Source organism: Microcaecilia unicolor, chromosome 7, assembly GCF_901765095.1.
Source record: "Microcaecilia unicolor chromosome 7, aMicUni1.1, whole genome shotgun sequence".
NCBI classification, from domain to species: domain Eukaryota; kingdom Metazoa; phylum Chordata; class Amphibia; order Gymnophiona; family Siphonopidae; genus Microcaecilia; species Microcaecilia unicolor.
In genome coordinates, this window is record NC_044037.1 from 251,252,012 (window position 1) to 251,382,883 (window position 130,872).

General features: G+C 42.0%; 1 protein-coding gene across 1 annotated transcript; it reads left to right on the plus strand.

The window, feature by feature from the left end:
- The first annotated feature begins 368 nt into the window (after positions 1–368).
- On the plus strand, positions 369–102,701 carry STAM2 (signal transducing adaptor molecule 2). The gene is made up of 14 exons (XM_030209276.1): positions 369–789; positions 36,502–36,586; positions 37,154–37,229; positions 37,571–37,666; positions 41,494–41,640; positions 44,021–44,090; positions 44,540–44,729; positions 45,636–45,730; positions 47,958–48,031; positions 51,028–51,115; positions 60,634–60,688; positions 74,680–74,833; positions 96,165–96,346; positions 102,461–102,701. The coding sequence occupies exons 1-14, from the start codon at positions 750–752 to the stop codon at positions 102,687–102,689; spliced, it is 1,581 nt and encodes a 526-aa protein (XP_030065136.1). The 5' UTR covers positions 369–749; the 3' UTR covers positions 102,690–102,701.
- Positions 102,702–130,872: the final 28,171 nt, after the last annotated feature.

A 130,872-nucleotide genomic window follows, 5' to 3' on the forward strand; every position in this document is an offset into this window, starting at 1 on the left:
TTTAGAAAGTCTGTGTTGTCTTGTATGACGCTGTTTGTCATGTGCACTAAAGGTTTAAGAATCCCCTCACAACTATTTCCATTTTAACAATGATATCTATCTGCAAATATAAGTGAGATCAAATAAAAATGCTACCAACAATAAAGAACGACAATGTGGATGCAGCACCTCATACTTTTGTTTACTTTGTTCTGGGTATATGGGGATGATGGCTGCCCGGGGGAGCAGGACAAGGAGATTAACCTCATTGGCCTCAGGGTTTTGACGTAATGCCGTCTCCGGTCTCAATCTAATCTCCTTGGTCTCGCAATCGCACCTCCTTCACGTCTTCCTTCTGAGGACCCTTCGTATTCTGCTCAAGCAGCTTCAAGGAATCTCCTTGGGCAGCTTCAATCCGGCCTTGAAGCAACGGGTCGCCGAGGTGTCTAGTATATTGCCTGAACCCCGGCGTGCCCGCCACAAAACCAGACACTAGCCCGAACTTCTCGTTGCAACGGCCGAAAACAGCGACCATTAGTAAAAAGCTTGCGGTGACGATTCCTCGCGGGGGGAACATCGGATCAGGCGGACATCGGACAGCCCGTTCAGTGCGGAAGTGGCGGTGGTGAAAGTTGGCAGGACTCGGAGCCGGAGGAGGAAGCTGTAGAGAAGCTCACCTGAGAGACTTGGACCGGGTAGACTACAGTGAACATCTGCCCTGTACTCTTCTGAGATCTGCGGATCGCTGCCAGCAGAAGTAGCGGGGCGTCATGCCGCTCTTTACGCCCAATCCCTTCGAGCAGGATGTGGGTGAGTGTGTGAGGAGACTGAGGATGGGCCTCCAGTGGCGGTGGTTCCCGTCCTCGAGCACCCGGAGGAGAGTTTCCTCGGATCATGTGCGGGAGTCTGGTCTGCTGTCAGCGGGACGCTGTGTCCGTGGCAGAGGGAGGCAGTGACTGCTTATGTTGTAGGGGTGCGGCGGATCTGTCAGTTCATTTCTTTCTATTCTTCGCACCTTGCTACACCTGTCACCTCTCTGTCTCATCCTTCAAAGAAGGAAGTAGAGAGGATCATTTTTATAATGTATAATACAATATACATTGTAAAAATGTTTGGTAAAAATATTAATTTCATATCTTTGATATTCTTTGCTACTTTCAATTTGAAATTTATTTATTTTTATTTTATTAGGATTTATTTACAGCCTTTTTGAAGGAATTCACTCAAGGTGGTGTACAGTAAGAATAGATGAAACATGAGCACTAGGCAATTAGAGCAGTACAAATATTTGAACAACAATACAAAGTATGGCATGGTATATACTACTACTACTACAAATCAATGACAACACAATGAGGCATATTTTCAAAGCACTTGGCCTGTTTCTATGGAACTTTGGAAGGCTAAGTGCTTTCAAAATATGCCTCAATATGTACTAACTAGAACATTATAATTGGTAGTGAAGGGTAAGGCAAAGTTGTAACATACAGATGAGTAAGAAAGTAGGAAGAATTAGAAAGTAAGGTGATTGATTTGAAGAAAGTTGCACGTGACCAGAAATGTCATTGGGGCATCTATCTATCTATCTGAACAACACTGAAAACTGCCGTTATATTATCCAGGTTTCAATAAAGTCAGTAATGTTTAGTCTGTTATTACAGTATGAATGTACTTGCACTTTGGTGTCATTTAATATGGGAAGTAAGTAAGGGAAACAAAGCAGCAGCCCAGTGAGCACATTATTGTGTGCTTATGTAAAAGATTTGGGATTTTAAAAAAGCTACAAATTTTGAAGTTTAATGAATAAATTGAACATAAGAATTAGCCATACTGGGTCAGACGAATGGTCCATCTAGCCCTGTATCCTGCTTCCAACAGTGACCAATTCAGGTCACAAGTACCAGACAGAATCCTAAATACTGTAGTAGCAAGATTCATGCTACTGAATCCAGGAACAAGCAGTGGCTTTTCCCATATATGTCTCAATAGCAGACTATGGAGTTTTCCTCCAGGAACCTGTCCAAACCTATTTTAAACCCAGATACACTAACCGCTGAGATCACATCCTCTGGCAACGAGTTCCAGAGCTTAACTATTCGTTGAGTGAAAAAAATATTTCCTCTTGTTCATTTTAAAAGTAGTACCACGTAACTTCCTTGAGTGTCCCCAAGTCTTTGTATTTATTGAAAGAGTAGAAAATCGATTTACGCTTACCCCTTCTACACCACTCTGTATTTTGTAGACCTCTCTCATATCCCGCCACAGCCTTCTCCTTTTCACGCTGAAGAGGCTAGCCTCTTAAGCCTTTCCTTATATGAGAGGGGTTCCATCCCTGTAATCATTTTGGTTGCCCTTCTTTGAACCTTTTATAATTCTGCTATATCTTTTTTTAAAAGTTCTCATTATATGGTATATTCAAGAGAATAGGCACAACAAAAGAGAGATTACACAAGCAACTGTGACATCAAGTACACACGGGTTTCTGATCTGCGAATAATACAACAATGAACAGTCTCGCAGTTACATTTTTAGATGCTCGCGAACATACCATACACTTTGCTAGCTTCAACACCAAATATCTTCCATCCTTGCTATATCTTTTTTAAAGATACGATGACCAGAATTTCACAAAATATTCAAGGTATGGTCACATCATGGAGCAATACAGAGGCATTATAATAGTCATTGCCTTGTTTTCTATCCCTTTCCTAATAATTCCTAGCATTGTGTTTGGTTTTTTTTTTGGCCGCTGCCACACACTGGGCAGAAGATTTCAGCATATTGTCCACCATGACACCTAGATTTTTTTTTTTTCTGAAGTACTGACTCCTAGGGTGGGGACCTAGCATCAAATAACGGTGATTTGGATTATTCTTCTCAGTGTGCATCATTTTGCACTTGTCCACATTAAATCTCATCTGCAGTTTGGATGCTCAGTCTTCCAACTTCCTAAGGTCTTCCAGCAATTATTTCAGAATCCGCATGCATTTTAACAACTTTGAATAGTTTTGTGTTGTCTGCAAATTTAATCACCTCACTCATCATTCCCATTTCCAGATTAATAATAAATATGCTAAGTAGCACCGGTCCCAGTACAGATCCCTGGGAGACTCCAGTATTTACCCTCCTCCACTGTGAGAATTGGCCATTTAACCCTACCCTCTGTTTTCTATCCATCAATTAATTCCTAAGCCACAATTGCAACCTATCATTTTGACAGACATTTAAGTTATTTTTTTTATGATGCTTGGACTCAATAAAGAAATTTGTCATTTCCTATACTGTATTATCCTTAGAAACTTGCCAAGTGAAATTGTGATTAAATCTGAAGCCTAAGCCATGAAAATGAGACTATAAAAAGACTAATTTGATACTCACATTGTAGGATCTCTGGGGACAAAAAGGGCAATAGCAAGCTGACCTGTTTCCTTATGCTGTCATTTTTTAAATGTTTCCTGAAAAACTTACAAAATTCACTCTGCATTTTTGTTAACTGAACTGCTGTCATCTTGGAGAGCAGAACCCTAACCCTTCCTTGTCTTATGGCTGGGTGGCTCCCTGTTCCTTGCTGATGATATCACTGGCTGCTGATTACATCAGTGTCCATAAACAAGTTGTTTTACTTTTGAGGGTGAAAAGCTGTCAATAAAAGGAATTTAAAAATGTTTTCACCCTGTCAGGTAATGCATCATCTTAAAAAATAAGATTAATGTGCTGTAACCAACATAAAAAAATCCTTCTGTAAGGATTTGTGGCAACACATATAAAATGCACTTGTGGCCTTTAAACTTCAAAAAATTGACATTCCAAGGCTTATCCCATTTCTTTTCCCTCTTCAATTATGGTTTGAATTTTTATGTAGGCTGTCAACAAAAAGAGCAGACTCTGTAGAACATGCAGTGTTTATTCACTACTTTAGCTCCCAGGTTTATACAAATACGCCCGACACGGCCATGTTTTGTCAAAATGGCTTCTTCAGGGGTGAATGAGCGCCAGCTAGTATGAAATCCAAACTTCATCAAACTGATGAAAACCATATTTTTGACCTGAGCTTTCATGTAGTGAGTCAGACAAGCTTAGTGGTCTCATACTGAATCTTGCAAACTGTTTGCCTTCTTGCGTTCATGAATTTTTAATTAGACATCTTTAATAGGACCCCCATCTAGCTTTCAGTATATGTTGTATCCCTCTAATTGTCAATGGAGTTCACTCAAATAGTTTCTCCTTTCACCTGCACCCTCCTTGTTTGCAGATTTCACATGAATCCTTTGCCGGACTGGCAAGTGTTTTTAATTCTTGCTTTGGAATGTTAAGCCTTGGTTTCCTGTGGGAAGAAGTTTCTGATTTCTCAACATTTTATAAAACTAATTGATATAATTCATTAGATCTAGGAATCCACAACAACAGTCTTCTTGCCGAAGACAACTGGAGTTTTCACAATTGAGAAAACAACCTGATATAAAATACAAATATTTAAATGGATCACAATGAATGGATAGACTAAAGTACAAACCATAACGGAGGGCACTTTTGATATCCTTAGATATTATAGTCTGTGTTTTAATTATAGAGGATCTTGCTATATCTTGGAGGACCTTTTGCCTAAAAGGGGGCTTTGCATGAAGTTTTTTAAGGCTGCCCATCAGTGTATATTTCTTTAGTTGACCTTGGTGGAGAATGTTTTGGCCTTGATGTGGTAGGGGAAGCATTATTATCAACAAGTTTGTTCTGATTTAGGACACTGTTTACCAGTGCTCACTAACGCTAGAGACACCTATATATTCCTATGGGTGTCTCTAGCTTTAGTATGCTAATTTTTTGCACACACTTAAAATGATAGCTCACCTACAGTGTGGCTTCGTAAACAGGGCCCTTAGATTTCTTCAATAAAACAAGTATATGTTTTTTAATCTTTAGTTATAGGTAATTTCAACCAAGTCAAGATGAGAAACTTAATATATAGTTAGCCTGGTCTGCTTCTCTTGTATTATCTTTGTTTGTTTTTTGTTTTTTTTCAGACTATAATCAAGCTTTCCTTCTTTTTCATTTTCCAAATGATTTCTCAGTTTAGAATATTTTTGGAATAATGCAATCAAAAATTCTCTTTACATGTGTAGAATAACCTACTATTTAAAACACTAAAGTGCTAATTTATTTATTTATTTATTTGTTACATTTATACCCCGCTCTTTCCCGCTCGGTAGCAGGTTCAGTGCGGCTTACAAAGTACAGGTTACATGGAGGGGCATAATTGAACGAAAACGTCTATCTCCATGGGCGTTTATCTCTGAGAACGGGTCCGTGAAGGGGCGGACCGAACCGTATTTTCGAAAAAAATAGACGTCCATGTTTTATTCGACAATTTGTGAGCTGGGCGTTTTTGTTTTTCAGCGATAATGGAAAATGAAAGCGCCCAGCTCAAAAACGAATAAATCCAAGGCATTTGTTCGTGGGAGGGGCCAGGAGTTGTAGTGCACTGGTCCCCCTCACATGCCAGGACACCAACCGGGCACCCTAGGGGGCACTTTTACAAAAACAAAAAAAAGGTAAAAGAGCTCCCAGGTGCATAGCACCCTTCCCTTGTGTATTGAGCCCCCCAAATCCCCCTCAAAACCCACTGCCCACAAGTCTACACCATTACTATAGCCCTAAGGGGTGAAGGGGGGCACCTACATGTGGGTACAGTGGGTTTGGGGGGGTTGGACGACTAAGCATTAAGCAGCACAATTGTAACAGGTAGGGGGGGGGATGGGCCTGGGTCCACCTGCCTGAAGTCCACTGCACCCCCTAATAACTGCTCCAGTGACCTGCATACTGCTGCCAGGGAGGTGGGTATGACATTTGAGGGTTGAAATAAAAAGTTGTGAAACATCATTTTTTGTGGTGGGAGGGGGTTAGTGACCACTGGGGGAGTCAGGGGAGGTCATCCCCGATTCCATCTGTTGGTAATCTGGTCATTTAGGGCACTTTTTGGGGCCTTATTCGTGGAAAAACAGGGTCCAGGAAAAGTGCCCTAAATTCTCGCTAAAAACGCATATTTTTCTTCCATTATCGGCGAAAGGCGCCCATCTCTGATCGCCCGATAACCACGCCCCAGTTCCGCCTTCACCACGCCTTCGACACGCCCCCATCAACTTTGTCCGCATCCGCGACGGAGTGCAGTTGAAAACGTCCAAATTCGGCTTTCGATTATACCGCGTTATTCGTTTTTGGGAGTTAAACGTCTGTCTCCCGATTTGGGTCGCAATATAGGCGTTTTTCTTTTTCAATTGTAAGCTGGATAGTATCACAGAAAGAACACAGCTGTAGAATAGTAGAGTTATGATGTGGTGGTTTGGAATAGGTTAAGATAGGTGAGATGGGCAAGGGAGGAGGGAGGTAGAGGTAGGGGTGGTGGGGAATGGGCTCATAGATTAAGTCGGTTCATTTGGGTAGGCTTGCTTAAAGAGGTAAGTTTTTAGCAGCTTTTGGAAGGGTAGATGGTCGTTGACTATTCAAATGGGTCTTGGTAGGGCATTCCAGAGTTGGCTGCCCATAACCGAGAAGTTAGATGCGTAGTAGGTTTTGTATAATTGACTTCTTTAGTCCAAATGTTTAAATGACTTCCACCAGGTCACTGGTGTGACTTTCTTTAAAACCTCATCAGCAAATATGTATTTCTTCAATGAATTAATGATTGTTTTGAAATTTTTTTTATGGTTGGTATGAAAGGATTATTCCTTGTTGCCCATGTCTTAGCCAACTCTTCTTTAGTAGATAAGGAATGACCTGGTACTGAGTATTTTATTTATTTATTTATTTGCTATATTTGTATCCCACATTTCCCCACCTATTTGTAGGCTCAATGTGGCTTACATAGTACCGGAGAGGCCTTTGCAGGCTCTGGTGTGAACAAATACAGGGTGGTGATGTGGTAATATTGCCAAGAAAATGAGCTGTAAATTGTGCTTATTCCACTCATTTTTTTATTATTGTATTTTAACTCTGTTGTTGCCTATTTCTCTTTTTAAGATCTAGCTTAGTTCCTTTCAAATTTCTTCAGGATACTAAAAGGCTATGGAAATAAACTTTAAGATATTCAGCTTTCTTATCTATGCCAGACCAGTCCAAATTACTACTACTACTTAACATTTCTAGAGCGCTACTAGGGTTACGCAGCGCTGTACAATTTAACAAAGAGAGACAGTCCCTGCTCAAAGAGCTTACAATCTAATAGACAAGTGAACGGTCGGTCCGATAGGGGCAGTCAAATTGGGGCAGTCTGGATTCACTGAACGGTAAGGGTTAGGTGCCGAACGCAGCATTGAAGAGGTGGGCTTTAAGCAAAGACTTGAAGACGGGCAGGGAGGGGGCTTGGCGTAAGGGTTCAGGAAGGTTGTTCCAAGCATAGGGTGAGGCGAGGCAGAATGAGCGGAGCCTGGAGTTGGCGGTGGTGGAGAAGGGTACTGAGAGGAGGGATTTATCCTGTGAACGGAGGTTACGGGCGGGAACGTAAGGGGAGATGAGGGTAGAGAGGTAGTGAGGGGCAGCAGACTGAGTGCATTTGTAGGTAAGAAGGAGAAGCTTGAATTGAATGCGGTATCTGATCGGAAGCCAGTGAAGTGACCTGAGGAGAGGGGTGATATGAGTATATCGGTTCTGGCGGAATATGAGACGTGCAGCAGAGTTCTGAACAGACTGAAGGGGGGATAGATGGCTAAGTGGGAGGCCGGTGAGGAGTAAGTTGCAGTAGTCCAGGCGAGAGGTAATGAGAGCGTGGACGAGAGTTCGGGTGGTGTGTTCAGAGAGGAAAGGGCGAATTTTGCTGATGTTAAAGAGGAAGAAGCGACAGGTCTTGGCTATCTGCTGGATATGCGCAGAGAAGGAGAGAGAGGAGTCAAAGATGACTCCGAGGTTGCGGGCAGATGAGACGGGGAGGATGAGGGTGTTATCAACTGAGATAGAAAGTGGAGGAAGAGGAGAAGCGGGTTTTGGTGGAAAGACGATAAGCTCGGTCTTGGACATGTTCAGTTTCAGGTGGCGGTTGGACATCCAGGCAGCAATGTCGGATAAGCAGGCCGATACCTTTGCCTGGGTCTCCGCGGTGATGTCTGGTGTGGAGAGATACAGTTGGGTGTCATCAGCATAGAGATGATACTGGAAACCATGAGATGAGATCAGGGAGCCCAGGGAAGAGGTGTAGATTGAGAAGAGAAGGGGTCCAAGGACCGATCCCTGGGGAACACCAACAGATAAGGGGATGGGGGTGGAGGAAGATCCATGAGAGTGAACTTTGAAGGTGCGGTGGGAGAGATAGGAGGAGAACCAGGAGAGGACAGAGCCCTGGAACCCAAATGAGGACAGTGTGTCAAGAAGTAAGTCATGATTGACAGTGTCAAAAGCGGCGGATAGATCCAGGAGGATGAGGATGGAGTAGTGGCCTCTGGATTTGGCAAGGAACAGGTCATTACAGACTTTAGAAAGTGCTGTTTCTGTCGAGTGAAGAGGGCGAAAACCGGATTGAAGCGGATCAAGGATGGCATGAGAGGAGAGAAAATCAAGGCAGCGGCTGTGGACTGCGCGCTCAAGTGTCTTGGAGAGGAAGGGTAGGAGTGAGATGGGGCGGTAGTTGGAGGGACAGGTAGGGTCTAGTGATGGTTTTTTGAGGAGTGGCGTGACTACAGCATGCTTGAAGGTGTCGGGGACAGTTGCAGTGGAGAGAGAGAGGTTGAGGATATGACAGATGGAGGGGGTGATAGTAGGAGAGATGGTGTTAAGTAAGTTGGTGGGGATGGGATCAGAGGAACAAGTGGTGCATTTTGAGGAGGAAAGAAGGCGGGCGGTTTCCTCCTCGGAGATATCAGGAAAGGAGGAGAAGGAGGTCTGGGTTGGTTGGTTGAGGGAGAGGGTTGAAGGGTGAAGAGGAGGAGGTGGCTTGGTAGTGAACTCAAGGTTGATCTTTTGCACCTTGTCGCGGAAGTAGTCAGCCAGTGATTGAGGAGAGAGTGACGGGGGGGTGGGAGCGGAGGGCACTTTGAGGAGGGAGTTAAGGGTGGCGAAGAGACGACGAGGGTTAGAGCTGAGAGAATTAGTCAATTGGGTGTAATAGTCCTGTTGGCAAGGAATAGTGAGGACTGGAAGGAGGATAGCATGAATTTGTAGTGAAGGAAATCTGAATGGGTGCGAGATTTCCTCCAGAGGCGTTCAGCAGATCGGGCGCAGGAGCGAAGGTAACGGATGCAAGGGGTCAGCCAGGGCTGGGGATTAGTACGCCTTGTGGGACGGGAGGTGGATGGTGCAAGGGTGTCCAGAGCAGAGGAGAGAGTGGCATTGTAAGCGGAGACAGCCTCGTCAACAGACTCAGAGGACATGATGGAGGGGAGGAGATTAGAAATACTAGATGATAAGGTGGGAGGGTCAATAGTCTGGAGATTCCTGGAAGTAGTGGTTAATGTTGGGCGGGGCTGAGGGGGAGGGTGAAGAAGTGTGAAGGTGATCAGGTGATGATCAGAGACAGGAAGAGCTGAGGTGTGGAAATTGGAGGGTGAGCCGGAAGAGGAGAGGACGAGGTCAAGGCAATGGCCATCACGGTGAGTAGGGTTGGTGGAACATAGCTGGAGGTTGAAGGAGGATGTTAGAGTGAGGAACTGAGAAGCGTGAGAGTTGGACAGGTCATCAACGTGTATGTTGAAGTCTCCGAGAATGAGGGATGGAGATGAGGGTTCAAGAAAAACAGAAAGCCAGGCATCGAAGTCGGTGATGAAGGAAGGGAGGGATTTATCAGGGGGGCGGTAAATGACTGCCACTCTGAGTGGCAACGGGTAGAATAGACGGATGGAGTGGGTTATGGGGCTCATTTTCAAAGCACTTAGCCTCCCAAAGTTCCATAGAAACCTATGGAACTTAGCCTCCCAAAGTGCTTTGAAAATATGCCTCAATATATGTCTCCTTGCCAATAGATGGAAGTAGAGGTGAAAAGATCAGAAGGATTAAAGCAAGGTAGGCAATTCTAAGATGGTGGAGAGCCCAGCAGAAACACTGCAACCGCTTACTGAAACCATGATTGCTGAATTGACGGTATTGGTAGTCTATATGCTAGAAATAAAATTTCAAACTTACAAACTATCTATGAAGCATTTGGAGATCCAGCTTATCACACTAGCAGATTGAAACAACAAGCCACCAATACAGATGATATCATGCAACAGGCGCAAGAAGAGGTGGCCTCACTGAAGAACCTTACGCAATCACAAGCTGAAAAACTAGAAGATCTTGGAAAATCGTTCAAGGTAGAGCAACCTCTGTTTTTTTGGATTCTCAGAGACTCTAGGAGAGCAAAACTTGGTGACAGTGTTGGACACTGCTGCCTCAATATGGCATGGAACTTGTTGAGATTAGAGAGGGACCACCGGCTTGTCTGTAATCGAGATGATGCTGTTTGACTGCTCGTAATCTTTGCAAAGTTCCACAACTGTATACAGAAGGTGATCTACTGCATATAATGCCAAAAAGGAAGATATTCTTTACAGTGGAACCCCAATTCATATTTTTCAAGCTTACTCAATTGCTTTGCTGGTGAAATGCAGAGAATTTAGCCCAATCTGTATTAAGAAGTTTGAGCAATGTATCTGATTCATGCTTCTCTATCCAGCAGTGCCACAAGTGTATTACAGTGGGAGCTGGTGTACCTATACCTATGACTCTGTGGACAAACAAGAGGTTTTCACAATTACAGTGAGAGCTTTCAGTCCTACTAATGTGACAGAATCTGTACATTTAAATTTCCTAAGCAGAGGATTACCTCTTTCTTTTTTGCTCTTGGATTGTGAGAGTAGTGACTTAACTCAGCATTGATTTATTTTCTTTTGAGAACTTTTCAGGTGTGAGAGCCTTTTCTTTAACTTCAGCGTTTTTTTTTTTCCCTTTTTCATATTTTACCACCATCGCTGTTATCTTTCTCAGCATGAGGCGATCGAGTTGTTTAAAAGAGTTAAACTATATGCAAGAGTGGTCATTTAGGATCCTTCATTGATGTTCTTTTAGGCCCTCAGAGCCCACATGCAGCTACAGTGAATTGCCTCAGTTGATTACCATAGAAGTATGGTGGCCATATTGGAACACTGTGAATTTCTGTCTGGTTTGCTGAAGAACGTGCAAAGGGAAACAGGATTCAGGAAAGGATGTAAACGTACTATTGCTTGGTTTAAGGTTTAGGCTTATTCTCACTCTTCCTACATGTAGTGGACACAACAATGTATGTTAACCCCAGAAATCTGATTCCTCTCCCCCCCTCCTTTTTACAAGAATAGGTCCAGTGATCCTCCAGGACAAATTGTCATTGTCTTAGATGAAGAATAACTGTACACACAGAGGCCCGAGGGTTCTTTTTCTGGCCATTATTGCTGTGCTCTTAGACAACAATCATCAACAGAAGGAAGGAAATAAAATTAGTTATATCAGAGTTCACATTGCAGAGGCACAGATGTTTCTCTGTAGAGAGATGTTTTTATAAATAAGAAAGAGTTGTTCTTCCATATCTAGATGTTTGCATGCCATATTTTATCAACATGTCATAATTCATGCAATATCCTTCTATACATCAGGAGCAAAAGATACTGATCAAGGCTTTCTAGTATAAAGTCTAGTCTGCCGACATGTGTGATGCATAAGTACATAAGTAATGCCATACTGGGAAAAGACCAAGGGTCCATCAAGCCCAGCATCCTGTCCACGACAGCGGCCAATCCAGGCCAAGGGCACCTGGCAAGCTTCCCAAACGTACAAACATTCTATAATGTTATTTCTGGAATTGTGGATTTTTCCAAGTCCGTTTAGTAGCGGTTTATGGACTTGTCCTTTAGGAAACTGTCCAACCCCTTTTTAAACTCTGCCAAGCTAACCGCCTTCACCACTTTCTCCGGCAACGAATTCCAGAGTTTAATTACACGTTGGGTGAAGAAAAATTTTCTCCGATTTGTTTTAAATTTACTACACTGTAGTTTCATCGCATGCCCCGTAGTCCTAGTATTTTTAGAAAGCGTGAACAGATGCTTCACATCCACCTGTTCCACTCCACTCATTATTTTATATACCTCTATCATGTCTCCCCTCAGCCGTCTCTTCTCCAAGCTGAATAGCCCTAGCCTCCTTAGTCTTTCTTCATAGGGAAGTCGTCCCATCCCCGCTATCATTTTAGTCGCCCTTCGCTGCACCTTTTCCAATTCTGCTATATCTTTCTTGAGATGAGGCGACCAGAATTGAACACAAAGGTGGTAGATGCTTGCAGAAATGTGCTGTATGAAGACAGAAGCCCCTTTTTATTATGACATGACGGCGGGAGTTGCAAAGTAGGAGATGCAGTAAGAAAGTCTTTGGATATGAAAGTTAATCATTGCCCTGAGCCTTGCCTGCATAGATGGGTGTGTGAAAGAGGGTTAGAAAAATACTTGCTGTACCTCAGTGCATACTGCTTTAGTAATTTTCAGGCAGTATATAAGAAATTAAATAAATGAACGTGCATGACTGTCACAGAAGGTGCAGACATCATTATTTCTATAGCTCTCGACATTACTACTACTACTATTTAGCATTTCTATAGCGCTACAAGGCGTACGCAGCGCTGCACAAACATAGAAGAAAGACAGTCCCTGCTCAAAGAGAGGTCTTCCAAAACTTTGGAAAAATAACACCAAATATTTATTTTATTATTTATTAGGATTTATTTACCGCCTTTTTGAAGGAATTCAGTCAAGCCGGTGAACAGTAAGAATAAATGAAACACGAGCAATAGACAATTACAGCAGTAAAAATATTCAAATAACAATACAAAGTGTGGTATAGTATACTACTTACAATATCAACACAATATGAAAAGAGTGAGAAAATACATCCAATCTTCAAACTTGATAGTGCAGCCAATAGGATTTCATGTTAATGGAACAGTGACATATCAGCACAAAAAATATCAGGTGATAAATTGACTATTTGTCATTTGCCAGCAGAGTGGCAAGCATTACTGCTAGCCAGAGATTCTTCAAAAACTCAAAGGGAATTTCCTTAGCGTCCCTCCGGACCGGACCAGGATTGGACTGATGGGTTGTGCTCGCCTACCAGCAGGTGGAGACTGAGAAAAAACTCTGACTCTAGAGAGCCAATAGGAGCCCTGGCCATGTGACCTTAGCCCCAGTATTTTCTCAGTCTCCCAGCAGGTAAGAAGTGAGCCCATTAGTCTCTCTCCTTTTCTCTTTAGATATTACAGATATTTGTGATAATTCTTCTGTGCCTGGAATCTTATTTAGAGGCTTGACAGGGTTTCCTTTCTTTTCTTTCTTTGACAGCCTCGGGGGTGTTAAACTCAGGTGTCTCGAGTCCACCCCCCTTCCTCCCCATCTCCCTGGCTTAGCAGGGAAGGGCCGTCCCTTTCTCTGGAAAGGTGTACCGTCTTTGGGAGAGGCAGCCACTTTTAACAGGCAGCTGCTTTAAAAGAATTAAATCAAATAAAAGGAAATTCAAAGAAGCAGCCTTTCTTTCCCCAGACTTCTAACGAGCAGGCAGCTCCAGTGTTTTATTATGATTGAGGGGTTATAAAAAAAAAAACAAAAAAACAAACAGAAGAAAATAATTCAGTATCTGTGACTTTATACAGCGATTTTTCTCGTCAGATTTAATTTCCTCCATTTTCTTGCGTTTTGGCGGCGGCAGTTTAAACAAATGAAAAAAAAAAAAAAAGAAAGGTGCGAACCGTGTAAGCGCGGCCACCTGTTTTTTCCGATATGGCTTAAAAGTTCAAACAGCTGCTGTCAGTCAGCGTCGCGCAGTTCACGCAGCCGGAACGTGTAAATTTTGCTCTTCCTTCAAGGTTTCTTCGGGTCCGGTGCTGCCTCCAGTTTTTTCGGGGCCTTTTTCGCCGGCTGTTGTTTCTTCGCCGTTCCACTGGGCTCCGCTTGTTCGGAGGTGTCGGGCGCGCTGTCGACGATCGCCACAGGGCCAGTGAAGCGAACGGCAGCCATTTTGTTTCTCCCTCCATCTTATTAGTCGGGGATCTCTCTGCTGAAGGTAAGGCTGCAGTTCATAGAGCAGTTCGGCTCCAAGATGTGTACACTTTTGTATGTGCTGAACGGCGTATTCTAAAATGCTCTTCACATCAGCAGGCAATATTTGGTTGAAAGGGGGCTCCTTTCATATATGGATATATAACAAGCTTTTCTTCTTTTAAATTTCTATGTATCACGGGGCTGTTAACACTAGTTTTTTCTGGTGCTCAGTCATTTTTCATTGCCTGGTGGAAAATCTACATCTTATCATAATATCATAATTCATTTCAAGCATTTTCCTCAATAGCTGTAATATTATACAGTGTTTTAAGAACTTTAGAAACTTTCTCTATAGGCATAGAGTAAATTTCTGTCTTTCTCATTCCCTGGTGAATAGGACTACATTGTCTAAGAGTCAATTGATTGGTACTTTGCAATTCTGACCATAATATCTTAGTTCCTTTCAAGCATTTTACTCCATGCCTATGATGTTATATAGTGTTTTAAGAACTTAACAGACACTCTCAATGGCTGTAGTGTTATACAGTGTTTTCTTTTTCCGACTTTAAGAAGCCTTCTCTAGAGGCATACAGTATATTGTTCAGATGCCATGGGGATATATCAGCTCTTTCATATTCTCTGAGGGACAGTCCTGTCTACCAAGCTCCCAGTCACTCAGCTGCCTTAGCAGGCATGCTTTATTCATGTCTTCCCTTCTTTTCCAACTGCCTTGAAGCCTCTCATTTTTCATTTTAGCTTTCTTTTGGTTTTTACAGGACATATGGTCACTTAGAGAATAAAGTCATCCTTTGACTTAAAGATAGTGGACGATCCTCAAACCATCTACTCGTGTTTGTCTCTACTCTATCAGTTCAGCATTGGCAGATTATAAACATCCTGGTTTGGTCCAGTATGCCTATACATACCATCTGCTATCTCTTCCTCTTCCTTAGAGACCTGATGTTATATCAAGCTTTCTTGAATTCAGATACAGTCTTGTCTACACTGCCTTCACCAAGTGGCTGTGGCACAACTTCACTTTTTTCGTTACAGGTAATTTCCAAGTTTGTCCTTTTTCATTTTCATTCTATGCGCCTTCACTCCAGAGTGTTCTTTCAATTGGAAGGGGATTCACTCACTTCCTGTGTATTTATACCATAGGTACATAAGTATGGTTATGCTGGGTAAGGCCTAAAGTCCATCAAGTCCAGCATTCATATCTAATGGGCATAGGTACATAAGTTTTGCCATTCTGGGGAAGCTCAAATGTCCACCTTTCTACAGCCAGAACAGCATTAAAGAAAAGGAAAAAAAAAAAAAAAAAAAAACCTCTCACGAGAGTATCGAACAGAAATCTCTGCTCCAAAAGCAAGGCTTTGCAGTAATTCTGCAAACTAACGCATACAATATTTGCCATGGCTGTTCACCACTAGGAAAACCGGGGACCCTGGGCCTAGGTTCGGTGTTTTAACCTGAAACAAGCTCAACATTCATATCTATTGGGTGTGAGTCTGGTACTACTACTACTACTTAACATTTCTAGAGCGCTACTAGGGTTACGCAGTGTTGTACAAATTAACAAAGAAGGACGTTCCCTGCTCAAAGGAGCTTACAATCTACATCTCAGTGAGGGAGGACGCATGACCGTGGTACGTGGATTAGTGGTATGTGGATTAGGGAGATCCAAGAAATTACAGGCCGGTGAATCAGACGTTCATACTGGGACAATTGTTTTCTGTCCGGAGCGTACTACCATAGCTGGTGGACTCCTATATTCAGAACTTTCTATATTCAGAACTTACCCAACTATGGAACGCCATAGAGATAGGGTTGGAGTTTGTAGCCCTATTTAACTGGTGTCCTTGGTCACCCTTCCTCTTCTCCTCAGGATCCAGAGAATGGCTAGTTTTTTGCTTATGCATTAACCGGTCATTTTCAGCAGTACTCTCTCTTCCGTTCTTTTATAGATCTAAGAGGATGTTCATTGCGCTCTTAGGGTCATTTCATTCTTACCTAGACGACTGCCTAATTGGAGAAAGTCTTATCAGCAGAGTTCTCAGGTCACGCACCGGGTGTTGCATTTCTTACAGTCTCTAGGTTGGGTGGTGATTGTAGCCAGGCCTCTCATTTGATCTCTCATCAGATATCTCTGATTTTCTCTTTGTTTAGTCAGGTTGGCGCACAGTCTTTTGTCTCCTCTGCAAACATCCCAGTTTATATTTTTCTTGGTGACCTTGGGCCTTCGGCCATTTCCTCGCTCTATTCTGCAGAATGCAATTTTACTTTCTAATGCCCAAGAAGGAATTTTCCTTCATCCTATTGCGAATCTCAGGGTCATCAATCGCACTATTTAAGTGTCATCTAGTTATCTCAAGAACCTTAGTTCTGTCATTGGGATGCTTCGTGCAGTACACTTTTTGGCAGAAGCTTGTTTGTATATATTTTTTTTCTGGGGGACCTCAGCAATTCGTTTTACCTTCGGGTGAATTTTGTTTTACATAAGTACATAAGTAGTGCCATACTGGGAAAGACCAAAGGTCCATCTAGCCCAGCATCCTGTCACCGACAGTGGCCAATCCAGGTCAAGGGCACCTGGCACGCTCCCCAAACGTAAAAACATTCCAGACAAGTTATACCTAAAAATGAGGAATTTTTCCAGTCCATTTAATAGCGGTCTATGGACTTGTCCTTTAGGAATCTATCTAACCCCTTTTTAAACTCCGTCAAGCTAACCGCCCGTACCACGTTCTCCGGCAATGAATTCCAGAGTCTAATTACACGTTGGGTGAAGAAAAATTTTCTCCGATTCGTTTTAAATTTACCACACTGTAGCTTCAACTCATGCCCTCTAGTCCTAGTATTTTTGGATAGCGTGAACAGTCGCTTCACATCCACCCGATCCATTCCACTCATTATTTTATACACTTCTATCATATCTCCCCTCAGCCGTCTCTTCTCCAAGCTGAAAAGCCCTAGCCTTCTCAGCCTCTCTTCATAGGAAAGTCGTCCCATCCCCACTATCATTTTCGTCGCCCTTCGCTGTACCTTTTCCAATTCTACTATATCTTTTTTGAGATACGGAGACCAGTACTGAACACAATACTCCAGGTGCGGTCGCACCATGGAGCGATACAACGGCATTATAACATCCGCACACCTGGACTCCATACCCTTCTTAATAACACCCAACATTCTATTCGCTTTCCTAGCCGCAGCAGCACACTGAGCAGAAGGTTTCAGCGTATCATCGACGACGACACCCAGATCCCTTTCTTGATCCGTAACTCCTAACGCGGAACCTTGCAAGACGTAGCTATAATTCGGGTTCCTCTTACCCACATGCATCACTTTGCACTTGTCAACATTGAACTTCATCTGCCACTTGCACGCCCATTCTCCCAGTCTCGCAAGGTCCTCCTGTAATCGTTCACATTCCTCCTGCGACTTGACGACCCTGAATAATTTTGTGTCATCGGCGAATTTAATTACCTCACTAGTTATTCCCATCTCTAGGTCATTTATAAATACATTAAAAAGCAACGGACCCAGCACAGACCCCTGCGGGACCCCACTAACTACCCTCCTCCACTGAGAATACTGGCCACGCAATCCTACTCTCTGCTTCCTATCTTTCAACCAGTTCTTAATCCATAATAATACCCTACCTCCGATTCCATGACTCTGCAATTTCTTCAGGAGTCTTTCGTGCGGCACTTTGTCAAACGCCTTCTGAAAATCCAGATATACAATATCAACCGGCTCCCCATTGTCCACATGTTTGCTTACCCCCTCAAAAAATGCATTAGATTGGTGAGGCAAGACTTCCCTTCACTAAATCCGTGCTGACTTTGTCTCATCAGTCCATGTTTTTGTATATGCTCTACTGACAAACAAGGCGGAGAGAGCTATGTTGGTCCTTGCCATGGCAATGGGTTATGTCATCCGCCAAGTAGGAGTTAAGAGTATACTCTTGAGTTTGTACTCATTTTTTCTTAGTTGTGTCACCCTGCATTTAGGTGAATGGACTCTCATTTTTTCAGCCTTACTTCCTCACTGCGACACTTCAGGGCTATCTCTTTTTGCCTTCAGGCTCACGAACATTTCTTGCTTCTTCCGTTCAGCAACAGTCTTGACGGAGACAGGGACAGATGCCAACGTCCAGCAGGGGTTTTTCAGCCTTCTTTATGCGTTTCTTCCATCATCTCACTAGGAGTTTACGCAGAACCAAGGCACCCTTCTACATCCGGACCCCCAGTCACTCAAACTTATGGCGTGGTTACTGGGTCTGCAACATCTTTGATATTTTCGCAGGAAGTACTTCAAGTTTTAATTGCTTCCAGACAGAAATCTACATTAAAGTCCTATGAATCAAAGTGGCGACGGTTCACTCTGTGGTACTCCTCTCGCCACTTCATTCCACAAACAGTATCCATTTTGCATGTTTTGGAATATCTTCTGCATCTTGCGAAATCTTGTCTGTCTTACTCATCCATTAGAGTTCATTTGGCAGCTCTATCAGTGATGCATGATACTGTTGACAACCGCACGCTTATGCAGCATCCACTGTCAAAGCGGTTTCTTAAAGGAGTCCTGTACCTGTACCTCCCGCTTCGTCCACCAGCTAGGTGAACTAGGTGAACAGACTCTTAAAGTTCTGTTTTCTAGTAGCCATAACTTTTTCTATAAAGTTTTCCTCTTCAAGCAGTGTTTCCCAGTAGCCATTGCAGCAAGTAGATCTATGTGTGGAATACTTCTACGGTTGGTAACGTCTTTTCGGTCTGCTGTAGTTTAAAGTTTTCACCTTTCCCAATCGGTTTTTTCTTATTGGTTTTGTCCTTCTAGCCAGTAGGCGTAAAAGTTTTTCATTGTTTCTAACCCGCTATATCGCGAAGGATCAAGGAAATGAGAATGTCTATTTCTCTTCTCGCTGAGAGGGCAGTTCCACAGCGTATTACAACATATTCCACAACTTCAGAAGCGGGCTCTATTCTTACTACGGCGATTTTTGGTGCTCTCGGTGCACATTGGTAAGTTGGCAACTTAGTCCTAGTTTCATTTTATTTTGCTCATTGGGACACACTACATGTTATTTGTCGCCAGGTGGCCTATGCAGCATGAACATTTCTCTGCAGTTTTCATAGGGTCCCTCCCTTCAGATTACTGCTTTGGTACTTCCCATCAGTCCAATCCTGGTCCGGTCCGGAGGGACGCTAAGGAAGGAGAAATTAGATCTTACCTGCTAATTTGCTTTCCTTTAGTCCCTCCGGACCGGACCAGGCCCCTCCCATGTTCTCTCTACTCTTTAGCTTCTTTTATTAAGTAGGAAGTGTATTCAGTAGGAAGTGTATTCATTCCTTTACGATTCGTGGAACAATACTATATATATACAGAACTTTACGTGGTCTATACCACTTCTCTGGTGGTTGCTGGTGAGCTCAATTGCTGGAATCTATCTATAAAACCTTAAATACGCCATACCACTTCTCTGGTGAGAGTTGTGGCTGAGCTCAGTTGCTGGAATATCTATAAAACCTTAAATATGATTTATCACTTTTCTGGTGAGAGTTGCTGGTAAGCTCAGTTGATGGAATATATATAAAATCTTAAGTGGGCCATACCACTTCTCTGGTGAGAGTTGCGGGTGAGCTATATTATACGTGAGCCATACCACTTCTCTGGGGAGAGTTGCGGGTGAGCTATATTACATGTGAGCCATATCACTTCTCTGGTGAGAGTTGCTGGTGAGCTATATTACATGTGAGCCATATCACTTCTCTGGTGAGAGTTGCTGGTGAGCTATAGTACAAGTGAGCCATACCACTTCTCTAGTGAGAGTTGCTGGTGAGCTGTAATACATATCGGGCCATACCACTTCTCTGGTGAGAGTTGCTGGTGAGCTCTGATACTTGGCATTGCCGAGTGCTTTGTGGCTGCTAGGATTCCATACGGCACAGAAGGTCTTTCTTTCTTTCCTGCTTTGTTATTCAAATACTGAGGCTAAGGTCACATGGCCAGGGCTCCTATTGGCTCTCTAGAGTCAGAGTTTTTTCTCAGTCTCCACTTGCTGGTAGGCGAGCACAACCCATCAGTCCAATCCTGGTCCGGTCCGGAGGGACTAAAGGAAAGCAAATTAGCAGGTAAGATCTAATTTCTCCGTTCTGTTCACATTGTGATGTTCATTTTGACTATAAGAAGAAAGGAAGCTGTGATTATTTAGAAAGTACTTTTCGTAAAAGTCCACAATGCCCTTTGTTGCTGGAGACATGGGCAGTTTTTGATTTGAATCTGTGATGGCTTGCTCCTAAGGAAAGATACAAAAACAGGGTGCCTTGTTGAGCAGTATGATAGTCAACCAAAACGGAACTTGAGTCAGCAGTTTGGAAAATATGCACGACTCAAACCAGATAAATCGAGCAGTCTCATTATATTCTTAAATGTGCAGCTTGAATTACATTTTGAATGTGTATATAGTCGGACCAAAAAGACTAGACAAAACCCCTCCTTTTCAGACCTATCGAAATTGTAGTTCCTCCCTGCCCTTTCTCCTTCATTTTTCATTGTTTATCTCTCTGTCCTGTAACTTTTAGATTGTAACACACCTAGACATGCTTTTTGATGGGCGGGATAGTAAATTCTGAATAAACTTGAACTATATATGTGAACTTATCACCAAAGGCTTCAGGGAGAGAACTTAATGCATTTTATTAATCTTGCAAATAACCATAATCAAGTACAATAAAAATGGCAAACGTATCATAAAGTTAAATCATATATAATTGCTCCAAATTCTAGAGATTTAAATGAGCATTTGAGCACATAAATTATCATTAATAATTTATGTGTTCAAATGCTCATTTAAATCTCTAGAATTTGGAGCAATTATATATGATTTAAGTTTCTAATTGGATTTGCTCTAAGCAGTTTTGTAATTGTTTGTTATAAACGTATCATAAAACAAACTACCACCACTTTATTTCAGTGTGGAAAAGCCTGTACATAAAACAAGATTTCAAATGCTTTCTAAGGTCAAGGTAACTGTGTATAGAGCGCCTCTCCAATGGCATATTATTCCATTTCTGCCAATCATATATTTGGTATAGATACAGCAGAAGTCTGGTTCCCATCCATTGAAATGTATAATTCTGTATCAGCCGCATAAACATTCTACCCAGTGCCATGCCTGTTGATCACGTCTATTAAAGGTATTAAAGATTAAGAGACCTGGTGCCAATTGGAAGCCTTGTGGGACTCTTTCATTGTTGTGCAGACTGATGTATAACCATGTTCCCAAAATACACAGTAACTTCTGTTCCAACAAAAAGATCTAAAGCAGAGGATCTTAACCTAATCCCCGGGATGCAGTCAGCTGGCCAGGTTTTCAGGACATTCACAGTGAATATGAATGATTTACATTTGCACACAGTGTAGGCAGTGCATGCAGCTATCTCTTTCATGCACGATCATGGTGGATATCCTGAATACCAGCCTGGCTGAACATGTCCCAAGGACTGCATTGAGAACCGCTGATATAAACCAACACCGTTCTACAAATTCAGTATTTGCTGTTCTCTAAAGTAACAGGCCATGCATATTCCACTGTAACCAAGATAACAGACTAATAATATCAAAGAGGTATTCTTTTCCCTGTCCACCTACCTCTGAATGCCACCCAGAGATGCAGACAAAATTCTATACACCCTCAACCCTCCTACATTTTTCAGACTTCTCATCTACCTAACCACTTACTCTGGAATCATTACATGGCGATTGACTAGCATGCTTGGGTGCGGCTTCCCTACTACAGATGCTGGGTCCCCTGATCCTTAGTTATTTATGTTTCTTCTCTTTAGTCACTGAGGGCTAGATGCACTAAACCTTAACGACCCTCTAACAACCCTTTAAGGAAGGAAATTCCTAACCGTTGCATGCATTAAAGGCCTTTTTCCTACGAAGCAAGCAGCTAACAAAAACGGAATGCAAAGGAGAAACTACCATTGAAATGTGGACAATTCGGAATGCACTAACCATACCAATGATTGCAACGAATCATTTACCGTCAGAAATTTTACGTGTGCTCAGACCTGTCGTTAAGGCCCCCTGCACCATAAAAACCCAAGCCAGCATGTTTAAAAAGAAAAGTGAGATACAAACACTGTGGCTCTCCGCTTTCCCCTGCATCATTACAAAAGAAAACATACTGCTTCTCCCTGCAGCTTAAAAATCCTGTCTCTCCCCTTCTACTACTACTTCTACTTAGCATTTCTATAGCTCCAACAGCTTTGAAAATTAACACCCTAAAGCCAATTTTCCCAGTACTGTAAACAAACTGCAAAGAGGTCTTTTGTTTCAAAAGGGGATTTACGAGGGTCGGTTGTTCTTTTTAGAGTTATCTTCAACTGCACTCTTCTGCTAGATCAGACAGCTAAAAGGCTTGCAGGTCGGGATCCCCCCTCACACGCCCCAGTCTGACGTAAGCAACCTACGTAGGTTTAATAGGTTTGTGGCTGCTCTGCGCATGCTTAAGGAGCAAATTAAGGACGGGGATAACGTACGCTTGATACATTGTACTTTTCAATACCGCATCGAACATTTCTGAGCTGTTTTTTTGTGCATTCTTCGTTGTTTCAAATTCGTTAAGCACTTTTACGATTTAGATTTTTTAACGTTTGGTTGATGCATCTAGCCCTGAGAGAGTTCCTTTGTGTTTGTCTGACTTGCTGATATGCAGTGTTGTGTTCATGTATTTGTATGTGTGCTTCAGTTTAAACTTTCCAGTACTGCGTGATCTTTGCACAAGTTTCTCTCCTTGTGCCATTGTACGTGAACTGTGCCACACTTCAGACTCTTGGGTGTGGTTGGGTTTTATATGCAATGCGTACTCACTTGATATTACTTTGTAAAGTAAGCCTGTTTTCTTGATGTGGCTAAAACCTGTTGTATTATTGTTGCATTGTGTTTTTTTTCCTATCGTATAAATTCTATTTTCCTTTTGTAAATGTTTTTCTTCATACTGTATGCAGTTTGCCCCCTTTCTTTTTCTATTTTCTTTTGCACAATGGTTTGAGAACTGTAGTGATGTGAAAAAGGTTTTCTCCCTCCTGATTTCCCTTACTATCATGGGATCTGACTTTTCACAATGATTGGGGGTGCTGAACCTATCACAAATTACCCATACTTGGACAATGGAAGGCATTTGTTCAATATTGGGGGTGCTATTGCATACATTTTACATCAAATGTAATATTAGACAAAAGGAACCTAACATATAACACAGCTTTTAAATTATTACACCATTTATTTAAAGAACAAAGTTATTCAACACACATATCACCCATGTAAAAAAAAAAAAAACTGTTCCCTTAGTTAATCACTCAACCAATTGATCACATTTAATTGATAATTAGATTCATCTGGTTGAACGCAGTGAGGCTTGATTGCAGCTTGCCCTGTTGAATCTAAACCTTATCACAACTGAAGTAGTCACCATGAAGCTTCCACAAGAATGTTAATGCCACAATCCAAGGACATCCAAGAGATGAGAAAAAAAGTTGTTGAAAATTATCAGTCTGGAAAAGCCATTTCTAAAGCCTTGGGACTCCCATGGAACCACAATGAGAGCTATTATCTCCAAATGGAGAAGATTTGGAATGGTGGTGAATCATCCAGAAGTGGCCAGCCTGCCAAAATTACTTCAAGGGCGCAGTGACAACTTATCCATGCAGTCACAAAACATCCCAGAACAACATCCAGAGACCTGCAAGTCTGCTCTAGTCTCAGCTAAAATCAGTGTTCATGACTCAACAATAAGAGATAAGGCAAAAATGGGATTCATGGGAGAGTAGCAAGGAAGTTCTGCTGCAGTCCAAGAGTATCATCAATGCTCATCTCATATTTGCAAAATACAGCTGGATGATCACCAAGCCTTTTGGGATAATGTTCTGAGAACAGACGAGTAAAAAGTGGAACTCTGGCTAACACTGGCCTATTATGTGTGGTGTAAAGCAAATATAGCATTCCACAGTAAGAGCATCATATCAACAGTCTACCATGGTGGGAGTAGTGTGATGGTATAGGGATGCTTTGCTGCCTCAGGACTTGGAAATCTTGCCATTATTCTGCACTTGTCACGTCTGTGGCCGTGACCACCCTCAGACTTACCTCATTTCTGGGGGCCAGCGGCTGTGCTGGCTTCTCTCTGTGTTTGTGTTAGTCTTGTCTCTGTCCTGGTGTGCTGGCTGCTTCCAGCATGAACTTGATTGCTTCACTAGACTCACCTGTGTGGGCTATGCCTCTCTAGGGAGCCAGCATCTAAGATGGCTGCCACCGGCTCTGTGCCAGCTTCCAAGATGGCTCCTGCTTGTCTTTCCTGTGGGCTCACTTCCTATGTGTGTCAAGCCTCTATTTGGGGTCAAGGTACTTCCTGCTTCTGTCCTGCTGCTGGTGACCTCATCAGTGAGAGTCTTCATAAGGAAGTGCTGTGCTGGCATTCTGGGCCTTTGAAAGTGTTATGCTCTTAGGCCAGGTCAGGTTAGTAAGTGTCTGCTGCACTACTGCTTAGCCTCTCTCTGGGTTCCAGCCCAGTTTCTTTCTGTGTCTGTGTCTCTGTTGTCCTTCCGTGGGGGGTCTTCCCTGCCACTGTCTGTCTGTGGACTGCGGGTTCTTCCTGGCTTACCCTGTGTTTGGGGTGAAGCCTCTGTTCCTGGCTTACCCTGGGTTGGGGTGAAGCCTTTGTCCGGGTTTGTTCTCTGTCTGTATGCGAAGCCTCAGCCTTTGTGGGTTCCCCAGTCAGTGTGTGGAACGGCTGTGGCTTCAGACCCTTGGCCTGTTCTTCCTGGTTACTCTGTTTGCTGTGCTGCCTTCCCAAGACCCTTGGCCTGTTATTCCTGGTTTGCTCTCTTTACCCTGAACCCTGCCTTGCCTAGCCTGTGTGCCTTCCCTGCTTGTATATCCTGAATCCTGTATCTGTCTGGCTAGTGTGTTTTCCTGGGTGATTTCCTGTATCCTGTCTCCACCTAGCTAGAGGGTGTACCCTGTGGGTATTCCCGGATCCCCATTCTGCCTAGTGTGTTGCTGCCCTAGTCCTTGCTCCTGTTAGCTTCTGTACGCCTTGTGTTCCTTGGTCTGTCTTCTGGGTCTTGCTAGTGGCTGTGCAGCAGCACACTGTCCGAGTCTAGTTCCGTGCCCTGTTGCCCTCGTGTATCCCAGACCCAGGGTGGGTCCTCTGGATCTTCAGTTCCTGCCTTATCCTGCAAGTCCTGCCGGCCGCCTGCACTTCGGAGCTCACCTCCGGAGGAACGGTGGCTAGGTGCAGGTGAAGCTGTTCCTGTCTCATCTGTTCTAGTTGCCTGCCTTGTACTACTCCAGTCCAGAGTTCCAGTACTGCTCTTCTGTGTTTCCAGTCCCGAGGTGGTCTTGCCTGCCGCTGCTGCTCCTCGGCAGTGGCCCAAGGGCTCACGAACTCCAGTCCTGCCTCGAGGACCTGACAATGCCAAGGCCCTCGAGAACGCGACAGCACTGAACCAGAAAATTCTTAAAGAGAATGTCCTGACATCTGTCAGTGAGCTGAAGCATAACTGGGTTATGCAGTAAGACAGTGATCCAAAACACCAAAGCAAAACTACGTTTGAATGGCTGAGGAGAAACAAAATTTAAGTCAAAGTCCCGATTTGAACCCTATAGAGATGTTGTGGTAGGAGCTGAAACAAGAAGTTCAGGCCAGAAAACCAATGAATGTGTCTAATTAAAGCAGCTCTATAAAGAAGAGTAGGCTAAGAATCTTCATCGATGTGAAAGACTGATAGAAAGTATTTTGCAGTTATTGGTTGCACCAGCGTTAGCAGCAGTCATTAAGTTTAGGGCTTCGTGCAGTCACTTTTTCACAGGGGTGATAAAGGTGTTGGATAACTTCATTCTTTAAATAAATGATGTAATAATTTAAACACTGTTATGTGTTTAGTCAGGTTCTCTTTGTCTAATATTAATTTTTGTTTAAAGATCAGAAACCATTCAATGACATATGCAATAACAGGGGGAAACAGGAGAAGGACAAAACTTTTTCACATCATGTTGTAAGTGAAGGTCCTTTTAGATACGACACTAAGCTACGGTAAAAGAGGCCCTGCAGTGTTGTTGGCGTGTGGATTTGCCACATGAACGAGAACAGAGCAGCTGTTGTGGAGGTACTACTGACAACAAGCGTCCTGAGAAAGTGAGAGAGGATTAACAAACTGGGGAGCAAGCTGACTTGGGGTGGGGACAGGATGGTAGGGGTCAGAGGAGTTGAGACTGACTGACTGAAATGGAGTTGGGGAGAGTGCATGGGGTGGGGTGGGGGAAGAATATGTAGAAGAGGGGAGGAGAAATTGAGGGAACTTGTTGGGGAAGATGAGATGGGCTGAGAGGGAAAAAGTAAAAGTAAGGAGTGAGTAAGGGAAAACAATTTTAACAAAAGAAAAAAAAAAGAGTGCACCTGAGTAGCCAGACTTACAGTAACATTGGAGGGGAAGCCTCCCAGATAGGTAATTGCATTGGAGGGCCCCTTCTTGTCTGAAGGCTTAGAGCACTTGGCTTCCTTGTTCGGTGATGGTCATGGTTTTCACACTGAATATTTTTGTTTTTGCTAAAGTGGCCCCTATGTGAAGAATTGTTTACAGAAGTAATTTCACTATTAAGTAAATTTGAAAGCTAATAACATTACTAAAGTATATTTACTACTACTAATCATTTCTATAGTGCTACTAGATGTACGCAGTGCTGTACACATTATATACAGGTACTTTCTCTCTCCCTAGGGGGCTCAGTTTTTTTTATACCTGGGGCAATGGAGGGTTAAGTGACTTGCCCAAGGTCACAAGGAGCTGCAGTGGAAATTGAACCCAGGTTGCCAGGATCAAAGCCTGCTGCACTAACCATTAGGCTACTCCTCCACTCCTGTACCCCTGAAAGAGTGCAATCTTGTGCAGAGAAATGCAGACTGATGCAACCAGTTAAGAACCTGTTTAATCTTTCCAGAGTAGCGAGAAAGGACATGCCTAATGCCTGCATTTTGAGTGCATGGTTTCAGTTATATTGTTTACATTGATTTGCTTCTTTAAATGAACTCAAAGAATATCTTTTAGCGACAGGGTCTATTGATAAGGTAGAGGGTAGGGGAAAGGCCTGGCTGGGAATGAGATAAGTGAGAGGGAATCGAAGGCAGAGGCAAATTCATTGAGGATATCCTGAAAACCTCACTGGTTGGATGTGTTCTAAGAAGGAGGTATCTGGGCCTGATGGATAAAGAACACACTCATCACAGGCTTATGTAGGCTGGAAGTTGGAAGGGGACAAGAGAGGAGGAAGGGTGGGCTTAGAAGGGTAAGAAAAAGTTTTAAAATGTGTGTAATAAGACTGTCTGTAGTTCAGACTAAATAGTGAACAATATATTCCTTTGTTCAATAAAGTGTTTTAAACATAAATGAACCTAGAGTATGTACATCTTACCTTGTTTGTGAGGTATCGTTAAGTATTTCACGTGTTAGCAAATGATGTTTCCAATTAACTTTCCCTATATGAGCTTAGAATTTATTAAGATGACTCTTACGTCCTCTTCTTAAAAGCTGCATGTTCAAAACAATCACGGCTATTCTTGGTTGTGCATGTGAAAAATAAGTCACTGTAGTTTGTTTTTGATAACCCGGTGGAGATATGTATTAATGCTGCACAGAGCTCGGAGTGTATTTTGGAAACTTGGAAATAAGGGTAAACAATATGTTGAAGACAACAGAGGACCTAGAAGCCCCAGCATGCTGCTTGACTAGACCTTGGGGTGGGCTTCAGATTGTCTTCACCAGAACAAAACCAGAGTTCATGTCAGACAGGCTTTCAGTGATGGGGGGGAGGGGGATTAAGATTTTATGTTCTTTATGACCTCCACATTTTGGGTTCTAAAGATAATCTGTCACAGATAAAGAATCAGCATATTTAACATGCCACCAAATTGCCTTGTGAGACTAACTTTGTTAAACTTTCTGCATCTGGAAATTCCTACCATGGTTCTTTATTCCTTTTTCAAAGGCCAATGTGTTGAATCCTTTCCAAAAAGGGAAAGAAGTTGATAATTTTACTCTTATTTCCTGGTCACAGATAAAACGGGAAACATTCCAAATCTAGGCCTTGAGCAAATTTTTTTTATTTGAGGAAAGTAAAAGATGGTTTCCCTGGACATTGTGGTTCTTTTTCTTCAGAAAAGAGGCCGGTTATGTTCTCTGGACTTGAAGGATGCATATTACTTCCAGTTACTGGGATGTATTTCTCTGTAGATATCTCAGATTGACTTTTGACTTAGTAAACTTGTCACATGTGTTCACACATGTCTAGCTGTGGTGACTTTATACTGCTCATGCTAGGACTGCGCATGTTTCCCTGTCTGGATATTTGGTTAATCAAGAGCCCATCTAAGGAAGGAGCTCAGAGATCAATGACAACTATCTGGGTGACAGAATCACTAGGGTTTGTCATAAATCGCCTGAAGTCCCATTTGAGCCTGTCTACTCGGAGTTTGCAGGAGCTTTGATAGACATGATTCAGGCAAAAGCTTTTTTTTCTTCTAGAAAGCATTGCCACTTTAGTATCTGTGGTACAGGCGATTTTTTTTCAAGTCTGCAGACATCAGTCTGGGGCATTTTGAAGATGTGGTCCTTATGCTTAGAGTGAACTGAGGCCACCTAGGACTTACAGCAGGCCTCGACAAATTTTTATTAAATCTAGGAGCCAGTCCAAAAACTTAGGAGCCAGCAGCTGAGACTCTCTCGCTTCTTCTTCCCCACCCCTCCAACATTGTCCTTAGTGAATTTTATTTTTTCTTGGGGGGCGGGGGGAAAGAAGAGAGATGGCAATCCCCTGGCAGATCAGCAGTAGCTCTTTCAGAAACTGATTTACTAAAGCTCTTTTCCTATTCTATGTTCTTCTGCAAAGAAACTTTAGTAAATCAGTACCTCAAAGTGCCTTTGCAAGTCACCGGTAGAGCCAGCAGTCTTCCTTTCCAAAGCATGCTGTTAGCTGTGTGACAGCACTGCCTTGATAGATGAAGTGTATCAGGTGGGCCTGTGTTCCCATCAATCTCTCTATCTCTCTCACGCCCCTCTCCAGCCTTCACCCAGTCTCTCTTATGCACCTCTTCCAGCCTTCACCCAATCAGTCTTATACCCCTCCTCCAGCCTTTACCCAATCAGTCTTAAACCCCTCTTCTAGCCTTCACTCAGTCTGTCTTATGCACCTCCTCCAGCCTTAATCCAGTCACTCTCACATGCCCCTCTCTAGCCTTTTCCTGGTCAGGCTTTCTCATACCCCCTTCCAGCCTTCACCCAGTCATTCTCTCTCATGCCTCTCCCTCCAGTTCCCATGTTAACTTTAGTATTTAATGCAGTTATAGACCGGGGTACATTACCCACTTAATACCACACAGGTTATAGTTCTCTTGAAGCCAGGGAAGGATCCAGAATTCCCAGAGTCTTACCGTGCCATCATTATGAGGCTAAATTGCTGGCAATATTTTTGCCAATAGGCTGTCTAGGGTATTGCCTTCCTTAATAGTGGAACCACAAGTGGGCTTTGTTTGTGGCCATGCCATCCCAAAAAATATAAGATGGATTCTGGCTGCTTTGGAAATGGCACACTTTGGAGGGACCCCTTCACTTCTCACCAGCTTTGATTCTGAAAAGGGTTTTGACAGGATGGTGTGGGGGTTCCTATGGCGTTTTGAGGGCCTATGGGGTGGGATGCTTCTTTATTAGAGCAATAGAAGCTTTATATTCTGACCCAAAGATGAAGGTATGGGCTAATGCTATGTTATCAGATATATTTCCAATTAAGAGGGGAACCCATTGGGGTTGTCTTTTGTCTCCCATACTTTTTGTTTTGACTTTAGACAGCTTGTTTAGGGAAATCCAGAGTAACCTGGAGATATAGGGATTAAAAGTTGGTAAAAGTATATTTAAAATATCTGCCTTTGCAGATGATAAATTGATCTATATAACTGCATTTGTCCTTCCCTGTACTACTGGAAAATCTTTGTGTATACGGAGATTTCTTAGGATTCCAACTAAATCTCACAACGTCAGAAACAGGTTCTGACTCTTTACGGAGAGGGGACATCACTTCCTGTACAATGGGCAAATAACTCATTCTGTTATTTGGAGGTACAGGTATCCATGGACAGTCCTTCAATTTATTCACTAAATGTTGATAAACTGCTTCATGACACGAAATGTCAGTTTGACCATTGGTCTCCCTTTCCTACCCTTCTATTTTTGATGGGTAGAATAAATTTGTATCATAGGATAGTTTTACCACAGTGGTTGTAGGTCCTTCAGTCACTCCCCATCTGCCTTCTTAGACGAGATGTTAGAGCCTAAACCTAAAATGAGGTGGCGCTTTCTAATGGGTAATTGGAATTGGGGTGGGTTGGGAGTGCTAGATATGAAGTTGTATAACCAGGCATGTCTTTTACATCACCTAAGAGACTGGATTATGAACACAAGCCTGTTTACAGATGTACCATTTGAATGGGGATATTTTCGTACCTAGTACCTTAATTATCTTATACATGCCCACCTACCTAAGCTGCCCAAGTCATTTTGTATCAGTCTTTCTGTGGAGGGAGTTACTCCGTTTCTGGGACCAATATCCTCATAGTAGTGTTTTCCTTCCATTGGTGGGAAATGCAAAGTTTATGCCAGGAATGGAAAAATGGTGTTTAGTGGGTGGGAAGCTCAGAGTATTCTTTTGGTTGAACATCTGATACGGGAGGATGGTTCCTTTTTTACTTTTCATGAATTACAATAAAGATGGTCCTTTGGCCCAGCTGGTCAATATGCCTATATACAATTGTCACATTATCTGACCTTTCTGTTTCCACATTACTCTTCTTTGGGATTTGGAGGTCAATTGAGGGAGTTTTAGAAGGAGATGTTTTGGGGCAGGTTTCAGTCTTTTTCATAAAGAAATAAATAAATAGGCGTCAACCAACTAAGGTGTATCTACCAGTTTTAGAGGCCTGGAATAGAGATCTGGGTAGCTGTATACGTCTCGCAACTTTTCAAGATATTCTTAAAGCACTACCAGGGATGGTACACAGTGCAGAACTGCAGGAATGTCATAGGGCCTGATTTTCTCAAAAGCAGGCTTTTCTTGCTGGCTGTGCTAACAACCCTTAGTGTCTCAAGTGTCAAGCCGGGTAGAATTCCATTTCTCATGGTCTCTGGCAGTGTAGAAGGATAAAGGCGTTTTAAATAGCATTGTGTAGTTATCTGCAATTAGTATTCGGGCACTCACTTTTTTTTCCCTTAAGGGGATCATTTTTAATAAACCGGCTTTACTGGACTCCCAAGGGGTAAGTGAGCAGCTCTTTGGCAAATCATATATAATGGGGAAAAATGCATACTGAATCTTTGTTTACAACTGTCCCCTCCAGCCTTTGGTATTGGAGGAACAAACTTTATGTTCTAATGTTGTGGGAGGATTATGGGGCCAGATTCTTTCTCCAAAAAAGCAACAAATTTTTTTTTTAAATCTGTAATGGATCCATATTTACAAAAGATAACCTTCAAGGCCCGCAGTCAAGTATTGAATCAGTTTACAGGAGGTAAATAAGGTCGCTGTTGATACTTATTGAGCTGCCGGGGGGGGGGGGGGAGAGGGGGGTGAATTGTTCTGATTTAATGACACTAATGGTTGGGGGTCATAAGAGCAAAGACTACAGATTAACAGTCTAACTTTATAATACATTACGGAGGTATTGTTCAAGGGGAGAGGAAAGGATGTGCTTGCTTCCATTAACTTATGTGTAATTTTGATACTTATGGCTTTATTTTTCTATAATTCAATAAAAGAATTTCTAATAATTAATAGGGATATTACCCCTGCCAATTGTGGGTCAACACATGGTTTTTATATTCTTCCCTACATTCAAAAATATTAGTCTTATCTGGGTTTATTTTCAGTTTACCATCCAGCCGTAAATCTTGTCAAAAACCCGATTCATTTAAAATATAAGCACCAACAAATATTCAGTACAACCCTCAATAAATATGTAAGTTTGTGAAATAAATCTGTAGATTTAAACAAAGTGAAAATTTGGTGGAAAAAACCTCAAAGATCTCCAGGTAGGAGCTAATAACTGTCATCGTTGACAAAAAAAAAACTGTACCACAATTTACATAAGTGTGAAAGTACCCCCTTTCATTTCTTATAATAATTTTTAACAAAGTGAAATGCACTTATCTAGCTTCCTCCAGCAGAATAAAGTAGTCCCCAGACCGACGGCCAGAGTTTCGCACTGCTTTTTCACGGTCGGGACTTCTGGCTTTGCTTTGCCTTCCTGGCAAGATCTTTAGGGTCCACAGCCCCACAATTTATGTTATAGAATAATGGAAGTTCACACCTAATTTAGTCACAGGTATTTACACCTAGGTTTTGTTGGTGTAAATGGTTGTGCCGAATGCCTGTGTTTACAAAAGCAAGCTATAGGAATGTTAGCATTTTTAACGCACGTTAAATGCTAATGCGCCTATAGGAATGTATTGGCGCGTTAGCGTTTAATGTGCCTTAACTTTATGTGTGTGTTAAAAATGCTAATGTGCCTTAGTAAACATACCCCTCTATGTAGTTGTGATTCCTGGGGCTAAGCGCTATTCTATAAATAGCACCTAACGCTAAGCGCTGTTTATAGAATAGCACTAAGCACTGTTTTTGTTTTTTAGGTGCTGTTTATAGCATTTAGTCCCAAGTGTTTATTAGTGTGTGCTAATTGCCATGTTAGTTAACAGTGCTGCATTGTTAGTATTCGTTAAGAGCCATGTTAAAAGCCAAATGTACCTTAGTAAATAGGCTCCTTAGGGTTTGTTGCAAAACCTGATTGTAAGTATGAATATTTAATTTTAATATAAAATTTATAAATGGCAAGTGACCGACTCACCTGCAAATGCGCAGTACAGCCCGAACGTTGAGACGTCAAAAGTCCAAGCCCCGCCTCCAACAGCTCCAGAACCAGAAAGGAGGAGGAGTCAGAGGCGGGGCGAGGGGCGGAGAGTACACTAAACAGCCCCAAAGGTACGTGGAGAGGACGGGGTGTGGGAATCGGAGGGGGCGTGGAAATCAGAGGGGGAAGGAGGAACGAATGAAGGCCCCCCTCCCCGACGTTGCCGATGCCGCTGCTCCTGCCTCCCTGTCACAGTAACACCTATACAACACGGCCGAGACCACAATCAAGTCAAGTGCAACGGGATAACAATTACGCTGCGCGCGACACAAATGCGAGAGGTTCGCCAACCCACGCGACTCTTCCATTCATACTTCCACAGCCGGCCAGCGCCCTGCCTTCCTCTCCTCTGATTGGCGGAGCCCCGAGGGGAGGAGCCATGGCGGCGGTGACGTTTCACCCCAAGAGGCGTGGCCCCGGACGCAGACATCGAGTGCTGCGGTTTCGGGGGGAGGAGCCATGGCGGCGGTGATGACGTTTCACCCCGAGAGGCGTGGCCCCGGACGCGGACATCGAGTGCTGTGGTTTCGCGTGGGGGTAGGGGGGGAGGCCAAGGGAAAGAGGAGGGTTGCTAGACATGGGTGGAGGGCAGGGGAGAGAGGAGGGTTGGGGGACGGGGGGAGGCCTGGGGAGAGAGGGCTGCTGGACATGGGGGGAGGGCAGGGGAGAGAACAGGGTTGCTGGACATGGGGGGAGGCCAGGGGAGAGAGGGCTGCAGGACATGGGGGGAGGGCAGGGGAGAGAACACGGTTGATGGATGGGGGGGAGCCCATAGAAAAAAAAACTCGCCTGTTTTAACAGGCTTAACGGCTAGTAAAATGTATAAACCACACTATCTGTAATCCTAGGCAGTGTACAGCATGATCCTCAATAAAAACAAATTGCCCTGTTTACTAAGCTTAAAACCGCTAGTGCGCCTTAGTAAACTGGGCCCTAACAAAATAAAACAATTTAAAACAACAATAATGCATTAACCAATTCTAAAGGCTTGTTTTAAACAAAAATATTTTAAGGTGTTTCTTAAATGACTGTACTGAACTTACTTTTCTGACATTCAGAGGCAAGGAATTCCACCTTTGTGGCCAAGGGCATAGAAATAGAGGGTCATTATCCTTCCAAATGTTTAGCATAGAAGGTGGCACTTCTAAGAGATGTTTATTGGCTGATCTGAGGCACCTTGGTGGTTGTTTAAAGATGTAAACTAGATTTCCCTAGAACTTTTGCTTTTCTCTTGTTGTAATCTTCAGTCGTACTGGAGGTCGGTTTGGGGCACCACCCAGAAAATATTTACAATCCAAGATGCTCTATCTTTTAAAATACTAATCCTCAAGGCTTCGACTCCTGACTTGTTACTTCCTCCTAAATATGCCAAACTGTTTAACTTAATGATTTATCTTGCTCTTCATCTGATTGCATTGCATTGGAAGAATAATCAGCTTGTTTCATATCACGAATGGTGGAATCTGCTGTGTTCTTATAGGCGATATGAGGAACTGGCTGCCATAAGATTTGGTTGCATCTCCTCTTTCCATAGAGCATGGTCGCTGCTAGACAACTATGTGACTTGTGAAGGGAATTAGCTCTCTAAAGTATGTTGCGCATACTGTCCTGTTTTATTTTTATCAGCTCACTGAACTGTATGGGTTTTTTTTCTTCATTGTTCCATATTATATGCTGTTATGTTTTTATAAATATTATGTTGCTTTAAAATCAATAAATAAAGTAAAAAAAAAAAGATGTAAACTAGATGCTAAAATAACTGGACTTTATTTAGAATTTGAAAAATAACCAGAAGGGTCTCATACTAGATCCTCAATTCAATAGGCAACCTATGTACCTAAAATAAAATGGGTGTTCAAATTTGCTATAACCCATAATTAATGTGGCAGAAGTATTCTGTGTGGCCTGTAAGATTTCAGTACTCACTTGGGAAGACCAAGGAGTAATGCATTGCAATAATAAAAATGTGTATCATGGTATTTTGAACAGCAAGGCTAAAGTTTGCAGGAGATAGGTATTCTCTCTCTTCTTATTTATTTTTAAGCTCTGGCACTCTTTGCTGGAGGATGTGGTAACAACAGTTAGTGTATCTGGGTTTAAAAAAGGTTTGGACAAATTCCTGCAGGAAAAGTCCATAGTCTGCTACTGAGACAGCCATGGGGAAGCAACTGATTGCCCTGGGTTTTGTAGTATGGAATGCTGCCACGATTTGGGTTTCTGCCATGTACTTGTGACCTGTGTTGGCCACTGTTTGAAAAAGAGAATACTGGGCTAGATGGACCATTGGTCTGACCCAGTATGGCTACTCTTATGTTCTTATGTCTCCCTTAGAACAGACTGTTTAGGGGGGCAGTGGTAGAGGGTGTATTACTAGATTCTATCAAGCTCTAATGCTACAAATCCCTGTACCAATTCAATACAAAACGGCTTGGGAAGTTACACTGGGAAGCCAATTTGAGATGGAGGTATGAGTTTTCATAGCATCTAATATGGGGGAGAATGGTTACAAAGTGTTGTACCAATGGTATTATACACCTGCACAACTTAAATCTATGTATGGGCAAGGCAGCGATAGTTGCTGTCGAGACTGTGGGGCACAGGGGACCTTCTTACATATCTGCTGGACGTGTTCTCTTTCATAGTCCTTTTGGGATCAGGTCATGCAGCTACATTGGAAGTTCTGGGCATGCCTCTTTCCAAAACAGCTGCTGGATGTTTGCTGAATATTGGCCCTGCCTCGTGATAAGAGAAAATGAGTTCATACGATTGTCATCACTGGTTGCCTGGTCTTGGCATTTGCTTGGAAAATGCTCACCGTACCTGTTCGGTTTTGATAACCAAGTTGAACCATACACACTTGATGTCTAAACTGACGGCACTTAAAAGGAATATGCTGCTATCTTGCTACCGTATCTGGGACAGTTATGACACATGGTTAGACTCGATTCTACCATCTTCTTCTACAGCTACTTCTGCTGGTTTGTTCCTGAGATAGGAAGCTTTGTCATCCCAATGTTGCCCTCTCAAAGGTAGGGGTGGGGTGATGGTGTTTTTGGGTGGGATGGGAGGAGCATACTACAGCTTTTCTATGGCTGCACAACAAAGATGTATAGTATGTCCTTTGCTTAATGACTCATTTGGTGATCGTGATTCTGTTTGCTGTATTTGTTACTGCTCCAGTGATGTTTGTATTTTGTGTAAAACTTGAAATAAACTTAAAAAAAAAGGACGATTTTTTTGAACCAAAAATATAGATGTTTTTCTGGTTCAAAAATGACTATGTTTGGCACTGGATTATTTTTTTTTAAATGCCCAAAATTGGATTTGGACATCATATTGAAAATGCCCCTCGTAGTTTTCATAACTTTTATTTCTTGTCTTCAGATGTGTTGGATTAGTTTCAGTTATTCTAACACACTTGCTTCTTTTGCTTTTGATACGTTTTTGAGTTGTCTGCTTATTATACTTATATCTATTTTTTTTTAATTCTAGAAAAAGCTACAAATGAAACTAACACCAGTGATGACTGGGGCCTCATTATGGACATATGTGATAAAGTTGGAAATACTCCCAATGGGTAAGACTCCTATTTGAAAGTGTATTTTCTTATCTTTTTAAAACATTCTGTCTTATGTTTTTCCTCTTTTTTGTCAAGGCAGTATGCTTTTTGGAAAACAAGACAAACATCTGACTCTATGTTCTAGACCTTTCAAGCTTTAGTTGGCAAATGTCTCTTGTCCTGGACTGAAAACTTTCTGAACAGGAGGAAGAGTAGTGGGGTAATTTTGGCAGGCTACCAACTTTCACACAATAGAATGTGCAGGACTTAAAAATTGGCAGGGGGCTGTAAGTAAATAAAAGCAGCTGTGTATTTTTTCCTGGAGGAGCATGCATACTTCTGTTCACTAGCTGCTTTCTTTTTTTAATAAAAAAAAAAAAGATGACGACCCTGATACAAGGCCCATCTACATTAGCTGGTAGGGCACTTATTAATCCCTGCTACTTTTGTTTGATTTGGTGATTGCTTTGATTTATGTAAACAAGATTACTGTGCTATCTGTGTAATGAATGTATTCAGTTATTTTAGAATGACTGAAAAATGTAGCTTTCAAAAATTTATTTCTTTGGAAAAATTGTTTTCTAGGCCAAAAGACTGCTTAAAAGCCATCCTGAAAAGAATAAATCACAAAGTCCCTCATGTTGCCTTGCAAGCACTAACTGTAAGTAGATTTCTTTGAAATATTCTTGGAATACATTACACTAGAACAGGCTCTTGCCAGGTCGGGTTTTCAGGATTTCCTCTGAAAATGCATGAGATCTATTTGTATACAATGGAGGCAGTGAATGCACATAGATCTCTTGCATATTCATTGGGGAAATCCTGAAAACCCAACTGGGTTATGGCCCTTGAGGACCGAGGTTGGATAACCCTGCACTAGAATCACACAAGGTTATTAATTGTTCACCTTCTGAGAATGACAGATATGTTTGTAAGCCTATTTTTATGCTTTTTTATATATGATAACTTATTTGCTGTTTTTTTTTTTTCAATGATTTTTAGCTTTTAGGTGCCTGTGTGTCAAATTGTGGGAAACCATTTCACTTAGAAATATGTTCACGAGATTTTTCAACTGAAGCATGTGGAATAATAAACAAGGTAAATTATTGGGGATTGGATGGGGGTCTGCAAAGCAGGCCACACAGTTTGCTGAGATTCATAGTACTAGTAGTAGTAGTAGATTCATTTGTTTTTGGAAGATTGTTAGAACTTATGTTGAGTAATTGCTGTATTGAATTCTCTCTTTTAGTTGAAATTAATATTTGAATGTTTTTATTATGTCAAGTGTTGTATTATGTTTTATTATTATGAATATACTTTTCTTACCTGTTCTGGGCATAGTTGGGAGGATGGGCTAAAAAATTGAGTGAGTGAGTAAATAAATAAATAACTAGTGTAAATGTTAACTGTGAGCAGTTTTTAGTAACTTTACATATGAAAATCCACCTCAAGAATGAAAGAAGAGATGGGGAAACTAGGAAGGTCATCTTTTTTTTGTGTGTGTGTGTAGCCTGTCTCTCTGGAGTTGGGGTTTTCCCCAGAGAGTACACAGAAAGATGGGGGGAAAAGCCCACAAAATAAAGGTGGATGAGGAGAGGCAGATGCCCCAAGACCCCCCTCCAAAAATAAAATCTGATGGGACATCTCAGAGGCTAAGATGACATTGCACTACTTTGATCCTGCTCACTTCCTAGGGTATAGTCAAAAGTTGTATTGGTTCTTTTCTCCAGACTCCCTTAAAACTGTGTCTCTCCTGATTTTCTCTAGTTTAGCCAATAAGGCCTGTGGCAGCTCCTCTCCCTGCCCAAGGCCTAGCTTGATTCCCTTTCACTACTCAAAAACTCCCTACCAGTCCCAAGATACAGAGCTTTATATAAGTACCCTCCAGATCTATAGAAACATGTAGGCAGATAAAGACCTAAAGATCTATAGAAGAATGTAGGCAGATAAAGACCATATGGCCTATCTAGTCTGCCCATCCATGCCATCTATTCTCTCTATCATTCCCTTAGAAATCCTATGTACTTATCTCAAGCTCTCTTGAATTCAGATACTGTTTTCACCTCCACTAGGAGACCGTTCCACAAATTCACCACGTTTATGCCGTATAAGTATTTGATATCTCTATCATATGTCCCCTTTCCCGCCTTTCTTCAAAAGTATACATATTGAGATCTTTAGATCTGTCCCCATATGCTTTATGATGAAGACCAGTGACTATTTTAGTAGCTGCCCTCTGGACCATCTCCATCCTGTTTATATCTTTTTGAAGGTGTGGTTTCCAGAATTGTACACAATATTATAAATGAGGTTTCACCAGAGTCTTCATCATCACCTATTCCTCTCCCTATGCACCCAAACATCCTTCTAGCTTTCGCCATCACCTTTTTTACCTATTTTGCTACCTTAAGATTATCACATACAATCACGCCCAAGTCCTTCTCTTTTGTGCACAGAAGTTCTTCACTCCCTAAACTGTACCGTTCCCTCTGGTTTTTACAGCCCAAATGCATGACCTTGCATTTTTTTAGTATTAAATCTAAGTTGCCAAATTCCAGACCATTCCTCTTGCTTCACTAAGTCCTTCCTCATGTTATTCACACCATCAGGGTTGTCTACCCTACTGCGGGTTTTGGTATCGTCCATAAAGAGACAAACCTTACCACATAGCCCTTACTGTGACAAAACAGGGTATTTATGTCTGTGACTTCTTAAGTGAATGTATGACACATTTGTTCCCTAGTGCATTTTCCTTGTTTGGCCAGCAGATGGTGACTGTCTTTTTTTTTATTTTTTTTTTTGTAAAGCTGTTACAGAAGTGACAGTTTTTTCCCACCTAAGCTGTGAGGTAATCTTTAGTTTCAGTAAGGAAGCACAGATGTAAACATCTCTGTCCTGAGATTCTTGGAGAAGCTTGTGAGCAGTTAATTTCCTGAAGCTTCCTAGTTGCTACCCAGGTAGAGACAAAGTGTTTAGATAGTTTTAATATTGATCCTTATTCAGTTACCTGTTTTTGCCTGTTACTTTTTCATCTGCTTTATATGGTTCTAATTTTGTGACAATAAACCCTATTAGCTTATTGGCTCTGTTGTCTTGGACTGACTAAGAATCCTGGTGGTTTGTGGTTTAGATCTGTGGGTGCTTTCTAGGAACTGTGGGACCCCTGAGAGTGTGGCTCAGTAACTTAGAAATCACTGGGGAATAACTTGAGAGTGGGAAACTCACCCAGAGGCAAGTGAGACCCAGTTGGTGGGGAGGAGGGTGCTAGTATAGCACAAGTGGCAGGTGCAGGCGGACCTGAGCAGTGCTGGGGACAGACCCTCCAGGTGGCCGCAGGGTTAGTCCCAGGCAGGTACTAGGTGTTCCATGACACTTACAAAATATTTAGAAGAACCAACCCAAGAACCGATCCTTGCGGCACACCACTGGTAGCATCCTTTTTCTCAGGATCAGCTCCATTTTCTACTACCCTCTGTTGTCTTCCACTCAACCAGTTCCTAACCGAGTCAATCATTTTAAGGCCCATACTGAGGGCATTCAGTTTATTTATTAGTCATTTATGCAGAACTATGTCAAAGGCTTTGCTAAAATCTAAATACACCACATCCAGAGCTCCTCCTTGATCGAACTCTCTGGTCACCCATCCTCCTCCCCTTATCTAGGTTCCCATTCAGAAAAAAAACAGAAAAAGAACCCCACCATCGCAGTACATTCAGATTATATACATTAAAACAAGATTTTCAGGTTCATGGTGCAATCTTCCCCTCAATGTTCATCATTTTAAGTATCGACAGAGAATTCTTGGGGTCCTGCTACATTTGTTTGTGTCAGTTTAGTTCATCCCCCCAACCCCCTGTGCACTTTCAATTGGTGTAAACATTGGGCAGCCACACGCTTTATCTGACAAAAGGAGAGTGCTGAATCAGTGGTTTGAGAAACGCCAACAACTAATCTTTATCACTTTCAGAAAACTGAATTAGTCACTTGGCCAACATGTTATGCTATTATGGTGATTGTCTTTGACTAAACTAGATGCCCTGTATGTCAGTTTGGAATGCCTTTACATGAATTATAGGTATTTTTGTGGCAAGAGCTTCTTTCCCAAATGCTGAAGTTCCTTTCTACAGCATAGCAGAAAAATATAGGAATATTTACAACAGCACCCTAATTTCATTGCATTTAGAATGTGGAAGTAGTTTAGAAAGGGGAGGAGCTTACAAGCAACATTTTGCACTAATATCTCCTTAGGAAAAAATTAAAATTTGCATGAAAATGGGGATTGACATGTATGGTGTAGTTATTGCTTGGGTGGCTACTTCACTAAAGCATTTTGGTCCAGTTGACCAAAACGTCACCTGAGTTGAAATGCTGTCTGAGAGTCTATAGCACTGAAATGAAATTTGTGTGTGTGTGTGTATATATATATATATATATATATATATATATATATTTTTTTTTTTTTTTTTTAGTTTAGGTTACCCTAAGTTACAGTCAGGTGCAGTAAGTATTACCCTTTAATTTGAGTTTAGGTTATCCCAAGTTACAGTCAGGTATAATAAGTATTACCCTGTCCCCAGAGGGCTTACTATCCAAGATGTAAAAGTGGTATTTGAGAGTGAAGTAATTTGTCCAAGATTATAAGACGCATCTATAGAAGAACTGGGATTTGAACCCTGATTTCCCTTTTAGGCCACACCTCCACTAACTTTGAAGCTAGTGGGTTTTTCTCTGGTTTCCTTCTAATATGTTAGCAAAACCTTGTAAATGATGTTCGTGTACCATTGGGAGAAGGGCAGCCATTTTTATAATTTAAGTGGAGAAAGCTTGATAGTAATGCTAGCAGAATTTGGTTCTCTATTGGACACACACAAGTATTGCTTTTGTTGTAGACATGATGATGTCATATCTTCTAACTTTTTTTGTAGGCTCATTCAAAAGTAGCTGAGAAGCTGAAATCGTTAATGGTAGAATGGGCAGAAGAATTTCAGAAGGACCCCCAGTATAGCCTGATATCTGCTACTATTAAATCCCTGAAAGAAGAAGGAGTGACTTTCCCTACAACTGGAACACAGGTAGCACTGAGCAAGAGATGTGTATGATTTACGGTTTATTTTGTGTTCATTTCTCTGTGTGTTTTATATGTACCCATTTGGTTCATTTCTATGTAGTATATGCTTTTATTGTGCCAATGAAACAGGATCAAGGAAGAATGTGTATGTCCAGTTCTAGCAGAGTCAAATATGTGAATTATCAAATTATGATTTAGCAATCAGTCTGGCTATTTATTGAGTGTCCTAAAGTATGAGCACTACTGGATTACTGCAATGGTTTCTTTTATTATGCTAGAACTATCACATGCATATTCTGGAAATATATGAAATTATATAGATTGTTATGAAATAACTAACATAAGGGTAAATGAATTGCCCTGAAAAGAATATACAGCAGTGAAGCCTTTCCCTGGAACTTGAGGACTTCCCCACATGGCTGTAAGATGTATGAAGTAATGTATGTTTCCAGGACCCACTCCTTTTTTGCTTAGGGTAGTAGTTCCCAAATCAGATCCTGGAGGCACCACAGCTAGTCAAGTGTTCAGGATATCCACAATGAATATTTATGAGAGAAATTTGCATGCAGTGGAGGCAGTGCATGTAAATCTCTCTCATGAATATTCATTGTGGATATCCTGAAGACCTGACTGGCTGGGGTGTCTCCAGGATTAGGTTTGGAAACCACTGTTTTAGGGGACAGATTTTAACTTTACACATACTGCAACTGTGTGTAGATGTGCTCATGCTCCAGGGAGAAAGGAAAGCAGGCGGGCAGCTGCTATTACACAACATAAATCAGAGCTTCCCATCCAATAGACCTCAGTTAAGTCTGTTGTACAATAACACTGTGACTGAACTACAAAACCATCAGTGAGAATAAGATTGACAAAAGATTATGTATCATTGCTATAGTTGCAATGGAAAGCTTCTATTCAGTATATCACAAATAGGTAGAGAGTATTTTGAAAAGCTGGTAAAGAAAGAACAACAGTTGTTAAGGGATTGGTGGTATATTTTGGTAAAGTGCCAAAAATTCTGTAGAAGCTCCTAGGTAGATATTTGTATGGCAACTCCTGCCTGGGGATAAAGGGAAAGGGAAAAGTCCTGCCACCTCTTTCTCTAATGAGATTAGCACATTCAGCCCCCAGATTTTGGAAATTATGATTGTCGTGCTGACACTGTAGAGGAGAGGGGTAATGGCATGCCAGAAGGGAGGGCTTATTGTGGCATGCTTGCAATGGGTTGCCAATCTCTCCTTTAAAGCATTTTTCACTATTGGCTAAAATATTAATTGTATGTGCCTCTTTAAATTCAGTGCACAAACCCCTAAAAGTTGTTTTGAGGAATAACAAATGAACAAGCATGGTATTTAGAGGTATATTTTTAAAGCACTTAGACTTACAAAGTTACATACAGGCTCGTTTTCGAAAGAGATGGACGTCCATCTTTTGACATAAATCGGAATATGGACGTCCATCTCCCAGGGACGTCCAAATCGGTATAATCGAAACCCGATTTTGGACGTCTCCGACTGCAGTCCGTCAGAAGGACATCCAGATCTCAAGGGGGCGTGCCAGGTGTGTGTTCAAGGCGGGACTTGAGCGTTCCTAAGACATGGATGTCTTTCAGCTATAATGGAACAAAACAAAGATGTCCAAGACTACATTTTGAGCTAGACCTGTTTTTATAACGAATAGCTGCAGTGGGAATTGAACCCACTTTCCCAGGATCAAAGTCTGCTGCACTAACCACTAGGCTGCTCCTCTACTCCACACAAGAGGTGCCCCAAATGGCCAGATGACCACTGGAGTGTCTCTGGGATCACCTCCCCTTACTCTCCCAAATCACAAACCATTTTTCCAAACAGCACTTTCAAAAGGAAAAGAGAGACTTTTTTTGTGGAAAATGACCTTTCCTGTTCTGATTTTGGATGTTTTACAAAAAATGTTCAAATTCAGACTTAAATGTCATATCTAGAAATACCCTTTCTGTATTTGACTTGACCAAAGTCTCAAGGAGCAGCAGTGGGAATTGAACCTATGTTGCCAGGATCAAAGCCCGCTGCACTAACCATTAAGCCACCCCTCCTCTGTTTTAGACGTCTTGCATTTGGATGTTTTTTGTTCGAAAATGGACCAAGAACAAGGACGTCCAAATCACAGGACGTCCTTGGTATTTTCGAAACGAAAGATGGACGTCCATCTTTTTTCGAAAATGACCTTTTCCCTGTCTCCGAAGTTGGACATCTTTGTAAAACGTCCAAATTCCGACTTAGACGTTTCTTTCGAAAATGCCCCTCATAGTAACCTATGGAACTTTGTAAGTCTAAGTGCTTTGAAAATGAGCTCTTTATTCTCTTAATTATAGTTCTGTTGTAACTGTCTCACCCTTCATTTTGCAGAGTGGTTCAAATCCTGTCAAGAATGGTACATTACCTGTTAATAACAAAGAAGATGAAGATATAGCTAAAGGTAACAAATCTAATTTTGGAAACTTGAAATTAATTTTTAAACATTTATTGTTAAAGTGTAGGATTTTGACAGTTTATATAAAACTAAAAGGGTAATTAAACTCTACTACTTAATTTTTAACTTTCCATGAATTAACTTTACTTCCGTTATGGTGTCAAGTGGTCCTGGACAGACGTCAGAGGTTTCTGATGAGAATTTTTCCTCAAGATACAGGAGTTATTTTCTGTTTTTACGAGGTTAATGAAGGTGGGCAGTGACAATTAAATTAGCCTGATATATCTAGTCTATATCTTTTAAAGCTTCATAACTGCTTTCATTTTTTAATCTTTTTAAAAGATTTTTCTTCTTACGGCAGAAGCCAGGGGGGTACCAGAGATCATCATCATTTAATTTTTAGTAATGTACCTGCTCAGTTTTATCTCACTTTTTTCTCTTTATTTGGCCCATAGCAATTGAACTGTCCTTGCAAGAACAGAAACTGCAGTCAGCAGAAGTGAAATCTTTATATCCAAGTATAGAATTGCAACATGATAGTCAGAAGATGCCTAGGAAGGTTCGAGCCCTCTACGATTTTGAAGCGGTTGAAGACAATGAGCTCACGTTTAAAAGTGGAGAGATTATTATTGTGCTGGATGATAGGTAAATCTCTGATATATATTTGAGTGCTGATCTTGGCCCATCTTCCATATGGTAGAAGCTAGTGTATAGGGAATTCGCATTTTTAAAAATCTTTCTGATAATGTTTCTTGAACTATTAGTTGATGTTTTTATCCTACTGGGTACCTGATGTGTTTAGTCTGTGTAAGTTCTCTAGATGAGGAATACTTTCTATAAAAGGGATAACTAAATATAGCAGATGAATTATGCCAACCAGTCTAATAACTGGTGAAACCTGTTTTACAAATGATATGGTAGTAGATGTCTTTCTAAATTGTCTACTGAAGTACCAAGAGGATATGAAGGGTAGTTACTGGCATGAGAATGTAGAAATATTCCTGTCTTTAAACCTTCTCTACCACTTGAACCTTGCTTAGGCCACTCTCTCTCTCATTTGATCAGCAATTTCTGCATACTCATTTGGGCTTGCAGTTCAGTCAGAAACGGGCTGGGATCCAGATTAATAAGCCCTTATTCACAACTATCCAGTGACTTTTTTACTTTTTTATTTTTCTTGTATGTCCCTGCCTAACTTACCCAGCCCAGTCATTGCAGCAACAGGGGCCACCCATCAGGGTCTGGGCCTGACAGAAAGAGCAAGGTGAACATGTGCCAGACCCAGGGAGTGCCAACATGCATTACGCTGGAGTTGGGTCCAGTGCAGTGTGCCACAGGTAGCGACAGGGTTCTTATGCAGCTGCGTGCACCAAGGTCATCAAAGGGGAGATACAGGGTACTCCTTTCCTCCCCCACCCCATAGAATGCTCAGACTGCCTGCCAGGGTCTCTTTTGGAATGCTGTGATTAAGGACCCTAAATCAGCTGTGAACAGTAATTAGTATTGAAATATGTAAAGTTTTTTTGATGCAGTTTTGTAATTGCTTCCCAGTGATACCAACTGGTGGAAAGGAGAAAACCATAGAGGAATAGGATTATTCCCATCTAATTTTGTGACATCTACCTTGAATGTAGAACCTGAAGCAGGTATGTAAAATTTTACTGACTGTTAAGTGTAATGTTTTATTTCCATTCAGTTTCACTTCATTTCTTTAAGATAGCATGAAGGTCCCTTGACCCATGGATTTCTCATCATGCCTTTTTCCCCACTGGAACCCAGAACAAACATGAACTGGATTAATTCTCTCTCAGTGTCTATTTCTTAATATAATGGAGACGCTCTTCCATTAGATTAATTGCTGTTTGCAGCAGGTTTTGCCCATTTTGGGTGGGGGAGGGGATGGTGGTGAAATGAAATGGAAATCATTCCATTGGTGCATTTCATTTGTTGATAGGCTCTGTTCCTGTCTTTTACAGTGTTTCCCAAACAGAGGGTTGATTTGATTTTGCCCCTCTGAAGAAGAGATTTCAGAAGATTTTCAGCTTCCTCTCAAAATAGTAATTAGTAAAAACTAGCCTGAAGGAGCTAAATATGTGAAATGGTGAAAACAAAATAATTCTTCATTATCAAGTTTTCTTTTTTGTGACACAGATTGAATAGTGTCATTACAGTTTCAAAGCTGTCTGTAACTATAGCTCCCTTAATGCAAAATGGCAACACTTTTGTTCAGAAGCTGAGTTTGACAATCAGCAATAACTAAGCAAAGTCATATTTGGAAATAAATATGTTATAAGAGAGCAATTTCTTTCCAGTGATTTACAAGTAGTCAACAAACTTTTTCTGAAACAAAAGTTGTGTCATGAAGTACCAGGTAATGTTCATTTAATGGCATCAGTTTATTGTTGGAATTTTCCATGTGCTCATATTCCTTTTAGCTTGTATTTGTATGCACTCAAGGACTGCTTTAAACATGTCATGCAATATTTAAAGGGGGAGGGGTCAAGCTGCTAATTTGTACTTCATAGTTCTCTCTTCTGTACATTTAAATATGCTTTTTTGATGCAAGGGGATCCAAATTAAAGGTTTGTAGCTATGACAAAAAATCATTTTGTAAATTATCCTTAAGAATTTTGGCTTAATCCCCAACCCCTGAATTCTTTAAAGCCACTAAAGCTTGCACGCACACTCAATTTGCACATAGAATGTAATTGAATAATGAGCTCTTTAGCACTGATAATTGGCCTAACAAGCAATTATTGGCACTAATTAGATTTGGAATATACGTATGTAAATTTAGGCACAAGTTCAGAAAGGGGGTGTGAAAATGGGAGGGTTATGGGCAGAATGGGTGTGTTCCATATTATAAAATAAGGGGGAAATGCGCCTAACTTATTTATTTATTAGGATTTTTTTGCCACTTTTTTGAAGGAATTCACTCAAGATGGTGTACAGCAAGAATAAGTCAAACATAAGTAATAGACAGTTAAAGCAGTAAAAATATTCAAATAACAATACGAAGTATGGCATAGTATAATACTTACAATGTCAACACAATACGTACTAAAACATTTCCTTAAGGACCTTGAAAGTCAGACATAGAAATTTAAATTTAACCCTGTATTGTACTGGTAGCCAGTGAAGATTTTGCAAAAATGGTGTGATGTGATTATGTTGTTTGCAACCTTCTATTAGTCTTGCTGCAGCATTCTGAATCAGTTGAAGCTGGTGCAGACCCTTTGTAGTCAGACCAGTGTAGCGTGCATTACAGTAATCCAGTCTTGATGTTATCATGGCATGCACAACTGACACAAGATTTGCCTTCTCAATGTAAGGAGAGAGGCAGCGTAGTTGCCGCAAATGGTAGAAGCAGCTGTTAAAGGTTGCTTGGATTTAGGTGTGAAAATTTGCACCACTCTTCAGTTGGTTCAAATGGCTTCACCTAAAGTTAGGCACGATTTCCGAGCGTAAATGCTGTTCTATAAACTGTGCCTGACTTTAAGCGTGGCTTATAGAATCATGTTTTTTTTGTTGCCATATGTAGAATTCATCCCTAAGTGGGCAGCAAGAGGAGCAGATTTAGGGCAGATGGAAAAAGTCAGGACCTAAGCACTAAACTCATAAACTGGGTTTAAATGTAGGCAAAAGAATCGGTAAACATAACTTTTAAACTTCTAAATTAAGATGTATTATCAGATGAAAGCTTAATTCCTAAATTTGGCTAAAAATAGGGCACAAATTTAGGAGTTCAGGGTTGTTGTTGGTTTTTTTTTTGAATGCTGGGCCCTTTAATTTATTTTTAGTATTATAGAATAGAATTCAGTATTTGGTCTTTGGTCTCAAAAATGGTTTGATTTATTTCAATGTCCTCTGCAGCGGCTGTCGAGAAAAACAGTATTACTGAGGAAGAGACCAGGAAGGCAGAGCCTGAGCCAGTTTACATTGATGAGGTATTTATGCAATACTCATGTACCTGTACTTCTCCCACATAGACCACTTCTAAGATCAGTCTGATATGTACTTAATTCTCCTTAAATACATACTTAAACCCCAATATCACATTTGATAAAGATCAGAATTCTCTTTGTGTGTGTGTGTGTGTGTGTGTGTGTGTATCCTGCCTCCCTTGAATAGATTGTAAGATCCAAGAGGGAGGGACTGTCTTGTGTCTCTATAAAGCACTATGTACATTCTATATATGGTGTACAAATCCACGCTAATATGCATAACGGCATGTTTATTACTGTCATGACAAAACTCAGCCGGGGGAGCAAATCGTGTGTATTATGAGACCAGTATTCAAAAAGACATATGGGTAACTTTGGGAGTTTTTGGATGAAGTCCATCATTTAAAAAAATTTGCTGGCAGCCAATATATATGGTGATGTTGGACCAAACTTTATTGTTATATATATATTTTTTGTTACATTTGTACCCCGCGCTTTCCCACTCATGGCAGGCTCAATGCGGCTTACATGGGGCAATGGAGGGTTAAGTGACTTGCCCAGAGTCACAAGGAGCTGCCTGTGCCTGAAGTGGGAATCGAACTCAGTTCCTCAGTTCCCCAGGACCAAAGTCCACCACCCTAACCACTAGGCCACTCCTCCACTACGTATAAAGGAGGGCCATGGACAGTCCAGGGGCAGGATTTCAGTTTAGTTGGATAGCAGTGGGATTGAGCTATTATCTGGCTAACATTATTTGGATATCTTGGCTGCAGAACTGCAGAAATAGCAGAATATTTAGTGGCTTGGAGATATATGGGTATCTCTTTTGAATATATGCATAAAGGCATCCAAATAAATATTTGGCCTGCTGAATATTGCCTTCTCTTTAATTTTCTACTTACATTTATTTTATAAATGAAAATAGTCTGATTTGCTAAGCAGAAATTGATTCACATTGAAACCTTTCAAAAAAAAAAAAGGCCTTTTTTACTGGTGTGCTAAAAAATGGATCGGCGCGCACCCCAAACCACTCCTACACTACCGCAAGCCATTTTTCATGTGCCTTTGTAAAAGGACCCCATAGTGGACAACGTTACACCATATATACTTGAATATAAACCGAGATTTTTTGGCCAGAAAAAAAGGCATCAAAAATTGAATCTCTGCTTATATTTGGGCCTGTACTCCATACCCTGTGGCATTGGTAACTCAAGGGAACTTTTATTAAGCTGTAGTAAAAAGTGGCCTTACTGCAGCCGTAAGAATGGCCTTTTTGTATTTTTTAGTATTAATGGCTGTGTGCTAATGTTGCCATTATTGCGTGACCATTAAAAAAAATTTACTGTATGAACACTTACCACAACCCATTTTGTAGGCATAAGGGCTCATATACTATCCATGCACTAACCAGTTAGCGTGCAGAAATGTAACTGCACTGACTGATTGGCGCAGGAACGCTCACGCTCTGTCCCTTTCCACAACCCCCCTCCCACTTTTTTTAGAACGTGATTAGTAGACGCATACTTAGTGGTTATTGTAGGATGTCTGAGTGTGTCGCACAGTATGCCATTTTAAACTACGTTATGTGCACGTTAACACAGCTTAGTAAAAGGGCCCTTCAGTCAGTCACGTTCAGGTATGGTAAGCATTTCCTTGCATCCAGGAGGCTTACATTCTAGCTTTATTAACCTTGTTAATACATTACTATATCTTTACTCTTTAATGCACATTGTTTTTAACTTGATTCAATTGGCAATAATATAATGGGGGTCAGTGTTAAATAATGTGCACTATTCCATTAAAGCATCTTAGTAAATTTAGCTTGCTGACATTTCTTTTGCCCAGATTCACAAGGAATGTTAGTGGGATTTGAACCTTTGCTTCCATGTGTCAAAAGTGTTATGTTTATGCATGTTTGGTGAAGTTTGAAATATTAGAGTAATACAGGATTCTATTTACATTACACCTTCATTGTCTTAGCAACAGCCTTGCACTTTAGTTAGGGATATTGCCTTAGTAAACCACACAGCTTTGAGTTTTAGGACTCATAGAACTTCAGTCTTCACTTCAGTCATCCTAATATCTATACATTGCATGTTAAAAAAAACTAAATTTTGTAAGGAGGTTTTAGTTTTCTGGGCTTTAGAAAGTGTTACTATCTGGATAGGGCATTATAGCTGCCCTTAGGCTTTCATCTCATTCAGTAAATTACCTATTTTGGGGAAGCTGTACCATGCTACTTCTTTATTGCGTTATATCATTTTCAAAGACACTGGGGTAGATAAGTTTTAAATAAAATGAAAATGTTGTGATTGGTGGACAAAGCAACACTTTCTTTTAAAATAGAAATTTTCATGCAAAACTTTAGGTACCCTTTGAAAAATAGGGAAGTGATAATTTTTGGATGGTGTTTGGATAATCATAAACAAAAAATATGACTTCTGCTAAATGTCCTTCCCCTTTCAAATGCAAAAAGGGTTTTAAAACTGTAAGCAGCACTTCAGTAGGAATTAATAGGAGCTGGATGACAGGGTTTTCTCTTACTTATTGAAGATTTGACCAGGAGTAAATTTTATTGAGCTTTGAGAGCCATTGTAGCAAAAATAAAGGGCTGGTGTATATATATTTGTAGGAATGAATGTTCTCAATCTGGAAAGTGAGTAGATTCAAGGATGGTAATGGAGTGTCTACAATGGCTTCTTTACCTGCACATTTTGAATAGCCTTTTTAAGGCCATCAGAAAGATCTTCTTTTGCTGACTGAATAACTAACTGGTGAGCTTCCAAAAGCCCTTGACGGCGAGGACAGCTCATCCTTTGTGACATCAGAGGGGAGGGATCACAGTGGTGGGTAGCCTATACCAGTTGCTATTTGGCAAATACCTGAAAATGTATTACTATCTCTGCTCCTGAGACTGACATGATATCGGGAAATCAAATCAAATCCTCTGGTTTACTGTTTTGAATTGAGTTTTTTTATATCAAAGTTTTCATTTTCAGGACAAAATGGACAGAGCATTGCATTTATTGCAGAGTATAGATCCCACAGATCCGAAGCCTGATGCATCAGATCTTCTGGATTTAGAAGGTATGTTAATGGATGTTAGTGCTTTTTCTATCTTAACAGAGCTACTTCTTCCCTTCCTCTTGTTTTCAGATTCTGGTTCTGTTTATTTTATAAACTGCCTATAAAAGAATAACAGTATTTACTAACCTGGTCAATCTCAAGAATCCTTGGTAGCTTACAAAAATAACATACATAATTAAATCATATATAAAATATGTAAGATTAAAACATACTACAAAAGCAACATGTTCAACATAAAAAAAATTATATAAAAGAAAAAACAAACCAGAGCTAAAACCAAAATCTCCCCATCAAGCTTCTTTCGTTCTGTACCATATGCTTGTTGGAACAAAAAAGTCTTAAATTCTTAAAAGTACACATACTGTGAGTTGCTATTAAAGACACAGGTAAACAATTCCACAAAGATGCACCAATCACATTAAAAGTTGCTTTGCGATATTCTTCCAATCTCGTATCTCAAAAAGATCTATTAAGGGGGTGCCCCACTCGTAAAATATCTTGCGGGCTAACAAAAATTTGTGAAGAATATCTCTGTGTTCTAGATGGTTTGTAAATTCTTAACATGGTAGCAATGAGTGGTGAAACAAAATCAGTAACAGCTTTAAACACCAGCATTAACACCTTATACTTAACCTGTTGTTCGAGTGACTAGTGCAGTTGTTGCAATATTGATGAAATACGGTTGTAATGCGAACAGCCTGAAAGCACTCTAGCTACTGAATTCTGTGTAACATGTAGGGCCCTTAAAATGATTTCTTTCGTAGCCCTGCTAATAACATTACAGTAATCGAAATGAGGAGCAATCAGACTTTGAATCACAGTTTGAAAATTGGAAGCAGTAAGTAGCTCTTTGAGTCTAAAAACTCATCTCAATTTACAAAACACTTGAATGACTTTCAAAACCTGAAACTTAATGCTCAAATGAGGAGTCTAATATAGTTCCAAGATTTCAAATTTTATTCACAATAGGAATTGAAACATCATCCATCTTAAAACACTTTATCCTCAGATGGATAGTTTGTCATCAGAAAAATTTGTGTTTTGTTCATGTTCAGCTTCAATCGATTACCTCTCATTCACTGCTGAATTGCATTCAAGCATAAAATGTTGCTTCTACTCCTTGTTCAGTCCAAATCAAAAACTGAATATCATCAGCATATAATTTGTATTTTAAGTCTAAGCAATTCAACAGTCAACAGAAGATATTAAATAAAACAGCAGATAGAGCACTTCCTTGTGGAACCCCTACAGAGCAGTGTATCTCGGTGGATTTAGCTGCAGCCTTCATTACAGAGAATTTTCTATTTTCTAAAAAGATTGAAACCAGTGTAACAGTTGAGCACTCAGTCCAATAGATCTCATTCAGTTTGTTAAATTCTGATGATTAACTGTGTTGAATGCTGCAGATTTGTCCAAAATGATCAGCAAATACTGATTACTTCTATCAAATCCTGTCTTCACTGTATCCAGCAAAGAAATTAGAGTCTCTGTATCATGATTCCTTCTAAAACCAAACAGATGCGGGTCTAGCATATTGTTTTCCAAAACTTCTAGCAATTGATCATAAACCAGTTGATTTCAAAAATATCAATATGTAGTGATGAAGAGTGACTTATAAAGAATCTCTGCAATGTAGTTTGTACAAGCTAATGCTGTGGAGTTGAGAAGAATGAGGTTTCTCAATGTCCTTCTGCAAAATTGATTTTATTATTTAAAACTTGATACATGGACTATATCATTACTTCTCTGATGACAATCCTGATACTGAAATCCTCACAACATGACTGACATCAGTCGATGGGAACTTTACTCCAGTACTGACAGAACTTTTGAAGTGGTTCAACTCTGCATGCACGCTAACTGGTTAGCACATGGATAGCGCGTGATACCTTACCACCTACAAAATGGTTGGTGGTCAGTGCACATATTGTAATTTGACAAAATTGGGTGCATGCTAGTGACACCATTAGCACATGGTCATTAATATAAAAAATAGGGAAAAGCCATTTTTATGGCTGCAGTAAAAACAGCTTTAGTGCGCATAAGGGCACACTAAGGCCACTTTTTACAACAACTTAGTAAAAGGTCCTTAGTGTTTATCTCTGCTCTAGTAACCAGAAATACAAGTAACTTTCTCACCCTTGTGTGTTCTCACTGAAGTCTTTTCCTCTTTATGCTTAATTTTTCTTTAAAAAAACAAAACAAAACACGCTGCTCTTTACTTAAAAAAAAAAAGTTAGTAGCTGAGATTCAGAAAATTCCTAACTTGTGATGAAAAATGGAACCTGCTGATGGACACACAATATATGTCCCCTTCTCTATATTGTTATTTATTTCATGGTCCATTTTAGAGTTTCTTTAATTTCATCTTCTTATTCTCATGTGATTCACAGTTTCTTTGGATGTTTATCTTTTTCTATACATGGTTTTTATGTCTCTGTTTAAAAAAAAAAAAAAAAAACCTTAATGTTTTATCAGTCGTCATCATTTATATGATTGTTCTAAGTTTTATACGTTTTTGTGTACTGCTATTTATATGACTGTTCTAGGTTCTTTATTTGATAATTGTATACCTTTCTTGACTTGTAGACTCCTGAAGCAGACGTTTTTCGCCGAAACACGGCTCTGTGTCGAGTCTTTTAAAAGTTTCATTAATAAAACATTTTATTAGTCGTACCCACGGTGTCTTGGGAGTGTCTTGTTGATCTCGCTACTTTTTGCTGTTTTTCTATTTTTATCCAGTAGCGGATCCAGTTTCTCCACTTTTTGTTGGTCTTTGTTTTCCCTTCTCTGTGTCCAACATTCATTCCTAAAGCCTCCTGTTCCATTACCCCCACCCCACCAAAAAAGTTCCCAGTTCCTCTTTTATCCTTTTTTTCAGCTAAGCCCAGGCATTTCATCATCATCATGATCAAGTGAAAGACAGCTCCTCCTCCCCTTCCGGAGGCCCATGCATCTAAAGACAGCATTGCAGCTCAAGGGCCAAAACAGTGACACTTTCTCATTCAGGGCCCACTAACACTGTAATTCCAAGGCTGCAGTGGTGATATTGAAGGCCCAAAATAGCCACATTTTTGATGTGAGCCTCAGCAAGTCATTAACCCCCGAATTCTATAAAAGTTGCTAAAAATAGCATTCGCAATAATGAGCTAGTTAGCCCTGATAATTGGCTTGTTTACAAGCAATTATTGGCACTGATTAGATTTAATTAAAATAAACGTGTGTAAATTTTAGGCACTGGATCTGCATCTAAATTCAAAAAGGGGGTGCGAAAATGGGAGGGTCATGGGCAGAACGGGGGCATTTCTAAAAGTAGTTATAGGGATATGATCCTAATTTTGGCGCAAAGGTTTGCATCACATTTCAGTTGGTGCAAATGGCTGTGCCTAAATATAGGCACAATTTCTGGGTCTAAGCACTATTCTATAAACCGTGCCTAACTTTAAGCTCAGTTTATAGAATAGTGCTTTTTTTGGTGCTGATTTTTTGGCCATCATATATAGAATTCACCTGCAAATATGGGCAATATGAGCATTCAGTGATCTCTAGGAGAGCCAAAATTGTAGTGTAGTTGGGCTTGTGATAATACACATTTACCCAATATGAGTAGGTTGGAACAAATGACCTCACGAGCCAATTTTGGCCTACATATTGCAGCGTGCCCGCCCCTGTCCTAAGGAAAAAAGTATTTGCCTTGTTTCAATTCGTGTCCTAACCGTCTCCACAGCAATACCCTTGTAAATGTAGGTAAAAGTACCTGTATTATAGAGTAACCATGCATATGTTTACCTGCCCAGTAGGCAACTTTCAAATGGTTCCTTCCTCTAGTAAAACACTGTTTTATATATGGAAAATGGCTTGAAAGATGCCTTTTATATACTTTCTATTCCACTGTTCACTATCAGACTATACAAAAAGTGAGTAAACAAGAAAAATGTTACAGTTATAATAGCAGCCTCGTGTGTGCAATTAAGAAATTATTTTCCTTGTTTACATACCACTATTTTGTTTTGAAATATCAGTGAACCCCACTTTGTTATAAATATCCTATGAGTGAGGTTCACTTATAATCATGCAACATTCCATAAACAAAATATATAGTCCAGCTTCATTTCCTGAACAGTACTTCAAAACAGAGAAGAACACAGTGTATTGAAGGCCCTTTGTTTTGCATGTGCAGTGTAAATGTATAGCTTCTTGAAAGACAAACTTGCTGCAAGAAATCCTTTTAAAGGAAACAAAATAGAGTTCATGATGTTATTAAATTAAGCAAGCTGGACTATTTAAGGCTGATTTTCAAAGCGATAACTTTTTGCTGCCTAATTGGGCATATTCAGCGGCATTTAACCAGACAATGCCACTGAATATCCCCTGAGACCACCCAAACAAAAACAGGCAGGTCGGGATGGCACTAGAATAATACACAGGGTGGGATCTGGGAAGGGCCCCAGGTTATGCAGGTGCTGGCATTATTCAGTGCCGGCATGTGCATATCTAAGCAGTTTCATTTAGGATAGCTCAAGGCTACTTAGCTATGTGGGTGCCGGCTCTGATTATCAGGCTGGCACCCGCAGAACTTAAATTTTTTTTTTTTTTTAACTAAAAGCCCCTGAGCCCCATGACACCCCCTGACAATGTCCCCTCTTTCCCCCACCCCCAACCGTGAAGTTAATCCCCTGGGCTTACATTCCTGGTGGTACAGCGAGGTCGTTGGGGACAGTAGTGCAGCCCCCTCACTCCTGTTCGTTATGGCACCTCTGTAAAATGGCTTCCCTGACCTCTCACAGCAGCTCATGGTACTTGGTCATGACAGCTATTTTACAGAGGTGCCGCATGAGGCAAGAATGAGGGGGCTGCGCTCCTGCCCCTAATGACCCTGCTGGACCACCAGGAATGGTGGGGGGGACGGGGGGATTTGCAGGGGGGGGAGTTAATGCAGGCTGTGGGGAAGGAGAGAAAGAGGGGGTGAGATGAGGGGGCCAGACAAGGCTCGGAGGGGCTTTTTTTTTATGCAGCCCTGGCTGAATATCGGCTAGGCCCACATATTCGCTAGCAAATTGCTCATCGGTACTGAATATCGGGATAATTTAGCCAGCGACGATCAGCATTTAACTGTAAACAATTTTTATTGAACAAATACTACTACTACTACTACTATTTAGTATTTTTATAGCGCTACAAGGCGTACGCAGTGCTGCACAAACATAGAAGAAAGACAGTCCCTGCTCAAAGAACTTACAATCTAATAGACAAAAATAAAGTAAGCAAATCAAATCAATTAATGTGTACAGGAATTTACAAGATTTTACAAGATTCATTCCTTCCCAAACTCCCCACCTCCCACCCAGCCCGTATGCCTATCTGATTCCAAGATTTTATAAGGAATCTGGACAGGATTAAGTCACCAAGCTTATAAACAACTGTTTTAGGCAAAAATGTCAAACTAATACAGAACAATAAACACTCAAAAAAACCTTTTGTGATCCTAATTTACTAGGTTACACCCCATTCTCACCTTACTGTAACCATTACCTATGAACCACAACTAAGGTGACCCATTGTCTGGACTCTTATGACCCCAGGTCACCATGGAACGATAGCGTCTACTTTCTACCCCCTCCAACCCCGCCCTGGCAGAGAATCCCCAAATTACCCTTACTAAACTTAGGAAACACTTGGGAACCTATTTAATACAGCACTTCTTGCTTTATGTGAAATAGTTTGCAGGTAACAGTTTCAAATAGACATGAAGGCTCTTCTGCTTGGGGAAGTCTGAGTAGCCCGTGCTTCCCAGACCATTAATTCATGCAAGCTGTTTCTCCAATTCCAGAAGGAGGGAGGTGCTTCTTGCATCCAATACTTAAGTATGCATTTCTTCCGCAGTGTGTAAGCTTAGCTAAGTAACAAACATGAATTTTTGTCAGAGATCCCATAAGCCTCCCACTAATTCAACAAGACTCCTTTCCAAGAAAAGATTACATGTTGTCCAAACAGAGTCCCTAAATATCTGTGAATGGATCTCCAAAAAGCTTGAACGCTTCCACATCGCCAAAAGGCATGAAAAAAGGTATTATTCCCCCCGTTGACATTTGGGACATTGAGCAACAGCCACCCATCCTGCTCTAGCAGTCTGAGATTGTGAAATATATGCCCTGTGGAGTATACGATATTGACTGTCCTGAAGTTCAGCACTGCTAGCCTGGTTCGGGATAGTCATCATCAATTTTAAGAAATCCACCCCCTTCAGTTCATACCGAAGGTCTTTACTCCAAGCCTCCTTAAGTGGGCCATGCTCCCGGGGGAGGGGGAGAAGAGAAATCAATGCTCTGTGTAGGCCAGAAACTGAAACCGAACCAAAAACATCCCCTTGCAAAAAAGCACAAGTTTCTGACCCAACTTTGTATGCAAAGCATCCTGGTCTAAACTAGAGCAGTAATGATGTAGCTGTATATAAGCAATTTGGTTTTTGTGAGTTAAGGAAAGTCTCTGTTGTAAGTCCTGAAACTATAAAAGCCCCCTTCCTCATTGAGAAAGTACTCAATCAAGGCAACGTGTTGTTCGGACCATCTTCTAAACAAACCTGATTCCATTCCTGGCCTAAAATCAGCATTACCCCAACATAGTAACAGATTACTAACATTCGGGTTTTGATTCCAGTATTTCAAGACAATCTGCCAAATACCCCTCAAAGTCTGTAGCAATATGCTCCTATGACAGTATGAAGGCAGACTGTTAGACTGGACCTGTAGAAGAAAATTTAAATGCCAGGGATTATACAATGCCCTCTCCCAGCATGTTGGAATGAACTGCTCAGTATCAAACAACCAATCTCTGAGGTGTTGCAGAAGACAAGTTTGATTATCACGCCTAATACAAGGCAGTCCTAAACCTCCCATCGCCCAATTATCATAGAAATATTCTAAGCACATTTTTGGTTTCCCCCCCCCCCCCCCCCCAGAGGAATTTCCGACATAACCTGTTTAATAATTGTAAATCTTTCCGTAACAGATGCAGTGGCAAAACCTGCAGAACGTAGAGCCAACGAGGGAAAATTATCATTTTGAAAAGATTAATCCTGCCCGTTAGTGATACAGATAGATGGCTCCATTTCTCAAAGTAATGCTTAGTGTCTTGTAACAACCTATCAACATTTAATTGATACAACTTTGAAGTCTCCGTGGTCTACTGCACCCCCAAATAATGAAAAGATTCACCAGCCCACTTCGACGGAATGTGACCATGCCAACCTACACCCTGATCCTCTTCCCTCTGCATTGCTTCTGATTTGTCAAGATTTAACTTAAAACCAGAAAAGTCCCCAAACTCTGTCATACATTCTAGCAAGGCCCCAGCTGAAACTTAGGGATTAATCATCAGCGAATGCTGCTATTTTAAAGGTGTCAGTGCCCAATTGAATACCCTGTATGTCTGGAGTCCTCTGAATGTCTCGAAGCAGGGGATCCAGGGTAAGAACAAACAAGAGAGGGGATAGCGGACAACCCTGTCTAGTACCGCGATATATGGAGAATGGTGAAGAAAGCAGTCTGTTTACCCACACCTGAGCCTGCGGGAGATAATACAAAGCTCGAATTGCCTCCTGAAAAAAACCCCCGCATGTTCCATAGGCATTCAAAACCCCAAATAGAAAGTCCCAAACCACCCTATCAAATGCCTTTTGGACATCAAAACTGATCAACATGGAGGGAATAACTTGACCAGCCACTGTCTCTAGAGTAGCCAGAATCTTCCGCATATTTTTAGTAATGTTGCGGCCTTGCACAAAGCCCACTTGGGATTCCTCAATCATATAGGGAAGTATGCAAGATAACCGATTCGCCAGGACTTTCGCAAATAATTTAGCTTTGTAATTAAGCAACGAAATCAGTCTATATGACTCCGGTTTCTGTGTGTCATGACCTGGTTTAGGTAGAACGATGATCTGTGCTAGCCGTAAAGATTCAGGCAGTTGTCTCTTTTCCACTGTAGAGTTAAACATAGACATCAACGTTGGGACAACCTCCCCTTTCAGCATCTTATAAAATTATCCTCTATAGCCATCTGGTCCGGGGGTCTTACCTAGGGGTCCCTCTTGTATTGCCCAGGATACCTCCTCCTCTGTGAAAGGAGCATTGAGTATAGCCAAGCTGTCTTGGTCTAGTTGGGTAACATTCAGGCCAGAGAGATACATTGAACTCTCCAACGGGGGGGAAGGTTAGGGTACGAATATAATTGAGCATAATAATCTCTCATGATACAATTAATTTGAGTATCCCTATTTACGAAAACCCCGCTGGCAGAACGTAAAGCATCTATCTTGAAGGAACCCTGACGAGGATAGACTAAGCGGGCTAACAATCTACCACTCTTGTTTGCATGTTTGTATAACTGATATTTGAAATAAACGTGAGATCTTTGGGTGTTGTAATGAATCAACTCATTTAAGGTATGTTGGATCTCCAAAAGCTGAGTTCTGATATGTGCATTATGGTGGATCCCATAAGCACATCTCAGACGTGTTACTTCCCTTTTCAAGCGAAGGAGCCCTCTATCTCTGACCTTTTTTTGATGATTGGCATAAGCCATGATCTCTCCCCTGAGCACCACTTTAGCTGTGTCCCAGAATAAGATCGGGGTGTCCATATGGGCCTGATTGACCTCCTTAAATATCTGGTATTTCTACAACATAAAATCCTGAAGTTTCCCATCCCCATAAAGGCGAGCAGGAATCTTCCATTGGTATCAAAAGGGAGATGCCCCAGGAAATTCTAAGCAAGCAGTCACCATAGCATGATCTGAAATTTTAGTGGGACCAATCTACGCTTCCCCTATAACTGTAAACATAGAGCGAGAGATGAATATGTAATCAGTCCTTGACATGGTGGCTTGTGCCCGAGATAAATGGGTATAATGATGATCAGCATTTTAAAAAACACTGTCCATTGGTGGCTGAGTATTGGGGGGGGGGGGGGGTATATATTTTTACAGGCTTATCATATATCTCCGGATATTTTTTTATACTTAAACATTGCCACTGAAGTTGACTAGAATGAAATCACACTTAATACCAGCACTTTGAATATATGTAATTAACTTGATCAGTAGTTTGAGATTTTTCTTTTTATCCACTTTCTATTGTTTGATGTTGACATGTGGGTTGTGTCTGCTTCTTTTTAAATAATATCTATTGTTAATTATAACCACCTGCTTCTCTTTACAGGGGAGCAAATTTATATAACTGGTAATATCAGAGTTCACATTTCGTTTTCATTTGTTCCAGTCTCTTCTATAGTAGTGGCTGTGGAACACCGATTCATTTAGGGGATACTGAGATTTGATTGTACAGTTTGTAGGATTTTTGAAAAGACATCTTGAACCGTATTTGGTGGGAGGGTGGTACATATGTTAAGAAGAAAATAATGGTACTGTTCTCCAGCTGTGCCATTAGGAAGCAATGGTTTTGCTGAATGTTACTGCATCCTTACATAACAATCATATTTATTTCTTTGTGTGATTGACAGATGCCTGCCAACAAATGGGTCCTATGATAGATGAAAGGCTAGAAGAGATTGATAGGTGAGCCATTACTTACTTGTCAAGTTTATCATTGAGAAATGTGGATCGCTTGTTTATTGTGGTATATTAAATTCAGAACTTTGCTTGTCTGATTATGCTGATGATATCCCAAATCCATGTTGTTGAAAACCATAATGAAAACTTAGTCCTGGAGGCATAACCAACTGCTACGAGTTTCAGGCTGTCCACAATGAATATTCACGAGATGCACTTACATATACTAGATTTCCAGTGTGTACAGGTGTTTCTCCGAGGACAAGCAGGCTGCTTGTTCTCACTGATGGGTGACGTCCACGGCAGCCCCTCCAATCGGAATCTTCACTAGCAAAGTCCTTTGCTAGCCCTCGCGCGCCCGCGCGCACCGCGCATGCGCGGCCGTCTTCCCGCCCGAAACCGGCTCGAGCCGGCCAGTCTTCTTTTGTCCGCACTCGGTACGGTCGTGTTTTCGCCGTGTCGAGCCCCGGAAAGTCGACCTCGCGCGTCCAAATTCTGTTTGAGCGTGTTTTTTTCCTTCGGGAAAGCTTTGTTAGTCGGAAAGTGCTCCGGAAACCCTTTGACCGGGTTTCGTGTCAATCCTCCCCGTACTTCCAGCTTTTTGCCCCGGTAAGTTTTCTTTCATCGTCGGGGTAGGCCTCTTTTCGGCCTCGGTCGAGATTTTTTCTCCCTCTAAATTTTTGGTGCTTCAATTTTCGCCATTTCGGCTTTTGATTTCGCCGGCGTGATTTTTCCGCCCATGACATCGAAGCCTTCCAGCGGCTTCAAGAAGTGCACCCAGTGCGCCCGGGTTATCTCGCTCACTGATCGACACTCGTCGTGTCTTCAGTGTCTGGGGGCCGAGCACCGCCCTCAGAACTGTAGTCTGTGTTCCCTTCTTCAAAGGCGGACTCAGGTAGCGAGACTAGCCCAGTGGAACGTGTTGTTCTCGGGCTCTTAGTCGGCATCGGCACCGGGATCTTCGAGTGCATCGACGTCGTCAGCGTCCAGACCATCTTCCTCGGCCGCCCCTGCATCGAGTGCATCGAGGCATCGGGCCTCTGCATCTGCGCCGAGACATCGGATAGCTGCATCGACGTCGGTGGTACCAGGACCTCGTCTGCTGATGTCGTCGGACGGTGGTGCATCGGGTGGAGTGCAGGTGAGGGCTGTCCATTCCCCTGCTGGTGGCGGTGAGCCCTCGGGTGGGTCTCCTCCTACCCTGAGGGCTCCTGCGGTACAGCCCCCCCGAGATCGACCTTCTTCAGTCTCGGCCCCGAGGAAGCGACGGATGGATTCGACGTCCTCCTCGTCGGTGCCGGGGAGCTCCGGTGACATGCTTCGGAAGAAATCGAAGAAGCATCGACACCGGTCTCCTCCCCATGTCGGCACCGAGAGCTCTGGGTCGCCGAGGGATTCGGCACCCAGCAGGCATCGGCACCGAGAGGACCGCTCACCCTCTGTTCAGGAGGTGTCGATGCGCTCCGCTCTGGACAGCCCGGTACAGCCTCCACGCCCGGAACAGGTACTGACGTCGACGCCTGCATCGACCTCACAGCCTTTCTCTACAGCCGCTCTAAACGAGAGCCTCCGGGCCGTTCTCCCAGAGATTCTGGGAGAGCTGTTGCGCCCTACCCCTCCGGTACCGGCGGTGCTTGCGCCTCCGGTACCGTCGAGCGTGGCGCCGGCTGGCCCATCGCCCAGGTTGAGGTCCCCGACGTCGGTACCGCGTGCGGTACCGACCGCGGCCACCTCCCAGGAAGGCTCCCCGACTACGTCGGCGGAGGGAGCTTCGCCGATGCGGGCGAGGGAGTCTACCTCTCGACGCCCCCATCGTGGACGTGGCTCCACTGAGTCGAGCAGGGCGAGGTTGCAGACACAGGTTCGTGAACTTGTGTCTGACACCGAGGGTGAGGCCTCGTGGGAGGAAGAGGAAGATCCTCGATATTTCTCTGACGAGGAGTCTGAGGGTCTTCCTTCTGATCCCACTCCCTCTCCTGAAAGACAGCTTTCTCCTCCCGAGAGTCTGTCTTTTGCTTCCTTTGTCCGGGAGATGTCTACGGCCATCCCCTTCCCGGTGGTTGTGGAGGACGAGCCCAGGGCTGAAATGTTTGAGCTCCTGGACTATCCTTCTCCACCTAAGGAAGCGTCCACTGTTCCCTTGCACCATGTCCTGAAAAAGACATTGCTTGCGAACTGGACCAAGCCATTAAGTAATCCCCACATTCCCAAGAAGATCGAGTCCCAGTACCGGATCCATGGGGACCCAGAGCTGATGCGCACTCAGTTGCCTCATGACTCTGGAGTTGTGGATTTGGCCCTAAAGAAGGCTAAGAGTTCTAGGGAACATGCTTCGGCGCCCCCGGGCAAGGACGCTAGAACCTTAGACTCCTTTGGGAGGAAGGCCTACCATTCCTCTATGCTCGTGTCCAAGATCCAGTCTTACCAGCTCTACACGAGCATGCACATGCGGAACAATGTGCGGCAGTTGGCGGGCTTGGTTGATGCTCTTCCCCCTGAGCAAGCCAAGCCTTTTCAGGAGGTGGTCAGGCAGCTGAAGGCGTGCAGAAAATTCCTGGCCAGAGGAGTTTATGACACTTTTGATGTTGCGTCCAGGGCCGCTGCTCAAGGTGTGGTGATGCGCAGGCTCTCATGGCTGCGCGCCGCCGACCTGGAGAATAGAATCCAGCAGCAGATTGCGGACTCGCCTTGCCGTGCGGACAACATTTTTGGCGAAAAAGTCGAACAGGTGGTAGAGTCTCTCCACCAGCGGGACACCGCATTCGACAAATTCGCCCGCCGGCAGCCTTCAGCTTCTACCTCTACAGGTAGACGATTTTTCGGGGGAAGGAAGACTGTTCCCTACTCTTCTGGCAGGCGTAGGTACAATCCTCCTTCCCGACAGCCTGCGGCCCAGGCTAAGCCCCAGCGCGCTCGCTCTCGTCAGCAGCGTGCGACTCAGCAAGGCCCCGCGGCTCCCCAGCAAAAGCAAGGGGCGAGCTTTTGACTGGCTCCAGCAGAGCATAGCCGACATCCAAGTGTCCGTGCCGGGCGACCTGCCAGTCGGAGGGAGGTTGAAAGCTTTTCACCAAAGGTGGCCTCTCATAACCTCCGATCAGTGGGTTCTGCAAATAGTCCGGCAAGGATACACCCTCAATTTGGCATCAAACCCTCCAAATTGTCCACCGGGAGCTCAGTCTTACAGCTTCCAGCACAAGAGGGTACTTGCAGAGGAACTCTCCGCCCTTCTCAGCGCCAATGCGGTCGAGCCCGTGCCATCCGGGCAAGAAGGGCTGGGATTCTATTCCAGGTACTTCCTTGTGGAAAAGAAAACAGGGGGGATGCGTCCCATCCTAGACCTAAGGGCCCTGAACAACTATCTCGTAAAAGAAAAGTTCAGGATGCTTTCCCTGGGCACCCTTCTCCCCATGATTCAGCAAAACGATTGGCTATGCTCTCTGGACTTGAAGGATGCCTATACACACATCCCGATACTGCCAGCTCACAGACAGTATCTGCGATTTCAGTTGGGCACCCGCCACTTCCAGTACTGTGTGCTACCCTTTGGGCTCGCCTCTGCGCCCAGGGTGTTCACAAAGTGCCTAGCTGTGGTAGCAGCGGCACTTCGCAGGCTGGGAGTGCACGTGTTCCCATATCTCGACGATTGGCTGGTGAAGAACACATCCGAGGCAGGAGCCCTGCAGTCCATGCAGATGACTATTCGCCTTCTGGAGCTACTGGGGTTTGTGATAAATTACCCAAAGTCCCATCTTCTTCCAGTGCAGAACCTCGAATTCATAGGAGCCCTGCTGGATTCTCGGACGGCTCGCGCCTATCTCCCAGAGACGAGAGCCAACAACTTGTTGTCCCTCGTCTCCCGGGTGCGGGCGTCCCAGCAGATCACAGCTCGGCAGATGTTGAGATTGCTGGGCCACATGGCCTCCACAGTTCATGTGACTCCCATGGCCCGCCTTCACATGAGATCTGCTCAATGGACCCTAGCCTCCCAGTGGTATCAGGCCGCTGGGGGACTAGAGGACGTGATCCACCTGTCCACGAGTTTTCTCGAATCCCTGTATTGGTGGACGATTTGGACCAATTTGACTCTGGGACGTCCCTTCCAAATTCCTCAGCCACAAAAAGTGCTGACCACGGATGCGTCTCTCCTGGGATGGGGAGCTCATGTCGATGGGCTTCACACCCAAGGAAGCTGGTCCCTCCAAGAACGCGATCTACAGATCAATCTTCTGGAGTTACGAGCGATCTGGAACGCTCTGAAGGCTTTCAGAGATCGGCTGTCCCACCAAATTATCCAAATTCAGACAGACAACCAGGTTGCCATGTATTATGTAAACAAGCAGGGGGGCACCGGATCTCGCCCCCTGTGTCAGGAAGCCGTCAGCATGTGGACCTGGGCTCGCCGGAACGGCATGGTGCTCCAGGCCACATATCTGGCAGGCGTAAACAACAGTCTGGCCGACAGACTGAGCAGGATTATGCAACCTCACGAGTGGTCGCTCAATTCCAAAGTGGTGCGCCAGATCTTCCAAGCGTGGGGCACCCCCTTGGTGGATCTCTTCGCATCTCGAGTGAACCACAAAGTCCCTCAGTTCTGTTCCAGGCTTCAGGCCCACGGCAGACTGGCATCGGATGCCTTCCTCCTGGACTGGGGGGAGGGTCTGCTGTATGCTTATCCTCCCATTCCTCTGGTGGGGAAGACTTTGTTGAAACTCAAGCAAGACCGAGGCACCATGATCCTGATTGCTCCTTTTTGGCCGCGTCAGATCTGGTTCCCTCTTCTTCTGGAGTTATCCTCCGAAGAACCGTGGAGATTGGAGTGTTTTCCGACCCTCATCACGCAGGACGAAGGGGCTCTTCTGCATCCCAACCTCCAGTCTCTGGCTCTCACGGCCTGGATGTTGAGGGCGTAGATTTTGCCTCTTTGGGTCTGCCAGAGGGTGTCTCCCGCATCTTGCTTGCTTCCAGGAAAGACTCCACTAAGAGAAGTTACTTCTTTCATTGGCGGAGGTTTGCCGTCTGGTGTGACAGCAAGGCCCTAGATCCTCGCTCTTGTCCTACACAGACCCTGCTTGAATACCTTCTGCACTTGTCTGAGTCTGGTCTCAAGACCAACTCTGTAAGAGTTCATCTTAGTGCAATCAGTGCATACCATTACCATGTGGAAGGTAAGCCGATCTCAGGACAGCCTTTAGTTGTTCGCTTCATGAGAGGTTTGCTTTTGTCAAAGCCCCCTGTCAAGCCTCCTACAGTGTCATGGGATCTCAATGTCGTTCTCACCCAGCTGATGAAACCTCCGTTTGAGCCACTGAATTCCTGCCATCCGAAGTACTTGACCTGGAAGGTCATTTTCTTGGTGGCAGTTACTTCAGCTCGTAGAGTCAGTGAGCTTCAGGCCCTGGTAGCCCAGGCCCCTTACACCAAATTTCATCATAACAGAGTAGTCCTCCGCACTCACCCTAAGTTCTTGCCAAAGGTCGTGTCGGAGTTCCATCTGAACCAGTCAATTGTCTTGCCAACATTCTTTCCCCGTCCTCATTCCTGCCCTGCTGAACGTCAGCTGCACACATTGGACTGCAAGAGAGCATTGGCCTTCTACTTGGAGCGGACACAGCCCCACAGACAGTCCGCCCAATTGTTTGTTTCTTTTGATCCCAATAGGAGGGGAGTGGCTGTAGGGAAACGCACCATATCCAATTGGCTAGCAGATTGCATTTCCTTCACTTACGCCCAGGCGGGGCTGGCTCTTGAGGGTCATGTCACGGCTCATAATGTTAGAGCCATGGCTGCGTCGGTAGCCCACTTGAAGTCAGCCTCCATTGAAGAAATTTGCAAAGCTGCGACGTGGGCTTCTGTCCACACATTCACATCCCATTACTGCCTGCAGCAGGATACCCGACGCGACAGTCGGTTCGGGCAGTCAGTTCTTCATAACCTGTTTGGGCTTTAGGATCCAACTCCACCCCCCGAGGGCCCTGTTTGTTCTGTTCCAGGCTACACTCTCAGTTAGTTGGTAAAATTTTTTAGGTCAATCTCTGTTATGTCCTCGCCGTTGCGAGGCCCAATTGACCATGGTTGTTGTTTTGAGTGAGCCTGGGGGCTAGGGATACCCCATCAGTGAGAACAAGCAGCCTGCTTGTCCTCGGAGAAAGCGAATGCTACATACCTGTAGAAGGTATTCTCCGAGGACAGCAGGCTGATTGTTCTCACAAACCCGCCCGCCTCCCCTTTGGAGTTGTGTCTTCCCTTAAGAGTATTGTCTTGCTACATACTGGACTGGCCGGCTCGAGCCGGTTTCGGGCGGGAAGACGGCCGCGCATGCGCGGTGCGCGCGGGCGCGCGAGGGCTAGCAAAGGACTTTGCTAGTGAAGATTCCGATTGGAGGGGCTGCCGTGGACGTCACCCATCAGTGAGAACAATCAGCCTGCTGTCCTCGGAGAATACCTTCTACAGGTATGTAGCATTCGCTATCTGATGCATGTTTAAAATGTGTATCCTGAACATAAGACTATTCTGAAGGAGTACCTAACCAAAGTTGGGGAATATGATCTTAGAAAATATTTGACCATGGTAATACTTGAAATAAGTTATCTTTTTAGTTTAATTTTGAAAATTATTCTGGAACAATGCCAAACATTCTGTATGAAGGCCTGACCAGGGAGATAAGGAATCTGTGAAGTAAACAGAGAGGACAATATTGAAAAGGCCAGTCACTGCATAAAGATAAGTTATCCCTCTGAATATTGGGCATAAAGTTAAGCTTATCTATTCAGATTTAGGGCTGCTATTTATGCAGTCCCTTACATGGATAAATTTATCCAAATAGAGGCTGAATGTAGCTGTTACACACATAAATTTAGCATCTGCCTCCAGAATACCTGGCTCCTCCTTTAAATAAAACCCACAAGTTTTCTATGAGGAAGTTATCATCTGCCCAAAATGTGTGTGTTTAGTAATCTGTCATTTAAACAATATGGATTTATTCAGTCAGTACCTGATGCTGACTGCATAAGTGCTTTTGATGTGGCACCGATCCAGGATGTGCCCCAGCTCCTTCTGTACCATGACCTGGGACCAGAATTCTGTTTTTTGATTGTCTATTACATTCTGGGTTTCATATCCAAAAGCATCAGCCCTCTTCAAATTGCCTATAAGAGCTTTGAAATTCAGTTCTCAGCAACAGGAAGTGCTCGCAGAAGAACTCCCTTCCCTTTTAAAGACCCAGGCTGTAGAACCCGTTCCACTAGGGATAGAAAGGAAAGGATTCTATTCAAGTCAAACCACAGGGAATCTGAAGGATATCATCTTGGCCATCCCAGAATTACAGCAGTCCCTTCTCTGGTGGACAATTCGGACCAGTTTGACTCAGGGACTTTGATTCCACATTCCTCCCCAGAAACTTCTGATCATAGATGCATCTAGCCTGGGATGAGATACTCATGTAGATGGACTTCCCACTCAGGTTCTCTGGTCTGCTCAGGAGACTCGGTTTCACATAAATCTCCTGGAGTTACGGGCAAATATGAAATGCTCTAAAGGCTTTCAGAGATTGGTTGATGAACCAAATTGTTCTAATCCAAACAGACAATCAAGTTGCCATGCACTATCTCAACAAGCAGGGGGGTACGAGATTCTACCCCTTGTGTCTGGAAGCAGTTGGGATATGGCAGTGGGCTGCCAGCCATGGCATGGAACTCAGCCACATACCTGACGGGAAAAGACAGCAGTCTGGTGAATAGATTGAGCAGGGTGATGCAAGCGCAAGAGTGTTCTCAGTATGGGTGTTTTCTGCAAAATCTTCCAAGAGTGGGGCCACCCCCTCGGGATCTCTTTGCTGCTCATCTCAACACCAAAGTCCCTCAGTACTGCTCCAGACTTCAGATCACCCAGCAGGTTAGCATGAGATGCCTTCCTCCTTGATTAGGGGGAGGGCCTTCTGTATGTGGATCCTCCTATCCCTCTAATAGGGAAAACTCTGCTGAAACTCAAGCAAGACCAGGGAACCATGATCCTCATTGCACCTTATTGGCAGAGGCAGATTTGGTTTTCTCTTCTTCTGGATTTGTCCTCTGAAAACCTTGGAGATTGGAGTGTTTTCTGACCCTCATCATGCGGAATGAGAGGACTCTTCTGCATTCCAGCCTCCAGTCCCTGGCCCTCATGGCTTGGATGTTCAGAGCATAGAATTTGCATCCCTTCAACTGCCTGAGGATGTTTCTGAGATCCTGCTGGCTTCCAGGAAAGATTCCACTAAGAGGTGGCATGCTTTCAAATGGAAGAGGTTTGCCATCTGGTGTGAGCCAAGGCCCTAGATCCTTTCTCTTGTCCTACATAAAAACTGAGTATTTTCTACACCTGAGTCTGGTTTAAAAACCAACTCTATGAGGGTTCATTTTGGTGCAATTATTGCTTACTATTACCATGTAGAGGGTATGCCCATCTCTGACAGCCTTTGGTTGTTCGTTTTATGTGAGGTTTTGCTTCTGACAAAACTTTCCATCAAATTTCCCACTGTGTCATGGGACCTCAATGTTCTCACACAGCTGATGAAAGCTCCTTTTGAGCCACTTGATTCATGTCATCTGAAGTACCTCTCCTGGAAGGTCTTATTTTTGTTGGCGGTCACTTCAGCTCACAGAGTTGGTGAGTGCAGGTCCGAATAACTGATCCACCTTACACAGAGGTTCACTGTAACAGTGTAGTTTTCCACACACATCCTAAGTTCCTTCCTAAGGAAGTGTTGGAGTTCCATTTTAATCGGTCAGTGGTTCTTCCAATGTTTTTCCCGAAACCTCATGCTCATCCTGGTGAAAGCACATTGCACACATTGGACTGCAAGTAAACCTTAGCCTTCTATCTGAAGTGAACTAAAGCCCATAGACAGTCCACCTAGCTTTTTGTTTCATTTGACCCAAATAGAATGGGGGCAGCCATTGGTAAATGTACTTTATCCAACTGGCTAGCAGACTGCTCTCCTTCACTTATGCCCAGGCTGACATGGCCATTTCACAGCTCACAATGTAAGAGCCTGGCAATGTCAGTTGACCACTTGAGCTCAGGAGATTCACATCTCACTACTCTCTCAAGCAGCATACTCAATGGGATAGCCAGTTTGGTCAGACAGTGCTGCAGAATTTGTTTGGAGTCTAGAATCCAATTCCACCCTCCTAGGCCAGTTCTTTTCTGCTCCAGGCTGCACCTTCACAGCAGGAAAGTTTATGTTTTTACTGTTAGTGATTCACATTGGCCTTGCTGTTATAAGTCCTTGTTAACCGTTGTTTTTGAGCTGGTAGCTAGGGATTGCCACATGTGAGAACAGCATGCCCTGCTTGATCTTGGAGACAGCGAAGTTACTCACCTGTAGCATGTGTTCTTCAAGGACAGCAGGACATATGTTCTCATATACCCTCCCACGTCTCCTAGGAGTTGAACTCTTTAAACTTTTTATCCAGCTGAGGGTCCCAGGTGGATCAGGCAGGTGGGAAGGCATGTGCGCATGCATAGTTGAGACCACCAAAAGCTTCTGGAAATTGTAAGAATGGGGCTTCGTGGATGATATCACCACAAATGAGAACATGTGTCCTGCTGTCCTCCGAGAACACCTGCTACAGGTGAGTAACTTTGTTTTATGGGGAGCCTTAGCAACCATATAAATATATTACAGTTCTAAACATTTTTAAAAGTGATTTTGAAAAGACAAGCTAAAGAGATGCTTTTTAAATGTCTAAACTTTACGGCTACAAAACACATTTAGAATAATACACCGGGTAGGATCTGTTTAAGAAATGTAAATTCATGTGTTTGGCGTCTTTTAGCAAAATTCTGGTTGAATATCTAGAGGTTTTGAGCCAATATTTTTTTTCTCATACTTTATGAAGATTGGCTCAATCTGGGCTGTATTCAGCTGTATTTTGCATTGGCTTACAGACTTGCATGATCTCTGCCTCCTTCTGAATTTCATGGAGGTTATAATTTATGTGGCCCAATTTTGAAGTTACTGTGAGGATGCAGTAAAGGTGAATGAGGCAGTCTTATTTAGACATTAATGGGTTTGGCTTGAGTTAAACTTGGATACTGTTTTTAGAATGTTATATTTGGTTTGACTTTAGTTGTGTTTTTCGTATTTAATTTTCCATTATTATACGGTTTTTTGTTTTCATTTTGAAAAAAAAATGTGTTTGCGTTAATGTCAAATGCTTTTATAAAATACATTTTGGACTGACCATACTGGTCAGTAAAGTTAGAGTATATTGAAGGACTTATTTCTGTATTAGTTGCATTGGACTTAGAGGGTTTTGGAAATAAGCCCTTCAATTAAAGACTGTATTTACTGTCTTGGTACACATTATTGTGCATTATTTACTGCAGATTCTATTTTGTGCAATGGGACCTATTTCTTAATAGATGTGTGCTAACATGGAATCACACGTCAATAAATCTAGCCTTTGATGAGAGAGTGCATACATTCTTTGTTGTTTTTGTCCTCAATGACCTGGCAGTTTCCTCCTGCTAATTTGGGCTTTTAATTCCATAAGACCTGTCCCTTAATTGGACTAAAGCACCATGAACCGTCGTCTTCTGTTCCAGGGTGGTTTCACCTCATTTTTAACTTAGCCCAGCCACCACTTTAATATCCTTTGAGTGCTTCCTCTAGATTCTGGTTATGCATGTTTGGGTCTTCTGTAGTCTCGTATGCGTACATTCAGAATCTGGCCAGTAGGAGATGCTGTTAAGTGATAGCTGAGGCACCTTTCTAAAGAGCTGTGATTGTTAGCCTTAGGAGCAGAAGCTGGGCTTGAGCAATGACCCTGTGTTTTCACATATCATCACACATCATTGCCATCAAGCAAGGTTCATTGCATACATACTTAATTCTCAGCACTGTTAAGGGCATCTTTTTGTATACTTTGAAATTTATCTTTATGATTGACTATGTAAATATTTAAGTGGAAATATTTGTGTTTATGCTTTAGATACTATGGTACTTTGTATGTCTAAGTGCTTTGAAAATGAGCCTTTTGATATACTATGCTATTAAGTCATGCTTGAGTTAATCATGGGAAAATCATCTTTTGTCTTTATAGTTTGCCAGCTATTGATGTCATCCCTTATTATATATCCATTTTATTATCATCTGTTTAAATGTATTGTCATATTTCGTATTGTATTAAGGTATATTGATTTTGTTGTGTTTTGTGATAGGCCCAAAAAAGGATAACAATACTATTACATGTTGTACCCTGCCTTGAGTGCCAAAGGCAATAATGGCAAGTTTAAAATATCCAAATAAATTTAGTATAATACATTAATCAAGTGCTTATAAAATTGAGAATTAGTGTAGTCAATAATCTGTGGAATCTGTACAGATGGTGAAAAAAAGATTGGGGGTATTTTAGTAAAGCGATATTGAAATAGTATATGGGAATCTATGTAAGGATGGTGCCTGTGATTTCTTGGTGGGGAAACTAGTTTAATTTTAAAGGATATTTGAGCTGAGAAAGGGCAATTTGTGAGGAACAGAACGCGTGAGAATACAGTATATTGATTATGGTTTGGGTAGTGTTCAAGCTGGATACCTTGCCTCCAAGTTTATCTAAACATGAATAAAACCAGCCTTTTTTAGACTACTTTTTTTGAACTGGACAACAACATGGGAAATGAGTTAATAGGCCAAAGTATAGGTGGTGAAGTCAAGAGAGAACTGAATCTGGAAGTGAGCAGCAGGAAGGAAAGCAAAAGGCAAGTTCTGGAGTTGTATAGAAAAGGTGGAACGTCAGTGACAATTGGCAAGCATCAAATTAAACACAAGGAAAGAATGATTAATTGGATTCCAAATATGATACCCTGATTCCAAGACAAAAGGAGCAAAATGGTTGACTGCTTGTAGTATCAATGCGCTTCATGGAGGGTGGGGCACTATAGCAGCAGGAGCACTTCTGACATCTTGTGTGGCTGCTAACTTGGCTCATTAGCGGGAACTTGGGTGGCTAGTCTGCTTCTCCCTCCCCTCCATCTCCCTACCCTGACTCTCCATCTCCCTACCCTACCCTGCCTGGGATGTGATCATGGTAAGGCCTCACTTGCAGTACTGTATTCAGTTTTCGAGGCTGTATCTTGCTACATACTTAAAGAGGCTGGAATTGGCCGAGAGCAGAGGTTCTCAACCCAGTCCTAAAGACACACCCAGCCAATCAGATATCTATAATGAATATGCATGAGAGAGATGTTCATGCAGTGGAGGACTGGGTTGAGAATCCCTGGTCTAGAGGAAAGTGATCAAAATGGTAAGAGGTCTCCATTAGAAGACAAAATGGGAAGAGACTACTGATCCTAAGTATGTATATTTAGGAAATGAGGGAGAGCAGGCATATGATACAGACTTTTAAATATTTGAAAAGAAGTTCTGAGTAATATGCCTTTTCCAAATGAGGGGAAGCTTTAGAAAAAGAGGACATGATATGAAACTGCAAGGAGCTAGCATCATCAGGAAATATTTTTTCATAAAAGTACTGGATGTCTGAAATTCTGTCCTGAGGTAAGAACAATGCTGGAATTCAAAAAGGAGTAAGGTATGCACAATAGATCCCTAAAAAGCAGGAGGATAGAAACAAAGCATAAAACACTAAGCACCTCATTTCAGAACAGCTGTAAAATTACTATTGAACTTAGAAATAATGGGAAAAGTAACTTGCATTGTGCAGCTGGTATAACCCGAAAAACAAAAGCAACCTGCACTGGGCAGACTTCATGGGCCATGTTGGCCTTTGTCTACCATCGTTCACTATGTTACTATGGGGGTCGTTTACTAAGGATTAGCTTGAGTTATCTGCAGCAGGGCCCATTTTATTCCTATCAGTGCTGTTAATTGGATGTTAAGCAATTATCAGCACTAATTGGCATTAATTAATAATTACGCACACAACTTGCCAAGTGTATTCTGTAACGTGATGCTCGTAAATTCCAAGTCACATAGTTGAAAAGGGGGCATGGTTATGGGCGTGGAATGGGCGGATTGTGGGCATTTCAAAAATCTATGCGCATTATTATAGAATGTACTTGCTCTGCACCTATTTAGATGTCAGGTTTTACACCAAATAAAACATAGTCTAAATGTACATGACCAAATTTGGACCTGTGGAGCGGTGCTCGATGTATGCTATATAATGCTTGGAAATTTAAGCCTATTTTATAAAATTTAGGTGTACTGTAGAGAATACGCCTATATGCCTAGGCGTATTTTTTACCGCGCAGATTTTTCAGGCACCATATATTAGAATCTAGCCTTATATGTGTTCCTGCTACTTTACATGTGAACTGATCCCTGTGTTCAAGATTTTGTGAGGCAATTTTATAAAGAGACATAAGCACATGAATGCCTTTATAAAATAGGCCCAATATAGATGTCCACCGACTGCTACTACTACTTATTTCTATAGCTGTACTAGACAAATGCAGCGCTCCCCTCCTAGGAAAGCTCTTTAAAAATGTACCCTTTAGGAAAGTACCTCCAGGAGAATAACTGGGACAGAAGCTAGATTGAATGCTGTTTTTGATTCTAGCATTCTGACATAGAAGATGAGGTTGTGAGCTGAATGCTTATTAAAAAACAAACTCTCAACAGGGAAAGGAGGAGGGGAGAGAGGTAGTTTTTAGTGAGGGATGAATCCTGGGAGGATTCTGAGCAGTCACTGAGCAGTTAGACAGACTGGCTATGTGCCCGTGGTCCATGTCTCTCTACCACAGGACCATTGCTGCGATGGCTGGGTTAAACAGGAGGGTAGTAGTTTCAGAAGTGGAGGGAAGGAGGAGAAATCACTAGGTGGCCACGAATGATCATGGTGCTTCAGAACGCTCCATCATTGACAGGCTCTAAATGGGATAAAAGCCCAAGGTGTAAGAAGGAAGGCTGCTGCCTTATCACAAGGTTAAATTCAAGTGCATTTATTTGAACGTATGTTAATGGTGAGAACATTTAAACAAACTGCATTTATTTTACTCAGGAAACATTCAGAGTTCTCCGAATTGAATGTCAAAGTTCTAGAAGCCCTAGAACTGTACAACAAACTGGTGAATGAAGCTCCTATGTATTCCGTTTATGCCAAGCCCCCAGGCCAGGCACATTACCCAACTACAACACCTGGTATTCCAGCACAGGTCAGTCTTCCTTTCTGGGTACAACATGCACTCTGAGGGTATTGCTTTATTATTGTGAATTGAAAACAAAGGCTCATTCCCTGTTAATGATGACTTCTCCTTGGCTTGAATTTATGTAAGTGATGGTATCGAGCTGCAGAGAGTTTCCTGCTCAGTTTTGATACAGTCTTCTCGGTGATTTGACCGTGTGTGCCTCATTTCTTACAATGATGACAGGAAAATTTATTCTTTAAAAGCAAAACTAAACAGAATAAGAACCCCTTGAGGTGAACAGGTAGGAGAGGCGTAAGTGAAGTTGGAAGATAGAGGAAATTGGTAAAACTATGATTCTAGCATCAACCATTTTGTTTTAAAAAGGCTAACAAAACCACTAGAGTCCAAATCATCTCTTTAGATTAAAAAAAAACCCCCAACAAAGTTAAAATGATAGTAGTAACAAAAGTAACACATTTATTTCAAGACTTCAGTTTTAGCAACCATGAAGGAATTTTCAGTTTGACAATGTGAAAAAAAAAAACAACAACCAAAAAAGCAGTTAAGGATTGCTGCAGTTCTGTTGAGTCTGCTGTGTATACTGTGGAGCTGAAGAATTTGTACTTGGCCTGGTAGTCTTCATTCAGGATATAGAAGCTGGCATTACAACTGTGGCAAGGACTTTTTAAATCACTGTCCTTCTTTATAGTATGTGAAGCTCATATTGATAGGGAAGAGAAAATTCTCTTCCAAACTCATAGTACTACTCAATGACAAGCATATGAAATGGATACATTAATTTCTGTGTAAGGCTGGAATATCTCAAAGGTAATCAAATACAGAAGACTCTTCAAGGGTTGATACTGTGGCCTGCTTAACAAATGAATGCTTCTTTTCTTTTTTATGTCTTAGGCCCTATACTTGTTGAGCGATCAAATTAAAGGTTTTCAGAGAATGACAAATAAGTCAGGTTTCTCTTCAGTGCCCGTTAAGCCCTGGATTTAGGCTTAGATTTAGGCACTGAAATTGGTGCGGATTCTATAACACCGTGCATAACTTAATTGGCTTAACAAGCAAATCATCGCTGATAACATCACTGAAGCAATAATGAGCACTAATTGGCACTGATTAGAATTTAAGCACACAACTCGTTAGGTGTATTCTGTAACAATGTGTGCCAACTTATAATGCGCAGAGGCAAAAAGGGGCATGGTTATGGGTGGGGAAATGGGCATTTCATGGGCATTCCAAAATTTAGGCACCTAGTTATAGAATATGGCCTAGTGCGCCTAAATATACACTCTGAGATTTACACCAATTTTTCATTGGTGTAAATGGAAGCGCACAGATATCAGTGCTGAAATATCAACTAAGCATATTCTATAATCAGCGCCTAAATGTAGTTGCTGATGATAGAATACGCTTAGTTGTCACTGATTTGAGTGCCAGTTTTGTTTAGGTGCTATGTATAGAATCTCCTCCTAAATAACAGAGCAGAAACAATTCATCTTGAGTAGGCAAATGCTCTCGGTATTTCCTGTCTAGAGGCTTGAGCGTGTTTGGACATGACTGTAGAAAATCCATATTCTAGCCTATAGACAACTCTTAACATTAATTTTCTGACTAAACAAACGGCTGAGATTGCGAATCTTCAATTTCTAAATGACAAAATTGATTCTTCAGCAAATCCGGGACTAGGCATTAAACAGAAAGAGGGAATGCATTCGTCAACATACTTTTCATAGAAAAGATGGTAAAAAGAACATGGGCTACATTCCTACCACAGGATATTATCCAACACAATAGCTCTTTAAAAAGGCAAAGTAATCTGAGTCTCTTAATGTAAATTCAGCTGTTATCAAAAGAGTTGTTATCTTTGAAGAGGAAAATTCTGGGTTAATGATTTGAAAGTTACTTCTTTGCAGACATTGTTTGAGTCACTGCTTCTGTGAAGTAAGGTGATTTGGAAGGGTTGGATAAATTGACTGAAGCCTTAGTTACAGCTGTTACATCAGTGGTTCTGTGAACATAAACTGATGATGAATATCACCCAAACTGTAGCTTTGAGGCATATTTTCAAAGCACTTAGCCTTCCAAAGTTCCATAGAAACCTATGGAACTTTGGAGGGCTAAGTGCTTTGAAAAATACGCCTCCTTATGGATTAGTAAGTAAAACGTAGGTTCTGATTTTGGTTTTAAGATTAATGGCTTGCAAAATTATTCACCATAGCTTGTAATTTAGGAATTTTGGGTCAGATCAATTTGCACTTTCAGGACCACATGTCTTGGGTGCTGTAGTCAACTTTCAGTGTTTTGTGGGGTGGTTCATCACCTCGGCTCAAACTGGATAGAACTGCTGTAAGTTCTATGACTCATGCCCCTTATTCTTTCAAAACTGGACTACTGCAACACATTAGCATGTTTAAGAGTATAGCAACATGAATTGTTGGTTTATCAACTAGAGATTATCTGGCCAAATTAGCGAGGTAGATGGTCCTAGTGCTGTTTAGGGCTGAATCTGCAGGAGAAACTGCTTATGTCCTGGGATGAGAGTTGTGACTGCAGAAAGCTAATGTGCTGTATGTCCCCACTCTGAGTCGTGAGTTAATACACCCCCTGTTTTACAAAGCCTCGCTAGCGGCTGCTGGTTTGGTAATCCCAACACAGTCCATTTAAGTTACAGAACAGTGCTTGCTTTCTTATTTATTTATTTGGATTTATTTACTTTATTTTTGAAGGAATTCACTCAAGGTGGTGTACGACATGAATAAGTCAAACATAGGCAATAGGTAATTACAGCAGTAAAAATATCCAAATGATACGAGGTATGACATAGTATGCTACATTGCAATGTCAACACAGTGCACAATAAAACATTCTAATAGACAGCATACGGTGTAAACAAAGGTGGAACATATAGATAGATAAGATAGAGTAAGAGGATTAAGAAAATGAGACAAATTTAAGGAAAGTTGCACCTGAAGTCAGAAAGAAGCAGGGATATAGTGTCAGCTAGGGTAAAAGTGGATGAGCAAGTCCTTGCACAGTATGTACAGTCAGTATTAGTCCTTGTGTGTGTGTGCAACTAGCAAGTTAGTTATTTCTTCTAATAAAGGCATGGGGGAAGAGCCAAACTTTCACCTGCTTCCTGAAGTAGAGATCGTCTTGTATTAAGCGAAGCCTTTCAGGCATAGCATAGGCACTCTACTGGCAATTTTGTGGGTAAGAGTACACTTATGCAGATAAAGTGCTAATATTCTGTAATTTAAAACATGCAAGGGGTGCTTAAATCTGGGTGCCCAGGTATAGAATTGTCCTTCAAGTGTTTTTGGACTTGCAGCAAATAAATCTCTATATATAAAAGGCACCACCAACGTTCTAAATGAAGCCTCCAGCCCAAAGTGTGAAGGGGGAGAGATATCCGGTTTTCCCATGAGTGTCTGTCCCGCCCTCACTCTCTCTGTAACACAAACAGTGAAGGAAAACACAGCAAAGCACGAAATCAACTCGCTCTCTCTGTAACAGTGAAGGACTCAGAGGGGGGAGGGGAGAGAGGGCAGAAGCCCTCACTATCTCTGTAACAGAAACATAGCAGGAAACTTAACAGTGAAGGACTCGACTCCGAGGAGGGAAGGGAGAGAGGGCAGAGGGCAGGGACACACACTCACACATGCACACAGAAGAAAACCTTGCTAGCCCCCATTTCATTTGCATCAGAAACGGGGCTTTTTTACTAGTTTAAATATAAAGGCAGTACATAACTTAAATAGGACTGATTTACTGGGTTCAGAAATGATTTAGAAAGCTTCTCTGTTGACCATTCTATTTAGTCTTCACTGTAAATATTTCAGCTAGAAATGTACCAGAAAACTGTATGAAATGTTGATCATCTGATTATTCTTCAAAGCTCTATCTGCTGAGTATTTTCATATAGGGACAATCAATTATTTGGTCCTTAGATAAGATTGCCAAAAACAACCTTTTTAACTTTGCAGTAAACCCAAGCAATGTGCTCAGTCTTTCAGGCTTCAACGTAAATTTCAGAAAAGAAGCAATATTTTGGACATTAGAGGATCAGCAAATATTTTCCTCATATATCAAATTTATGTAGCAGTTTTCTCAGCAAACAAAACCCAACTCCAGCAATAAGCGCTGACTAATGCTACAGTGCAGCTGCCCCATTTAGGAGACAGACTGTGAAAATTCTTCAACACATGGGGAAATCTATTACACACAGATGGGGAATAGACATTGCACAGTCAGGCTACCTTATAGAGAGTCAGAATATTCCACCCCAGTTTTTAAATTCTTTTTGTACAACATTTTCAATACAAGCCATATTTCAATGCCAAACATGGAACACAATTTTTTAAAAATCTTTTAGCATGCACTATCCACAAATCTAGGTGGGAAACAAATGAACGTACAAGATATGTTACATAAAAGATAAAAACATTAAAAATAACAATAACATGGGAATACAACACTACAAAAATAACCACACAACTCGCTAAATCATAAAATCTTACATTTGTCCCACAAAAGGCCAAAGCAAGCCCAGTTATTTTCTCTTCTTTCTTTGTCTCCCCCCCCCCCCCCCCCCCCCCAAATCTCTTGCACATTATTCCTTATCCTAAATTTCTCATAACCACCTTGGTGATCATTACCAGCTTATTCCCGTATCTCCCAATCCCCTAATCCCCTGTCCCCTCCCTCTCCATGTTGTGTGTCACTACAGACTTGAGACCAAGCCCATATTTAATTGACTTAAGCATATTAATCTCTTCCAGTTTTATGACTCTTCTCAGACATCCTAAAACATTGTGCACCCCCCATCCTGTATCAGATTTCCCCATTCTCCCATTGTTCACTGTTAGTTTAAACCAAATATTCTTGGTGCCTTATCTAGCTAGTATTCTAAAAAGGAAAGTAGGTGCCTGCTTTCCTTTATAGACTAGGCCCCAAATAGGTGCTTCTTAGGGCCTATAAGTAGAAAGTCCTTATAGAAAAGCCCTCTTATTATCCCCATAGCAAGTGACTTATCATGGGATGAGCTCCTTAAGCCAGCTCCTTGGCGTGAAACTCCTGCTGGTATTTTGACTGGAGGCACCGTGGAGTTCTTCTAGCAAGCTGTAGGAAAAAGGGCCCTGCGGTGGCGACTGGGGCCGTTTTTCACATGTGCTAGGGCCCTTTTTACTGCAGCTCATAAAAAGCACCAAAACAAAATGGCCATGTGGTAAGAAGACTTTTACCATGTGCCCATGCTGTGGGGAGCCCTTACCGCCAACCATTGAGGTGGTGATAAGGGCTCCCGTGGCGTGGTGATGCCCAATTACCGTTGGGTTACCACAGCGCTAACCATTTCAGGTTTTTTTAAATCCCTGGAAATGGCGCGCTCGACCTGGAACTACCACCAGTGGCTGTGTTGGGCTGGCAGTAATCCCGGAATAGCAAGGGGTAAGCCCGCGTTGGGCTTACCGTCACTCTGTAAAAGGGCCCCTGTATGCTCTCTATAGGTGCATCGTGATAACATCTAGGCATTTGGGCTGCTGTATTTTGGGCTATCTGACTCCCCAGAGCAAACAGTGTGAAGCAGCATAATTTTGTAGGGAAGATCTCTCCCTGAGAACAGGTCAGTTTCACAGGGTAAGCAGTTCCGTTCCACAGACTCCTCCTGGATCAGCAAAATTGTATGTAGCAGACTCTGATTTCAGTACACTGTGGCTCTAAAACATTAGACCTGATATCCAAACTACAGCTCACGCCTGGTATTTGAATTGGCTTTGAAAAAAGCTGGAAAGTTCAGAAACCATCTCAGCCCATTTGGAAAGGATCCAAAACTCCTAGACAGACTGGAAGATATGACTTCATGCCAGAGATGCACAACCTCAAACCTTGAGGGCCTCTACCCAGTTCAGTTTTCAGGATTTTGACAACAAATAGGCATCAGTTCTGTTTTATACAATGGAGACAGTGCATGCAAATAGATCTCATGAATATTCATTGTAAAAATCTTGGAAAAATCCTGAAAACCCAACTAACTGGGTTTGCAGCCCTTGAGGACAGAAGTTGTGCAGCCCTGCGCAATGCTTGCTGCACAAATTCTTTCCCATCAACATTATATAATGCAGTTTTTGCATTCATGATCCAAAAAGTGCAAAGGATATCAAACACCTTCTATAGCACAAACTAAGCTCCCTCCATCAGAGTCTGATGAATGTGCTACTCTTCTTACTTGTTCAGCTTATGGTACATTTGAGACTGCTTCAAGGATTTCTGCCTCTATCATTACTGCCTGAATGCTTGCCTGGTTAAAGTTTCAGGGCTTAGGGAACACATTCATGCCAAATTGGCACTTGCCACTTGTACAAGTGCCATCCTTTTCTGGGAGAAGGTCAAGGGACCACTGCACCACTCCTCAAATTCTGTCTGCTCTAGTATCACAGCTTTACATCATCCTTTGCTGTTTAAGTGAGGGCTAGTTTGTCAACAAAAGTTCAATGTAACAGCCAACGCCATAACCAAAGTGGCAGACACCCTGTGAATTTCCACCATCCTGTCCCCACCCCCATCCTATTCAAGCTGACTCTCCCTTCCTCTCCAGTTTTTTAATCTCCCCTTCCGTTTTCTTCCAGCATCATATAGTAACATAGTAGATGACGGCAGAAAAAGACCTGCACGGTCCATCCAGTCTGCCCAACAAGATAACTCATATTTGCTACTTTTTGTGTATACCCTACTTTGATTTGTACCTGTGCTCTTCAGGGCACAGACCGTATAAGTCTGCCCAGCACTATCCCCGCCTCCCAACCACCGGCTCTGGCACAGACCGTACAAGTCTGCCCAGCACTGTCCTCACCTCCCAACCACCAGCCCTGCCTCCCAACCACCGGCTCTGGCATAGACCGTACAAGTCTGCCCAGCACTATCCCCGCCTCCCAACCACCAGTCCCGCTTCCCACCACCGGCTCTGGCACAGACCGTATAAGTCTGCCCAGCACTATCCCCGCCTCCCAACCACCAGCCCCGCCTCCCGATCTTGACTAAGCGCCTGAGGATCCATTCCTTCGGCACAGGATTCCTTTATGCTTATCCCACGCATGTTTGAATTCTGTTACCGTTTTCATTTCCACCACCTCCCGCGGGAGGGCATTCCAAGCATCCACTACTCTCTCTGTGAAAAAGATACTTCTTGACATTTTTCTTGAGTCTGCCCCCCTTCAATCTCATTTCATGTCCTCTCGTTCTACCATCTTCCCATCTCCAGAAAAGATTTGTTTGCTAGCAGTAAGTCTGAAGTGCTCTCTGTCTTCATTTTTAAATGTGTAAGACTACAGTGGGATTTTAGGCAGCTCATAGCTCAAACTCAGTGAGAGCTGCATGGTGCAGATATTGAACAGAATTACTGTTCTAGAGGTTTGCCAGCAACATGTGTGAAGAAATTCTGGGGAGAGATTGTGTACTCCCATCACTGTGGCCCAGCTGGCCCCTCACCTGCAGCTGTCACCAGACTGTCCAAAGACCTACAGCAGCCATTCAAGACCAGAAAACAGCACAGGACCTCTTGGCCATGTGCAGCATTCCGCCCCCACATAAACAGGAAGTCTGTGTACTGGGGAGCAGGACACTGCAGAGCCTTCAGTGCACAGACAACTGGGAGACCCAGTGCTACCTTCTGGTCTTAAATGACTGCTGGAGGTCTTTGGTTGGCTTGATGCAATTTCCGGTGGCAGCAGAGGAGGGAGCATCCCTCAAGTCCAGTGGTTGGCAGAAAACCAGCACTTACAATGGCTGTTTTTCTGTTCTGCTGCCGCTGGCTTTCCCCCATAAAAACTGGCTAGACCAGCTTCTTTTAGGTGAGCTGAGCTGAAAGTGGTCAAGTCTAGCCCACTCATGGCAACACACTTGGGAGTTACCTAGTTGTGTGGCTGATTCAATCTTGCTTTTTGGCAGAGAAAGCAAAGTTTTTCTTACCTGTAACAAGTGTTCTTCATAGACAGCAGGATTAATCAGAGACACAATCCTGCTCACCTCTCCAGGAAGTGATTCTGTTCTTTAACTGAATGAGAAGAGGAGACTGCTGCACAGAAGAATGACTGACTGCCTACTCAGAATATCACATTAGCTTTGAGGTCTGAGAGAGCTTGTTCAGTCCTGCCACCGCCCACTGTGTCTGATAAATTCTGCTGTCTAGGAGAGCATTTACTATAGGTAAACACATTTGCTTTCTCTTAGGCAGAACAGTGTTTATGTTTCTCACTAATATACATACAAGGCCATCAGAACATCCAGGCAGATTGCTTTAGTAAAATCAATTTTCATCCGAAAGAATGAAAGTGAGATTGTTCTAATGGGCAACAATGGTGTTCTTCATAAATGGACTTTATGGTTTATATTGCAGTTCATTTGTGGAGTCAATGTTTTCTTTAATTCCCCCCCCCCCTCAAATCATCCAAAAGACCAAAACTCAACCAACAATAATAGTGTTGTGGAGTGGCATTTTAGAAAGGATGTTCAGGCCAGGATGTCTCAAGTTCCGCTAGTATTTTAGTACACCAACTATCGACATGACACCTCAGTTTAAAGGTAACAGTGCCCAAGGTCCCTCTCCTGGTCCATGCGTATCAGCCTCTTGCCCCCTAGCACGTAGAGCTCATTTGAGTTTCTACTCTCCAAGTGCATCACTCTGCACTTTCTTCACATTAAATTTTAACCATATCTCAAAACTAGTTAAATGCGGCATGAACATTTGTTTTACAAAAATGAACATCTAAAATATTAATGGGTCAAAACGGACACATAAATGTCTGTTGCTATTCCACAACACAACCATATGTGCCTGAACATAAATGTTTATTTTAGCCATTTTAGAAATGCAGATGTTTATTTTTTCCTGGTACTGTCACAGAGCCTAGTGTCTCTTTCCAGTTTGGCTTTTGGTGGGAACATCAAGCACTGGGAGATTAAGGGGGCAGTCTTCCCTAATCCATGTAGTAGAGCACTGTTCATTAGGAGTACGTTTCTGAAACAGACATCTAGATAGCAGGTGTAAATTCCAGCATCAGTCTATTAGGAGGTAGATATTTATTCCCCTTCTGAAATAGGGAATAAACATTCATTGTTTAGGCCCACACTACCCCCACCCAAAACATACCCAGACCATTCCCCCTTTATCATTTGCAATTCTTCAGTTTTAAATGTGTATACCCTGGTTTTGTAAAATTGGAACTTAGACGTATATATTGCCCACCCTTTTTGTGGGCAAAAGTACACATGGTGATCTTGTATACTTTAACCTGTGTTTGTGGATATGTCCTGGAGCAGGAGTTAGGGCTAGGATTACAACAAAGTGTATGCTTTTTCTTTAAGCGTTTTTTTTTTTAACCTAAATGTTTGTGTATACTTTCAGTTTGAAAATGGTTAGAGAGTATCCACAGACTTTGCAGTTATGTGGACACTATGAAAATTGCTGTTGAAGTAGAAAAGAGAAATAATCATGAGAAAGACATCTTGTCACAAACCATTGTTAAATCTTAGGCCTTGATGACCTTCAAAAATCTATTTACCAGGTATTATATGGGATTAAATCTGTGGAAGAAACAAAACAGTACGGTTTAATTTCAAATTTTACATTTGTTTGATAACACAAAATATGAAATAAAGGAAAATAAAATATTTAAATGTGTATAAATTAAAAGAAAAGTTTCTCATTCAAAACAGCATTAAAGTTGGAGATATCAGTCAAGTGTACCTTGACAAGCTCTCTTCATTGACTGTAGCTGGGCAAAATCAGCACAGATCTGTAGAGCAGTAACTGTACACCACAGATGGAACACATCACACCCCACATTAGCACGTGTATGCAAATGGAGCAGTCACCAACAGAAGAAAAGAACTCCACTGCAGGAAAAAGCCAGGCATAAAACAGTAGTGAAAAACAGAACCTCTCGCAGATGGTGTCCAAGAAAGTCTTTATTAACAAAAATCTTCAGGAAACTATTTATTTATTTATTATCTCATTTGTACCCCACAGTTTCCCAACAATGTCAGGCTCAATGTGGTTTACAATGCACCACAGAGGCAGGCGCCAATGTAATGAAACTAATACAGCAAACCTACAAGAGATAATGGGGAAGAATAGAAATGCTAAATAGTAGTAGTAGTAGGGCAAATTGTGAGGGAAGGGGGATATGTCCGAATGTCTTTAGGTTGGTGTGTTTCCAGCAGTGGAGTCACTGGGAGAAATGGAGCAGCCCATATAAACTTAAGGGGTTGGGGATGTATCGATGACATTTTACGTATGTTACTGCCCAAATAAGCGAAACTGTTACGCCTTTACAACTGTGCTTTGTTTCTGTTCTCTAGGTTTTGGGTGAAATATGTGGCCATCCTGATTAAGCGGTGTCCCAATTAACCAGAATCCACTGTATATCATCATTAAATATTACAGAATAGTTAAATGGTCATTGGCTAATGTAAATGGTCATTGGCTAATGCCAGGTTTGGAGGATGAGTTCTTCAGCCTGTGATCAACTTAGTCTCTTATGGTACTTCTTTTAAAAGTCATTATGAGAGAATTTTGTCTTATGTGATTTATCATTCTATTAGCTCCCTCCCAAATAGCTCTTTCTTCCCTTCCCTTTTTTACATTGGTTCCTGACCTTTCTCCTTTCCCACAATCCCTACTATTATGCCTCAATACCTTGCCCTGATTCACTTTCTTCACCTTTTCTCCACCCTCACCTAATGCTTCTTTGCAAGACTGTCTTGCTCAATGTCTCTGACATAACCTTGTGCTTCTCAGTTTGCTTATCTTTGGGGATTTCAGTCTTCTTGCTTGGAGTCCCTCCTCCCCACAAATACATATACTATTGACAGACATTTTCTTTCATTCTTCTCCAAGTTACGACTTCAGCAACGTTTCATTTCCCACTCATAAAGCCGGCCATATTCTGTACTTGGTAGTCTCCCACCATTCTGATCCCCTTTGTCTTTCTTAGTTTATGGCCTCTCCTGTACCTTGATCTGACCATTTCTTAATTTGGTTTACTGTTTCTCTGCGTTAGACTTCTCACCCTGCTCCATAGGTTGCACCACCCTTTCTGGACGTTAAATTGCTTGTTCCCATAGAATTTTACTGACCTTCCCCCTTGCAAGTCAAGTAACTGAATGGTAGTCCTCACTTAAGCCATTTGTCCCATTTTGTCCTACTCCAGCCCCTAATCAAGCCAGTAAACTTTGGTACCAAGGTGATTTACAGCCAAGTGGCAACTACCCTGAGCCGAAAGGATGTGGCGCATATCGAGCTCCCTACAGATCTCAACCATTACCATCAGTTTTTTCAAACCATCCATGTTCAATTAAAATACTATTCTTCACTTGTGACTCTCCAGATCAAGCAAAACCATTCCTCCAGGTACTATCTCACCTTTTTTTCTCTTGGGCCCCCAGCCATCTGTCCCTACATCATTGTCTGCAACTGATTTCACCCTTTTTTTTTTTTAACCACAAGATTGAACGTGCTCTGGCCACCCTTCTTCCATCCCCTGTTTGAAATCAAGGTCCTTCTCCCCCCCCCCCCCCCCTTTATCTCCTATGCTTCGGCCTCCCAATTCCCCAACTCATCCCCCTCTTCATTCTTCTTGGTTGCAGTTCAATCTTCTGCCATTAACTGCTCTAATCAAGGTTTACACCTTACTTAGGAAAACTACCTGTCTGCTGGATAGCCTACCTTCTTCTTGGATTGGAATACCTAAGCATGGACTTCTGCCTTTGCTTCTTAGTATGGTCCCCAATAGCCTCTCAGCCAGCATTGTCTCTCTTCATGGAAAAGTGCAGTTGTTCATCCTGTCTTCAAGAAAATCATCACTGAAAACCACCGATCTTGGAAATTATAGACCTATTTCTAATATCCCTTTTCCACCGGATTCTGTATTTTGCACCAAGATTTCCATGTGGAAATCGAAGTGTATTTCATAACAATGTGCATAACCTAATTAACAAGCCAATCAGCACTGATAATTTCCATTTAACAAACAATTATTGACACTAATTGGCATTAATTAGAATTTACATGAGAACTAAGTGTATGCTATAATGTGCTTCGCATAAATTCTAAGTCGAATAGGTGAAAAGGCATGGCCATAGGTGTGGAATGGGTGGGTTGTGGGTGTTTCTAAAATCTATGCATGTGGTTATAGATGCATCCGGTCTGTGCCTAATTTAGGTGTCAGCATTTAAATGAGGTTTTACTTGGCATAACTGCCCTTGACTAAATTTAGTTGCACGGACCAGCGTTTGGTGTATTCTATAAACTGCACAGAAATTTAGGCTTATTCTAAAAAGTACGCCTAAATTAAGGTCTACTTTATAGAATTCGCTGAGGTGAATTTCATTTTTGTGCCAAATTTTTAGGCGTGATTTATTTATGTCTAAACTTGTTGAAAAGCTTTTTTTTCTCTCAACTTGCTCACCATGTTGAGGCATCCAACATCCTTCATCCATCACAATCTGGTTTCCATCATGGCTATTCCACTGAAATTATCATCCATACTGCTTTTGACCATGGTGATGCTGTACTACTGATCTGTTTCTGACTGCTGCGTTCGACTTGGTCTGCCTTTCACGTTTAATTCTTTAGGACATCTGTGGCTCAGTCTCTTCCTGGTTCTCTTATTTCCTTGCAGACTATCAGTATAAAGTCTGCACTCCTGTGACCACTTCAGAGCTCCGCTCTGGGACCTGTGTGTTCCGTAAAGGTCAGTGCTATCCCCTCTTCTCTTTAACATCTTCCTTGCCCTGCCCCCAGCTAGTTTTAATCCAGGCTGCAGAAACTAGGTTCTATATGAATGTAGACAATATTCTCTTGATTTCCACCCAAAACCACTACACTCCTGATTCTCCACCCTGTGAATCTGTCTTGATTCAGTTGACCTTTGGATAACTTCTGTTGGTTTGGTTCTTAACCTTTCCAAATCAGTTGCTCTCTGGATAACTGGTCAGGCGACTCACCCCCTCAATTTGTAAAACTCCTGTTCGTCTAGTAGAGTCCTTTAAATACCCTGAGGTGCTTTTTGATTCTCAGCTTTCATTTTCACAACAGATTGCTGCTGTCGTATGCTCCTGTTTCGCATGTCTGCACACCCTATGCTCAGTTGTCCTTTCCTAGATACAGATGCTTGTACATAACTTCTCATGTTCTGGTTATGTCAAAGTTTGACTACTGCAATGTTTCCTACTCTGGTCTCCCTGCCCTTCTCAAAAACCTTCAGACACTGCAAAATACCACCTTCCATGTTCTTTGAGGTGTCTGCCGCTTCAATCACATATCACCCCTATTAAAACAGTGTCATTGGCTCCCAATTTCTTTCCGAATACAAGATTCTGACAATAACCCATAAAGTCCTTTTTTTTTTTTTAAATTTCCATTTTGCTCACACCTTTTTCAGTAGTAGCTCAAGGTGAGTTATATTCAGGTACATTGGATATTTCTCTGTCCCAGGAGGGCTCACAATCTTGGTTTGTACCTGAGGCAATGGAGGGTTAAGTGACTTGCCCAAGATCACAAGGAGCAGCAGTGGGATTTGAACCGGCCACCTCTGGATTGCAAGACCGGTGCTCTAACCACTAGGCCACTCCTTTGTATTGGTATTCCCTCTTACCTATTGACTCTAATCATTACTTACAGATCTTCTCGCTCACTAGTCTCTTCCACTGAAAATCATTTAACTACCCCTCCACTTGAGTCCACTCGACACTCCACTTTCTTTTTCACTGGTCCCTCTCTCTAACATCCAAGGCTTTTGATGGTGTTTCATAACTTGATCGATGGACTGGCCAGAGCAGGAGACATCCAGGCTCTCTGCTCCCTTTATACCTTAATTTCCTTTTATTTGGCTTTCCTATTTATTATTGTAGTTCTTTTCTATCTATTTTAGCTGTTAATCCGCTTTGATTCGTGTTTAGCATACCAAGTGCAAATATACTAAACTAAACAAATGCACTTATTTTGTGTGTAAACTGTTTGGCCGATAGGTTTTCAGTTGTACAGTTTTGATATTGTGGGTTAATAATTCCCTTCAGTATTTTTCAGAGCACACTAGTAATGAAGCACTCATAAATGGGCAGAAAGTGTTCTGCAGCATGACATTTTCCAACAAAGCTTCAGTGAGGATAAGATGTCTAAGGGGGGGGGGGGGGGGAGTTGTCATGTAAACTACTGTTAATACGGGTTATTTAACTTGGTGCTATTATAGCACAGGTCTCATTTTATGCAGCGAGATCTTCTTATAATAACCTGGGTTAGCAGTAAAATAACACATCTTTTTTTTTTTTAACTAAGTTTTTATTGAGATTTTATGTTTCCAAATACACAACAAAGTAGAAAGTAACATATGGAGCAATTTCGCACCACAACCCGAGTAATCTCAAAAGTGAAAAGACTACCCGCCTGGAACATATGCCCTGAGGCCAGCTAAATATAATGGCCCCAATTTTCAGACCGTGTGAGTCAGCCGTGCTGTCTTCTGTGGTCAGCGCTAAACCTGGATTTTCAATTCTGGTCCGTTTCCGGTGACCAGCATTGAATATCTGGTTTAACTTTGGCTGTTTCGATTTTAACCAGCTACGCTGATGTTCAGCGCTGGCCGTGTAAAATGAGACTGGCCAAAGTTTTTCTAGCTATTGTGGCGGCCAAATATGGCCACCAAACGTGGCCGGTCAGGTTTTAAAAATCGTGGGATAGCCGGTTATATTGCGCGATATAAATGGCTATCTTTAAGTGGCTATCCGGTGCTAAACATCGCCAGATAGGCTCTTAAGTGCTGTTTTAGCGGCCTTTTTGTTTTAAATATCGGACGGAATGGTAATAACTCCAAGCCACACCCTCCAAAAGCTCTATTGCTCCCCCCTTCCCCTATGTACACACTTTGTATTTGAAAATAACCCATCTTAATGGTAGCCCATGTTGATAAGTTCTAACAAGGGGACTACCTTAGAAACGCTTTCACCGTTGACGTTTGTATGAATTAGCAAAATGTTACATATAACTATTTTTTCCTTTTTTTTTTTGCGTTTTTTTTTATAGTGTGACATCCAGAGCTTTGCTGTAAAAAATGTGAAGTTTGCCTTTTCTGGAAAAAAAATATTTAAAACTCACATTGGAATTGGCTGGTTGTCCTGGTTAATTACAATATTGGAAAGCTTTGGTACTTTTGTAGATACTTGATCTGTTTAAGGGTTGCACAATTACAGCTTAATCTTGAAAATAATAGAATTGCACAAACATCCTTTGTTAAAAAAAATTAGTATAGCAGATAATTCTTTCTATTGGTTTTTCATATTTTTACACTAATAGTGTGCCTTTCTTTGTAAGGTTATTCTTTAGGACAGTATGGAAGGTAGTTTCTATTAATTCAGCAGGAAGAAATGCTGAACTCTGAGCTGAGAAAATGTAGGCCTCTTGGTACTTGACTGGAGGTTTTTCATTCTCAGAAAAGTTATAAATTGCAACTACAAGTGTGAATGTATGAAGGAGGGTGTGGGGGACAAATCAGGAAAAGTAAAATGTGCATTTTACTTTGTTGCTTTCATTAACAAAGAATGGTTAGCATAGCGGCTGCCAAATTGAGAGATGACACACTCTCACAGTATGTCATTTAACATTATCACTGAGTAATTGATAACCATGGGGGTGTAAGAGCGTAATGGGAGCAAAACGTACCAGGAAAGTGAATGAAGTGAGAGTTTATTGCAGTGCTTTGATTTCAGTATGTCAAAGGTAATATCAAAAATACCTTCAGAAATGTCTGTGAAAAGCTTAGGCATAGGGGAGGGCAATTTTAAAAGCCATCTCTGCAGCTAAAATACATTACCGTGTAAATGGGCTTTTTGTAAATTTGCTTGGACATGCATAATGCCATTTTGTGTTTACTTTTACCTGCTGTAGGGGCATTCCTGGTGGAAAGGTTTGGAGCTACACACATTGACCTGATTCTGTAAAGCTTGCCAAAAATTGCGCACACAAATTTAAGTGCGTTCCCGATTTGCACACGCAATTTAATTGAACAAGCCAATTAGTGCCAATAGTTGACTTTTTAACAAGCAGTTATTGGCACTAACTAGATTTAATTGGGCCTAACTCACATAAAGTTAGGAGCGGGATTCACATCTAAAATTAATGCACATTCAAAAAAGGGGAGCATGGAAATGGGAGGGTCATGGGCTTTTCGGGTTGGAATGGGGGCGTGGGTTTGAGTTTCATGTATAATTACAGAATAATGGTGCTCCATGTGTACATTTAGATGCAGGCATTTGCACCATGTTTTTGTTGGTGTAAATGGCCATGCCTAAATTTACGCGTGACTCTCCACTTAAGCGTGTATTCTGTAAACTGTGCTGAACTTTAGACGCAGCTTATTGAATACTGCTTAAGTGGGGTCTTTTTGGCACCTGTAATCTTTGCATGTCATCACAGTTAACCAAGTTAATACAGGAGTGCAAAATTTCTTACTCTGAAGAAGATAAACTGTAATATTACCATCAGAAAAACAATTATCCATAAAAGTTATCAGGTATAAATGTGTGTAGGTTTTTCTTCTGGGTTAATTTTCAGTGAAAATATGGGCATGCTTTCTCTCTGAAAACACAGCAAATTCCAAACGTGAAGTAAGCATGCAGTTATACAGTTACCCAACTTAAAACACAAGCTAATCAGAAGTAAACTTCCATCACAGACTGAAAAGGAACAGAAGGGCACACTTCCCTGTAATTTATCCAGTTGCAAACTATGCCAAAATATTTCACAGGACCCCAAAGTCATCCACAAAGGAAAGCTATTCAACATAAAGGGATCTTTCACTTGCTCATCTTCCAATGTGGTATATATCATTCAATGTAAAAAATGTAACGAAGGATGCTATATTGGAGAAACAGGCCAGATGCTTAAGACAAGATTCAATTTACATAGACATCACATGAACAATGCTGGTGCCAGTAGGGTTCCCACACCTGTTGGTCAACATTTTACAGGACCAGGACACTGTACCAGTGACTTCACAGTGAGAATCCTGAAAGGTAACTTTAAAACCATACAAGAACGTAAGACCTTTGAAGTCAGAATGATTGAATATTTTAACACCCAACAGAAAGGACTTAACAAGGATCTGGGGTTCCTAGCCCATTATAAACCATAAAGCTGTATGTCTCTGTTGATCACCCCACCCCTCACCTATCCACACCCATCCTGTTAGAATATCAATGATATGCTTTGATGTCCCTATGCATACCTCCTACCCACCCCCATCCTCCCACCCTGTCAGACTGTCATAGTAATGCTTGAATGTTTTCACTTATATACACTGTCAGCACATTTGCTTATTTCCGATCTGACGAAGAAGGGCAACCTTCGAAAGCTAATCAAGAAATGTATTAAGTTATGTCCAATAAAAAAGGTATCATCTTATTTTCTTTTCCATGTTTTATTTTGTTTGATTTCTATTGATAACAGTTACCCCTGTAATTTGTAATTCTGGGTAAAATTTAACATGAGAGCCCCACATCACATTATGAATGAACATTTACAAGTCCTGATGTGACTTTCACATATTGTAGGGTATTTTTTTTTCTACTTGAGGTTTTGATATATTTCTTATTTGAAATTGAGACCTGTAGAAGTGAAATTTTTATAGGAAGTTTGGGTGGATGTGAAGCATTGAAGAACAGAGTCATTTGGTAAAGCATTGCATACATAAGAACATTAAGCATTACCATACTGGGACAGACCGAAGATCCGTTAAGCCCAGTATCTTGTTTCCAATAGTAGGAGTCCAGGTCACGAGTACCTGGCAAGATCCCAAAAGAGTAAAAGTTAAATTTTGGGGAGTATAAGATTTTCATGAGCTTGCCTGGCTGATAACTGGAGTCTGGGATAGGAGCACAGGATGTAGGCATGTGATGTTTGTAGGATCATTCTTCAAGTCACTGGTAGAAAAAAAAGTTGGGAGAGGGGAGATATAAGAGACATGTAAATATCTCTGTATAAACATACGGAAAGTAGGTCTTTTTCAGTGGAAAGCAAACTGCAGAATGAAGGATCATAGAATGAGAGTGAAAGGGAGTAAACTCAATTAATCTCAGGAAATGTTTCTTTGCTGAAAGGGTGGTAGATGCAAGGAGCAGCATTTCAGTGTGGTAGAGATGAGAACAGTGCTTTAATTTAAGAATCTCTGAGGGAGAGGAAGGTATTGTTAAACTCAGTAGACTGGCTAGGCCATATGGCCTTAATTTGCTGTCTTTTTCTGTGTTTCTGTGTTATGTTTCTGACTCGATGCTGGGATGCAGTGCATGAGCACTGGCAAAATAAAGCTGGAACCTCCTGGCCTTAATCTCAGTAATCTTTTGATTTCTGTTTAGCGCTTCTTTTTAAAAATACCGTTGAAACTGAGCACACATCCCAACCTGGAAGTCACAATTCTGATCTCTACATTGAATTTAAGAGGAGGTTCCACATATACGTAAACCTACAAATTAACACTTGTTGAAAATTTATCCCTAAAACAGATTAGTGAAACAAATCAAAATCATGTCAAAAAAGGCAAAATGCACAAAAAATGCACAAAAAAACTTTACCCTGTGAACATCTCTAATTTAATAGCATTTTAATGTTTGACTTGCCTACCTTATTTTGGGCCCTGTTTACTAAGGTGCATTAGCAATTTTAATGCGCCTACAGTTATGGATATTGTAAGCAAGTACACGGTTAACGCACGTACATGGTTAACACGCATTAAAAACGCTAACGTGCCTATAAAACGGCTTAGTAAACAGGGCCCTTCGTTTGTTAAAATTTATAGTCTGCTTGAACTACTCAAGAATAATCCCTGAAGAACACAACACATTCTTAAAAAAAACCAAACTAATAAAAACTTCATATAGTACTAAGAAAAAAAGAGATTTTATAAAAGTAAAAAACAAAACAAAAACCCAACAACAAACAAACACATGGCATCAATACATAAATCCATAAATTTCAAAAGAATCCATAATCACAAGAATAACTTCTGATCTCCAAACACATTAAAATAGTCACAAGTATTAAGTTTGATCTCCAAACACGTGTGAAAAAAAATAATACTTTAAATTGCTTTTGGAAATTTAGGTAATTCAGTCCTGAGTACCTGACACTCGGTTTTACATCTATGTGGATGATGTGCAGCTACTCAATACCCATTGAACCTGACTTATCTACAGCCCTGAATAAACTGATTACCTATCTAATATCAATTCAAGTATTGATGCCATGTGTTTGTTTGTTGTTGGGTTTTTGTTTTGTTTTTTACTTTTTTTATTCTATAAAAGGAATTGCCTGCAGCCAATCCAACAGGAACTATATTGAGGGTTTTAGTCAAGTAGCATTATTTTTGTTCAGGCTTAGCTATACAATAGCAATTAAGTAGTATCCTACAAGGGACATATTACCTATATATGTACAGGATTCATTACAATAATATTTATTATCATTGCTGTTAGAGCATAAAATGTAGTGTCTATTTATTTTACTGGCCTTTTATATTTAAAACCTCTGTAAAAGCTACAGTGCTAACTTTATACCTCTTTAGAACAACTTGGAATGCTGTGAAAAATTTAAGTTGATTGTTTTTGTCGTATACTTTACTTCAAAATTGGAACTGTCGCATTAGGGGGTCCTTTTACTAAGGTGCGCCGAAAAATGGCCTGTGCTGGTGTAGACGCGTATATTGGATGTGCGCAGGTCCATTTTTCAGTGCACCCGCAAAAAAGGCCTTTGGGGGGGGGGGGGGGCGAAAATGGATGTGCGGCAAAATAAATTTGGCATGTGCCCATTTTGGGTCTGAGACCTTACCGCCAACCATTGACCTAGCGGTAAAGTCTCACACATTAACCGGGCAGTAATGGTCTACGTGCATACAATGCCGATTAACGTTCAGTTTATTTATTTATTTGTAGCGTTTGTATCCCGCATTTCCCCACCTATTTGCAGGCTCAATGTGGCGTACATTATTCCATGATGGTGATCACCAATTCCAGAATAAGAAATACATAGTTATAATGCAGGTGACAGAGTGGATTAGGCAATCAAGTAAAGAGAATTCATTTTCGTAATAAGAAATAAAAGGTATTGGGTTATAGTTCAATCGTGATAAATTAGCTTAAACAGTCAGGGATAGAGAGTTCCATTTTGTGCAGTTCTGGTATGAATTTTGTTCTCTGGTGTTTAGGATGGATCTTTGTGATACGCCTTATAAATAGGTTGGTTTTTAGTAATTTTCGGAAATTAGTTATGTTGTGTGTTGTTTTTGTGGATTTTGGTAGTGCATTCCATAGTTGCGTTCTTATATAGGAGAAAATGGATGCATTTGTTAGTTTATATTTTAGTCCTTTGCAGCTGGGGTAGTGGAGATTCAGGTTGGTAAGTCTGGTAGCATTGCACACCTGACTTTTTTATGTGGACGCACATAAAAAGTGAAATTACTGCCTGGGCCATGCGGTAGCTGGGTAGTAGTTCAAAACTGATGTGCCTATGTGTCTGGGGGGGGGGGGACCCCCTAAGTTTTCCTCCTAAGTTAATAGTAGAAAGTACAGAGATTTGATGTGAAAGAATGACTGGAAGACAATCTAACTTGATTTCCAACATATGTTTGAAGGTTTATTTCTTTTATGTGTATTTTTAGTATGAAGTAGCAGGCAGATAAGCCATCAGCTGTGGAAGAAGAAAAGTAAGGGGTCCCTTATGACTAGAAAATATATACCAACATATAGATATTTACTTTTTTTTTTTACTTTGTTTCAAAATATGCATATATATAAAGTAGGCAAAAACGTAAAGGAATATTTTAAAGGATTACTAAAACAAAGCACTTGCAGAAAGACCAAAGCTACAAAAGAAAGTGAATTCTACATTAAAATATAGTTTTAGATATTCCTTAGGGAAAGAGAACCCTAAAACATTGCTACTTTAGATTTCCTTTCACTAGCCCCACAGTGAATTGGGGTTTTGATTCTGTTTTTTCCTATTGGTCTACGCAGCAAGGTTGTTCTTGTTTGTGAACCTTCTCCCATTGCCTTTAATGTAAGTCTTGTGATACTTGAGAAATGGCCAAAAAATTAATTCCATGGTTTATTCTATAACTCTGTGCACAATGTCAGCTTTTGCCTGTTTTTATGAAGGTAGATAAATGCCTTCAAGTCTTAGACATTTAATTGAAGGCTAACCTAATAGATTAAATAAATGTGCTAACATGTCATACTTTAGCCATTACACTTGGGGTCTAACGTAAACCACTATACTATTTCATGTGGAATTTTCTGTTTGTGTAAACAGGTATATGTGGGGCAACCACACGGAGGGAACTATATGGTACAGAATGTTCATCAAATTCAGCAGGTCCCTCCTCCCCAAGGATACAGTCTAGGACCTGATTCCCAGATCGGCCCTTTGCGGTCCTTGCCTCCAACCATAAATTCAACAGTGGCCAGTCAGAATGTTCAGCCTCCATATCTAAGGTATTATTTCTTAAATCATTTTAGCTACTAAGAAATATTTATCCTGTTTTTTCATGTTTTGTTTTTTTTGCTGTTTCCTTTAAAATTAAGATAAATTAATAGTATTCTAGGAATTTCATATTTGGAGAGTTCATAGGCATCTACTAGAATGCTTAGGACAGATGTCGAAGAATATCTTTGACTGTTTGCCTTCTGGAGCCTTGTATTTTAAGGCAAACCTGTTGAGAGATATTGCTTGACTTTGAAATGTATTGCTATTAGCTAGTTTAATATGATATAACATACCTGAAAATATCAAGTACAGTAGAGTCTCAATTAACCAACCAGTTATTTGACCCTCCGGATTAACCAATGGCCAGTTCACCAGGCTCCACCCATTCTCCCTCCTTCCACACCTCACGACTCCTGCCCCCAAAGTACTTCCTGCCCCGCCCTCCCTTTCAAACAGATGCAGCTCCCTTGCTCACAGACCCCCTTAAGTTCTTCCCCACTAATCTGCTCAACCACAACCACATGGGGGGGGGGGGGGGTTCTTGGAGGCTTGGGCCTCACTGTGCATGTGCATCCGTTCTTGCCTTTCACTGTCATGTGAGACTCCTTGGTTTTCGAGGAGCTGATCAGATGTGTTTTGCATTGTGCTTGCCTCAGTGTTTATTCTTGAAGTTAGCGAAATATTTTTTTCGCCTGTGTGTAAGTCCTGTCACTGTTGTGCAGTCTCTGTTTCCCCCCATTAGACCTATCTAAGTAGGTTTTACCAGCCATCCTTCAAATTTTCTTTTTTCCACATTGCTAGCTTGGTGAGGGCCTTTTTTCATGCCTTGGGCTCCCATCCAGGTATTTTTTTTCATCATCAAATCATATAATTTTAATGTGACTATTTTTTCAGATGACATGTGAAAAAAAGACCCCTAACAGCTTCAAAAAGGTGTTCCTGGTACAAAAGGACCATATTCATAATAGATACTTGCCATTGGTTCCTGCACTGCTTGGGATCTGACCATGACCCTTCTCATTGTATTCTGTTTTTCTGGATGTGAAAGAGAGGGATTCATGGAAGAGAAAAGGAGAAAGGAGAGCTTTTTGACACCGATACGGTCTAGTGCCATCAGCTTCAGAAGCATCGGTCTCAGTGAGTCGTGGGAATGCATCGATGTCAAAAGTGTCTTGACCATACATTGAGCATCAGTAGAGGGACATTGGGATCAGTCATTGTCCAGGTCCTACCCAAAGAAGAGGAAGAATTCATTCTCCTCTTCAGTGCCAAGGGCTACAATGCTGATCACCCGGCATAGACTTAGTTACATCGACATCACCCCTCATCAGTGCATGGCACTGAGGTCACTGGTGTCTTACAAATGCCCTCGATGTGAGAATTACTTTTCCTCCATGGCATTAGTGAGTAGGAAATAAATTTTCTAACTGAATGGGGTCAGAGAAACAGAGCAATTTCCCTCTAAATGAAACCAGACACTTTAAAGAAAATTTTAAGAAAAATGTGGCTCCTGCGTTGAAACCTGAAGTTTCAGCTGGCTGGAAGCCCTATTTTCTGTGGCCCTGTGTGATCATAGGAGTGGCAGAGCTACTGCGGTACTTAGTACCAAGGACTCCCAGCCTACAATACATAGATGGGGAGGGGGGAGAAGAAATTTATGGGACCGGGACCATACCTTGGTCTTCTTCACAAATAATGTTCCTCCGGCTCCTGGACTGGGCTCACGCATGCATCACGCTAGCTCCGCCTCAGACAGCCCAGTCCTTGATGAGTAAGTGAAGTCCTCCTCTTGCGTATCGCTCGGATGGGAATGATGACATCATGCGGGGTGGGCAGAGAGGGGTCTATACTCGGGAGGATAATGGTAAAAATGTAGGCATTCGATTTACCACAGATACAGGCGTTATTACCGCTCCCGTGGGGAAAGGGAAGGGAAATGGGACTTGATATACTGCCTTTCTGTGGTATTTTGCAACTACATTCAAAGCGGTTTACATATATGCAGGTACTTATGTTGTACCTGGGGCAATGGAGGATGAAGTGACTTGCCCGCAGACACAAGGAGCTGCAGTGGGAATCGAACCAAGTTCCCCAGGATCAAAGTCCGCTGCACTAACCACTAGGCTACTCCTTCACTCAGCTGCCCTTTCCTTTGTCATCCTTGTTGTGACTGTTTATTTTTTTTCAGCAATAACAGCATACCATAGATAGAAAATCCATTGCTCTGCATCCTTTAGTATCAAAATTCACAAGGGGCACCATGAACACTGAACCTCCTCTATGGACTCCTTCTCTAGCTTGGGATCTCAATATAGATCGTTCTTGTCTCATGCAATAACCCTTTGAACCCTTGGGTTAACTTCCTTTAAATACCTAATGTAGAAAACCATCTTTCTCATTGCATAGCCACAGCCAGATGAATTGGTTGATTCAAGTACCGGTCTACTACCTTCTGTACACAGTTTTATAAGTTTTCTTTGGACCTATCCAAAATTCCTCCCTAAAGTTGCACTAGAATTCCATCTCTAACAGTTCAATAGTACTACCATCTTTTTTTCCAGGGCCACATGAACATACATCAGAATCAGCTCTACATTCTTTAGGTTGTAGACAAGTGCTTCTGTTCTACCTCAGATCAACCAAAGCACTTTGGAAGTTGTCTCAGTGATTTATTTTTAATTTACATGCTGTGGGAAAACCAAGTTTTAAATGAACCCTTTCCAGCTGGGTTGCTTTTTGTATTTCCTTCTATTACCTTCAATCAGGTAGACAACCACCAAATTGAGGGGTCCTTTTACAAAGCGTTAGTAAGCTCAACGCGGGCTTACCGCTTGTTAAAAAGGAAGTACCGCAGCAGCCCGGCGGTAGTTCCCATCCGCAGCACGCCATCATATCCAGTGCTACAAAAATATTTTTATTTTTGTAGTGCTGGTGTGTACCTGGTGGTAATCGGGCAGTGCTGTGCGCTGCCCTTACAACCACCTCAATGGGTGGCGGTAAGGGCTCCCCCCCTCCCAAATTGGCTGTGCGGCAAGTGCTTCACTTGCCGCATGGCTAATTCCTGAAAAAAAAAGAAAGACCTACCTTTTACCTGCTGCGGTAAAACGGGGCCTCAGTGCACGTAAAAAAAACGTGCTGACGCCAGCGCTGGCCCCCTTTTGCCGCAGCTTGGTAAAAGGGGCCCAAAATCAGTGAATCAACTGACAGCAAGAGCAACTTCCATTGTTAACATCAGAATAGCTTCCATCTAAGATATCTGCAAAAAAGTAACATGATCTTTTACTGTCAAAATGTTATTGTCTGGACCAACCTGAAACCTAAAACATGTCCTTTGGTCAAGCAGTTTTATGAAATCATTTTATTACTACTACTACTACTACTATTTAGCATTTCTATAGCGCTACAAGGCATACGCAGAGCTGCACAAACATAGAAGAAAGACAGTCCCTGCTCAAAGAGCTTACAATCTAATAGACAAAAAAAAAATAATAAAGTAAGCAAATCAAATCAATTAATGTGAACGGGAAGGAAGAGAGGAGGGTAGGTGGAGGCGAGTGGTTACAAGTGGTTACGAGTCAAAGCAATGTTAAAAGGTGGCTTTCAGTCTAGATTTAAAGGTGGCCAAGGATGGGGCAAGACGTAGGGGCTCAGGAAGTTTATTCCAGGCGTAGGGTGCAGCGAGACAGAAGGCGCGAAGTCTGGAGTTGGCAGTAGTGGAGAAGGGAACAGATAAGAAGGATTTATCCATGGAGCGGAGTGCACGGGAAGGGGTGTAGGGAAGGACGAGTGTGGAGAGATACTGGGGAGCAGCAGAGTGAGTACATTTATAGGTTAGTAGAAGAAGTTTGAACAGGATGCGAAAACGGATAGGGAGCCAGTGAAGGGTCTTGAGGAGAGGGGTAGTATGAGTAAAGCGACCCTGGCGGAAGACGAGACGGGCAGCAGAGTTTTGAACTGACTGGAGAGGGGAGAGGTGACTAAGTGGGAGGCCAGCAAAGAGCAGATTGCAGTAGTCTAAACGAGAGGTGACAAGGGTGTGGATGAGGGTTTTGGTAGAGTGCTCGGAAAGAAAGGGCGGATTTTACGGATGTTGTAAAGAAAGAAACGACAGGTCTTGGCAATCTGCTGGATATGAGCAGAGAAGGAGAGAGAAGAGGTCAAAAGATGACCCCAAGGTTTCGAGCTGAGGAGACAGGGAGAATGAGAGAGCCATGAACAGAAATAGAAAACGGGGGGAGCGGGGAGGTGGGTTTGGGGGTGAAAATGAGAAGCTCGGTTTTGGTCATATTTAATTTCAGGTGGCGTTGAGACATCCAGACAGCAATGTCAGACAAGCACGCTGAAACTTTGGTTGGATGCAAGGTGAGATATCAGGGGTAGAAAGGTAGATTTGGGAAGTCATCAGCATAGAGATGGTAGGAAAAGCCAAGGGATGAGATTAATGAACCAAGGGAAGAAGTGTAGATAGAAAAGAGGAGGGGACCAAGAACAGAACCCTGAGGTACGCCGACAGACAGAGGGATAGAAGTAAAAGAGGATCCACCAGAGTGAACACTAAAGGTGCGGAGGGAGAGGTAGGAAGAGAACCAGGAAAGCACAGAGCCCTGGAATCCAAGTGAGGACAGGGTATCGAGAAGTATGCTGTGATCGACAGTGTCAAAAGCAGCGGAAAGATCAAGAAGAATGAGGATGGAATATTGACCTCTGGATTTAGCCAGTAATAGGTCATTGGAGACTTTAGTTAGCGCAGTTTCGGTTGAGTGGAGAGGGCGAAAACCAGATTGTAGTGGGTCAAGAATAGCATGTGAGGAGAGAAAATCAAGGCAGCGGTGGTGAACAGCACGCTCAAGTAATTTGGAGAGAAAAGGAAGGAGGGAGATGGGTCAGCAATTAGAGGGACAAGTAGGGTCGAGTGAAGGTTTCTTAAGGAGAGGTGTGACCACAGCATGTTTAAAGGCAGCAGGGACAGTCGCAGTGGAAGTGAGAGGTTGAGAATGTGACAGATAAAAGGAATAAGAGCAGGAGAGATGGGCATTAAGAAGGTGGGTGGGAATGGGATCAGAGGAACAGGTGGTACATTTTGAGGAAGAAAGGAGAAGTGTAGTTTCCTCAATAGTAACTTCAGGAAAGGAGGAAGGGAATGAGGGGAAGGAGAGAGAGGGAACGGACTAGTGGAGGGAGAGGTGGTGAGGTATGAGAAAGCAAGGTTTATCTTTTCATTTTGTGTATTAAAACTACCACTCACGCTTATACTCAGGCCATCAAACAAACCCCCAATCACCCTATTGCCTGGAATAGACTCCCTGTGCCCATACGCCAAGCCCCTCACTGTCCATCTTCAAATCTCATACTCAAAACCCACCCTCTTCAATGTCGCTTTCGGAACCTAACATTGTACCTAGTAACCTAGACTGTTCCAACTATTGATTGTCTACTCCAAATTATTGCTTGTCTGCTCATCCTTGTCCGTCTTGTCCTCTAGATTGTAAGCTCCTTTGAGCAGGGACCATCATTCTTATGTTTATTGTACAGCGCTGCGTAACCCTAGTAGCGCTCTATAAAGTCAAATAGGGTAGAGTAGTAGTCAATCAGGATGGCCCTCAGCTTTGGACTCACCAGTCAGGGTGTCTGCCTGGCCCACTTGTCTTCGAAAAAAGTGGGAGTTTTTTTTTTTAACCTGTAACAGGGTTTCTCCATAGACAGCTGGAGAATATAGCCACACTTGATCCTTCTGCCATTGCCTCAAATAAATAAATAAATAAATAATATAATAAATAAATAAATAAAAACTCTATTATGCAAGAGATGGTGCCACTGGGAGACTTTTGGACAGACTGATTCTGATAGGTTGACATTGCACAGGCTGAATCCCTGCACGCTGCCCTGTAATTTTTTCTTTTTAGTTTAAAACGTAATGTTCTGGAGGAGGGTGTCAATTGGAGATTTTACTAGCAAGTGTGTGGCTGCTGTCTATGGAGAACCTCTGTTACAATTAAGCAACTGTTGTTGTTTATAGTAAGATTCCCTCCCCTCTTCCTTGCACACAGTGCACAGTATTTTTGACTCATTTACATATGCTATTGTTTTAACTATAAATTAGTACATTTTGTTTTCTTTTACAGCACTGGCCATGATACAGTTGCAAATCCCACGTATATAAACCAGAGCTCAGGTCTTCAGTCAACAGTGGGCACAACAGCTTACACTCAACAGATGGGAATGTCAGTAGATATGACGGCTTACCAGAACAGTACATCAAATTTGCCTCAAGTAGCCAGCTACCATTTGTCAATGCCAGGCCACACAGCTTCACAGCAACCTTCAAATTACTACCAACAGCCCCTTCTTTGAAAACAAACATAAGCCCATATCTTGAAAGCTGATTTGCTACTAATCTTGTGATGAATGTCACCAGAGTAATGATAAAAATAGGAAATTCTGCTTCCTGTGGAGGAAGACCATAAATTAATTACCTTAAAACTATTGCACTAGAACATGAAGTAATTTATTTCAAGAGAAATTAAGTCCAAGGTTGAAGATTGGTGTGACAGATTTTAAGGGGGTTTGAATTTATGCTAATAGAACATCTTTAATTCAGGTTAAATGATCTCAAATGTAATTTTTTGTCCTCTCTTTTCCCCAAACTATGCTTGTCTTTTTTTTTCAATGACAGTTATTATTATTGTATATCATAAGATAAATCCCTTTGCTCTGGATGGTTATTAACTGTTTTAGTGCTGGTACCAATATGTCCTGTTATGATTCTGTTTAAAGCTGTTATCTTTTTTTTCTCACCTTCCATCTGGATTAAGTGACCCTAGTCAAACAACTTCTTAGTAGTTCTAAGTGCTATATAGAAATATTCTGATCCCCGAGCCAAGGGACCCATTTCCTTCTTGATAAGTACATATTTTGCTAACTTTCCATGAATCTTCTTACTCTGTATTTCCCCTATGTTCACTTGTTAATGGAATGTGTCTGGGGGTTCCACCCACAATATGTTATATACTAAAAGCTTCTTTTCTGAGTGCAGTGAGTCAAGGAAGCACTTCAGTGAATATAACATGAAGGAAATTGCTCTGGGCAGGGAAAAGGAGAAGAAGATGGAAGTAGTGATTTTTTTTCCCTGAGGTACTTCCAATTATTTGTAAAAATTGGCCATTTCTTTCATGATGGACTTTCCAGGCAAATGAAACCAGCACTAATGGTTAGATCATACTTTAAAATATTTTAGTTTTTGTTTCTTAAGATGTTTAATTATTATATTTTATGTGTTGTCGCCTCCAAATAGGTTCTTTTCTGCTATTCTATTTTCATTTGTTTTTATATCTATCTCATCAGTGTGTTGTGTGGAAGTTGAGGCAAAACAGACTAGCTATCAAGACTAGGATTTATCAATCTTTGGAAAGAATAGGACAGGATTTCTAAGTCATTTTTGGTATTCAATAAAAGAACCACATCTGCTGGAGCTAAAGAAAAAAAATTGCTGTAGGTAGCAATGGGATATAGAAATGTACTTTCTGGCATATTGGCTGCAGTGCTAAGACTGCTGCCTTCCAATAAAATGACTTGTGGTTTTTTTTTTATAGCTACACAATTTTTATTTCACTGAAGAATATTAAGGTTAAAGGGCACAATATTGATCACCAGTGATGTGTGCTGGCTTACTACCAGTTTCCTGTCTGTATTAGATTAGGAGATTTGCAGTATAGTCTTTTCGGTAAGTCTAGTTCTGTGGTTTGTATGGTGGAACTCCTCTGGATGTTACCAAACCACATTCTTGATTGAATGTATGTTCAACATAGAAAAGCCATGATCCCTTCATAAATGCTATCAGCACTATTGTGATATGCTAAGACTTATAACTTGCGTACATATTTTGTCATAGAGACATTAAATATACTTCTATGATAAATCAAGAGAACTAAGTAGAAAGCTCATATTACCATTATGACCATACGCTTAGTGTGTGGAAATAGTCCAAACTGATGACTCTTCATTGGTCGATATCAGGGGCGTATCTGGAATCCGGCGGTTAGGGGGGCCACAGCCAGAGAGGGGGGCACATTTTTGCCTGCCTCCCTCTCCCCCCCCCCCCCCCCGCCGCCGCCGCCTCTCTCCACCCCTCCCCCCGCCGCAACCCTCCCCCGCTGCTTACTTTTGCTGGCGCCGAGGTCCGACCCGCAATCTCCGTTTTTCGTCTTCCTCCGTGGCCATGCTTCCAGGAAGTAACGCTGCAGTGCTGATTCGTTGAATCCAGTTCGACGTCTGACGTCAGACGCCGAACTGGATTCAACGAATCAGCACTGCAGCGTTACTTCCTGGAAGCATGGCCACGGAGGAAGACGAAAAAACGGAGATTGCTGGTCGGACCTCGGGCCAGCAAAAGTAAGCAAGCGGGGGAGGGCTGACGGCGGGTGAGGGGGGCCAGGGCGAAATCTCGGGGGCCCAGGCCCCTGTGGCCCCCACGCAGATACGCCCCTGGTCGATATACTTCATTTCTTGTGTGAAATAATATCACTTTTTTTTTTTACAGTATTTAATACCTGAATGTATAGCCTTTTCCCCCCTGTGGTCATATCAAAACTCCATTCATATACCAACTCACATCTATTAATAACCAAGCTGAGATGTGTTGCACATTGTCTTGTAAAAAACATTACTCTGTAGCATGTGTGGCATGTAGAAACATGTTTGCTTAGGATTGAGGAACAAGGCATGAAGAAGGTTTAACCAACACTCAGTATCTAGAAAGCTACATAGAACGCCATGGAGACTCATTGGGAGCTGAGCAGAGAACTTTAAAATTCATATAAACTTCAGATTACCCATTTGGGTATTTTAGGATTGTTTTTTTAGGGCCACAAACTGTAAACAGCTAAAGGTTTCTGTGTGTGAATGAAATGTGTAATTAACACCACCAAATGTTGCGTAAACCCCTTTCAAGAATATAGGGACTTGATTCTCTTTGTATTTGTGTGTTAGCTTCTGGGGATTTTCACATAATTCTGTTCCATTTTCATCTCTTTGGCTTGAAGCATAATTACATTTATGTGCATATTTTAAACATCATATAGAAAATAATGGATGTTATAACTTTGATACACACAGCTAATTTATGTATGTGAAAATACAACACATTTCTATATGCCACCTTTCTGATATACTTTAGAAAATCCTTTTTTGTTTTATTGGTGTCTTGTTTCCAAAATTAGCGCATGCTGTCCTGAAAATAATTCTCTGAGGTAATTGCAGCTTGTTCATTTGTTAGTTCATGTGAAAACAGACACAATTCTGAAACAAGATGAATCTAGAACATGGGAAAAATGAGCAATATGTAAAATCCATTGTGAAATTCTCGTTTTGTTTTCGACAATGCTAATGGCAATTTCCTTCCTCTCTTTTTCCTCAGTGTGTAAGTTTTGTTTGTTTACTCATCATTTTCCTTTTACATGACGTTGTTAAATAGATATGATGTTCCAAGTAACATACCATCTTAAAATATTGACAACAAATAGGTTCAGTTCATAAACAATTTCAAAAGCTGCTGTTTAGAATATTTATTGCAGGGGTCCTCAAACGTTTTTCAAGAGGGTCATATAGGATATTTTAAAATCATCAAAAGAGCCTGTGAAGGGTTCTCTTCAGTTTTGCTGAGCAGAGTGGGAGGTTCTCCCTGGAAGTTTGCTAACTCAGTTGCTATGTCTACTGCCACTATTGTCTTTGGCTGGTGGAGTCTGACCACCCAACTAGCTATGCTGTTGTGCTATATATAGATAGACATATATATGTTGCACAACATCAATATAAATATAAAACTTCCTCCACAGGCTGGATTCAGCCACAAGCTGGAAACGTATGGCGGTCCAGAAAAAATGAGTTCCATATCTGGCTGGTGGGTCATAGTTTGAGGACCCCTGATCTACTGTCTGGAAATCTGAATTCTAGACCTTAAATATATTGTTCCAAACTATACGTTTGTTTAGCTTTCTCTTTCACAACAGTTTGTCATTGATATATTAATAAAGTTTAATTGGATTCAGTGTCTTGATATAGCATCTATAGCATCTGGTACTGCTATATTGTTGTTTCAAAACCACTCGAATCAAAAAAGATTAAAGATTTATAGATTTATTTAGTCATTTATTATATATAAATAGTGTATATAGACATTTGTCTGTGAAATTTTATAGCTACTGATACTCATTTTTCTTCTTTAAAAGGAATTAAAATTTGTATATATGGCAGCATTTGATGTCCTTACATTTCTTTCTTATGTTGATTTTGTGTTGTTGTTTGTCCTTAAAGAACAAAGATAATCATGACATCACAAATTTCTTTGGTTTCTGTGAGTGGCTAATCAAGAGCGATTTGTGTGTTTGAACTGGGTGTGACACACTGACTGGGAGATGCTGCCAGGGTTTGTTTGCTGTGCAGTAGCATTAAGATGTTTCTACGGCTTAGTCTATCTTTTTTTCTGTTTTGTATCTGTGGGGCAATAAAGCTTAGTAAATCAGGTCTTCTTGTGTTGCACAACGCAATTAACCAGGAAGGTAAAGATGTTGCCAGCTATTGACGCTGAGGAGATGCCTTGATCATTGTCATGGGATTCTCTGTCACCTTTCTGCTGTACAAGAGGATGATGGCAAACCATATTGCAGACTGTTGGTAGTGAAACATTTTTAATAGTTTTTTTTGTCTAATTGTGTATATGAAAGTGTCTAGGTGTTATAGAATAGTATTTTGTTTGTGCTTCTGTAAGTGTTCTATTTATTTCTGAAGCGTATTCATAATTAAACCTTATGCTGCCAAAGGAAGTGTTAAATTGGTTCAGATTTTTAGGTTTGAATGTGCTGTCTTTTAATGAGAATCACACTGATGCAAATCCAGTGCTCATTTCAATAGATATGATTCATTCTGGTATGTTAACACTAATGTATTTTATTTCTTGAGTACTGTAAAAAGTACAACTTGAAGATGGATCGTTTGCTAGAGTATGTAATCCATTTGAAGATGGGATCAGTGTTTGCCTCAATAGTTTATGTACATCATTGTTTGATACTTTGTGAAATGGGTACAAGAAAAAGCTTCAAAACTTGAAGATACTCCAGTTTCTCATGGACCCAATGCAACTACTACTTGTCTGTACTTCAGACACTGTTATCATTTTACTTCCATCTGGGGCTGCTGTACCTATCTGTTTTCTCTTCATTTCTTTACATTCTGAATTTAAACTACTTTATATACCCTCCTGTTATAGAAATAAAAAAAATAGTTATGGGCAGCAGTAGTCTATTCTTTAAAGACTGACTAAAATATTATTGGATGTGGTCATCATTTGAAATGGCTGAACCTTCCTGATGTTCTACACATTTTCTCGTGAGTGTAGTATGCTGCCCCATAATACTCCTTTTCTATCAGATTCATCAGGTCTATTTAACATCAAAGTGTGAAAAACCATCTATAATACCTCTGGTATAGAGGGTTTTAGGATTTGATATTTAACATTAGTATGACGATACTCTCATGAGTTGCCTCTTTATCAAGCCATGCTAGCAGTTCCCGCGAGGTAATTCCCGACGGAGCCCATTTACAATGAATGGGCTTTTGTCTGCATTACCGTACGGGGAGCTGCTAACACGGCTGATAAAGAGGCCCTTGGGTTGTTAGTATGTGCTGAATCAATTTAATGCCATGTAAACTTCTGAATTATTATGTACTAATTGATTTTTCTTAAAAGGAACATGTGAAACAAACGGGGGGAGGAGAACAAATGAACCCTGTGTAAGGCCCTAGTACTTTATTATCTCCAAAATTAACTTCCTCTGTTCATCTTGTGCCTGACTTATCTTTTTGTTGTATTGTCCCCCATAGATCTTTTATTATATAGTCTTCATGTGTTGGACTCTTTACAGTAAAGCTAGGAAATAGTTTGATGTAACAGTCCAAGAAGCTGGTTCTTTAGTTATTTTGGGTATGAAATACAGTGGGGGAAATAAGTATTTGATCCCTTGCTGATTTTGTAAGTTTGCCCACTGACAAAGACATGAGCAGCCCATAATTGAAGGGTAGGTTATTGGTAACAGTGAGAGATAGCACATCACAAATTAAATCCGGAAAATCACATTGTGGAAAGTATATGAATTTATTTGCATTCTGCAGAGGGAAATAAGTATTTAATCCCTCTGGCAAACAAGACCTAATACTTGGTGGCAAAACCCTTGTTGGCAAGCACAGCGGTCAGACGTCTTCTGTAGTTGATGATGAGGTTTGCACACATGTCAGGAGGAATTTTGGTCCACTCCTCTTTGCAGATCATCTCTAAATCATTAAGAGTTCTGGGCTGTCGCTTGGCAACTCGCATCTTTCAGCTCCCTCCATAAGTTTTCAATGGGATTAAGGTCTGGTGACTGGCTAGGCCACTCCATGACCCTAATGTGCTTCTTCCTGAGCCACTCCTTTGTTGCCTTGGCTGTATGTTTTGGTGTCATTGTCGTGCTGGAAGACCCAGCCACGACCCATTTTTTAAGGCCCTGGCGGAGGGGAAGGAGGTTGTCACTCAGAATTGTATGCTACATGGCCCCATCCATTCTCCCATTGATGTGGTGAAGTAGTCCTGTGCCCTTAGCAGAGAAACACCCCCAAAACATAACATTTCCACCTCCATGCTTGACAGTGGGGACGGTGTTCTTTGGGTCATAGGCAGCATTTCTCTTCCTCCAAACACGGCGAGTTGAGTTCATGCCAAAGAGCTCAATTTTTGTCTCCTCTGACCACAGCACCTTCTCCCAATCACTCTCGGCATCATCCAGGTGTTCACTGGCAAACTTCAGACGGGCCGTCACATGTGCCTTCCGGAGCAGGGGGACCTTGCGGGCACTGCAGGATTGCAATCCGTTATGTCCGTAATGTGTTTACCAATGGTTTTCGTGGTGACAGTGGTCCCAGCTGCCTTGAGATCATTGACAAGTTCCCCCCTTGTAGTTGTAGGCTGATTTCTAACCTTCCTCATGATCAAGGATACCCCACGAGGTGAGATGTTTGCGTGGAGCCCCAGATCTTTGTCGAGTGACAGTCATTTTGTACTTCTTCCATTTTCTTACTATGGCACCAACAGGTGTTCTCCCTTCTCGCCCAGCGTCTTACTTGATGGTTTGTAGCCCCATTCCAGCCTTGTGCAGGTTCTGATCTTGTCCCTGACATCCTTAGACAGCTCCTTGCTCTTGGCCATTTTGTAGAGGTTAGAGTCTGACTGATTCACTGAGGTCTGTGGACAGGTGGTCTTTCATACAGGTCGACCATTGCCGACAGCTGTCTGCATGCAGGTAACGAGTTGATTGGAGCATCTACCTGGTCTGTAGGGGCCAGATCTCTTACTGGTTGGTGGGGGATCAAATACTTATTTCCCTCTGCAGAATGCAAATAAATTCAGAGTACTTTCCCACAATGTGATTTTCCGGATTTAATCTTGTGATGTGCTATCTCTCACTGTTACCAATAACCTACCCTTCAATTATGGGCTGCTCATGTCTTTGTCAGGGGGCAAACTTACAAAATCAGCAAGGGATCAAATACTTATTTCCCCCACTGTAGCAGCCTGATAGAAGAAAATTGCCAATTATTCTTTTTCTGAGTGGACATATTACCAATTATTCATTTTTCTGAGTGTAAATTAGAACATTAAAAGAAACAACTTTAAAATGTCCCCATTTATTATAGCATGCCAATTGATTTGCACAGGTTTAGAAGTACAGAAAATGAAGTCGACTTGCATTCTGTATTTTTAGAAAAACAGTTGTTGGAAAGGTATGCGCAGTGATGGTTTGTCTTGTGTATAAAATAAGAGAAGTTAAGGCTAAAGATTAAAAAAGAAGCAAGGGCGAGTATATTACAACTAAAGTATCTTTAAAAAAAAGTGATATGTAACTAGAGCCTTTGTTGGTGAGACTCATGAGTAGATAGACTCAATGTGGCTTACAATAATTACATCATGGCAGGCACTATTTCAAGATTAGATAAACAATTGGTTACATACAAAAATGGATATGATCAATTCAATAAATCAGAAAACAGTCAGATTATCAAGTAAGTAGTGATGCATTGGAATTCCTATTGTTAATTGTTATGGTAAGCCTTGTTAAAAAGAAAAGTCTTTAGTGATTTTTGAAAGTTGGATAAATCATGAATAGTTTTCAGATCAAGTGATAATGCATTCCACAGCTGCGTGCTATGTAGGAAAAGCAGGACGCATGTACTAGTTTGTATTTTAGACCTTTACAGCTAGGGAAATGAAGACCTAGGAATGTGCGTGCTGATCTTTTAGCATTCCTGGGTGGCAAATCAATAAGGTCTGACACATATGCCGGGGTATTACCATGAATGACTTTATGAACCAGAGTGCAAACTTTGAACACAGTACGTTCTTTAACTGGAAGCCAGTGGAGCTTCTCTCTAAGGGGTTTTGCGCTTTCATATTTTGTCTTTCCAAATATGAGTCTAGCTGCAGTGTTCTGGGCTGTCTGAAGTTTCTTGATGATATGCTCTTTACAACCAGCATACAGCACATATGGGTATGCAGAGTAGGTGCAAGGGTGTGGGCACCCTATGCAACTTTAAACATTACAGTTCTCTCCCCCCCCCCCACTCCCCCCCCCCCCCCAATACAAAATGCGTTCCAAAAAGTCACCGGTTAAATTATTTGTGTAGCTGCTAGGATCTATTGCATTGCTTTTTCTGCAGTTTTTCTTTGCTGTGTCCCAGAACCTTACTGCCCTAAGTGACCACCTAGTCTTGCCTAATGATTGGACTGGCCCTGTTAGGGATCCGTAGCACTGTTGCTGTGCCTGGAGGAAATGGGCTGTGTTACTGAGAAAGGACCATATGCCTTTGTGATACAGAATGGTGAAAATTCAACAGCAGGCACTCGGGATTTAGCGCTATTTTGCTTATGTTCCTGAACGTAGTTCCCTCCGGGGCGGGCCCTGTAGGATAAATGAATCTACAAACTGTAGTGTAAGTCATAACCCCTGTTGACGCAAAATTGTGGAAACACAATTGTGTAGGACGTGACAGCGGATACCACCCATACTTCCGAAGAGAGGCGAAATTTGAGACTAAACAGGTGCCTCGATAGGTTCCGAGTTCTTGGGAAAGAGATTGCAAGAATAAACAACAGAACAGAAGTTGGAAGCAGAAGGAATTCTTTAAGGACAAGCTCTGGCCATGGCGGTACAGTGAAAAGATAAGAGAGCAAGGAGATATATAAGAGATTGCCTCTTTAAAGAAAGTAGCACATGTGAGACATTAAGAAGTGACTTTATTGACTCAAAAAACATTTTGTGGAGTTGAATGTAAAGAAGGTTTTCACAGTGCGTTATAATGTTATTAGATTATCAATTGAAATCAAACAAAAACATGGAAAGAAAATAAGATGATACCTTTTTTATTGGACATAACTTAATACATTTCTTGATTAGCTTTCGAAGGTTGCCCTTCGTCAGATCGGAAATAAGCAAATGTGTTAGCAGATAGTATATATATAAGAGAACCATCAAAGCATTTCATTGATATTCTAACAGGATGGGTGTTGGTAGGTGAGAGGAGAGTAATAAACAGAGAAAATACAGCTTTATGGTTGATAATGGGTTAGAAAACCCAGATCCTTATTAAGTCCTGTTTGTTGGGTGTCAAAATATTCAATCATTCTTATTTCAAAGGTCTTACATTCCTGTATTGTTTTAAAATTACCTTTCAGTATCCTTACTGTGAAATCACTGGTGCAGTGTTCTGGTCTTGTGAAGTGTTGGCCCACAGGGGTGGGGGTTTGACTGGCACCAGCTATTTTCATGTGATGTCTGTGCAGATTGAATCTTGTCTTAAGCATCTGGCCTGTTTCTCCAATATAGCATCCTTCGTTACATTTTTTACACAATGATATATACCACATTGGAAGATGAGCATGTAAATAGTCCTTTATGTTGAATATTTTTCCTTTGTGAATGACTGTGGGGTCTTGTGAAATGTTTTGGCATAGTTTGCAGCTGGCTGTGTTACAGTGAAACGTGCCCGTTTTTTTCCATCAGTGTTGGAAGTTTACTTCTGATCAGCTTGTGTTTTAAATTTGGTGGCTGTCAGAAGGCCAGCACTGGTGGGGATGGGAATATCTCTTTCAGTAATTCATCTTCCTGGAGTAGTGGTATATCATTCAGTGTAAAAATGTAACACATTTGCTTATTTCCGATCTGACGAAGAGGAGTGTGGTAGCCGTGTTAGTCCACTCTTAAGGTTATCAATAGAAATCAAACAAAATAAAACATGGAAAAGAAAATAAGATGATACCTTTTTTATTGGACATAACATTTGATAGCAAGAGGCAAGCTTTCTCCTATTCCCCAGCATCTCTCAGATAGATGGGCAGTGTGTGTGTGATCATTCTTTCACTTAGCTCTCCTAATGTACTTTTCTTTCCTGTTTTCTCTCCCTTATATCTTCTGTGATTCCGCTCTCGCCTCTACCCCCTTCCCCTAGCCTTGAATTAGGGAGCACCCGCACCCATCTTCCCCCTCCTTTGGTCTTGTATTTCTAAATAAAGCAGGGGCACTCCTAAACATACTGGTCCTACAGCCCCAAGTGTTGAAAGTACTTGTAAATATTTCTGGTGCTGCAGCCCTGGAACAGGGAGCCCCACACACAGTGCCTGCCTACCCTGCATTAGAGAGAGCATTTTCTCCCCTGGTAGTGGGGACGCCCAGCCTATGAAAGGTGCAAGCGAGGACTGAGCAGATTCATGTTTTCAGGATTTAGCAGTTCAGGCTCTGGCTGCAGTGGCTGTTCCCAACCCTGTTGTGCTCTCCCTTTATTCTCTAGGGCTATTGCCACTTTGCCTGGATGGAGGAGGTGGGAGCAGCAGTCAGAAAAAACTGAGCAGAGAGGGCTAGAGAAGAAAGGACAGTGACTGAAGAGAGCCTGCTTACACAGAGTAAAACGAAAGACTTGCTCTAAGGTTGGATCAAATATGGGGCCCAGGAGCTTCAAGAGGGGCTGCAATTGACATAGGTCTTAGTTTGGGAACACTTGCTTCTAAGCCTTGGTCTTTGGCTGCAAACAAGTCAGGTATTCAGAATATCCTTATGCACAGGTCAGGCTAATTCAGTTTAGTAATTCTTATATTAAGAATCTAAAAATCTGGTATATTGTCCACAGCTTTTGAAATTGTGTAAGAAACAAAATTATACAAATGAGTTGGAATTTTTGTCAAAGATGCAGAGTCCAGCTATCCCCTACCCCTTGTGTGCAAAGAAAGAACAGAAGCCCCCCCATTTAGACTGTTCAGGTGGGCTGTTTAAAAATATAGTAAATCAAAAATAAATATAGTCCCACAAATTTCAAACCATAGGGGTATAAATATCAAAATATAAACCAAGTCCAACACTCAAAAACCTTCACTTTCAATTCTCAAACAACTGTGAAAACCGAAGCCTCAGAGGCGACTCGTTTCATACTAGGACACAGGCCCGTGCCTCTCATATCATCGGGCTTCAAAATAATGTCCACGTTCTTAGTCTAATAGCATAACTCAAATATTAATTTAATACTTTTAAATATCAAAATTCACTTAAACATAATGCTTTCATTGTCAAGGACCTCCCCCAACATGAATCATGTTTTGCAAAGCTCCAACATGGTATGGTCCTATGATGGCACTGACATTTTCTAGTGCTGCTTATCCAGTGGTTCAAAACAGCCTTGACAATACCAGAATTATGTTTGAGATAAATTAATTTTGATATTTAAAAGTATTAAAGTAATTAAGGACTATGGCTGTTATTTTGAAGTTGATATGTGCGAGGCACTGGTTTGTGTCCCAGTGTGAAACAGAGGAAACCACTTTGAATGTAGTTGCAACAACCACAGAAAGGCAGTATATCAAGTCTCATTTCCCTTTCTATTTATAATTGTGTTCCCATACCTATGAGAATGGAAAGTGAACATTTTTGAGCATTGGGTTTTGTCTATTAAAAAAAAAAGTGGCAATTCAACCACTTTGAAGCAAGCCATTTTGCTTTAGTGTTGTTAGTGACCTAAATCCAGCCTTCTTTACAACAGTGGCTCCCAAACTTATCTTGGGAGACCCTCGGCCATTTGTGTTCTCAGAATCTCTGCCATGAATATTCATAGGATAGATTTGCATGCACTGCCTCGGTTGCCTACAAATTTCTCACATTCATTGTGGGTATCCTAAATGCTCAGCTAGCTAGGGGTCCCCTTGGACAGGTTTTGGAACGACTGCTGTACATACTTTGATGTCTGTCTATTTTCTAATGAAGTTTTAGTGCTGTACAGCAATGACACATTGACAACTCTGGATATTAGTCCTCCATTTCCAGAACACATATGCAGTTAAGGCAACAGTAATGCAAGCACCTGCATGTTGCCAATGAGCTTCAACTTTGTTAGAGCAGCATTTCCCATCTCTATTCTGGGGACTCTACAGTGAGTCAGGTTTTCAAGATATCCATAATGAATATGCATTTATTACCAACCAGAGGATAAATTCACCATTAGTCACAAATGTGAAATGCCACTACCACTTGACTAATACAATATTTGTTTTTGTTTAAACGTACTACAAACACGTGTGCATTAAATTCCACAGTTTTTCTTTTTGGAGTCATGAGTTCTTCTCAGAAGCCAATAAGGACTTGAAAGCAAGCTGAAAGAAGTATTCTGCTTATTAACGTGTGATGTCTCCGAGTTAGGAGAACAGAAAAAGTGTGTGGTAAAATGGGCCATCACTTTGGAACACTGTGAGATGAGCTACAGCTGATTTTGATAAGTAGTACTGGGGATGAGCAATTTTGGGAAATATATAGTATGGAAAGACTACTGTGAGAGTGTTGGATAGAGTGTTTTATTGTTAGATAGTGAGGTTTTCACAATAAGGATTGTAAAATTTAATGCACACAACACTGTTTGTAGTATGCTTAAACAAAAAGAATATTGTATTAGTCAAGTGGTAATGAATACACAAAAAAAAGAGGTAAAAACCCGTACAATACCATGAGATATGAAACAAAAAAAGTGAGGAAAAACAAAGTGAGGATACCGAAAAACACTTATTGTATTAAAAAAGGACCCGACATGGCCGTGTTTCAGCCCTAAGGCCTGCCTCAGGGGTCTTGAACAATCTTGGATGATCTAGTGTATGAACGTACACTGTTTTTACTTAAACGAAAACTTCTTTGGTCTCCTCTCTTCTAGAATATCATATATTCAGTTACCAACTGATTTTGAAACGTCAATGCCAAAAAAGGCCTCACTAGATTCTAGAAGAGAGGAGGCCTTTTTTTTGGCGGGGGAGGGTTGGCTGCAGGAAGGGGGGCTCGAGAGGGTCGTGGCAGGGGGGACTTTGCAAATTGGAGGGAGGGAGTTGGGGTCATGAACTGGCAGCTGCGGGTGGCAAGGGGGTTGATGTACCCGGGGGGGGGGGGTGTTGATGTGCTTGGGGGAGAGGGGCTTGTCTGCAGTGCAGCACTTGTCGTGTGTTGCAGGAAGCAGCACACATAGCTGATTCCCAAGCAGGGGGAGGAGTAGGGAAACACATCAGCCTGGCTACGGAGCCTAGCTCAGGAGCCACGGACACAGGCAACTACTTTAGAATGTTGATGGTGAGAATTATTAATTAATTATAAAGAGATTCACCAAAGTGGTGTAGAGCAGATACTGTTTAACATAAAACTTACAATTTTGTTAACAGCATAACAATAGTAAAATAACCAAGAATAAACATAAATGCAATAAATGAGGTAAACTTGAAAACAGTAAATTGAAACCTAGTAATAGAACTACCATGAAACAGTATCAAAAATATACACATTTAACAGCACTGGAATTCAAATACCTGAGATATAAAACAATGTTAGCATAATACTAATGATAACACATAATAATCGTGCATTAGAACATTCAACTAACATAGATGTGATGCTAAAGATTTTCTGCAATACAGCTTACCATATAACTGAGGGACCAAGAGCAGATATATGATGGGGAAACAAAACATTGCATTTAAAGTTTAAAGAAGATCGCTTCCATCATATGTAACAAGATGCAATCTTCATTGCCACACAGGATCACGGTGAGAAATTATCACAGACCCAAAATAGCTTACATATGTTATGCAGCAACAAATGCCTATCCATTTCTCACAGGAAAAAGCTCCCAGTGTGTACTGAGAGCAAGAACACTGAGCATTTGAAGACACCAAGAGTCTGACATCATACATGTTAATAAATAAGCATTATATGCACTTACAAAGTCCCACGTTATAGAACCCATAAAGTCTATGTGAATTTTACCATTCAAATTCCCTATTCAAGCTCAATACTAAAGGAACAGCTTAGAGGGGAGGAGGAGATTCCCCCCCCCCCCCCCCAAACACACACTATTGCTCACTTGCAAAAATTATGTTCCCAACAGTAGATTGCACCCACATTTGGTCCTGACGAAATCAGGGAACAGTGGTGGCAGTAGTAGCATCAAGAATGGGGGGGGGGAAAAAAAAGAGCAGCAGGGCAAGGGTAACTGGAAGCAAGAGGCTCCTGAGGACAGGGTGAGCCAGGTGAGAGAAAAAACTGTTTTTCTCACCGGGTTATTGAAAATGTTTGAAAATCACTCTAACAGTTATTACATAGTAATGACTTTTGGCAGCTATTGATAAGAGCTGGCTTTGAGCCTGAGAAAGAGCTTGTAATTAGGGTGAGCTAATTTCCTTGAGACTTTTTGTCTCCTGACAATCACTGTTCAAAGAGAGCAACGTTTGAAAGATTAGAAGTGAAATATTATTTCAGTGACCTTAGAATGACTCAAGATTTAATGAATGTGACAGCTGATATTCTCTTAAATGGATTTTCATGAGGCTGGGCCAATGGCAGTGCTATGCCATGCAGAGAACCTCAGTTGGATTGCCAAGTGAAATCTCTCATGCCCCAAGTCATTCTAGATATGTCAATTTTTGCACAGGCCATAACCATGGGGGTTTCTGTTCTCAGTTATTCTACTTCATACGTTGTTTGATATCCCTACTCTGTACTTTTCTGCCTTATGGGAAATTGACTGAGAGATGAGTGGCGCAAAGAATAGGAGCATCAAATGGAGCATTTTGGCATCTCTGCCCTGATCTGTGCAAGGTTGACTTTTCATTTCCTTTTCATTCATGTAAAGACCATTCATAAAGACCCCTTCATGACTCCAGTTGATCTGAGGACCTTTCTTCTCACTAATTTGTCTCTCACTTCTCTCTCACTCTTGCAGTGGCTGTGGTCTTCGATGTTCTCCTCCTCTATCTTCCCTCCTTTGGGCTCCAGTGTGCTCATGGTCCTTCACTTTTGGCAGAAGGCCTATGGCAGCAAACCTATGCTTTTCTACATCAGCGTTTCAGTGTCTGAGCCTGTGCCTCTGGAAAAGCAGAACTGGGTCACATGGTATGATGCTCATCCACCCCTGTATCCATCCCTTCCCCACCATCCATCCCATAGCTAAGCATCAGCTTAAAACCCATCTCTTCAGTACTGCTTTTGACTCCTAACCACTGCTCACCTGTCCTGTCCTTTTTCCTCACCTTTATTCCCATATCCTTAATTGTTCTGTCTGCCTGTCTTATCTAGATTGTAAGCTCTTTGAGCAGGGACTGTCTTTTGTGTATGGTGTACAGCGCTGCGTATGCCTTGTAGCGCTATAGAAATGATAAGTAGTAGTACTTAGCTGCTGCACCCTTGTTTCAGCATTGGTTTGACAAGAGAGTATATGTGATCATCTCTGGGAAAACGTAGCTAAAGCCACCAGAAACAAATTCTATTAGAACACTTTGTTACACAACAGGCGGTCAGAAAATTATAGATAATAAACTAAGGGGCCTTTTTACTAAAGCTTAGTGTGTGCTAAATGCTAAGAAGCCCACTACCCACCTATGGGCTTCTTAGCATGCACTATTTATGCTAGTGCACATTAAGCTTTAGTAAAAAGACTCCTAGGTACTGAACTCATTAATTTGATTTTGATATTTTGGACTCATGGGATGAAAAATCAGCCATTTAACATTTTGGATCAGTGACTTTAGTCATGTTTTCCCAGAGATAGTTGTCAGGATTGCTGGACATACTTAAATTATCATCATCAATAGAAATCAAATATGGAAAAGAAAATAAGATGATACCTTTTTTATTGGACATAACTTAATACATTTCTTGATTAGCTTTCGAAGGTTGCCCTTCTTCCTCAGATCGGAAATAAGCAAATGTGCTAGCTGACAGTGTATATAAGTGAAAACATTCAAGCATTACTATGACAGTCTGACAGGGTAGGAAGGAAGTATGCAAGGGGACATCAAAGCATATCATTGATATTCTAACAGGATGGGTGTGGATAGGTACTTCCTACCCACCCCCCTCCTCCCACCCTGTCAGACTGTCATAGTAATGCTTGAATGTTTTCACTTATATACACTGTCAGCTAGCACATTTGCTTATTTCCGATCTGAGGAAGAAGGGCAACCTTCGAAAGCTAATCAAGAAATGTATTAAGTTATGTCCTAATAAAAAAGGTATCATCTTTTTTCTTTTCCATGTTTTATTTTGTTTGATTTCTATTGATAACCTTAAGAGTGGACTAACACGGCTACCACACTCCTCTACTTAAAAATATGAAACCAGCTTCTGACTTCTGAGAACTCCCCCCCCTCAGGAATCACTAAGGATGGCAAATAGACCAAATGTTGCCCAGCTGCCTGCTAGCTCTGTGTTTCTTGATTACCCCTAATTAACATACCTATGTCCTCTCTGGACATCAGGGGAGCAGGGATCTTTGAGAACAAAAGAAAGCCAGACAGGCTCCAAAACTAGGGACTTCAAAGAGTAAAACCTGTGAAAATGGTCACCTTGACTTCAGGAAAGTAAACTGGAGTTTGGCTGGCAAGGAAAGAAGTCATTTGATCCCTTTATTTATTTTAGTTATATTTGTACCCCGCGCTTTCCCACTCATGGCAGGCTCAATGCGGCTTACATATACAGGTACTTATTTGTACCTGGGGCAATGGAGGGTTAAGTGACTTGCCCAGAGTCACAAGAAGCTGTGCCTGAAGTGGGAATCAAACTCAGTTCCTCAGGACCAGAGTCCACCACCCTAACCACTAGGGCACTCCTCCACTTTCTGTTCCTGCGGTATAAAGCAGAGCACATGGCTCTGTTCAGCACCCTTTTCTCTCTCTCTGCACACCCCCCCTTTCTCCTCCAGCCCTACTCAGAGCACATGGCTCTGCTTTCTTAAGCTTTCTTCTCTTTCTTTGCTCAAGGCTTCTCTCTTTCTCTGCACCTCCCCCCCCTTCTAACCTTTCTCTCATTGATTCCCATCTAAACCTACACCCACACAGATACCTGTACTAAGTGCTGTGAGCCTATGTAAATACTATATATATATATATATCTCCAAACCCGTGTGGATTGTGTATTCCTTGGGAACCCACTGCCTCTGAACTGGACCATCCCTAGACAATGATTGCTGACAATAGTCACATAGTGTCTGACTCAGGGTTGGCTTAACACAAAGGCCAGGTGAGCACTGGCAATAATAAAAGGTGCCAAAATCTCCAGCCTCTGACATCACTGCTAGGTTTTTTTTTTAATATTCATCCAATTGGGCAGCTAGGCCAGGAAGCAGAAGCTGTTTTGGGACTGCCTGCTGCAATTCCCCCCCCCCCCCCCCCCCCCACAGTATGCTGCATATCTCCTCACTCCCATGCAGCACACTGCATCTCAGAGCCCAGCCTGGATGCAGAGGCTGCTTTAAGACCGCTATATCCCCCCCCCTTCCCATGACATGAAGTATCCGAGTGTCACAACTGTCAGGAATAGTGAGCCCTTGGACCAAAACCGGAGCTTTGGCAGAAAAGTCACCTGGGCTGCCACAGGCCGGAATCAGAACAGACTGGATTAGGATTAATAAGACTCAACAATGCAGGACAGAGGTAACTAAGCACAATGGACAACACAAGAACTGGATCCAGATGAGGCAAGGAAAAGAAGGCAAGAGCCAGAACAAGGCAAGACTCAGAGCTGGATTAAAACTGGGACCCAGACATGCAAGACAAGGCAAAACACGGAAGTAGATTAAAACTGGGTCCAGAAAAGGGCAGGACAAGGCAAGGACTGGATCAAGACAGGACTAGATTGAAAGAGACAAGACAAAGCACACCTAGACAGGCAAGCCAGGGTAGGAGCTAGGCAACAAGAATAACAAAAGCAAGACAATAAACATGGCAGGAACAGGAGTCAGGATTCTGGAACCAGATACTGAAAAGGACTTGGCTTAGCAGGGAACTGGAACAGAACCTGGCTCAATAACACAACAGGAACAGAACTTAGCAGAAACAGAGTTCAAGAGCCAGGAAGCAAACATAGCAGGCAAAGGATTAAGCAGACTAAGGGAAGAAACAAAGAAAGAAGCAATGTGCTTACCAGCATCCACAGCTAGAAAGGGAAAGGCCAGGCAGATTGAGAGGCAACAGACACACCTGCATAGCAGTAAGGTAATTAGGGCTGGCTTCTACAGACTCTCAGAATTAACAGACAAGAACTACACACACAGGAAACAGGAACAAAGCTTGGCTTAAACACAGCTTAACTATAGCAAGAGTCAAAAGCAGGGCTAGACTAAAAGTAGGAGCCAAGGGTAGAGTATGGCTCTAGAGCCAGGCCTTCAGGAAACAAGGTTCAAAAGCAAACTCACAGAAACAAAGGAAAGCATTGAAACACAAGATTCAGAAACACAGAACAGACCTTCAGGAACAAAGCCAAGCAGGGATAGGCCTTATACTGGTAACACAAGATTAAGTGACCTCTTGCAAAGGCCACATAGGAAAGCTCCCTGGGTCCTTATAAACGAGTAGGCTGATGATGTCACAAGTAGGAAATGAAGCAGAAGCAGGACGACCAAAGCGAGGCTTGGCTAACAGGAAGAACAACAACAGGAAATGAAGCAGAAGCAGGGAGACCAAAGCGAGGCTTGGCTTACAGGAAGAACAACAACAGGGAAAAAGGCAGACTGGAGAGGTCACAGAGTTAGATACAGTGAAATAGTAGGTCTGAACATAAGGGCACGGCCACAACCGTGACACTGAGGTCCCTTGAATCTCCTCCCTTGGGAGGATCTCTAATCCCTGGTGATCCAGTTGACCCAAAGCCTCTCCCTTCTCTTCCTCCCCACCCCTCCATCACCTTGACATCCCCCCAGATCCCTGACTCAACCCAAGGGCAATGGGGCAGACTCTATCCCTACTTGTTCATGCCCTGGTGGCTGCCTTCTTCACAATGACACAGACTCCTAGCTGTACTCCAATAGGAAGTCCAAGTCATTGAACAATGGTGACAACTAGTGTCAGATTTAGGGCTTTGGAAAAAGGTCTGGTGTATGGCTCCAGTAAACAGCTATTCCTGTAGGACCGGTTTCTTGAGTTGGGAGTGGAAATAAAGTAGGGATGAAAAAATTCACTGGTGGTTTGCAAACAAAGACTCACAGTGCCCATTTTGCTGGAAGCCTAAAGAGTAGCATTCTAATAGATTCCATTATAATTCGATTAAGACCTAGCCATCTGCTCTTAGGTGACGGGAAGAAGAAAGTGAGGAAATGCTGAGAAAGTCCTGACTGCAGTTTAAGATCCATGATTCTACTCTATTGTCCATTTTTCCTCAACCTCCTTCTTGCCTTTAGTCCCTATCTGTAAACCAGCCTGTAAGGCCACCCCACAGGAGCTTTCTTTTGTATGGGTCTGTAAAGCACTGCTGTGGTTGTGGCCTCATCTAAATGTTGAATAGCAGTAGGGAGCAGGCCATACAAAAAACAATTTCTCTTTAGGTTGGTTCTCTGGGCTGCTAAATGGGTCATACATTTCATATATCACATTTCTGTGGCACCAAAGCAGTACTCTCTACCTATCCGTATGTTAATCATCTCTCTAACCTCATGTGCAACTTTCTTTAAATTAGTCACCTTATTTTCTAACTCCTCTTACTGTCTTACCAATCTATATGTTCCATCTTTGCTTGTACCCTACACTGTCAATTAAAATGTTATATTGGGTATTGTGTTGGCATTGTAAGTAGTATACAATGTCATACTTTGTATTGTTATTTGAATGTTTTTACTGCTGTAATTGTCTATTACTCATGTCTGATTTATTCTTATTGAACACCGCTTTAAGTGAATTCCTTCAATAAGGTGGTAAATAAATAAATTAGATATCTTAGAACACCACCCTTGACCCCCCCCCCAGAGGTGGCTGGTTCAAATCCCACCACCACTGCCTGTAATCCTGGGCAAGCCACTCAACCCTCCATATTCTCAGGTACACCTAGACTGTGAGCCCAACAAAGAAATATCCAGTGTACCTGAATGTAACTCACCTTGAGCCACTGCTGAAAAAGTGCAAGCAAAATCTAAATTTAAAAAACAAAACAAACAAACTTGCTTTCCATAAAGTGAGACTGTCTGAGGGCTTAGCTGCATTTTTTTTTGTAGGGGTGGGCCGGGGTGGTGGTATTTGCCTCCTGTAAGTAGAGGCAGGTTTGATGTCTGCCTGCCAAAGGGTCAAGGTTGTATGACTGTGGTTGAAGGAGGGGTAGTATTTGTCACCTGTAAGGTGAGGCTGAGTGAGAACCTGGCTGTGTGTTTTGTTGGTGAGAGAGAAGCAGTATTCAGGGAAAAGGGATGGGATTTGATATGTTGTGAGGCTCTGTGTATGTTTTTGCTTGACAGAGAGATTTTCGTCCTGTCAAGGCTCAGTGAGGACTTGGCTGTATGTTTTTGGTTAGGGGAGGGGTAGTATTTGTCTCCTTTAAGGTGAGGCTGAGTGAAGGTCGGTTGTGTGCTTTTGTCAGGGGGGAGGGGTAGTATTTGTCTCCTTTAAGGTGAGGCTGAGTGAGGGCCGGGTGGGTTGTGTTTTTGTCACGGGGGAGGGGTAGTAGGTCTCCTTTAAGGTCAGATTGCGTGAGGGCCCGGTTGTGTGTTTTGTCCGGGGGGGAGGGGTAGTATTTGTCTCCTTTAAGGTGAGATTGCGTGATGGCCGGGTTGTGTGTTTTGGGGGGGGGAGGAGCAGTATTTGTCTCCCGTAAGGTGAGGCTTAGTGAAGGAGGCCAGGTTGTGTGCAGTTGGGAGAGGGGAGGGGCGATATGTGCCTCCCCCAAGGTGATGCTCGGGCACAGCCCCATAGTCATCAGCTGTGTGACTGTGAAGCAGGCTGTGCTTCAGCTTGCTCCCGGCTTTCCTAGCAGCTGCTGGCGGGGGAGGTGGAGTTTGCTGCTTCTGCTTCTCCTGTTTTCATCCTGTGCCTGCGCGCCGGCCGCGAGGGCGATGCTCCTCTAGATCATGTCTAGGAATTCTTACGGCAAGAACGGCTTCGCGGACGGGCTGCACGCGCCCATCTTCCAGGTACCGTCAGTGCTGCTGTGCATGATGGTTGGAGGCGTTGATGGCACCTAACCGGACAGCAGATGCACGGGTTTTGGGGGTGGGGGGGGGGGGCGTTATGTCTCGCTGCAGCTCCTGACGTCCGCTGGGCCGGCGGAAAAGGTTAAGACCGGGGCACATCGCAGCGATTGGGAGAGAAGGGGGACGCTGAGATCCGCGATGGGGCTTTTGAACCCTCTTTTCTTGCTTTGTGGAGTGTAGGTTTCCCAAGGCACGACGTCCAGGAGGAGCCGGTTGAAGCGATCGGATGGCAGCACGACTTCCACCAGTTTTATCCTGAGACAGGTAGGAGAGAGCAGGAGCAGCTCCTTCAGGCCGGGCACCGGCAGGGGATGCTCAGGGGAGGGGAGGAGGGTGACATTTTCTTACAGGCTTTACTCGGTTCCCTCTTTAGTAGGGCAAGTGAATTTTTTATTTTTTAAAAAGAAACTCCTCCTGGACCCCGCAACCCTCCAGACCTATTTGATTTTGGTGCGTGAATACGGTAATTGGGCAACGTTTTGTTTGTTTTAGAAGAAATGTTTGAAAGTTTTACATTTTGACTGAAGCTTCTGTATCGTCTAGTGATGAGGATAAGTTGCTGTGGTTAGATAGCTTTTATATTGCTTTCCTTATGCTCTTGGAAACTCTCTAGTAATTTTAATCAAGATCCTCGAGATTAATCTGCTGCTCAGTGGAGGAAAAAAAAAAACAGCCATCAGTGGGAAAGGGTGCTTGACTGCGGTTCATGTATCGAGATCGCTCCAGGAAGTTTTATGGTGCTTTTCTTGGGGCTCTGGGGAGGGAAGTCACTGGATTTGGGGGAATTTGAACAGATTGGGAGACTAGTGCTGATGGCATTGATCACAGGTTACATCAACTGTGTGAAAGACGTCACGATGTGTGAGAGACCCGGCTAAAAGACTTTCAAGGGCAGCCTTGCGTGCTGACCTACTTTGTGTGGTGCTGAAAATTCTGCTTCAGGTTAGGCTTATAACCCTGACTTGAATCCTAGGTCTGGAAGAAGCAGTGCATTTTTTTTCTAGCAAAAAAGGTGCCGGCACTCAAATGGCAGGCCATCCTTCAGGGTTGGGGTGAAGACTGAGAGGCCCACCCCACAATAGCCAGGCCCCCCTGCAGCCAGAATCTATGACAAGGCAGAATTGTTGTGTAGAGCCTGAGCTCTTTCATTAAAACTTGGGGACCATGGGTCGATTTTAGTAGACAATGGAAAAGGTGTCGGTACTCAGTACCCCCTAAAAAAAAGCCCTGGTAAGAAGACACTAATTAACAGTATTGATTTCCAATCCAAATTGGGCCTGAAATATCCAAAAATCTAAATTTAACTGGTCAAGTTTAAAAATACTTTATTTATCATTTTAAAGTTTGTAATGTGTTGAAACGCAGATGTTAAGTAAAGTCGAAAATAAGGATGTAGAAGAATGCTGCCAAATTAACCACTGTTGTGTCTTACCTATATTTCTTTGTTTGGTGGAATTATGTTCTGGGATAACTAAGTTGTCCTTTTAAGTTTTATTGTTGTAAAATCTTTTCTCAAATGCAGGGTCTGAACTATGAACTGAGGATAGTTCCTTCCTGGTCTTTGGTTTTTAGGCTGAAGTTGAGGACCTATAATATTGTGCAGAGATGGGGGAATGGTTAATTCTATGCCGGCGGTTAGCTTAGCAGAGTTTAAAAAGGGGTTAGACGGTTTCCTAAATTACAAGTCCATAAACCACTACTAAATGGACTTGGGAAAAATCCACAATTCCAGGAATAACAAGTATAGAATGTTTGTACGTTTGGGAAGCTCGCCAGGTGCCCTTGACCTGGATTGGCCGCTGTCGTGGACATGATGCTGGGCTCGATGGACCCTTGGTCTTTTCCCAGTGTGGCATTACTTATGCCATCTGACCCTGTTGGGAAGGTGATTATTATGACCATTGCCAAAGCAGGAAGATTAAACTTTCTCCTACATCTGCTTTTTCTCAGTCCAGAAGATGCCTGGTTGCCTTTATGGCTGAGATTGAGGCTCTCTATGCAATATGATGGCTTAATGCCCTGCCACTCACCCTGAGGAGACACAGATAAATTAAGATTATACCCAAAGCAGAAGGACTAAACATCTGCTAAAGAAGAAATATTCTCTTTCAGATGAGAGTACGAGTAAGGTCTGAGTTTTATTTATTATTTATTTTAGTTACTGAAAGGGAGGACCTCTAAACACCAGGGAATAAACACCCAATCACCTGAACTCTTTGGGGACACCACTGTGTTATAGCCATGAGCAAAGCTGCAATCCAGTCACTTTTATAAAGATAATTAGTCATAGAAATGGATAAAGTTAAGGAGTTTTGTTTACATTTTCTGGGGTTCTGAAATAATGTAAAGGTAATGTGAACATGCTCTCCAGGTGCGTTGGAATCAATAGTTGCTATAACATGGGTAATCTGGCCATTTCCTGTTTTGGATCCAAGGCTTGTCTTATGCATTGTAGGATAATTACAAAGAGAGAGACAGTCTGGTGAGAAACAAATGCTCCTAATTAACTGTTCAGAAAGGAAAACAAATGCAGCATTTTTTTTTTTGCTGTAATAAAGAGTGATTTAAAAAAAAAGTTTTTTTAGCTGAGGAAGAAGAAAATGTCTCTGGCAAAATGGGTTTAATGGTTTGTTATACAGCAGTACAGATTCAATAAAGGTTTTTTTTCATAGTTGGGGAAGGTCTATTTTTGAATAAGGCTCTAAGAATATCACAGTCATTGTCCTTTTTTGGAATTCAAGGTCATTCCTAGTAATATGTGAAAAGCACAGTGTTAAAATAAAAAGTAGAAGAATGCAATGGAACAGGTAGGAAAGAAAGGCAATTGCGCTTCTAAGTCTTACCTGGCTCACCCTCATTATTGATGAATTTGCATGTGAAGGTGACTGAACAGAAAACGCTTCCCTCAATTGCTTTATTTGTAGTGATTTAGCAAAGTTAGATGTGACTGAATGCGCTGTAGTGTGGTTTTAGAGCAATGCTTCTCGATCCAGTTCCCAGGTCACACAAACTGGTGAGGGTTTCAGGATATCTACAATGAATATGCATGAGAGCAGTGGCATACCTAGGTTGGCTGCCACCTGGGGTGGGTTGCTGCTACGCCTCCCTGGTGCATCACCCCCCCCCCTTGGCACTTCACCCCACCCCACCCCCGGTGCATCACCTCCCCTCTTGGCACATCACGTACCTCCCCCTCCAAAGTGCATCATCTTCACCACCTGGGGGTCCATGGAGCAGTTGTGTTGCTGTCGGCTCCACCGGTCCCCTGCCCTGGAACAGGAAGTAATGTCAGGGGGCAGGGAAGTGGCAGAGCCGACAGCCGCACAACAGCTCTGTGCATCCCCTTGTTGCCTGCACCAGGGGTGAACTGCTCCCACCGTCCTGCCCTTGGTATGCTAGAGCGTGAGAGTGATTTGCATTGCCTCCTTGGTATGCAAATCTGATTATCTCAAGCGTATTCATTGTGGATATTCTGAAAACCTCACTGGCGGTGTGTGCCCAAAGGATGGGGTTGAGAAGCACTGTTCTAGATGAGGGAATACTCTGCATGGGCATAGTGAGGCCTGGTTATCAGGATATTCATTAATAATATGCAGCAGATGTCTTTGCATACATCAGAAACAATGTAAGCAGATGTCTTACGTATGTAGTCATGTATATTCCAATGGTTCTCAAACATGTCCTGAGGACACCGGCCAGTTGGGTGTTCAGGATATCCCTAATGAAATGCATGAGAGATTTGCATATAATGGAGGTGACAGGTATGCAGATCTCTCATGCATTTCATTAGGGATATCCTGAACACCCAACTGGCTGGTGCCCTCAGGAAAGGTTTGAGAACCATTGGAATATACATAACTCAAGAACCAGACTATGCCAACACTCTCCCAGATTGTAGGTAAGCAAAATGTTCTGTCTGTGGGTGATATTTCTGTGTGTTAGCTTTACACTGTTCATGAATCCTAAAATATTGTGTCAAGTGCTTGTTTCTTGACTTCTGGGGGCTCAAAAATAGCATTCTGTACTCTTCTAGAGAGGTCTTAATAAATCATTGGTTGCTGGTGGCAGTTGAGGCTGGAAATAAGACAGTCAAAATAGGCATCAGATTAACAAGATCTCTGCAGGTCTGTCATGTTCTATATGTTAGCAGGTATGTGAAGAAGGAATATACTTGAGAAGTGGAACACTTTTTTTGAAAAAAAAAAAAAAAGCTATTGTAATCATTTAAAGTCTTTTGTGGCTTAGAATGGCATTGGAAACAAGGGTTGCTATGGGGATTCTTTCTTTTCAGCAGCAGGCAGCAGCTCCAAGAACATAATTGCCTGAAATTTTAGCCAATCAAGAAGTTTCATTCCCAGCTGAACGCTCTGTCAGGCTTAGAGTGCATGAGAGTCATGGCAAAAACGAGGCAAACTGTAGTGGCTGCATGGTTGAGTTTAATGTATAATAGAAAAGCTAAATCTACTTATGTTTAGCTGGTAACAAAATGTTGCGTAGAATTATACGTGTGTTGTGTCTTTGTAATGAAATATTTATAAGGAGCACCAGGATCAGAGTTAACACCTTGTTAGAGGACTTTCTTCAGAAGGTTATCAATAGAAATCAAACAAAATAAAACATGGAAAAGAAAATAAGATGATACCTTTTTTATTGGACAGTTATGTCCAATAAAAAAGGTATCATCTTATTTTCTTTTCCATGTTTTATTTTGTTTGATTTCTATTGATAACCTTTAAGAGTGGACTAACACGGCTACCACACCTCTCTACTTCAGTAAGAAGAAACATTGTTGTGGAAGGACAGGGAACACTTTTTGATCCAGTTGGGTTGAACAACTTTCTGACACCTTATAATATTAAAATAGTGGAGAAAAAAACTGTGGCAGAATTCAAAATGGCGTGGGATGAACACAAAAGATCTCTAATTAGAAAATGAATGGTATAAAAATATGTGTTTGCATGTCAAGTTGTGCTTAGATGGTAACTCTGGCTGTAATCACTAAGGCCAATGCTGGGCTGGCTTGTACAGTCTGAGTCCTGCATGTAGCAATCTGGCTTAGGATGGGCTGTAGAGAGCTGCGATGGAAACTCCAGTAGTTGGAACATAAGGACAGATCCAGGCTGACTTCTATGTTCTATATCCCAGAAACAGCAAAGAAGGACCGTGATCAAGTATATAATATCATGTTATGCTAGTAGCGCTCTAGAAATGTTAAGTAGTAGTAGTAGTATGTTCATTGTTGATTTAATCTAGAATTGAGAATAAATTTGACTGTTGGGCACACTGGATGGACCATTCGGGTCTTTACCTGCCATCACTTACTATGTGACTATCTTAAAGAGGAGCAAGGTCACCATTTTAAGAGAGTGTGCATTATTGAGGGGTCTTGGCATTTTCCTTCTGTGCATTATTGAGGGGTCTTGGCATTTTCCTTCTGCGCCTATTGATTTCCATATCTATTGGAAGTAGCTTCCTTTGGTCATGGTGCCATGACCTTTCCTTTGTAGATACACAGGATGTTTCTTACTTAATAATTTTCCACCACCTCACCCTTCACAGGGTGACCTTCATAGACACATAGATACTCTGTATATGCCTCAACTCTGTTTCCTAAGCACCATACACCAGCCGTTTCTGTTTGAAGGGCCCTTAGTCTATTTGTCTGTTGCAATGGTATAGCTACATGGGGGCCTGGGCCCCCTGGTTTTGCTGGCGGGGTCCCCAACCCCCACCAGCTAAAGCATTGTTGAGCGCTGGTCTCCTGCATCACTACGTTGCCTGCCCTGCTCTGTCTTCCCCTCATGTCCTACATGCTCCTTTTAGTGAAACTCAACATGCTCAATTTCACTAAAAGGAGCGTGCAGGACGTGAGGGGAAGACAGAGCAGGGCAGGCAATGTGGCTGCACCGGAGACCGGTGCTGGACAACACTTCAGCTGACAGGGGTTGGTGTCAGACCCATGAGTCTTGTGCCAAGTGGAACACTGATTCTTCCTGGAGAAGAGGAGGACCCAGGTCCTGACCTGGCGGTCGAACAAGCCTGAGGCTTCACCTGTGATGAACGCCATTCCCTGGAGGTTGAGCCCCCAGATGGAGGCAGCCGACAGGACTTAGAGAACAGGCACTGAGAGTAGTCAGGCTAAGTGCTGGGTCAAAAAGCAGACAGCCGACACCGAGAGAAGTCTGGAAGCACACAGGGTCAATAGGCAGGCAGCAGGCACAGAGAGTATTCAGGGAATGTGCTGAGTCACCAGGCAGGCAGCAGGCACAGAGAGTAGTCGGGGAACACGGTCAATAACAAGGAATCAAGCAGAAAGAAGGCAAATATAACTCAAACAAACACCTACCAGAGTAGAAGCCGAAGTATGGAACCCAAGGAAAGATCAGTAGATAAAGTCCTGGCGTCTGACTTCAGCAGGAGCCCAGCAGGGTGAGAGAGAGAAGCCAAGAGGAGAAAGCAGGATGCAGGAACAAGCAGGAGCCAATAGGAAAGGAACAAGGGAAAAGAGCACCTGATTAGCCACGCGGGGCGATAGGGGCGGAGCTAAGTGGACTTGTGTCGTGGTGCAGAGGTGCCAAGTAGGTAGAGGATGCGCTGCTTAAGGAGACTGGAAGCGCGTCATGCTGATTAAGGTGGCATTGCAGCAGAGCCCCGCTCCTCTCGAGGCCGCTGCTGAGGTAGGGAACGTGACAGTTGTGGACCCTTTCAGCCAAGGTATTCGCTGAGGCAGTGGGTGGGGAGTGGCAGGGTGGTAAGGCGGTGGGATGAGCAGCAGACCAAAATGTGCCCCCCACCTCAGGCTCTGGCCCCCTCCCACTGCAAGATCTGGCTATGCCCCTGGTCTATCGATGCCGTTGTGTGTACATATTTGCATTGCGTTATATTATAGTGTGAATTCATTTCCTGCAAGTTTGTAGTTCTTGTATCATAGGTTATGCCTTGCATGTGACTCCTTTCACCCATTAACAGAGAGACCTTCCTGGATCTTGCTTCAGGC

Excerpts from the sequence above, each read along its gene's own strand:
- STAM2 (XM_030209276.1), top strand. The coding sequence starts at position 750 with ATGCCGCTCTTTACGCCCAATCCCTTCGAGCAGGATGTGG. Across the intron at positions 51,116-60,633 it reads AGATCTTCTGGATTTAGAAG|ATGCCTGCCAACAAATGGGT; the intron begins GTATGTTAATGG and ends TGTGATTGACAG. Across the intron at positions 74,834-96,164 it reads CACCTGGTATTCCAGCACAG|GTATATGTGGGGCAACCACA; the intron begins GTCAGTCTTCCT and ends TTGTGTAAACAG.